The sequence below is a fragment of a genome, unplaced genomic scaffold, assembly GCF_019419815.1.
Source record: "Pyrus x bretschneideri cultivar Hongxiangsu unplaced genomic scaffold, Pyrus_bretschneideri_v1 Contig27, whole genome shotgun sequence".
NCBI lineage: Eukaryota > Viridiplantae > Streptophyta > Magnoliopsida > Rosales > Rosaceae > Pyrus > Pyrus x bretschneideri.
The window spans coordinates 5,067,501-5,200,640 of NW_025999579.1; the positions used below are offsets into that span (position 1 = coordinate 5,067,501).

At 38.6% G+C, this 133,140-nt stretch overlaps 13 protein-coding genes, 1 long non-coding RNA gene and 2 pseudogenes across 30 annotated transcripts; 11 read left to right on the forward strand and 5 right to left on the reverse strand.

The window, feature by feature from the left end:
* Positions 1-1,135: 1,135 nt before the first annotated feature.
* LOC125478878 (cytochrome P450 736A117-like) lies at positions 1,136-3,065 on the forward strand. Its single transcript, XM_048587605.1, has 2 exons — positions 1,136-2,182; positions 2,439-3,065. Exons 1-2 carry the CDS (start codon positions 1,235-1,237, stop codon positions 3,048-3,050), a joined length of 1,560 nt encoding a protein of 519 aa, XP_048443562.1. The 5' UTR covers positions 1,136-1,234; the 3' UTR covers positions 3,051-3,065.
* A 6,709-nt stretch (positions 3,066-9,774) lies between these two features.
* LOC125478964 (cytochrome P450 71AP13) lies at positions 9,775-16,180 on the forward strand. Its single transcript, XM_048587889.1, has 3 exons — positions 9,775-10,464; positions 14,964-15,239; positions 15,372-16,180. Exons 1-3 carry the CDS (start codon positions 9,838-9,840, stop codon positions 15,981-15,983), a joined length of 1,515 nt encoding a protein of 504 aa, XP_048443846.1. The 5' UTR covers positions 9,775-9,837; the 3' UTR covers positions 15,984-16,180.
* LOC125478965 (rhodanese-like domain-containing protein 11, chloroplastic) lies at positions 15,401-20,201 on the reverse strand. Of its 8 annotated transcripts, XR_007259721.1 has the most exons (9): positions 19,641-20,200; positions 17,594-19,466; positions 17,345-17,401; positions 17,141-17,233; positions 16,947-17,019; positions 16,664-16,854; positions 16,132-16,193; positions 15,778-15,979; positions 15,401-15,543 (listed from the first exon to the last, which is right to left on the reverse strand). XR_007259721.1 is itself a non-coding variant. In XM_048587890.1 (7 exons), exons 2-6 carry the CDS (start codon positions 17,723-17,725, stop codon positions 16,765-16,767), a joined length of 420 nt encoding a protein of 139 aa, XP_048443847.1. In that variant the 5' UTR covers positions 17,726-19,466; positions 19,641-20,197; the 3' UTR covers positions 15,846-15,979; position 16,764. The 8 variants fall into 8 exon arrangements, 1 of the variants encoding a protein (XP_048443847.1); XR_007259726.1 differs by lacking the exon at positions 16,132-16,193 and having other exon boundaries at positions 16,764-16,854; positions 17,491-19,466; positions 19,641-20,201; XR_007259724.1 differs by lacking the exon at positions 16,132-16,193 and having other exon boundaries at positions 16,764-16,854; positions 16,947-17,057; positions 17,141-17,208.
* A 4,767-nt stretch (positions 20,202-24,968) lies between these two features.
* LOC125478901 lies at positions 24,969-26,938 on the forward strand (annotated as a pseudogene).
* A 22,426-nt stretch (positions 26,939-49,364) lies between these two features.
* Positions 49,365-54,844, forward strand: LOC125478899 (cytochrome P450 736A117-like). 2 transcript variants are annotated; one of them, XM_048587692.1, is made up of 3 exons: positions 49,365-49,931; positions 53,394-53,897; positions 54,157-54,844. In XM_048587692.1, exons 1-3 carry the CDS (start codon positions 49,752-49,754, stop codon positions 54,763-54,765), a joined length of 1,293 nt encoding a protein of 430 aa, XP_048443649.1. In that variant the 5' UTR covers positions 49,365-49,751; the 3' UTR covers positions 54,766-54,844. The 2 variants fall into 2 exon arrangements, with proteins under 2 accessions (XP_048443649.1, XP_048443650.1); XM_048587693.1 differs by lacking the exon at positions 49,365-49,931 and having other exon boundaries at positions 52,929-53,897.
* Positions 54,845-59,463: 4,619 nt separating this feature from the next.
* Positions 59,464-64,152, reverse strand: LOC103965140. 6 transcript variants are annotated; one of them, XR_007259670.1, is made up of 8 exons: positions 64,024-64,152; positions 63,268-63,340; positions 62,572-62,725; positions 62,320-62,484; positions 61,315-61,379; positions 60,845-60,995; positions 60,576-60,657; positions 59,464-59,590 (listed from the first exon to the last, which is right to left on the reverse strand). It is a non-coding gene; the product is annotated as an uncharacterized LOC103965140 (long non-coding RNA). The 6 variants fall into 6 exon arrangements; XR_007259669.1 differs by lacking the exon at positions 59,464-59,590 and adding an exon at positions 59,619-59,974; XR_007259668.1 differs by lacking the exon at positions 59,464-59,590 and having other exon boundaries at positions 59,611-60,657.
* A 269-nt stretch (positions 64,153-64,421) lies between these two features.
* Positions 64,422-65,942, reverse strand: LOC125478900 (rhodanese-like domain-containing protein 11, chloroplastic). 3 transcript variants are annotated; one of them, XM_048587695.1, is made up of 5 exons: positions 65,762-65,941; positions 65,558-65,653; positions 64,986-65,060; positions 64,749-64,839; positions 64,422-64,563 (listed from the first exon to the last, which is right to left on the reverse strand). In XM_048587695.1, exons 1-5 carry the CDS (start codon positions 65,921-65,923, stop codon positions 64,556-64,558), a joined length of 432 nt encoding a protein of 143 aa, XP_048443652.1. In that variant the 5' UTR covers positions 65,924-65,941; the 3' UTR covers positions 64,422-64,555. The 3 variants fall into 3 exon arrangements, 1 of the variants encoding a protein (XP_048443652.1); XR_007259665.1 differs by having other exon boundaries at positions 64,749-65,060; positions 65,558-65,650; positions 65,762-65,942; XR_007259664.1 differs by having other exon boundaries at positions 64,749-65,060.
* A 2,422-nt stretch (positions 65,943-68,364) lies between these two features.
* Positions 68,365-69,405, reverse strand: LOC125478998. Its single transcript, XM_048587946.1, has one exon. The coding sequence runs from the start codon at positions 69,403-69,405 to the stop codon at positions 68,365-68,367; it is 1,041 nt and encodes a 346-aa protein (XP_048443903.1).
* Positions 69,406-77,639: 8,234 nt separating this feature from the next.
* LOC125479057 (E3 ubiquitin-protein ligase RGLG2-like) lies at positions 77,640-82,436 on the forward strand. Its single transcript, XM_048588083.1, has 12 exons — positions 77,640-77,843; positions 79,631-79,907; positions 80,135-80,219; positions 80,295-80,435; positions 80,525-80,641; positions 80,731-80,828; positions 80,966-81,045; positions 81,123-81,228; positions 81,341-81,468; positions 81,574-81,751; positions 81,862-81,918; positions 82,008-82,436. Exons 2-12 carry the CDS (start codon positions 79,650-79,652, stop codon positions 82,086-82,088), a joined length of 1,329 nt encoding a protein of 442 aa, XP_048444040.1. The 5' UTR covers positions 77,640-77,843; positions 79,631-79,649; the 3' UTR covers positions 82,089-82,436.
* A 979-nt stretch (positions 82,437-83,415) lies between these two features.
* On the forward strand, positions 83,416-85,334 carry LOC125478889 (aldehyde oxidase GLOX-like). Its single transcript, XM_048587627.1, has one exon. It carries the CDS (start codon positions 83,416-83,418, stop codon positions 85,108-85,110), a length of 1,695 nt encoding a protein of 564 aa, XP_048443584.1. The 3' UTR covers positions 85,111-85,334.
* Positions 85,335-87,245: 1,911 nt separating this feature from the next.
* On the forward strand, positions 87,246-90,639 carry LOC125478881 (putative pentatricopeptide repeat-containing protein At5g37570). Its single transcript, XM_048587616.1, has 2 exons — positions 87,246-90,439; positions 90,494-90,639. Exons 1-2 carry the CDS (start codon positions 88,768-88,770, stop codon positions 90,523-90,525), a joined length of 1,704 nt encoding a protein of 567 aa, XP_048443573.1. The 5' UTR covers positions 87,246-88,767; the 3' UTR covers positions 90,526-90,639.
* Positions 90,640-90,931: 292 nt separating this feature from the next.
* On the forward strand, positions 90,932-93,365 carry LOC103935777 (28 kDa ribonucleoprotein, chloroplastic-like). Its single transcript, XM_048587619.1, has 4 exons — positions 90,932-91,477; positions 91,586-91,687; positions 92,591-92,872; positions 93,063-93,365. The coding sequence occupies exons 1-4, from the start codon at positions 91,034-91,036 to the stop codon at positions 93,126-93,128; spliced, it is 894 nt and encodes a 297-aa protein (XP_048443576.1). The 5' UTR covers positions 90,932-91,033; the 3' UTR covers positions 93,129-93,365.
* An 11-nt stretch (positions 93,366-93,376) lies between these two features.
* On the reverse strand, positions 93,377-95,411 carry LOC125478882 (protein-L-isoaspartate O-methyltransferase 1-like). Of its 2 annotated transcripts, none has more exons than XM_048587618.1 (4): positions 95,148-95,411; positions 94,389-94,659; positions 94,058-94,222; positions 93,377-93,750 (listed from the first exon to the last, which is right to left on the reverse strand). In XM_048587618.1, the coding sequence occupies exons 1-4, from the start codon at positions 95,394-95,396 to the stop codon at positions 93,500-93,502; spliced, it is 936 nt and encodes a 311-aa protein (XP_048443575.1). In that variant the 5' UTR covers positions 95,397-95,411; the 3' UTR covers positions 93,377-93,499. The 2 variants fall into 2 exon arrangements, with proteins under 2 accessions (XP_048443575.1, XP_048443574.1); XM_048587617.1 differs by having other exon boundaries at positions 94,389-94,716.
* Positions 95,412-97,671: 2,260 nt separating this feature from the next.
* Positions 97,672-101,106, forward strand: LOC125478953 (protein SIEVE ELEMENT OCCLUSION B-like). Its single transcript, XM_048587877.1, has 7 exons — positions 97,672-97,955; positions 98,077-98,181; positions 98,382-98,839; positions 98,923-99,032; positions 99,128-99,270; positions 99,369-99,848; positions 100,253-101,106. Exons 1-7 carry the CDS (start codon positions 97,725-97,727, stop codon positions 100,871-100,873), a joined length of 2,148 nt encoding a protein of 715 aa, XP_048443834.1. The 5' UTR covers positions 97,672-97,724; the 3' UTR covers positions 100,874-101,106.
* Positions 101,107-104,079: 2,973 nt separating this feature from the next.
* LOC103942234 (leucine-rich repeat receptor-like serine/threonine/tyrosine-protein kinase SOBIR1) lies at positions 104,080-106,617 on the forward strand. The gene has a single exon (XM_009352429.3). It carries the CDS (start codon positions 104,381-104,383, stop codon positions 106,277-106,279), a length of 1,899 nt encoding a protein of 632 aa, XP_009350704.2. The 5' UTR covers positions 104,080-104,380; the 3' UTR covers positions 106,280-106,617.
* A 15,404-nt stretch (positions 106,618-122,021) lies between these two features.
* Positions 122,022-126,726, forward strand: LOC103942233 (annotated as a pseudogene).
* Positions 126,727-133,140: the final 6,414 nt, after the last annotated feature.

The window sequence follows — 133,140 nt, forward strand, 5'->3', positions numbered from 1 at the left end:
CATTCGCTTGGCGGAAAATCCAGTCTTTCATGCAAGAACTAAACATGTGGAAGTGCACTACCACTTTATCAGAGAAAAGGTTCTACAAGAAGAGATTGAGATGAGACAGGTCAAGACGATTGATCAAGTTGCGGACTTGTTCACAAAAAGTTTAAGTACAGGCAAGCTCGAAAATTTTCGCTGTCTGCTCAGCACAGTGCAAAGAATGAGAGCTAACATTGAGGGGGAGTGTTGAGAATCAATGTTAGGTAGAATCAATGTTAGGTATGGTTGAGTGGAAAAAATTAGGTGCAATTAATGGGTTTTGTGTGGTAGCAAATAATCTTAGTTTAATTAAGTGTGTGGTGTAGCTTTCATTTGGTTTGCTATAAATACCCAAGTCCCCAAGCATTGTAATCATCCAAGGAAAAACAAAGCCTAGAGCTAAATAAGAAAAGCTTTGCTAATTAGTTTGTTTTGTGAGTTTTCTTTAAGAGTGTGCTCTATTTTTCTTCTTCTTGGGATCATTAGAGTTATCTTGGATACTCTTCTTATTCAACAGTCTATAACTATCTGCCTATCTCTTTCCAACTGAGTTCGATAGCAATTTGAAAACCAACAAATATGAACGTAAAGCTTTTGTAGTGCGGTATTCTAAATCGGCTGCAACTATTCAACCAAAGTTGCATATTACATGACTCTTATTTCCTCTTCCAGACGACATATTTTAGACGAAAAACTATATAGTTTTAGTTCATTATATCAATCCAGTAGTCATCAACAATTTGAAAACTTATGTCTTACGGATGTCCTATACATCGCCATGTATTCTTTTTGTTATGATTATTTCAAAGAAAATAAAAGATGACATAGAAACCAATAACTAAGTAAGTACTGATTTGTACTAAGATGCTTTTATAAAAAATGGGTATAAAAAAAAGCTGAGCTTAAAAAAAATGTTTTGTAAACACTTAAAAGCAGCTTATTTTCATAGTTTTGGGTGAAAAAAAGCTGAAAACGTTAAACAGCAAAAATGAGCTTATTCTCATAACACAACAAAAGCAGTTTTTTTTATTAAGGCATAACAATACCAAACCAGCTTTAAGTCAAAGGAAAAGAAAATAGTAGCAAGGCCAGGAAAATGAAATTTGCGTTGGAATATACAAATGGAGCAATCTATGGCACACCTCCTAAGGAAAGAACGCCACCTACCTCACAAAGTAGGTTTATATATATACACACAGGCGCAGCAAATATGTACACGCTAACACATTTTCTTTTCCTGGGTAGGACAATGATGCCGGTGAATGAAACCACCTCGTTCTTGCAACTCCTGGCCTTCACACTTGTGGCTATTTTCATCATCCTCATATACAGATGGTACTCCTCCACCACAACCACCAACAAAACCTCATCACCACCTTCTCCGCCGAAGCTCCCTATCATCGGAAACTTTCACCAAATAGGCTTGTACCCTCATCGCTCACTGCAAACATTATCTCAACGCCATGGCCCTCTCATGCTTCTTCACTTCGGACGTGTCCCAGTCCTTGTTGTCTCTTCGGCTCAGGCAGCTCGGGAGATCATGAAAACCCATGACCTCATATTTTCTGATCGACCCAAGTCCACCAACTTTGAGAAGCTTCTCTACAACTACAAAGACGTTGCATCTGCTCCTTATGGTGAGTATTGGAGGCAGGTCAAAAGCGTATGTGTCATAAATCTTTTGAGCAACAAAAGGGTTCGCTCTTTTCGCTTTGTTAGAGAAGAGGAAACCAAAACCTTGATCAGCAACATAATGAAGTCATCACCATCAGTTTTGAATTTAAGCGAAATGTTTGCAAGGCTTACTAATGATGTTGTATGTAGAGTCGCTCTGGGGAGGAAGTACAGTGGTGAAGGTGGGATGAAGTTTGAGGGGCTTTTGAGGGAGTTCACTGAGTTATTGGGAACTACTAACATTGGGGACTATATCCCATGGCTTTCTTGGTTGAGCCGTGTCAACGGTTTGGAAGCCAAGTTCGACAAGGTGGCTAAGAAGTTTGATGACTTTTTAGATAAAGTGGTCCAAGAGCATTTGGATCAAAGTTCAAAGAGTGGAGATGATGGCCAACAGGATTTTGTCGATGTTTTGCTTGCAATTCAGAAAGAAAACTTGGCAGGTTTTCCTATTGAGACAGTTAGTATTAAGGCTCTCATCTTGGTAATCATCTCTCTCTCTCTCTGTGTTTCTGTTAGAAAGCTATTAAATAGACTGATGAGTACATATATTAGATAAATAAACTGCTGAAAAGCCAAAGCTTCAGTGTTAAATCTCAGTGTTACAAGATAAATAGTAAGTCAAATCGGAGAAGTTGTCATGCTCCCGCTGCTATTTTTCCATTAAAACTAACACAATTCTTCCTCTATGTAAGAATATGTATTTCAAATACCTTAATCAATAATATTAACTGTTGCAGGATATGTTTGCTGCTGGCACTGATACCACATATACAGTCCTGGAGTGGGCAATGACTGAGCTTTTAAGGCATCCTAGGGTCATGAAAAAGTTGCAGAATGGGGTAAGAGAAATAGTCCGAAAGGGAGAACACATAACAGAAGATGATTTGATTGAAATGCACTACTTGAAGGCGGTGATGAAGGAGACTCTTCGCTTACATCCACCAGTTCCATTACTAGTGCCCAGGATTGCAGCCCAAGATGTGGAAATAGGTGGTTACAAAATTAAAGCCAAGACACACGTTATGATCAATGCATGGCAAATTGGAAGAGATCCCAAACTATATGAAAAACCAGATGAGTTTGAGCCAGCAAGGTTCTTGAATAGTGAGATAGATTATAAAGGGAATGACTTTCAGTTAATTCCATTTGGTGCTGGTAGGAGGGTCTGTCCGGGAATTCAATTTGCCATGGCTGTCAATGAGATAGCCTTGGCAAATATAGTGCACAAGTTCGACTGGGCGTTACCTGGTGGAGCAAGTGGGGAGGATTTGGACATGACTGAATCTACTGGTTTAACCGCACATAAAAAAGATCCTCTCAGAGCTGTAGCAATTCCATATTTATTTTGAACGATTGAGGCTATAGCGTATATCCTGTATTGAAAAAGTTGATCGAATCATTTGTCTAAGGCTGCTGCCATAGATGTACCATTTGGAAAAAGATAGCTGCATTATCACTGTGAAAATCAAAATTTCGGTGAACATATTAAGTTTGACATGTCGGGCTTATGTGGCATGCATCATTTGTCTCACAAATCCTAGACTTGGCATGTGACTCATTAAAACCGGATAAGTCATCAAGAGAGACGCATGTCAAAGCTTGGCGGAACGGAATTATTTGAATTTAATTTAAATTAAATCAAATATTAATTGGTGGAGTCAAATCACAAATCAAACCACAAATCAAGGCTTGGTTCTTTCGTCAATTAATCAAGCCCGTAATCAGGGCCAAATCCATCCGTTGCCATGATTTGGAGAGAAGGCTCCAAAACAAAGAAGGGGCTAGAAATCTCACACCCAGATGCTGAAGCTCTGAAGCTTCAAAACCCCCAAATTCCCAAACACTTAGAAGCTTCAGAAAGTTCTCTGCATTCTTTGCCACGCTTGTGAAGAACCACCAAACATCCCTCCATGTGCTAGTTCCTCCATTGCCAAGAGCCAAAACCTCACGGCATCCATTCATTCAAGATCAAGTCATTGCGACTCTTGAATCAATAACACATACACCTTACAGCTTCGGAGATCGAATTAGAGGATTCAAGTTTTGTAAACAGAGATTGTGATCCTAAACTTAGAAATTCATAAATCCAATTTATTACTCTGTACATGTATTCTTGTGTTATTTCTCGGAGAAAATTTGTGTTTACGGTCACACAAATTCATTTAAAGTAAGGAAGATAATTTAGACACGGTTAGGATTTCATTTCATTTACCGTAAAAGTCAAAGAAACATAGGTCCAAAAACAAAAAGTAAAGAAGAAATCAATGCTTATGCTCAGTTAATTGTGCTTAAAACTTGTAGATAATGAAAGTTGAGGATTTACCATAAAAGCAATGAGTGATATGGAAAATATGTATCCTAATTTCTTATAAGCACATGTAATATCTATTAACTTTCCAATGTCGGACAAGGAAAGTTTATGAAATTCACTTAACCTGAGAATATTTTGTGTTATGTGTTTGTTCTTGAATTAGAACCGAAGGTACCTACTACCTAAACTGCTCTGAAAGGTACGAGTTCACATTGGTGTAACCATATACACCTTTGAATAGTTTTTTATTCATCAAACTATAGTATTAGCACTACTTCGATCTACGAAGAGTAATGCTATAATTACAACATTTTTATCCCGAAAATGTAAAATTGTTGGAGTAGCTAGGTAATCTCTTGAAGAAAACAAAAATCAAAAGTTAAAGGGTAAATTACACTGTACCCCCTCAGGTTTGGGGTTTATTACAATTGCATACAACATCTGAAAAACATTTCACTTTCATACCTCACCTACTATTTTATTTCAATATAGTACCTCTGTTACATTTTTCATCCACTGATCCGTTAAGAGCTGACGTGGCTGCCAAATTTGTGCCACGTGGCAAAATGTTTTATTTATTCATTTAAAATATTATAATATTTTACCCTATTTTTTTTTTAAAAAAAAAAAAAAACCCATCTTCATCCCTAGCCTTTCCCTTTCCCTGCAACCATAACACCCATGCAACCCCCAAACAACCCTTCTTCCCTTCTCTTTCCACGGCCGACGCCCCTGCAAACCCCCCACACCATCGTGAACTAGTCGGCAACCCATCTTCCCCTACCTTCTTCCCCTCCCTTTCCTCTCTCCAAGCTCTGCGACTCCTGTAAGATCTCCCTCTCCTGATTCATTCTTTGCCTGCCCTACAACGCCATGATCCATGAACGCATCTGGATGTGTGACACCATGAATTCATGCAATACCAGCCTACATCTTCTTCTCCCCAGCTTCTTCTCCAGTAACTCCACAACGTCTGCAAGCTTCCCAACGCGGATTTTAGAAACCCCTGCACCATAATAAAACCTAGATCTCAAAACCAATAAAATGACCGAATAATTGCGGACGAGGAAGGGGAAAACCATTAACCAATTCGAGCTTTGCACCTGATCTTGGGTCTTTAAGCGGCTTCTCCGAACAAACAATTTGAGCTCAGCGACGGTAGGAAAGCCGGATGGTGACCAGACAAGGCTTTTTTTATCTCTCTCACTCAATCCCTGCTCCATCTGATTAGATGACGAAGCTGACACCACTTCCTCATGCTTTTCGATTCTCAAAATCCACGGCTCGCCTCAAATTTTGGCCTCGCCGTCGTGCACTACGTTTCGTCGATCCCCCGTGCCTATATGTTGGAGTGGAACGAGCCAGTGTTGTGCTCAAAGGTCGACGATGGCCACAAACCACTATGGACAAAGACTCCAAGCCTTCAATTCCTGTCCGCAGTTGGGGAAAGTGACAGAGAGGGAGAAGTTGAGGTTTTGGTGGTGAAGGGAGGGGATGAAGGTCGGGGAGGTGAAGAGGGAGGAGAGGGAGAAGGTGGGGGGTTATGGGGGAGGTGGGGGTGGGGGTGGGGGTGGGGGTGGGGTGGGGGTTGCGGGGGAGGTGGGTCGGGGGAAGTTGGGTTTTTTTTAATTTATTTTTTATTTTTAATAAATAAGGTAAATTATTATAATATTTTAAACAAATAAAAAAATATTTGCCACGTGGCATACATTTGGCCGCCACGTCAACTCTTAACGGATCAATGAATAGAAAATGTAATGGAGGTACTATATTGAAATAAAATAGTAAGTGAAGTATGAAAGTTTTCTGTTTTGAAAATGTTGTATGCGATTGTAATAGATTCTAAATCTTCTTACCCAAAGTTAAATTAGTGTTTGTTTCTTTATCTGACAAGAATCTGCAGGCCTGCTCTTGACCATGGTGACCCAGGAAGATTTTGTTAGTGTTCCGAAATATCCTTGAATTGACGTGCTGGGAAAAAAAAACAAAATTGACTCATGACTTGTATGTGGATCCAAATTTGTCCTAACTAATCAAAGAAAGTAGCAAAAAGTTGTCTATAATTTTTTAGTTTTTTGTGGGTTAAGACTATGTGTGCGCACGTAGATGATAATGTTCTTTCAAACTATATTTCTCCTGCAACTAGTGTTAAAAAAAGGAGGTACGCGAATATCCAACATAACTTTTGAACTGTATTCGGCAGATTTTTGCCGAATAGGTAGGAAAACTCAAAACAAAAGCATCAGTATTCGGAAACGATCAACCGAACACAAGGTAACAGTTCAACAGACCGAACATCAATGACCTATTCGGCACAAAATTTTGTCCGACAACGTAAGGACTTTCAAAACCAGCAGTCTTCTGAGAAACAGAAATTAGACTTTGACGTAAACATAATAAGGATCGTAGTGTAATAGCTTCACCTATTGTGGACGAAGTTACAGTCTGTTTTAAGATACGAATTCTCAACGGTGTAACCACATACACCTTCAAATAGTTTCTCTAATCAAACTACATGATTAGTAGTCGTTCCATTTTTAGTTTGGAAGGCTGGGCGTGTGAAGATGTCGATGATATCTACTTTGGAGTCCCAAAGATGGAGATTCGTAAGATCATGAAATCTGAAACCTACTTAGAGTTGTATGTTTACAAATCCAAGCAAAACTGAAAGTCCTACGTTTCATAAAATTCATCGATGTCTGATTTTTCTACAATCTTGTGAGACAAATAATGGAGTTACAAGGTCAATGCCAGCAAGTTGGAAAAGTTTTGATGTTCCTATTGTCTTAGAAATGACGTGGTTAAGAAAAATCAATGAAAGCTACAACCTACGCATTTACCGGGCTGTGATAACGTACGCACTCTTCGACTTTACGTTGATTCCTTATGTGATTATCCTATCCGCTCAGTACTTAGAATTCAGATCTTTATTTGAACAACACTTATCAGAGATTCAGATAGAAGATTAAGATGCTAAGATATCTTCTACAAATGCTAGAACTGCATGAAACCTCTAACTTTTTGCAACCTTTTTCCTTCACGCCTGTGACCATTTTCCTATTCCTCCTATACAAATGATCCTCTGCCCGGGAATTCAGTTTGCAATACCTGTTAATGAGATTGGTCCGGCAAATATCGTGCACAAGTTCAATTGGGCATTGCCCGGTGGAGCAAGTGGGTGTTAAAGAAATCAACCCCATCTCATTAAAGGACCTACACAAATCTAGAATAAAGAATTCTAGAACATTCACTAAGGTTGGTTAGCTAGATTATCCAAGTTAAAGTAGTACTTTGTAGAAATGACTAGAATGTTGTTTTTAAGTTGGTGGAAGAGTCTAGAAGAATGGTGAGGTTTCCACCAACATGCAAGGTTAGTGTAGATAATTCTAGCTTAGGAAGTTAGTGGAATTATCTAGATATCTCTAGCATGGTGTGTCCATGCTTCTCCATGGTTCCATCCATGCCTATAAAAAGAGAAGGCATCCACACCATTTGTATCAACAAATCAACAAGCAACCAATCAATCAAGAAGATCTAAGTAAGAGAGTGGGAAGCCTTGTAAGTAGTCTTGTAAGAGTGTGAGTGCTCTAGAGTTTGTCTCTAAAAAGTAAGTGAGTGTCATTGCTTCTAAGAGTGTCCTTTGAGAGTGTTGTAATATTTGTTTGTGTAATACAAGTAATTTGTTTACTTGTATTGTCTCTCTAACACTTGTGTTAGAGTTGTGTACTCTAAGTTTTTTTTTTTCCCCAACAGTGGGGAGGGTTTAGACATGACTGAATCCAGTGTATCCCCTCGAAGCTGTTGCTATTCCATATTCCTAACTGTCTATGTACATGTAATGGCCTTCGTATTTCATGTCTAAGGCTCTAAGCCTACTACCGTCGCCTATTATGTTAGCGTTGTCTGCCGCTATTGCCAAAATAACATAGCACAACATGCAGTGCTAAATATTATGCATGTGAATGTAAGTTTCTTGACTGTGTTTTGCTTTGGGAATTTTAACTCAGGGTATTTCCTAGAAGGGTTTGTTATCCATGGCCGTTCGTTTTGCCTAAAAGCCAAGTTCAATCATATGTTCATGAGAACATCACAACAGGAAAAGGACAGCTTTGTTATCTCATGGACTAGAGTAGAGTGGGGAAGATAATCTAGGTAGGGACCGTAGGGTTAGGTTTTGAGTGCTTTCATCAGAAGATTGCGGGGTACCAGCAGTAACAATAATGGTATACCTTTCCTAAATTTTAGAGAGAGTAAAACTCAAAACCAAAGCCAGCAAAACCGCCTAGCTCTTGGTCGATTGGTATTTCTCTTCCCAACGTTGGAAGAAGTCCCCAGTTGGAATCTCTCATATCCTGTAGATTGAAAAACGAAACAGTAAAAGAAACACTAAAGAGGGGGAAACACCTGCACAATCTTCCTTTTGCTGAATAAAAGTGTTGCATTTGTAAATGAAAATGGTGTAACAGAAAGAGTTTAAGAAACCACTTACAGTTTATGTGTAAGAGGGAAAGCTCCCTTGTTGACACAAATTGACTGCACCAAGGGTGGGACGAACATCACACTGTATTCATTATTCCGAACCTTGATTGTCATCTCGTGTGCACCAAGTGTCTCTACCAGAAAGGACAATTAATGGACTAAGAACTTTGAACGAGCATTGTAAAACAAGTCTTCGAACATATAGACAGAACGTGCACTAGTGCACACCAAATGTATTTATTCTGATGTGACTATATCGATGAACGTTGAATCATTCAATTCTCACACTATCACGGAAGCCAGTATTTCCTGAGAGCAGTTACCCTGTGGAATATTTTGTTTCCCCGTTACTATTCCATATGTGTGTGGACTAGATTAATAATAGTTCAGCAAACTTCTCTGTAAGATCCCATATCGTCCATAGGAGTAGATCCTGTAAGCCTTTTATGTATGTTCCCATGTCTACCTAGCACGAGGCATTTTGAGAGCTCATTGGCTTTGGATTCCATAGGAACTCCAAAGTTAAGCGAGTAGCGCGCGAGAGCAATCCCATGATGGATAACCCACTGGGAAGTTCTCGTATGAGTTCCTAGAAACAAAATTGTGAAGACATGGTTAGGGTCCAAAGCGGACAATATCGTGTTACGGTGGAGTCGAGCCTTGGATGTGGTGGGGCTCCAGGCCAGGATGTGACAATTTGGTATCAGAGCCAATCCCTGACCAGATGTGTGCCGATGAGAACATCGGGTTCCTAAAGGGTGTGGATTGTAAGATTCCACATCGCCCATGAGAGTGGATCCTGTAAGCCTTATATGTATATTCTCATCTCTACCTATTCTCATCTCTAGCATGAGACCTTTTGGGAGCTCACTAGCTTCGGGTTCCATGGGAACTCCAAAGTTAAGCGAGTAGCGCGAGAGCAATCCCATGATGGGTGACCCATTGAGAAGTTTTCGTGTGAGTTCCCAGAAACAAAACCGTGAAGGCGTAGTCGGAACCCAAAAAAAGGATAATATCATGCTATGGTGGAGTCGAGCCTGAAATGTGGTGAGGCCGGGATGTGACATTCCCTATCTGCCACTTACTTTCAGGACCACATTGTATCATCATCCGTAACTATCACTGCCAAACAGAAAAGAAGATAAGGATTTTTATGGCATATTTGTTAGAAAACAAGGTGGAAAATCTGAATGGTACAAAATAATTGAGGTGGCTTCCTTGCCGACTGATGACTACTAGGTGCCAGTGCCACCAAAAGCAAGTCTCAGTCTATTTAAATTGATTGCAACAGGGGAGCCATACCAGAAGCCAAAGAAAAACTCCGAGGCACTGAATTTTGGTTACCAATGGCTCTTCTTCAATTGCTAAAGGAACCCTCTTTGGTTCTTGCATTCAGTTTCCTCGTATTGTTGCTCAAGTTTTTCTTTAAGGATAAGTCAGGGAAAAGAAAACTCAAACTTCCACCAAGCCCTCCGAAGCTGCCTGTCATTGGTAACCTTCACCAGCTCAGAAACAAACCTCACATATCTCTTCGCGGCTTGGCAGAGAAGTACGGTCCACTGATTTACTTACAACTTGGTGAGATCCCAACTGTGGTGGTTTCATCGGCTAGAGTAGCCAAGGAAGTACTGAAAACCCATGACCTTGCGCTATCAAGCCGTCCACAAATCTTTTCTGCCAAACACCTCTTCTATAATTGCACAGATGTTGTCTTCTCCCCTTACAGCGCCTATTGGAGGCATATCCGTAAGATTTGCATACTTGAGCTACTAAGTGTCAAACGTGTGCAATCTTATAGCCATGTTAGAGAAGAAGAAGTTGCTCGTCTGGTTTGTCGGGTTGCAGAGTCTTATCCCGGCACCACCAATCTGACCAAGATACTTGGACTGTATGCAAATGATGTTCTCTGTCGAGTAGCATTTGGAAGGGGTTTTTCAGAAGGTGGAGACTATGATCGGCATGGGTTCCAAAAGATGCTTGAGGAATACCAGAAACGTTTGAACCAGAAAGATTCATAGGTAGCACTATAGACTTCAAGGGGCAGGATTATGAGCTTTTACCTTTTGGGGCTGGTAGAAGAGGTTGTCCAGCTATTACGTTCGGAACAGCAACCATTGAGCTTGCTCTAGCTCAACTTTTGCATAGCTTTGATTGGGAGCTTCCTCCGGGTACTACCGATAAAGATTTGGACCTGGCAGAAGTTTTTGGTATCACAATGCACAGGATAGACAATCTGATTGTTGTCGCCAGACCACGGTTTCTCTGAGTCAAGAAATCATCAATAAGCAACCTGATAATCTATGTATCATCGAACTGCATCTGATTTCATATAAAAGACGAGAAGATTCACGCATTGTCCTTAGCCAATATCTCAGATGCAGACTCCAAAAGTAAATGGAATAAATTATACTTCCCTTTTTTCTCTGTGAGATATGATTTTCCTTCCCGTTTTCCCCTCCTTTACCCTGATTGGTGTCTAAATGCAATGTCATGGTCGGTTTCAAAGAACAACTATAATTTCATAGCCCCACAAGGGGAAAATCAAAATCTACATAGTAAATGGTTCCATAATTTATGCAGTTGGGAGGACAGCTTTAAAGGCAATGCAAGGAAGAACAAGATGATTCCCTGCTTGCCGCGGCATGCGTAAGAATTTATTCAAGTTCTGTGCAATATATATTGATTCATAAAAGAAAATAACGAATAGCAGAATTCACAGGATGTATACATTGCCAGGCCATAAAACCTTTACGAGAGTTAAAACAACTAGTACTAGACTAGAACTTGTTTTGCAAGGCATAACTGCCCGACAAAATTTGCTGGCTCAGTCACTGCTCTACTTCTCATACAGAACACACACAGGGTAGATCATGAATAGATCGACTTCATTGAAAAGCGTGGAATACAATCTTCTTTCTGAGGCACTGTGGCTTCCAAAATTGTTATCCTCGGCAAATCTGTTATCTACGGTGAACCAGTACTGCAAAATGTTGTATCTTGATATACAATCAAGTACTTCAAGTACATGTGTTTAACCTGAAGATAACGTCCTAATTGCTGAGCACCAAGAAATAAGGCATCAGCAAGGAGAATGACTCCGACCTGTGCCTAAAAATCATTCAAATTGAGATTAGGACCTTGAAAATTAGGTGACTAAAAAGCAGGCCATTTTAGTAAACACGTTAAAGGGAATAAGTACCAGTCGGGCAGAGAACACTAATACGTGCTGCAGCTCTTTGCTGATCTGTCCAACTGTGGACTGGGGATTGGGAAATAAATCTGTATAAGAACTGTCTTCAAATTGTATTTTAATATGCATCACTACAACGTAGTTACCAATTATAACGAAAAGCGAGCAAGACCAATAACTACAAAGTTTTAGCTCATCATATGTAGTGATCTTCAACAATTTGAAAACTTACATATATATATATATATATATATATGTAAGCTTTTTAGCAATTAGCATTTTATTTTTGTTTTCATTTGGATGATGGATGATCCTAAAATAGTACAATGGGATGACCTAATTAGCATTTTATTTTTGTTTTCATTTGCTTTCTTTCATTCATTATCATATACGAGTTTTATAGTACATTATTAACAAGAGTCCTATATGAGGTAAATTACAAAGAGAACATTCTTGGATAATGACAAATTACATTGCACTAATGACAAATTACATTGCACTAAGGACCTGTTAACAACCACCCTCCAATGTTGGGGGAAAAAACTTAGAGTACACAACTCTAACACAAGTGTTGGAGAGACAATACAAGTAAACAAATTACTTGTATTACACAAACAAAATATTACAACACAAACTATCAAGGACACTCTTGGAAAGCTATGACACTCACTCACTTTCTAGAGACAAACTCTAGAGCACTCACACTCTTACAAGACTACTTACAAGGCTTCCCACTCTCTTACAACTCCTTAATTGATTGGTTGCTTGTTGATTTGTTGATACAAATGGTGTGGATGTCTTCTCCTTTTATAGGCATGGATGGAACCTTGGAGAAGCATGGACACACCATGCTAGAGATATCTAGATAATTCCACTAACTTCCTAAGTTAGAATTATCTACACTAATCTTGCATGTTGGTGGCAACCTCACCATTCTTCTAGACTCTTCCACCAACTTAAGAAGCAACATTCTAATCATTTCTACAAATTACTACTTTAACTTGGATAATCTGGCTAACCAACCTTAGTGAATGTTCTAGAATTCTTTATTCTAGAATTGTGTAGGTCCTTTAATGAGATGGGGTTGATTTCTTTAACATCCAACCCCACCCCGCCTAACCACCCGCCGCAAACTTTGCATCGTCGGATGTACAAGCTTGGAACGCAGCTGCACACTCCGCGCAAGCCTTTTGTCTATAACTATCTGCCTATCCCTTTCCAACTGAGTTCGATAGCAATTTGAAAACCTACAAATACGAATGTAAGCTTTTGTAGTGCAGTATTCTAAATTGGCTGCAACAATTCAACCAAAGTTGCATATTACGTGACTTTTATTTCCTGTTACTGACGGCATATTTTAGACGAAGAACTGTAAAGTTTTAGCTCATTATATTGATCCAGTGATCATCAACAATTTGAAAATTTATGTCTTGCAAATGTCCTCTACATCGCCTTTTATTCTTTTTGTTATGATTATTTCAAAGAAAATAAAAGATGACATAGAAACCAATAACTAAGTAAGTCAAAGGAAAAGAAAATAGAAGCAAGGCAAGGAAAATGAAATTTGCGTTGGAATAGACAAATATGAACGTAAGCTTTTCTAGTGCGGTATTCTAGATTGGCTGCAACAATTCAGCCAAATTTGCTATTCCGTGACTCTTATTTCCTCTTACAGATGACATATTTTAGACGAAACTATAAAGTTTTAGCTCATTATATCGATCCAGTGGCCATCAACAATTTGAAAACATATGTCTTACAGATGTCCTATACATCGCCTTGTATTCCTTTTGTTATGATTATTTCCTCTTCGATGAACGTTGAATCATTCAAATCTCACACTATCATAGAAGCCAGTATTTCCTGAGAGAAGCTGTCCTGTGGAATACCTCGTTTCCATAGGATAATGATGTGTGTGGTAATTAGTATGCGCGTGCACTGAGATTATGATAGGCACTAACTGCAACGTCACCGCTAAAGGCATGCTTATGAATCCACATGTGACATACCAAATAAATATCAAAGATCTTTTAAATTCTTTCTGTGGAGCTCAAATATAGTTCTGCATGTTTCTCTGTCAATTATTTTCAGGACCACAGCGTGTTAGCATCCTTTACTATAACTGCCAAACAGAAAAGAAGATAAGGAATTTTTTGCCATATTCGTTAGAAAACAAGGTGGAAAATGTGATGAGTGGTAGGTCCCAGTGCCACCAAAAGCAAGTCTCAGACCTGGTTGGTACTGAGGTGATTCTGAAAAAAGCTGCTATCAAAAAAAGCTGGGAGTTGTTTTTGTATTTGGTAAACACTCAGCTTCAGCTTTTTTTCACAGTTTTGGATGAAAAAAAGCCAAAAACAAGAAGCTGCAAAACCTAGCTTTGAAAAATCGGTTTTTTTTCACATCTGTTTTACATAAAAGTTTACCAAACACTCTAATACTGCTTTTTTTTTTCAAAAGCACTTTTACAAAAAAGTTTACCAAACACTCTGCTGCTTTATTTCACAGCTGCTTATTCTCACAGCACAGCAGAAGCAGCTTTTTTTTCAAAGCACAGCAATACCAAACCAGCCCTCAGTATATTTAAATTGATTACGGCAAGAGGGGAGCCATACCAGAAACTAAGAAAAACTCCGAGGCACTGAATTTTGGTTTCCAATGGCTCTTCTTCATTTGGTAAAGGAACCGTCTTTGCTACTTGGATTCAGTTTCCTCATATTGTTGCTCAAGTTTATCTTTAAGGATAAGTCAGGGAAAAGAAAACTCAAACTTCCACCAAGCCCTCCGAAGCTGCCTGTCATCGGTAACCTTCACCTGCTCAGAAACAAACCTCACATATCTCTTCGCAGCTTGGCAGAGAAGTATGGTCCACTAATTTACTTACAACTTGGTGAGATCCCAACTGTGGTGGTTTCATCGGCTAGAGTAGCCAAGGAAGTACTGAAAACCCATGACCTTGCACTATCAAGCCGTCCACAAATCTTTTCTGCCAAACACCTCTTCTATAATTGCACAGATATTGCCTTCTCCCCTTACAGCGCTTATTGGAGGCATATCCGTAAGATTTGCGTACTTGAGCTACTAAGTGCCAAACGTGTGCAATCTTATAGCCATGTTAGAGAAGAAGAAGTTGCTCGTCTGGTTTGTCGGGTTGCAGAGTCTTATCCCGGCACCACCAATCTGACCAAGATACTTGGATTGTATGCAAATGATGTTCTCTGTCGAGTAGCATTTGGACGGGGTTTTTCAGAAGGTGGAGACTATGATCGGCATGGGTTCCAAAAGATGCTCGAGGAATACCAGGAATTGCTTGGAGGATTTTCTATTGGAGATTTCTTCCCTTCCATGGAGTTTATACACAGCTTAACAGGAATGAAATCGAGACTTAAAGAGACCTTCCGGCGCTTTGATGAACTTTTCGACCAGATGGTGACTGATCATCTCAATCCCAATAGAGAAAAAGAGAAGCACAAGGATCTCGTGGATGTTTTACTTGACGTACAGAAGAGCGATTCTGCTGAAATACCTCTCACCATGGATAATGTCAAGGCTATTATCTTGGTCAGTGTAGACTCATGGATGCTTAAATGTATATGATCAATAGCCGAGATATCCCTTATTACTTTAAATATGAATTTCTCTTAGCTGTTTGCAAAGAAACTAACAATACGAGGTGAACTGCTGCTGCTGCAGGACATGTTTGCTGCAGGAACTGACACAACTTTCATCACCCTCGATTGGGGAATGACAGAGCTTTTGATGAACCCCAAAGTACTGGGAAGAGCGCAAGCAGAAGTACGAGGAGTTGTCGGAGAAAGAAGAGTCGTGTTAGAGAGTGATCTGCCTCAGCTGGACTACCTGAAAGCTGTCATCAAAGAGATATTTAGATTGCATCCACCTGCTCCAGTACTAGTCCCTAGAGAATCCATGGAAGATGTAAGCATTGATGGGTATGATATTCCAGCCAAAACAAGAATTTTTGTCAATGCCTGGGCAATAGGGAGGGACCCGGAATCTTGGGAAAATCCAGAAACGTTTGAACCAGAAAGATTCATGGGTAGCACTATAGACTTCAAGGGGCAGCATTATGAGCTTTTACCTTTCGGGGCTGGTAGAAGAGTTTGTCCAGGTATTACGTTCGGAACAGCAACCACGGAGCTTGCTCTAGCTCAACTTCTGCATAGCTTTGATTGGGAGCTTCCTCCAGGTACTACATCTAAAGATTTGGACCCGGCAGAAGTTTTTGGTATCACAATGCACAGGATAGCCGATCTGATTCTTGTCGCCAGACCACGGTTTCCCTGAGACAAGAAATCATCAATAAGCCACATGATAATCTATGTATCATCGAACTGCATCTGATTTCATATAAAAGACGAGAAGATTCACGCATTGTCCTTGGCCAATATCTCAGATGGAGACTCCTAAAGTAAATGGAATAAATTGTACTTACCTTTTTTCTCTATGATATATGATTTTCCTTCCCGTTTTCCCCTCCTTTACCCTGATTGGTGTCTAAATGCAATGTCAAGGTCGGTTTCAAAGAACAACTATAATTTCATAGCTCCACAAGGGCAAAATCAAAATCTACATAGTAAATGGTTCCATAATTTATGCAGTTGGGAGCACAGCTTTAAAGGCAATGCAAGGAAGAACAAGATGATTCCCTGCTTGCCGCGGCATGCTTAAGAATTTATTCAAGTTCTGTGCAACATATATTGATTCATAAAAGAAAATAATGAATAGCAGAATTCACAGAACGTATACATTGCTAGGCCATAAAACCTTTACGAGAGTTAAAACAACTAGTACTAGACTAGAACTTGTTTGGCAAGGCATCACTGCCCGACAAAATTTGCTGGCTCAGTCACTGCTCTACTTCTGATACAGAACACACACAGGGTAAATCATGAATAGATCCACTTCATTGAAAAGCGTGGAACACTAATGAGAACGGAGTGATATATGGTTGATATGGAGGATACAATCTTCATTCTGAGGCAAATCTGTTATCTATGGTGAACCAGTACTGCAAAATGTTGTATCTTGATATACAATCAAGTACTTCAAGTACATGTGTTTAACCTCAGAGTGATCGTATATCCTGAAGATAACGTCCTAATTGCTGAGCACCAGGAAATAAGGCATCGGCAAGGAGAATGACTCCGACCTGTGCCTAAAAAATCATTCAAATTGAGATTAGGTGCTTGAAAGTTAGGTGACTAAAAAGCAGGCCATTTTAGCAAACACATTAAAGGGAATAAGTACCAGCCGGGCAGAGAACACTAATCGGCAACTCCAATTTTCTTTGGCAGCTGCAGCTCTTTGCTGATCTGTCCAACTGTGGATTGGGGATTGGGAAATAAATCTGTATAAGAACTGTCTTCAAATTGCATTTTAATGTGCATCACTACAACGTAGTTACCAATTATAACGAAAAGCGAGCGAGACCAGATAGTTACCCAAGGAATTCTAAAAGCCCACCAATTCCAGCAAACTTAAATGGCAGAGGGCCTTCTCTGGCAAGATCCTGCTCCCACATAAGATGAGACTCACTACATCAACAGACTTTTTCAGTTTGGTTCACAACAAAAGCACCGAAAAAGAAAATATACGTAGAAATAAAAATACAAAAAAGAATATCTAAACACTGAAACCACGACTACCTCTTCTTCAGCAGCCTCTACGCCTCCTTGAACCCAGAAAAGGTTTTTCTGACATACCTGTTATAAGACAATATTTTCAAATTTAGCCTCCAAAAACAAATTATACAACCTCCAAAAACAAAATAGTTGAACTAAAACAATTTTACCTTCTTTTCTCAAATTCCCATTAAGTAGCTCACTTAAACACAATTACACAAAAAGTCGTTTTGTTTTTCGGTCTTCGAATTTCGTAGGAATCGAGCACCATACCAGAGCTTCCCATCTCTTTTTGGCAGCAGCCACATCCCTCATTTGCTTCAACTCGTAATCTTCACTGTCACCCTGCATCCGAGTGGCAGTACTCCTCCGATGATCAACATCAACAACAAGAACAATCCACATTAGAAAACACGAAAAACATTAAAATAAAACAAACCTAATAATTACAACATGAAAAAAAGTGAAGAATTACATACAAAGTGGTAAGTTAACATCAAGAAAAAGAACCCACATTATAAAATTACAATAAACCCAACAACTAGAACATGAAAAAGGTGGAGAATTTACATACAAAATGGTAACTTCAGCAAGAGGGTGTTGGTAGAGTTGATGAGATTATGACTGCATAGGATTATGACAAGTGTCTATGTATTATTGGTAGTGGTCTTAGATAGTTAGTAGAGAGGTGTTTTACTAATGTATAAATACTAATAGTTGTAATTATTCTACACAGGTTGAATGAAAGAGAATATTCAGTTTTAGCAAACTTTCCCTCTTTAATTTCTCTCTCTTGTTTACTTAGCTCTCAATTACATTGTTGTCATGGTATCTTCGCCGAGAGTGGCTCATGCCTCCGATTGACGATCCTTTATGTTTTCGCTACTCATCTCCATTTGTGATCTGTGTTCGGTGACATCTCCGGTCATCAGTTTTTCGTCTTCTCCGGTTGTGTATTGGATTTTTGTTTTTTCATACTGGATTGTCAGTGATTTATTGATAGTTTTTTCGTTGGTTGAATTGCTGAGTTCTTGATCGCCTTCGTGCATTAGGTTTTGTTGATTCTTTCGTTTCTTTCTGCTCAGCGTGTTTGATTTGTGCATTATTTATGATTCTCTGAAATCTGTAACCCTAAGATTTAGGGGTTTCTTGTTTCGTATGCACAAGATTGTTGATTTCTGCAATTATTGGCTTGTCGTTGTTGTTGGTGGTTTCAATTGTGTTTGTGCGTTGATCTTAAGTATTAAAATTGTTTCAAGATTGTTTCAGTTTTACATACAAATCCCAAAATTGCTAAGCACCGGTCAACTTCATACATTCAAGGATCCACTAAGGGGTTCATGCTGAGGCACCCCTGCCAAAGCACAAGAGTTTCCCTCCAACCAGGAGGCCAATCAAAGCACAACACATGTCAACCTCAGAATAAAGCTCATAAAGTCCCACATCGACCACGGATAAAAGTTGGATGCTCTCCTCTACTATAAACGAAGACCATTCTCCTACAATGAATCCCTAATGTCATTATTGTACTTAAACTAGTTATTAGAACTCACTAACGATCATTATGCTTGCACCTATATATTTTTGTAAACCCTTCACTATTAATGAGAACTCCTCTACGCCATGGACATAGCCAAACTTAGGATGAACCACGTGCATCTTGTGTTTGCTTCCCTATTTCTATCTCTTTACATATTTATCCTCACTAGTGACCGGAGCAATCGAGCGAAGGTTACAAACTTGACACTTTACATTGTTCCAAAGTCTTCACTAATTTTGTGCAACAACAAAACTCATTGTTCCGATCTGTGGTGGTGTGTTTGTCAAATTCTAAAGTCAGCTACACGTTATCTCATGGGTTTGACTAAATTGGGGATGATAACTTCGATTAAAGTGCTAGTTAGTTAATGTATTTTTTTTTCTTAAAACTTTAGAGACCAGCTGATATGATGGTTGAACCACAAATCTGTTCTTATTTCTAGCATAATAGTTGAATTACAGTTTCAGCTGCAAATCGGATACATGAATGTGTTTACTTACTCGAGGATTTAAAGATGGAAAGATTAAAAGTTTAATAAGGTATGGTTAATGATACGCCCGACCCTGATATCCTCCAAACACTAGGGTAAGCATGTGCGGTCGACACCTGAAGGTAACGAAGCCATAATAAGATACATGAGAACAATGAATATAAATAAAATATTATAAATTAAAAAAAAATGAATATGCAATTGAGAAACATGTTCAGAGCATACAACTAAACCAAGAGACTAGAAAGGAAATACTATAAAATTTGAAAGAATAAAGGAATGGGTCCTACACCAACAGGATTTGAAGATGCTGATGCGGGAGTGCCTTGTCGCGGGGATTGTACGCCTCGAATCTAAGTCCTGAGGGGGTGCAAAATAAAACATGATTGGACCAAATTGATATATAAGTAATACTGAAACAGTTATTCAACAATGTACTAACCCCCAAAGTTTATTAAAACTCCATAGTATAGTATGTAATAGGTTTTCCGAAAACCCTAGCATGCCATAAAACCTTTCAATAAAATATATATTGTATATAGTGTGCTAGATAGTGGCATCAGTATCACCCGAAGGCAGGTCATTCACTTGTAGGTAGATCATACGCTCGTAGGCAGAACATACGCCTGTAGGTAGGACATTCCGCCCGGCACTACATCTCCCGTGCCGAAGCCAATATAAGTATCTTTCGGTCGAAACCACCAACCTACGCCCGGCTAAAGCCATATATAAGTATCATCACCCGTAGGCAAAACAATGACCACTAGATAAGCACAAAAATCATTGAACATAATCTTTCCAAAGTATATGTATATATCTCTACAGAGCTTAATAGCTCAAACATCATATCTTAAAACATATTCATAGTATATAGTCATCCATCATATATACTATAAAGAACGTAAAATTTGATAAAGTATGGTATTCCAAAATATTCTCAGTGAAGCATGATATCTCATAAAGTGTAAATCTATTTTACTCATAAACATTTCATAAAACATAATCACTAAATCATGTTTTTCATGTATACACTTCTAATAGTAAAATATGCAATTTAGAAGGAGTCCACTTACAGGTATTCTGCCGTCGAAGAGATGTGCAAACAAGAAAGGATGGAAACGCCCTAAACAATTGCACCTAAACACATAAAGATACCAATTAATAAAACTCTACCATAATGATTGAATTTCAAAAAAACATACATCATAAACGGATGCAGGATGTCGAAATTAGCCTAGAAGGGGTCCCGACCGAAATCCGAACAAGTCAACCCAAAAGTCAACGTTGACGGGTTAATGGTCAACTGTTAAAGTCAACGGGTTAGCGGGTTGGGTCGAATCCAGGTTATTGGGTCGAGCCAGTTATCGAGTCGAGCCAGTTATTGGGTTTTGGACTTAGGATAAGGTTATTGGGCCAAAGAGTTATAGTTAATGGGTAGTAGATTTGGCTTTGGGTTTGGGCCAATTACATGGCCCAAGGGTTAGGTTATTGGGTTGAACTTGGGTTGGGTACTAATTTGGGCTTAGGTCACAAAGGCCCAAGGTTTGGGCCGGGTAGTGGGTTTAGGGCTTGGGCTTAGTTTTTTTATTGGATTAGATTATATAGCCCAAAGGTTTGGGCCGGCTTAGTTAGGGCTGGGCTACCTTGGGTCGGGTTTGGCCCGTTACACTCGCGGGTCATTGGACCTTAGCAAAGAAGAAGGTTGAATTTTGGCCAAAGTTTCCCAAACTCCGACCGAGCTCAAAACGTAACCAAATCATGCAATCCAAAATACCCAATTGAAGCCCAGAAAATAAGGAATCGAAATATACCTATATCGTGGCTAGCCGTGGCCAGAAGATGACTCGGAAATGCCTGCAAACCTTCGATCTTTACTGGAATCTGGGTAATAGTTTTCCCGAGTATAGTTGTATTCCACAACACTCAAACCACTTAAAAACATCCTAATCATGCTCTAATAAAAACTCTAGGAAGTTTGGGAGGGTTTTCAAAACTCACCATCGTCGGAGAAGGCGAGGATTCGCTGGAAGAGAAAGAAGGATAAGCCTCAACCATCAGATGTCATGGTGGGGAGGTCTAAATGGTAGTGGGAGTTGCTAGAGGAACTCGCCGAAGTAGGTGGCTTGAGGAAAGGGGTTGCAGAGATGGAGGGTAAAAGCTGAGGGAGAAAGGTCCAAGAGTGAGAGGAAGAGTCACGAGGAGGGGGGAGGAGAAAGGAAAGAGACCAGGGGACAAAAACTCAAGGGTAGACCCCACGTGGCTCACCAACCAATTCCATAAAAGACAAAACAATAAGAAAAATATCTCATTTGAGTGTGAAATTACCAAAAAGCCCTTCTGTTTCGTAAATTCTGGGACATGTTGTTACAGTTAAAGATTTCAAATGAAAAGGCCTTTAACTTTCTATACTAAATCCAAGTAGTCACAGTATAGAAATTTTAGTGGCTACAACGAATTCCATAAGCTGAAACAAAAAGATCACCATCAGTGCGGATTGCCATCAATCCAGATTCCCATGGACCATCTATCATTGTAGATTCATCGATGTAAATCGTCATTGTTACAGACTTCCCAAAAAGAAAAATTACGAATGTTAATATCTCTTAGAAAAACACTCAACTTATTAATGTTGTCATAGAGATTTCACCGATCAGACCCACATAAAGCCACGGGTAATTGGCAACAACAATAGCTCATGTACTTAAAATCAAACGCACAGGAGAAAAATTAGTAGTTGTACAAACTCAATAGTTCAATTCTATCAAATTGAATTCAACATGTAGCCATCATTCGTTTGGTAGCAACTACAAAAATTACAAAATAGTGCACACCTCGTCCTCTCTTGCAAAACCAAAAATACTCAAACTAACAACCAGTCTTAGTTTGATATTGAGTATATGTTTTGTGAGAGCAAAGACCACTGTTTATATGGAAACAAACCTTGTGATTTTCCTATTGAAATCAATGTAGGAAACTAACATACAATTCCAATCCAACTATGAGTTCTAAGTATTAGCATTTACTTAAAGTTTCAGTCCTAGACTGATTAGAACAACTTTAAAGTCTTCAACAAGACATTTTCATACCAATTTGAAACATTATAGCCGATTTCTAGCACCAACAATCATACTCATATTCTAACAATAGCAGCAAGAACAATGGTCATATCAATGCTTGGACAATTGGAAGAGACCCCTCATTGTGGGATGAGCTAGAGGAGTTTAAACTAGGAAGGTTTCTGAATTCTTCGGTGGATTTCAAAAGGCATGACTTTGAATTAATCCTTTTGGAGCTGGAAGAAGGGGTTGTCCTGGATCCTTGTTTGCCATGGCCCCAATGAGTTTGTGTTAGCAAATCTTGTGCACAAATTTGACTAAACATTTCCCGGCGGAGCAAGAGCAGCCGAGTAAGCATGACCAAATGTACCGATCTTGTCATCCATCGAAAAGTTCCCCTTGCAGTTATGGTTACCCTAGAATGTTTATTTATATTTATTTTTCGCAATAAACTTCTACAAAATTAGGTTGTCGTTTAGGACATAGTGTTAGATTGGATTTTTATTTTTCTTGCAACTTCAACGAAATTTCGAATTTAAAAGTTTAACTCTTTGCTTTCCGTAAGCACTTCAGTTTTCTCTGGCTTTCTCCACAAGAAAATTTACCTAGTGGATTAAGTAAATTTGACAGCCTACGTGACAATTTGACATATTTTAACATTTCATTCTCCATTCGATATGTTATATTAAACTATTATTTTATTACATTATTTATTTTGTTAATTTTTGTTGTGTTTGGGATCTCTTTTTCTATCACCAAGCAAATGTCTATACAAATCCAAACACAAAAAAATCTCGTCAGTTTGAACATTGAGCTCTCTTTCTCTCTAAGATGGAAAGAAGATTTATCTTTTTTATTCCTATGATCAGAGATGAATTGTCTCCACTCACAAGGTTTCTCATCCATTTCTGTACACACATATTCCATAAACATTCATCAATTTTTTTTACCAATTAATTAAATCTTTTTTTATTTCATTTTTTTTTTCCTTCCAAATTTCATATCTCTGTTTGCCTCTCCATAGCTTCAGAAGCAATCCCAGGAGCCCTTCGTTCTCTGTCGCAACTCTATTGTTGATTAACAAAAAAGAAAGAGGGATATGAACAGATTGCACATTCAACAATCAACATTTATTATAATAAATTATTAAACTAATAAAAAATCAATAGAATTGTTTAATAATTAATTAAAAAACATTTGAAGTTGTTGTCAAATTTAACAACTCTTTTGCTATTAATTTATGCCATGCCACGTAGGATTTGGCATTTCAGTTGGAAATTATTAGTGGCTATTTTTTTTTTACTGTTATAGCTTATGTGGATATTTTGACATTTCATTTGGAGATGCTCTAACACATCTAAATCTAAACCTTAATAGAACTCAATTTGTCAACTAAAAACCAATGAAATTACAATTATAACTTTTAATACATAACTAAAAAAATGTTAGAAAAGAAAAAAAATGGGCATTATAGTAATTTCGTAATAAACAACTTTTTGTTTTTTTTTTTTTTTAAACTTCACATCCATGTCTCTCCATCACTACCCTCTAAACTCCCTCTCTCTCCCTCTCTCTTTCTGATGTCTGCTGGAACTCGTACCATAAATATATATATATTTGAGAAAAAAAAAGGTATATTTCTCACACATAAGGGGTATGATCTTTGCTAGTCCTTATAAGGAAAGAAGAGGATAAACGAAAGAAACAAACTCATAGAGTCCAGCAACTCTTATGTGGCTCATATTGGCTCTAATTATCTATTCAAAATTCAAATAAAGCTCCAAAAAATTTAGGAAGTTTTAAGGGAATACTTATGGTACTGTTCACTTTTACCTTTTCTTGGTACTATTCACAACACATTTATTTGTCATGTTTCATTAAAACTAAATTTTTTTTTGAACTTTTCATTAGTTTTCCTAAAAATTATGGGTCTCCTCCTCTTGTAATGGACCATCATAATGTTCCCTCCACTTATTTTCCGTTTTTACCGAAAGCACTAGCAAGCAAGAAAATGGATGCGCTAACACACAACAATTTGTATTCACATGAAATAATATCTACACTAAGAGAGTGGGGGAGTGGGTTAAATCTCACACTGGGCTAGCCATGATAATGTGGTCGCCCATAATAATGTGGTTCAAGTTCATCTTTGGCGATAATCAAACTTAAAACATACGTGTCATTAAACCGTAGTACTAAGTGGCAGGTGTCATTATTTATGCAGTGGTTACATCCTCCTTCTGGCAATCTTTTGACCAAGGGTTTGCAGTCGCTTTGGAGTTGGACAATAACTATGCTTCCAGGCCAAAACAGAAAAACAACCGCACAAGCAAAAACTCATGGCCACCCATGAACCAAGGAGCTTTTTAGTTTTACCATTTTGGAAACTTGCAAATATACAAGTTTTTGAGCAATTAGCTGGATTGATTAGTTTTTTACATATACCATGTCGTTATTATATCGTGGTTGTGTGGCCGTTATATGTTTTCAGCACTCTTCGATGCATGTGTAAGCTTGAGAAATCATGGATGATCTATACCCTTATATAAACACACAAGCGCAGCAAACACACCCACAGTGCTGGCCATAAATTTCTTATCCTAAATAATAAGACTATGATGCTGGAGAATGAAACCTCCTTTTTGCAACCTTTGGCCATCACACTGCTGGCCATTTCCGTTATCCTCCTATACAGACGATACTCCTCCGCTATAACCACCAACAAAACCCCAGCACTACCTTCTCCACCGAAGCTCCCTATCATTGGAAACTTTCACCAACTAGGCTTGATCCCTCATCGCTCGCTTCAAGCCTTATCTCAACGTCATGGTCGTCTCATGCTCCTCCACTTTGGAAGTGTCCTAGTTCTTGCTGTCTCTTCAGCTGAGGCTGCCCACGAGATCATGAAAACCCATGACCTCACATTTTCTGACCGACCCAAGTCCACCAACTTTGAGAAGCTTCTCTACAACTACAAAGACGTTTCATCTGCTCCTTATGGTGAGTATTGGAGGCAGGTCAAAAGCGTAAGTGTCATAAATCTTTTGAGCAACAAAAGGGTTCGCTCTTTTCGCTTTGTTAGAGAAGAGGAAACCAAAACCTTGATCAGTAACATAATGAAGTCATCACCATCAATTTTGAATTTAAGCGAAATGTTTGCCAGGCTTACTATTGATTTTGCATGTAGAGTCGCCCTGGGGAGGAAGTACAGTGGTGAAGGTGGGATGAAGTTTGAGGGACTTTTGAGGGAGTTCAGTGAGTTATTGGGAACTACTAACATTGGGGACTATATCCCATGGCTTTCTTGGTTGAGCCGTGTCAACGGTTTGGAAGCCAAGTTCGACAAGGTGGCTAAGAAGTTTGATGACTTTTTAGATAAAGTGGTCCAAGAGCATATGGATCAAAGTTCATAGAGTGGAGATGATGGCCAACAGGATTTTGTCGATGTTTTGCTTGCAATTCAGAAAGAAAACTTGGCAGGTTTTCCTATTGAGACAGTTAGTATTAAGGCTCTCATCTTGGTAATCATCTCTCTCTCACTCTGTGTTTCTGTTAGAAAGCTGTTAAGTAGACTGATGAGTACATATATTAGATAAATAAACTGCTGAAAAGCCAAAGCTTCAGTGTTAAATCTCAGTGTTACAAGATAAATAGTAAGTCAAATCGGAGAAGTTGTCATGCTCCCGCTGCTATTTTTCCATTAAAACTAACACAATTCTTCCTCTATGTAAGAATATGTATTTCAAATACCTTAATCAATAATATTAACTGTTGCAGGATATGTGCTGCTGGCACTGATACCACATATACAGTCCTGGAGTGGGCAATGACTGAGCTTTTAAGGCATCCTAGGGTCATGAAAAAGTTGCAGAATGAGGTAAGAGAAATAGTCCGAAAGGGAGAACACATAACAGAAGATGATTTGATTGAAATGCACTACTTGAAGGCGGTGATGAAGGAGACTCTTCGCTTACATCCACCAGTTCCATTACTAGTGCCCAGGATTGCAGCCCAAGATGTGGAAATGGGTGGTTACAAAATTAAAGCCAAGACACACGTTATGATCAATGCATGGCAAATTGGAAGAGATCCCAAACTATATGAAAAACCAGATGAGTTTGAGCCAGCAAGGTTCTTGAATAGTGAGATAGATTATAAAGGGAATGACTTTCAGTTAATTCCATTTGGTGCTGGTAGGAGGGTCTGTCCGGGAATTCAGTTTGCCATGGCTGTCAATAAGATAGCCTTGGCAAATATAGTGCACAAGTTCGACTGGGCGTTGCCTGGTGGAGCAAGTGGGGAGGATTTAGACATGACTGAATCTACTGGTTTAACCGCACATAAAAAAGATCCTCTCAGAGCTGTTGCTATTCCATATTTATTTTGAAAGATTGAGGCTATAGCCTATATCCTGTATTTAACAGTTGATCGAATCATTTGTCTAAGGCTGCTGCCATAGATGTACCATTTGGAAAAAGATAGCTGCATTATCACTGTGAAAATCGAAATTTCGGTGAACATATTAAGTTTGACATATCGGGCTTATGTGGCATGCATCATGTGTCTAACAAATCTTAAATATGGCATATGACTCATTAAAACCGGATAAGTCATCAAGAGAGACACGTGTCAAAGCTTGGCAAAATGGAATTATTTGATTTTAATTTTAATTAAATCAAATATTAATTGATGGATTCAAATCACAAACCAAGCCACAAATCATGTCTTTGTTCTTTAGTCAATTAATCAAGCTCGTAACCAGGGCCAAATCTATCCGTTGGAGGCTCCAAAACAAAGAAAGCTCTGAATCTCCCAAACCCCCAAATTCCCAAACACTTAGAAGCTTTAGAAAACCATCTATTCTTCGCCACACTTGTGAAGAACCACCAAACATCCCTCCATGTGCCAGTTCCTCCATTGTCAAGAGTCAAAACCTCACGACATCCATTCATTCAAGATCAAGTCATTACGACTCTTGGATCAACAACACACACTTTTTACATCTTCAGAGATCGAATTAGAGGATTCAAGTTTTGTAAATAGAGATTGTGACCCTAAACTTACAAATTCATAAATCTAATTTAATACTTTGTATACATATTCTTGTGTTATTGCTCGCAGAAAATTCACATTTACGATCACACAGATTCATTTAAAGTAAGGAAGATAATTTAGACATGGTTAGGATTTGATTTCATGCATAGGTGAAGCTACAGAGGAACAGGGAGAGGGGGCCACCCCTCCCCTCGCAGGAAATAAAGCCTAGGAGCGACGGGAATCAAGCTTAGAAGCGAGATTCCGCTCCTCTGCCTACTGCTGCTACTCTGTTGTGGCACTATTGCGGCGTTACGATGGTTAGCAAATCCCTTTTTTTCTTCAGAAACCCGAGCCAAAACGATGTCATTTGGACCTAGGATGAAAAACATAATTTAAGTGAAACGGTTCATTTGGTTAAAACAAAGAACAAAGTAGCAGGGGACCCATATACACACCCATCGACGCATTTTGTGATGAGGTGGTGATCTGCCATGAGATGAGATGGCAGGTTTTGGCATTCCAAAATCCAAATATGGTATATTTTTCTTGCTAAATTTTTGGTGATCTATTTGTTAGAGTTTCAATAACTAGCTCAGTTTTTAAATCCGATTAACAGGTTAATTAGATGCCATATATGGCCTATACTTTATCAAATTTTATCACCACCAATCAAAATATTTGCTAGGAGTCTTTTATGAGTAATTCTATTAACACCCCACAATCTTATGAAGACACTCCCCACACCTTAATTTTTTCACTTAAATTTCGCCCTTTACCACTATTTACTTCAAGCTAGTAGATAGTGAAAACCTTGGCCACCTAACTATTCCTTGCTAGCGGCTACACCTCATGCAAAGAGGCAAAAAGGCCCAACCAGTCGTAATTTCTCTCTCTGTCTCTCTCTATTGCATTTGCATCTGATACTTTAGAAGAAACGTCTCGCTTTTTTCTTTTTTTTTTTTATTTTTTTTTATTTTTTATTATTATTAATTTTTTATGTTTCTTTGATAGTGAGAGACAAAGAGGGGCCACAACGGGGTGGCCTATGCGGGATGATGACTTCAACGACGAAGGTGATAAAGGTATAAAGGAGCATCCGGGTTGGTGAGTTGAAGTGTTGGATTGTAACCAACGAAATGGGAGTTTCCAGATAATGTTTATGGAGGTAATCAGATATATTTGGTTGTCGAATTAGGGCTACCAGGTGTGGTTTTTGTTTTTTGGGGTCGGGATGTGGGGTGGCTTAGAAGAACGAGGGACAAAGTTGGAATTTTTGAGAAAGTTTTTTAATGTGGTATGTTTTCATAAAATTGTGGTGTATAAAACAACCCCTAACTAAAAGAGTTTGTATTTGTATAGATAATATACATTTTTGTTGAAATACATACGATATTATCTACATTAAAAAGTGTGGAAATGTAAATGTGCGTGAAAAAAAAAAATGTTTCCTCTTGTAATATGATTTGACATGTTGTACTATTAGATTGTTGATCATATATGAACTATTAATTATCTATGTAATCTTTATTTGAGCAAGGATTTGTCTAAAATAATAACACAACATGCCATACACCATTATCTAGAAAACATTCGTAATGGATATCGCCACTAACCAGAAGTGGTCTCATGGAGCTCATTCCTTTCATTTGTAAAACAACCATCTCAAAGAAGTTGTGAATTTAAGATTGTGGGAGTTGCAACTTCTTATTTGAAGAGGTTGTGACTACAAAAATAACAGGAAAATAATGGCTTCTTAATAAAAGTCACTCATTAAGTTGGGATATATTAAGTAATCCCCTCACTCATGAATGTTGGAGAATCCGTACACTCTCATCATTCATCAAAGGAATGATGAAATGGTATATCAATGATAGCGTGAGCATTAAGTTGGGATATATTAAGTAATCCCCTCGCTCATGAATGTTGGAGAATCCGTACACTCTCATCATTCATCAAAGGAATGATGAAATGGTATATCAATGATGGCGTGATGGCATCCCCTCACTCATGAATGTTGGAGAATCCGTACACTCTCATCATTCATCAAAGGAATGATGAAATGGTATATCAATGATAGCGTGATGGTATGGTTGTTTATATTAAGATGGCACGGTTGTTTATATTAAGATGGCACGGTTGTTAATATTAAGATGGTATGGTTGTTTATATTAAGAGATGTGTCTTTGTTTGTATTGATAATCAGCCTATTATGTGATGTTTTCATGACATAAAACCTCGCCGTCAATAATTGTAATTTATTTGTATTGATAAATTAAGAACGACATTTATATTGTCTACAATTTAAAATGATTTGATTGTCTACATTTTCTTGGGACCATTTACCCTTCAAAAGTTTGCCCCTCCTCCTGACAAATCGTGACTTTGCCACCGATTTCATGTACCATAAAAGTCAAAGAAACATAGGTCCAAAAACAAAAAGTAAAGAAGAAGAAATCAATGCTTATGCTCAGTTAACTGTGCTTAAAACTTGTAGATAATGGAAGTTGATGATTCACTATAAAAGCAATTGGTGATATGAAGAATACGTATTTCAACTTCTTATAAGCACTTGTAATATCTATCAACTTTCCGATGTCGGACAAAGAAAGTTTCTAAAATTCACTTAACCCGGGAATATTTTGTGTAATGTGTTTGTTCTTGAATTAGAACCAAAGGTACCTACTACTTGAACTGCTCTGAAAGGTACGAGTTCGCATCGGTGTAACCATATACAACTTCGAATGGTTTTTTTGTCTCTTTATATACAACTTCGAATGGTTTTTTGTTTCTTTATTTGACAAGAATCTGCAGGCCTGATCCTGACTATGGTGAACCAGGAAAATTTTGTTGATGTTCCGAAATATCTTTGAATTGACGTGCTGGAAAAAAAATTAAAAAAAATAAAACAAAATTGACTCATGACTTGTATGTGGATCCAAATCTGCCCTAACTAATCAAAGAAAGTAGTAAAAAGTTGTCTGTATTTTTTTGTTTTTTGTGGGTTAAGGCTATGTGTGCGCACGTAGATGATAATGTTATCTTTCAAACTTTATTTGTCTTGCAACTAGTGTAAAAAAGAAGATATGCGAATAGTTCGTTACTATCCAACCTAACTTTTGAACTATATTCGGCATATGTTTGCCGAAGAGGTAGGAAAACTCAAAACAAAAGCACCAGTATTCGGAAATGATCAACCGAACATGAGGTAATAGTTCAATGGCAGTCTACCGAACATCAATGACCTATTCGGCACAAAATTTTGTCCGACAACATAAGGACTTTCAAAACCATCAACCTTGAATTTGATCTTGTAAATCCAACGACTTCCAACAACCTTGAATTTGATCTTGTAAATCCAACGACTTCCAACAGCCCTTTTTCCGTAGTTAAACTAAACTCCAGGTGTTATTTTCTTCCAGTGCATGAAGTTCATCTGCCATGGCTTGATTTTATTGTGGGAGGAGTGATGCTTTTTGGAAACTCTTAGGTTCACAATGTTTATCAATTTCACTGAGAAATTCAGCATGAGATGTGGAGAACTCACAAAAACTGATGCTTTCAGTGATAGGGTGTCGTGAGGTATAAGTAACATAATCTTGCAACCTAGTTGGAGGCTTCCTTGTTCAAGGAGCATTTCTTTTAACCACTTGAGACTCTGTGAGAGGTTGAGAATGATCAGAATGAGACTCATCAGTCCTTTCACTATCCAAAATGATAGAGACTGAGTTTTCTTCCAACACATGAGGATTAAAGTTCTAAGGGAGTGGAAATAATTCAAACAATTCCTCCCCCTGACTTGTAGTAGTTCCTTTGAAAGTGAAATAAAGGAAGTCTTCTTTAAACTTCACATCTCTTGACATAATGCACTTATTAGTGACCGGATTAAAACACTTATATCTCTTTTGGGTGGAGGAATAACCCATAAACACACTTGGTAGCCCTGGCATCTAATTTGTCACGATTCAAGGCTTGAATGTGAATGAAGCAAACACATCCAAATACCTTGAGGTGTGTCAAATCAATTTTTCTACCTTTAAGTACTTCATAGGGAGATTTGAACTCTAGCACTTGACTTGGGAGTCGATTGATGAGGTAAGTGGCAGTGAGGATTGCAAGTGACCAAAATTTCTTTGGAACATGCATGTGAAGCATGAGGGCACGAGTCTTCTCCAATAGATCCTTATTCTTTCTCTCGGCTACTCCGTTTTGTTGGGGAGTTCCTACACAACTGGTTTGATGTATAATGCCCAGAGAACTTATGTATTGAAGCATGTTGTTGGATAGAAATTCAGTGCCATTGTTTGATCTTAAGACTTTAGTGTTTGATTGAAATTATGTTTTAACATACAGATGAAAGTCTTTGAAAATGTTTACGACTTCACTCTTTGATTTCATAAGGTATAAAAAACTCATTCTAGACAAGTCATCAACAAATAGAAAAAAATAATTAAAACCTTCCATTGATTCAGTTGCTGGTTCCCATACATCAATGTGTACCATTTCAATAGGTTTACTTGTCCTAGACATCGAATTACCAAAAGGTAGTCTAGTAAACTTAGAAAATTGACAAGTATCACAAGTAAGATGAGATTTACAAAAATGTGGAAAAAGTTTAAACAAAACAACTTCTAAGGGGTGAGCTAATCTCTTATGCCGAAGTTGGTTTTCATCTATGGACTTTGATTGAGCTTGAAGAGCCTGAGTAAAACAGGCATTCTTGCACAGGTAGTAAAGTCCATTTATGAAGACCCATTCACCAATCATCTTCATGGTGAGAACATCTTGAAAAATCACATTATATGGTCAAAAAATACCACGGCAATTTAGGGTGTTTGTGATTTTTCCAATTGACAGAAGATGGAATGGAAAGGTTGGCACATATAAGGTCGTGGAAGGTGTTTTGTGTGAGAGTAAGTTTACTTCCCCTTTGCCCAAAACTAAGACATTTTTTCCATTTGCAAGTGAAACATGTGAAGGACTCGAAAACGTTTAAAATGATGCAAGTTTGTGACTTTGTTTGTCATATAATCTGTGGCGCTTTAATCTATTACCCAACAATCATTTTCAGTACTAGTCAATGAAGGAAGATTTGTGAAAAACAAGTTCATTTGAGCAACATCAACAACATGCAATTAACAATTAAAAGGCGGAATCATGTTTATATGCACTCAAAAACAAAATTTAACCCATGAACTTCAAAGCCTAGTAGATAGGTGAACCAAGACTCAACTCAAAACAAAGTGAGTTGAGAAATCAATACCTTTGTAGATTCCTCTTTGCATAAGCAAAGGCTAATCACCCAAAGAGAGGGCCTTCATTCCTTGCATCTTAGATCCATGGATTTGGATGGATGAAAAGGTTTCTCTAAGTTCCCAAAATTGAGAACCTCTAATGATTCATCACCAAGGCATAATGAAGAAGAAATGAGTGACCTTGGAGGAGTTTGATTGCTAGATGATCCCTCCAAGGTGGCCTAAATTTTAGAGAGAAAGGAGAGCTTGTGTTCTCATCCTTTCCCCAAAAATTACCATGTGTAAATTTTAGGCTATAAAGTCCTTTATATAGTCCCTTCAAATAAGTGACCTAATGGACCAAAAGCCCTATTCTTCTAACATGGCAAGCCTATAGGGTTTATTGGGCTTTCAAGCCCTTTGTTTATTCAAGTTGTCATACAACTTGAGTTAATGGGCTTGACATTCAAATCCCATTGGGCCTTGCGGCCCAAAACTAACCCGAGGTCTTTAACGAACTTATTCGTTTGATTAATTAACATATTAATTAATCCTAGCCTTAGATAAATAATTAAACCATTTAATTATTCTTACTCATCTCCGTTGTTTCTTCAAACTCTACCTTACTCGGTGAACGATCCATTAGGTTCCTTTTAGCAAGGCAGTGGGCGATTAAAACTCTTTCTAATCGATTGTGAATTGAAACTTACTTTCAATTCTCCCGTTAGTGATAATACACTTTTAGGGCTTCCACAAACCATGGTTGACGCCTAGCAGCATGTCATGGTTACCCAAGCTAATCAGAAGAGGTGGAGAACCTATTCAGTTTTAGGATTACAAATGCAATACGGTCTTTCTCTAATACAATACTCTTGACCACATTGTTTGGTTTGATAGTTTATTCATGTCTACTATCCAATGTGAGTCTTGTGCTTATATGATTACCTTGAATGTGATTTGGAACACATTCCTAAATCTCATTCATACTTTGGCCAAAGATTCTTAATCATATCATAGAGTATTCTCCCTCAAACAGTTTGAAGGTTAGAGATCCCTTGTTGCGCATTCACTTGCCTCCATGGCTAAGTGGCTTAACCCCAACGATGCCATGGACACCCTCCTGATGGAGTGACTTTGACATAATCAAAGATTAAGGACCTAACCACAAGACAACTGTGATGCCTCAGGTCAAAAGACTAATTTGCATTATCCCAACCATGAGTTCTCATGTGACATGAATATGAGAACTCTTCGTTGATCGTGTTCAGTGAACTCATTCTCTATTGAGCACCTACGTACTTGTCTTGATGTCACACACACCAATGACTCGAGACTAGTCACTCTCCCTGAGAGAAGACATAGCACGTACTGATCTTAACGGACTGTCAATGCCCAATTGACAATCCTATGATCAGGAACGTTTAGGATGTGTCAACGAAAGAATGGTCTCATGAAACTAACTTCTTTAGATCGCATTCTTCCAATCACATATTCCTTGGACTTATCGTTTAAGCATATAACATTTATATGAGACGGCTCAAACAATAATCTTTGCCCTTTACATTTAAACTACATTAGTTTAACTTTCTGAAATGTCCGTAAAGTATCATCATATGATTGGTTTTAGGGCACATTTCCAACAGTCAATAGAGCAGTAGTGAAGGCTTTAAGTATACCTGGTGCTTCCTCCCGTGGTACCTTCTTATTTCTAGCAATAAAGCTGACAAATTGTCCCAACATAGTTGTATGACTAGCCTCATCCTTGCCTTGAGCTTGTGAATCTCCTCCATGTCCCTTACTTTGAAGATAGACTGCAAATTCATTGATGAGTGACAATGGATTGGCAGTGAACTCCATAGATCCTTGTGAGATAGTAGGAGAGTGAGCATTAGCAAGTTAAGCCTTGGGTTGAGAGTGAAATTGTTGTGAGGACCTTGGTATCATCTTCCCATCTTTGCTAAACTTAGGCTTGAGTTCAGGATGAAGTTCCCAACACTTTTCTTCCACATGACCAACATCATTGCAGTATTTGCATTTTAGGTGTGTATTTCTTCCCTTGTACCCTTTTGCCTCTAAGTTCTTGTAGTTTGAGGCATATGCACCAGTCTCAGTCAATCTCGAATTGTGCTCAACATTTGTCACTTTCTTCCTTGCTTCTTCTCATTGAATAGTTGCACAGACATTGTTGAAGGTGGGTAGTTCTTGACTCATCAATATGTGACTCCTTAGGTCCTCGTATTCGGAGTTCAAACTCCCTAACAGCTGATAGATTATGTCTTCCTCAACTTTTTTTAGGAGAGTGGAAGGGTCTGTGGTATGAGGGAGATATACATCCAACTCATTCCACATAGCCTTGAGACTCTAATAGTGTTGAACAAACGCATTTCCTTCTTGTTGGGCACCAGCAATGTCCTTCTTTTAGTTGAAAGACACATGCATAATTGTTTTGATTTCCATACATATCTTGCAAGGCTTTCCAAAGATCAAGTGACGAATTGTAATAGCTGAAAAGCTCAGCAACATGTTTCTCCATGGTGTTGAGGAGTAAGGACATGACAAGATGATCCTTGCAAAGCCATGCACTGTATGTTGAAGAGGAGCTGTCTAGTGCCTCCATGATTCCATCGACAAACCCTAATTTCCCTCTGCCTTCGAGAGCTAGTGAAACAACTTGAGACCAAGGAAGATAATTGAACTCGTTCAAGAGAACTGAACATAGACGTTGATTGGTGTTAACCTCAACGTCTGAGAAATTTGGGGAGAGCAGATTTACAACAAGTATGGGCTTAAGATTACCCTAGAGATACACCCAGGGTAACTTAACCTAGAAGCTAGTCCTAAACCCATCGGGACACACTTCATTCCTTCAACAATTTGTAACTGAAATTGAAAAATAAGGATAATGTGTAACAGAAAAATTTTAAGAAAGCAGGTATAGTTTATCCTTGGCACTGAGGCACTGTGACTTCCAACATTGTTATCCTTGGTAAATCTGTTATCTCTGGTGAACCAGTACCGCAAAATGTTGTATCTTGATATACAATCAAGTACTTCAAGCACAAGTGTTTAACCTCAGAGTGATCTTATATCCTGAAGATAACGTCCTAAATGCTGAGCACCAAGAAACAAGGCATCGGCAAGGAGAATGACTCCGACCTGTGCCTAAAAAACCATTCAAATTGAGATTAGACGCTTGAAAGTTAGGTAGCCGGCCATTTTAGCAAACACGTTAATGGGAATAAGTACCAGTCCGGCAGAGAACACTAATCGGTAACTCCAATTTTCTTTGGCAGCTGCAGCTTTTTGCTGATCTGTCCAACTGTGGATTGGGGATTGGGAAATAAATACACATTCTGATAAATCTGTATAAGAACTGTCTTCAAATTGTATTTTAATATGCATCAGAAACAAAAGTCCAGTTTGCATCACGAGTCACGACAACGTAGTTACCAATTATAACGAAAAGTGAGCAAGACCAGATAGTTACCCAAGGAATTCTGAAAGCCCACCAATTCCAGCAAACTTAAATGGCAGAGGGCCTTCTCTGACAAGATCCTGCTCCCACATAAGATGAGACTAACTACATTAACAGACTTTTTCAGTTTGGTTCACAACAAAAGCACCGAAAAAGAAAATATACATAGAAATGAATATTACAAAAAAGAATATCTAAACACTAAAACCATGAGTACCTCTTCTTCAGCAGCCTCTGCACCTCCTTGAACCAAGAAAAGGTTTTTATAGCCTGTGTTGTACAGCTGCTTGCAAGCAGCCAGAGATCTGCCATGAAAGGTGACGGTAGTGAAATTTGTGATTGATTCATTTCAATTCAAGTAATTCACATTGTCTTCTTTTCCATGTATTTAGACCAGAGTGTAAGGTAGAGTTAAAAGTTACAAACTACTCTTCTCTGTTCGAGCTGGAGCCAAAATATTCAACCTGGACTAAAACATGGGTCTGATGTCTAGAATTTCGCCAAACAAATCAACAGCTGAATTAAGATTCTCCCTTTTGATCCTTTGACAGTCTCCTCCTAGTTTATAGTATCACTTTTTTTAGGAGAAGATAGCAAATGATTACATAATCTTCATAAATTTGGGAGAACATCTTCATTATAGTTTTCTAAAAGTCTTCGAGTCTTCGAGTCTACGGTTAGTAAATTATGAAAGTGAGGAGACCATGTATGAAATTATAATCTCAATCATGTCGATAATAAGAAAACCAAAACAGAATATGTCATAGAAGAACTTCCAAATGTCTCATTATAAACCAGTTATAACCGAAACTACAATCTTTGTGACAAAAAAAAGTACCTCAATCCCGTCTGACATGCAATGATAAGATCTGTATCTTCTGGAAACTTCTCACTAACTTTGGCCACGAACTGGCTGTTGAAAAAACAAACAATGAATATGAGGTTTATCACATGAACAAAGCAAATCACAAGAATACTGTGACATCCCACATCGTCCAGGGAAGTGATCCTTATATGTATATTCCCATCCCTACCTAGCACGAGGCCTTTTGGAAGCTCACTGGCTTCGGGTTCCATCGGAACTCCGAAGTTAAGCGAGTAGCGCGCGAGAGCATTCCCAGGATGGGTGACCCATCGGGAAGTTCTCGTGTGAGTTTCCAGAAACAAAACCGTGAGGGCGTGGTCGGGGTCCAAAGCAGACAATATCGTGCTACGGTGGTGGAGTTGGCCCGGGAAGTGGTCCCCCCCCCCCGGGCCGGGATGTGACAATTTGGTATCAGAGCCTAACCCTGGTCGTGGTGTGCCGACGAGGACGTCGGGCCCCTAAGGGGGGTGGATTGTGACATCCCACATCGCCCAGGGGAGTGATTCTTATATGTATATTCTCATCCCTACCTAGCACGAGGCCTTTTGGGAGCTCATTGGCTTTGGATTCCATCGGAACTCCGAAGTTAAGCGAGTAGCACGTGAGAGCATTCCCAAGATGGGTGACCCATCGGGAAGTTCTCGTGTGAGTTCCCAGAAACAAAATCGTGAGGGCGTGGTTGGGGCCCAAAGCGGACAATATCATGCTACGGTGGTGGAGCGGACCCGAAAAGTGGTCCCCCGGGGCCGGGATGTGACAAATACTATGGGTTTTCTGACATACCTGTTATAAGACAATATTTTCAAATTTAGCATACGCAGAACAAATTATACAACCTCCAGAAACAAAATAGTTGAACTAAAAGAATGTTACTTTCTTTTCTCAAATTCCCATTAAGTAGCTCACTTAAGCACATTTAAATAAAAAATGGTTTTGTTTCGGTCTTCGAATTTCATAGGAATCGAGCAACATACCAGAGCTTCCCATCTCTTTTTGGCAGCAGCCATGTCCCTCATTTGCTTCAACTCGTAACCTTCACTGTCAACCTGCATCCGAGTGGCACTCCTCCGCTGATCAACATTAAGAACAAGAACAGTCCACATTAGAAAACATTAAAAACATTAAAATAAAAACAAACTCAATAATTACAACATGAAAAAAGTGGAGAATTTACATACAAAATGGTAAGTTAACATCAAGAACAAGAACAACACACATTAGGAAATACTCAAAAACATGAAAATTACAATATACCCAACAATTAGAACATGAAAAAGGTGGACAATTCACATACAAAATGGTAACTTTCTGTAAGAGGGTGAGTTTTAGGGAAGAGGGAGATGAAATGCTTGAAAATTTTGTTCTTTGCCTTGGTGGTTTGGTGGCTTTTCGTTTCTGAGAACTGGAGCACGAAATGTTGTGGGTGTTGAGACAAGTGATGAGGTGATATTATACCATATATTTTACCCTAATCTTAGTGTTAATTTATTGGTTATTTTGGTAGAATTTTAATATTTTGTTATATACTCTCAATGTAGGACATTCAACTTATTGTAGAGCAAAAAGTAATCAAACAGATGAATTTTAGAGTGATTCCAATTGGAGGATGTTCATGTGCCTTTCAAGATGATTGTATCAAAGTTTCAGATTTTTCTACCAAGGCGTTTGACCTTGGCGAAGAAAAGAAGGCCCAGCGTTTCCCAAATTGAAGTTTCTGAACGTTTTGGGCATTTTGGAGATCAAGATGGCATATTTTAAGAAAGATTCCTTTTAAGGATTTGTAGGGGATGTCTTCAGCTTTCAAAAGAGACCTTTTGAGACCAAATTGAAGTTGTTTTGGTCGGTTAAAAGTCTGATTTTCTGAAAAATCCGAATTTTAGCTTAAATAGGAAACCTATTATTTTCTGTTTTATTATTTTATTATGTTTCCTAGTTTTATTCTAAGACATTTTCTAGGAAGGGTTTTATTTTGTAGTAGTATAAATAAGACTTTTTAGCCATTAGGTTGAGGAGAACGCGCACTATTCAAAGAATTGCTTTTGACAATTCAAGTTTATTTTCAAGGTGTTTTATATCCTTTTTCTATTTCAATAAATTCCTTTTGTTTTATGGTTGTTCATAACTAATTTACGTTTGCTAGGATGATGCCTTGAGTCTTAGCATGAATATGTAGTTTTTATTTAATTGCTTATGATATTATGCATGTAAGATCCCACATCACCCAGGGGAGTGATCCTTATATGTATATTCTCATCCCTACCTAACAAGAGGCCTTTTGGGAGCTCACTGGCTTCAAGTTCCATGGGAACTCCGAAGTTAAGCGAGTAGCGCGCCAGAGCACTCCCATGATGGGTGACCCACTGGGAAGTTCTCGTGTGAGTTCCCAGAAATAAAAAACGTGAGGGTGTGGTCGAGACTTAAAGCGGACAATATTGTTCTACGACGAAGTTGGGCCCGGGATGTGGTGAGGGCCCGGGCCGAGATATGACAATTAGTGGTGTGCTAACAAGGACGTCGGGCCCCTAAGAGGGGTGGATTGTAACATCCCACATCGCCCAGGGGAGTGATCCATATATGTATACTTTCATCCCTACCTAGTATGAGGCCTTTTGGGAGCTCACTGGCTTCGGGTTCTATCGAAACTCCGAAGTTAAGCGAGTAGCACGCAAGAGCAATCCCATGATGGGTGACCCACTGGGAAGTTCTCGTGTGAGTTCCTAAAAACAAAACCGTGAGGGCCTAGTCGGGGCCCAAAGCGGACAATATCGTGCTACGGTGGTGTAACAAGCCCGGGATATGGTGGACCTTGGGTCGGGATGTGTGCCGACGAGGACGTCGAGCCCCTAAGGGGGTGGATTGTAAGATCCCACATCGCCCAGATGAGGGATCCTTATATGTATATTCTTATCCCTAACTACCACAAGGCCTTTTGGAAGCTCATTGGCTTCGGGTTCCATGGGAACTCCGAAGTTAAGCGAGTAGCGCGCGAGAGCACTCCCATGATGGGTGACCCACTGGGAAGTTCTCGTGTGAGTTCCCAGAAACAAAACCGTGAGGGCGTGATTGGGGCCCAAAGCGGACAATATCGTGCTACGGTGGTGGAGTGGGCTCGGGATGTTATGGACCCCGGGCTTGGATGTGACAATTTGGTATCAAAGCCTAACCCTGGCTGTGGTGTGCCGACGAGGATATCCGGCCCCTAAGGAGGGTGGATTGTAAGATCCCACATCGCCCAAGGGAGTGATCCTTATATGTACATTCCCATCCTTACCTAGCACAAGGCCTTTTGGGAACTCACTGGCTTCGGGTTCCATGGGAACTCCGAAGTTAAGCGAGTAGTGCACGAGAGCACTCCCATGATGGGTGAACCACTGGGAAGTTCTCGTGTGAATTCCCAGAAACAAAACCATGAGGGCGTGGTCGGGGCCCAAAGCGGACAATATCGTGCTACGATGGTGGAGCAGGCCCAGGATGTGGTGGACCTCTGGTCGGAATGTAACAATTTGGTATTAGAGCCTAACCATGGCCGTGGTGTGCCGACGAGGACGTCGGGCCCCTAAAGGGGGTGGATTGTAAGATCCCACATCACCCAGGGGAGTGATCCTTATATGTATATTCCCATCCCTACCTAGCACGAGGCCTTTTAGGAGTTCATTGGCTTCGGGTTCTATGGGAACTCTGAAGTTAAGCGAGTAGCGCGCAAGAGCACTCCCATGGTAGGTGACCCACTGGGAAGTTCTCGTGTGAGTTCCCATAAACAAACCGTGAGGGCGTGGTCGGGGCCCAAAGTAGACAATATCGTGCTACGGTGGTGGAGCGGGCCGGGATGTGGTGGACCCCGGGCCGAGATGTATCAATGCATGCATGTTTTTAATTATTAATCATTGTGCTTTAAACTATCTATATATCTTAATGCTTAGCTACCATTATGATGTTTAGATAAGGAATCGGATGCAATTAGATCGGAATACCACTAGGGAATTAAGTATTGCTTCTTGTGATTGATAGTTGTAATTTCACCTAGGATGAATACCACGTCCTAGGGGTTGCATGGTTTTTCAAAAGGTTTTCACAAAGCATAATGACTCTTGCATGTTTATATTTGATCTGAATACCACAGATGGATTGCATATTTGATATACGTTCTAGCTTGAATACCACGAGTAGAATATGCATTAGGAAAACCTAACATTCAAAGTTGCATGGGTAATTCGTAAGTAATTGGTAAATCTACATAGGATTGTTAAGAGGACGGCAGAACCGTAGGCTTTTACAATTTGGTTTTCAAAACGTTTTCCTTTGTTTTCTTTACTTTGCTAATTTCTTTATTCATTTTAATTAAATTCGTTTTTATTATTTTTAAATTCAAAACCAACATCTTCCAATCCTTGTTTTCAAATAATTAATTAAGATTTGATATTTACACAAATTATTCTTTCAATCCCTGCAAAAAACGACCTTACTTGAGCCGTTTGTACTACAACTACCTTGTTCTCTTGCAAGTATTTTTTAAGTGTTTTTATCCCTACTTTTGCAAGTGGTAAAATCCCTATCAAGAAGGAAATCCGAGAGCTTCCATTTCCAAAGAGCTTTACGAAACTGACACTATTATACTTGAGATTTGAGATTTAGAATTTGAATAAAAATAAGAATTTATAAACCAATTCTTTTGTTTGTATTCATAAATATATAAATTTAGATTTTTTGCATGAAAAAAAAATTTGAAATTTGGTAAGTCCAATTTTCAAGTTTAAATTTCATGTAAATATGTGTCATTTCCCAACTTCTATGATTGAAAGTTTAAAAATAACAAATTCCATATTCAATTATATTGTTATTTTAGGTTAGCGAAACAAGAAAATTCACAAGTTCTAAAAAATAAAATCTCATCATTTCACTTATGTCATTTTAAAATCCACAATAATCTTAAATTTTTTCGTCCAAACAAAATGTGAGTGTGAGTGAGAAACCGACGAAGAAATTTCAGAAAGTTCTCGGATTGGGGCTGTTTTCAGCCCCGTGTCGTTTGCTACCAGTGAGAGTCTAGTACCGATGTGAAACGCTGCGTTTGAAGGATAGAATAATAAAATATTTGGACACATGGGATATTTTTCTGTTTACAAGTATTTATTCAAATCACTATTTTGACGGTCAGATAGTTAGCAGTATATAAAATAAGTATGTTTAAATAGTTATTGGCATTAGAGGGGAAGGGGAATCAGTGGAATTGAATCCACACCATTATGAATTGAAATAGTTGTTTTCAACCATTGTGGTAAAGCATCATCTGCTATCTTATATAATTCAATTTAGTTCATTTTTTTTATTATCAGTGAAAATTATTATGAGTTTCCATGCAATGAGGCCATCCTCATTTAGTGCATACAAATTTGTTTTGAATGCAACTATATGATTTACATTGACAATTTAACGAGGATAATGACAAATTTTTTATGATAGGATAAAAATGATTACGATAGACAAAGTCAATGGCCACTTCTATCAATTTTTATTGTCGCGAGCTAAAGTAAGTGGTTATGTCAATCTGAAAGACCATTTCAGTTAAAAATGATTTTTTTTTTTTTTTTTAATTGAACATTGGATTCCTTCAACAAAGAGGGTTACAAAATGGAAGGGTAATAGCACTGGCCTCACTCAAAACCTCACCATAAATTAAAACTCGAAAGGGAAAATCCAGTAAAGGAAAGAGCACCATCACCCCCATACAATCAAAGCACAAACGATGAGATAGACTAAGCAGCAGAAAGAAAAAAAAAAAAGTAAGAGAATTTCATTGTTAATAAAATTATAAGCATCCTCTTCGAGTTCATTTGCACACCTTTTAACATCTCTGCAATTAATATCATAGTTTGAAACGGCATCGCATAAGGTGTATCGTGGGAGATTTTGCCATGCAATGACGCTCTATATAGCCGTTTCGCGTAAACTAGACTTGCATACGTAAAATGGTAATGACTAAATTGCACCAAAACACATATATACTAGACTTTACTCACTGTAATCATCATCATCAAGAATATCATCACCATGCAAACTACCATCACCGTCCGTCACTACAACATCTTTCATTTTCCTCTTCTTAAATTTGTTGCAAAATATCATTAGCAGCATAGTTATTTTCATTGAATGGATGGATGTGGAGATCGTCGTCGACTAAAGGAACATCAAACAAATTTAGTGTGGCATATTGCGCATCAAAATCAAATATTATTTGAGAGTATTGTGATATTTTTGCGTTATATTGCAAAATCTCTTTCACAATGCGATATAACGTACTATATTACGCGCTATCGTGCGTCTTTTCAAACCATGGTTAATACTGCCACTATTTATTAATAATCATGTAAAATTTAGATAATAGGAATTAAAAACTAGTTAAAATCAAGCCTCCCTCATACCATCCCCTTAGGAAAAAAGAAAATTAATTAAAATGGATGATGGATGATCATCTTGGATCAGTCCACTACAGCCAGTTTTTGATATTTTTCTTCTGAGATGGCTGCTTCCATGACATGCTCTGGGCCAATTTCCCCATCATTCTCCAAGAACAACTTGAGCAAATATTCAGAGAAGCCACTCAACATAGTTATCCCCCATTGTGTCCAAGGCATCCCGATCTCCAATCAAGGCAAGGATATAACATAAACCAAATCACTATGTGTGAAACCGCATCACCGTACCCATTTGCCTCAAACTTCCTCGTTATTTTATTGTAATCATCTTCCCATAAGAATAAGCGTCATGGCTAAATTGTTGCTTGCTGAACACAAACACCTTCTTGACCATCTGCTCTGGCTGCAAATTCTCGTTCACTGCCAGTTCCAAAATCGAGTCAAACACTTTCTCAATATAAAGTCCGTTTCTCCCGTGACCTCAAAGTCCATCATCGTCACAAACTCGGACTTGGACTTTAGATCATGGCCTTGTATCGTTTGTAGAGTTGAGTGCCAACTGACCACCCTTCCGTTCATGGCTCTTGGGTCAATTCAGACACCAAAAGTCCCAAAGCCAGCGAGACCTCAGTCGCCTTTCCCCTTATGAATTTTATGCCGTTGTCACATACAGCCAAACAGTTTTTCATCTTGCCTTGTTTTTTCATGTCCTCCACCATTGTTTTCCATTGAAGCTTAGCCACTTCCCCAACATTGGGTTGATCCGCAAAGGCCATGATCTGGGTGGAAGCCAAGCACCGGGTTCAATCTTGGACTTGTCTGCTTTCACCTCCTCCAAATACCTCTCAACCTCGCAGAGCTTTCCTTGCTTTATGGGGCGTCCACAACTGACGGCCTTCTGCAGGGGATCCAAAACCTCCTTCCTGAGCCGGTTTTCAATTTTTGTAGCGTATTGAGCGTCATCAATACCTTGATATTCTGGATATGATTCTCGGGGAAAAAACTGTTGAGAGTTGTCCCACATTGGTGAGGGACAAGGTTTGCTATGTGCTTATATGATCTTGGGCTACTCCCCATATTGCTAATTGGTTTTATGGTGAAACCTCAATTTCATCATGGTATCAGAACAAGGTTATCCACGTGTGAAGCCCAATGGCCACACGCGCTCCACGTCACCCAGTTGTTGTCCACATGTAGGCTTGAAAATCCACCACACGTGCAAGGGCGTGTTGAGAGGTGTCCCACATTGGTGAGGGACAAGGTTTGCTATGTGCTTATATGATCTTGGGTTACTCCCCATGTTGGGGTGAAAAACTTAGAGTACACAACTCTAACACAAGTGTTGGAGAGACAATACAAGTAAACAAATTACTTGTATTACACAAACAAATATTACAACACAAACTATCAAAGACACTCTTGAGAAGCTATGACACTCACTCACTTTCTAGAGACAAACTCTAGAGCACTCACACTCTTACAAGACTATTCTTTCTTCTCACTCTCACTTGCTTGCTTGCTTACAAGCTTGCTTGGTTGATTTGTTGATTTGTTGATTTGTTGATACAAATGGTGTGGATGCCTTCTCCTTTTATAGGCATGAATGGAACCTTGGAGAATAATGGACACACCATGCTAGAGATATCTAGATAATTCCACTAACTTCCTAAGCTAGAATTATCTACACTAATCTTGCATGTTGGTGGAAACCTCACCATTCTTCTAGACTCTTCCACCAACTTAAGAAACAACATTCTAGTCATTTCTACAAAGTACTACTTTAACTTGGATAATCTAGCTAACCAACCTTAGTGAATGTTCTAGAATTCTTTATTCTAGATTTGTGTAGGTCCTTTAATGAGATGGGGTTGATATCTTTAACACTCCCCCTCAACACCATCTCATTCTTCTCTTCATGCCGAGTTGACGACGAAACTTTTCAAACTTGCCGGTACTCAAACCTTTAGTGAACAAGTCCGCAACTTGTTCATCTGTATTGATTTGTCTCATCTCAATCTCTTCTTGCAAGACCTTTTCTCTAAAGAAATGATAATGTAACTCCACATGTTTAGTTCTTGCATGAAAGACCGGATTTTCCGCCAAGCGAATTGCCGATTGGTTATCACAGTACAATGGTACTGGATAATCTACTAGTTGATGTAGATCACTCATCAACTGTACCAGCCATGCATTCTCTTGAGCTGCCATTGCTGCTGCTCTATACTCTGCTTCTGTGGTTGACAAAGACACCGTTGGTTGTCTCTTGCTGCACCACGAAACTACTCCAGAACCAATTTTGAAGACATACCCAGTGGTCGATCTCCTGGTGTCGTGATCTCCTGCAAAATCTGCATCACAATAGCCAACCAACTTACCATCTTCTCCTTTCTTGTACAAGAGACTATAGTCAATTGTACTCTTTACATATCTTAATATTCGTCGAACCGCTTCTAGATGAGGCTTCTTTAGATTTTGCATGTATCGACTCATAACACCAACTGCATAAGAAATGTCAGGTCGAGTCAAAGTCAGATAGATCAGACTACCTACCAATTGTCGATACATTGTTGCATCTTCCAAGTCTCTGCCTTCATGTGCACACATCTTGGCATTAGGTTCCACCGGTGTTGAGATTGGCTTGCATTCAAGCATCCCAAACTTCTGCAACAAGTCTTTTGCATACTTTTGTTGACACAGAAATATGCCTTCTTGTGTGCGATCAACCTCTAATCCAAGAAAGTGCTTGAGTTGTCCAAGCTCTTTCATCTTGAACCGAACTGACAAATTTTCTTTTGTTCGACAAATTTCAACCTCATCATCGCCAGTGATGATTAGGTCATCCACGTACACCAGCACGATAGCTAACTTTCCTCCATTAGCTTTAACAAATAAGTTGGAATCTGCATGCGCCACTGAGTAGCCACTTTGCGTTAGAAATTCTGCAATTTTACCGTACCACGCCCTTGGTGCTTGTTTTAGACCGTAGAGTGCTTTCCTCAACTTGCACATGTACTCGGGATGAACTTTACTTTCAAAGCCCATTGGTTGCATCATGTAGATCTCCTGATCTAACTCTCCATGCAAGAAAGCATTCTTCACATCCATCTGGTATAGATTCCAATTTTTGTTAGCTGCAAGTGCAAGTAGGACTCGTACGGTTGTAACTTTGCTACTGGACTAAACGTTTCATCGTAGTCTAGTCCATATTGCTGAGAGAAGCCTCGAGCCACCAACCGAGCCTTGTGCCTTTCAACTGAACCATCAGGACGACGCTTTATCTTGTACACCCATTTGCAGGATATGGGTTTCACATCCCTTGGCTTTGGCACCAAATCCCAAGTCTGATTCTGCTTAAGCGTAGTGATTTCTTCTTCCATAGCTCTTATCCATTCAGAACTCTGTGATGCTTCTTCAAACACCTCAAGTTCTTTTGGTGCTCCATCAGTTATGGCAGCATTAGTATATTTAGGATTTGGCTTTCGTACTCTTGTTGACCTTCTTAGTTGTGATTGTGGAGTTGATACTTATACTCTACTAGGTCTAACTTCTTGTGGTTGTTGGTACACACCTGTTTGCCAAGGACTCTTAGGTACTTCTTGCTCGACATCGTCTCCAGCAAGCAAATCTTCAGGCTCATCCGGACTTGATTGGATTTGGGCAGCTTGGTCTCCCAGTTTCCCTTGCAACGTATCTTCAAACTCTTTTGGGTCAGGTGACGCCTCATTTTCTGAGCACCAACAAGATGATGCTTCTGCGCCCCATTCTTCCTCCACAGCTAGAGACGCAACGACATCCCAATCATCTTCAATTTTCTTCTCTGAGTTGGCGACGTTACTTTCTGCAGGCCTTTTGAACCAGCAATCCTTCGCCATGTGGCCATTCTTTCCACAATTGTAACACTTGCCCTCAAATCTTTTATTATTTTGGGACTAACCACGGTTGCCGTGATACTTCGGAGCTCCCCCTGGCCGAGAACTCCTTCCTCCTTGATGACCTTTTTCCTTGTCACCATTTCTTTTAGATCCACCACCAGCACGTTGCTTAAAGCTGCCTTTACTTTTGGTGTAGAGCGCTTCCTCCTCACCTTTTAACGAGACCCCTCGCATTTGCTTTGCCAAAGCTTCTTGATCGGCAAGCAAATTCTCGAACTCAACAAGTGATGGTTGGGTCGGCCATCCTTGTACAGCGGCAATGAAGCCTCGATATTCGGGTCTCAATCCATGGATAATTATTCTTTTTATCCTGGATTCTACAATGGCAGCACTAGGATCTAATTCAGAAATTTCACGGCAAATAGACTTTACCTTGTGGAAATACTGCGCAATCGTCATGTCCCTTTAGGCCACTGATAACAACTCATTCTCGAGAAGCTGCAGTCTTGTATCGTTCCTCTTTGAAAAGAGTGTGGCGAAGGTGTCCCATGCTTCTTTTGGTGTCTTGGCCTTCCGTATGTGCTCTAACATGTCATCTTCAATTGTGGTTTTTAAGGCAAACAAGGCCTTTCCTGCCTTGATCTTCCACTTCCTCAAAGCACCGCTGGTGTCTTCTTGTGGCTGCGTAACTTCATTATCGCCGACAACATCCCAAAGATCTTGGCCTTGTAGGTAAGACTCCATACATGTCACCCACATGTTGTAATTTTTGTTGTTCAACTTCTTGATTGCTCCAACAACTTGAAGATCTCCCATCGTGTCGGCAGAGCTTCGATAAGCCGAACAAGATTAACGAATAATCTTGCAAAGTACTAAACTTCTTACGATTCTCAAAAGCTTCAATAGAGACGGTCCCTGATCGTACCGCTCTGATACCAATTGTTGGGGTGAAAAACTTAAAGTACACAACTCTAACACAAGTGTTGGAGAGACAATACAAGTAAACAAATTACTTGTATTACACAAACAAATATTACAACACAAACTATCAAAGACACTCTTGAGAAGCTATGACACTCACTCACTTTCTAGAGACAAACTCTAAAGCACTCACACTCTTACAAGACTATTCTTTCTTCTCACTCTCACTTGCTTGCTTGCTTACAAGCTTGCTTGGTTGATTTGTTGATTTGTTGATTTGTTGATACAAATGGTGTGGATGCCTTCTCCTTTTATAGGCATGGATGGAACCTTGGAGAATAATGGACACACCATGCTAGAGATATCTAGATAATTCCACTAACTTCCTAAGCTAGAATTATCTACACTAATCTTGCATGTTGGTGGAAACCTCACCATTCTTCTAGACTCTTCCACCAACTTAAGAAACAACATTCTAGTCATTTCTACAAAGTACTACTTTAACTTGGATAATCTAGCTAACCAACCTTAGTGAATGTTCTAGAATTCTTTATTCTAGATTTGTGTAGGTCCTTTAATGAGATGGGGTTGATTTCTTTAACACCCCATATTGCCAATTAGTTTTATGATGGAGCCTCAATTTCGTCAAAAACTTCCTTGCAATGCTTTCACATATCAAAGTGGCATTGATGGTTTTGGCGTCCATGGAGTTGTAAGAAAAGCAACAGCGAGCAGCGTCAGTCATCTCATTGGCCAACGAGTACCGTTCATCATCATCAATATCCGATCGCTTAAAACTTCGCTTCAATATTTACATATCGGACTTCAAATGTTCCACGTAAACATCTGCAACCCTGTCGTGTAACAACTTATAATTCGGGTCACGCTCATACCTGTCGATAGCCATCTTGGTCAATTCTTCTAGGGTGGCATCATCATCTTCTTCTTCCTCCCCCCTCCTCTTTTCTCCTTGTAGAAGAAAGTACAAAATCTCGACAGGTCAATAAAACACCCGAACGACACGGCAATAGAAGGATAATTAAGATGACATAGAAACGGATAATTAAGTAAGTCAAAGAAAATATAAGATGACATAGAAACGGATAATTAAGTAAGTCAAAGGAAAAGAATATAGAAACAAGGTAATGAAAATGAAATTTGCGTTGGAATATACAAATGGAGCAATCTATGGCACATCTGCTAGAAAAAGAAAGCCACCTACCCCACAAATTAAGTAGGATTATATAAACACACAAGCACAGAGAATACATACACGAAAACACATTTTCTTTTACCAGGTAGGACAATGATGCTGGTGAATGAAACCACCTCCTTTTTGCAACCTTTGGCCTTCACACTTCTGGCCATTTTCATCATTCTCATATACAGATGATACTCCTCCACCACAACCACCAACAAAACCTCATCACCCCCTTCTCCGCCAAAGCTCCCTATCATTGGAAACTTTCACCAAATAGACTTGTACCCTCATCGCTCACTGCAAACATTATCTCAACGCCATGGCCCTCTCATGCTTCTTCACTTCGGACATGTCCCTGTCCTTATTGTCTCTTCAGCTCAGGAAGCTCGGGAGATCATGGAAACCCATGACCTCACATTTTCTGATCGACCCAAGTCCACCAACTTTGAAAAGCTTCTCTACAACTATAAAGACGTTGCATCTGCTCCTTATGGTGAGTATTGGAGGCAGGTCAAAAGCATATGGGCTACTCCTCATATTACTAATTGGTTTTATGGTGAAACCTCAATTTCATCATGGTATCAGAACAATGATATCAGAACAAGGTTGTCCACGTGTGAAGCCCAATGGCCACACGCGCTCCACGTCATCCAGTTGTTGTCCACATGTAGGCTTGAAAATCCACCACACGTGCAAGGGCGTGTTGAGAGGTGTCCCACATTGGTGAGGGACAAGGTTTGCTATGTGCTTATATGATCTTGGGTTACTTCCCATATTGCCAATTGGTTTTATGATGGAACCTCAATTTCATCAAAAACTTCCTTGTAATGCTTTCACATATCAAAGTGGCATTGATATTGGTTTTATGGTGGGAACCTCAATGTCATCAAAAACTTCCTTGCAATGCTTTCACATATCAAAGTGGCATTGATGGTTTTGGCGTCCATGGAGTTGTAAGAAAAGCAACAGCGAGCAGCGTCAGTCATCTCATTGGCCAACGAGTACCGTTCATCATCATCAATATCCGATCGCTTAAAACTTCGCTTCAATATTTACATATCGGACTTCAAATGTTCCACGTAAACATCTGCAACCCTGTCGTGTAACAACTTGTAATTTGGGTCACGCTCATACCTCTCGATAGCCATCTTGGTCAATTCTTCTAGGGTGGCATCATCATCTTCTTCTTCCTCCCCCCTCCTCTTTTCTCCTTGTAGAAGAAAGTACAAAATCTCGACAGGTCAATAAAACACCCGAACGACACGGCAATAGAAGGGATGTTGCACATTAGGGTCTTCGGGTGACTGTGGTGGAGCCTATAGAGAAATAGATAGTGGCAGACAGAGAAGAGTAGGAGAAGCAGTTCTGTATTATGAATAAATCCCTTGATCATTTGTTCATCATATTGATACAAGATATGTACAAGCCTATAGTTAACTTTGTACAACATAAAAGGTAACTAATAACTCTTGATTATTTACATAAAACAATATGGAGAGAATGGTGGGATCACGTTTTGACAGCAGATGCGGTGGAGAGATTTGTGGTGGATTCAATACTCTTGTCAGAGCCAATACGCTGCCTTGTCAAATGCTTCCGTATAGAACATTTCATCTTGTAGATTACAGATGAGTTTGAGAGTAGTTAGGGGATTGCGCGACCAGGCCAGCGGCAGCAGTTGCTTCAGATAAATACAGGTGGCCTCCACATAAGCAGTGCTGGCTTTCTCCGGCTTGATCACATTGAAAAAGAGATCAACGCAGGGGTTACCGGTACTAAGCAAGCCAGTAATCAAGCCAATTAATGGGATTGGATTTGCGAAATCTTGTCGTGGTTTTTGAATTGTCGAAATTGAAATTGGCTGCGGAGAAAGTGTGTGTGGGTATCTGGAGGTGAAGGATCAACAAGAGTTGTATAACTAGTTGCGACAAATCTTTTTGCGAGTCGTGAAATTTTATTGCCATGCTTTTGGTATGCTCTCACTACCGAGAGTAGTTTAGCCATTTTCAAAGCTTTGGTGATAAAAATATGAATAGGATTCTACTCATATAGCAGCAAAAGTTCATTACTTGATCCTCACGTTACCAGTATATAGCTGTCCTGTAAGGTGCATTAAGAAACCTCCATATATATTGTAGGAGTATTTTTAATTTCTAGGAATTTGTATTGACGGAGAGAATCATCTGAGATGATCTGCAAACTTAAATCAATAAACAGCTTTTCTAATTAAGCATCATACTATATTCGTCATTCGTAACCTCCGATGAATTTTTTATTAATTTTCTGCTCGAAATCATTTGTGTTCAATAAAAAAATTCGGTTCGATGGTTTTTATGAGAAATTTCATTGTTTATGTACTTTTTTTACGAATGTTTTTCATGGCATGTTAGAGTTTTCAAAAAACTTATTATGTAGTACTACATATGTGTTTTGAAAATAGGGGGTTAGTAGTTAAAAAAGAAACAGTTTTCTTATTAATAGTAATAGTATTATAAACTTTGGTCCAGTCACCCTTCATTTTGCGCCCCTTTAGGAGTTAGATACGAGGCATACAATCCCGACATCAGGACACTTCCGCACAAATATCTTCAGTCTTCTCTATGTAGGACCCATTCCTTGGTTCGTACCTTTTTATAATAATTCTTTTGCATTATTCTTAATTAGTTGTATGACATATTTCTTTCTAACTACATATTTTATTTGTATGCATGTTTAAAATGGCTTTGTCACCCTCAAGTGTCGGCCAGCACGTGTTTATCCTAATATTTGGAGATATCGGTATAGGGCGTGTCTATCCGTTGTCCAAATGAAAACAAAAATAAATGCTAATTGCTAAAAAGCTTATATATATATATATATATATATTTTTTTTTTTCAAATTGTTGACGATCACTACATATAATGAGTTAAAACTTTATAGTTCTTGGTCCAAAATAGACCAAGAAGATAAGAATCACATAATCTGCAACTTTGTTCGAATTGTTGTAGCCAATAAAAAATACTACACTACAAAAGCTTAGGTTTTCAAATTGCTATCGAACTAAGTTGCAAAGGGATAGGCAGATACTTATAGTCAACTATGCAAAAGGGGTAGGCACAGATCCGTCTTTACATATTTTCTGTGCTAAGCTTTTGTAGTGCAGTATTCTATTTGGCTGCTACAATTCAATAAAAGCTGCAGATTATGTGAATCTTACCAAGTTTTAACTCATCATACCTAGTGGCCAACAACAATTTGAAAACTTTTGTCTTAAAGATGTCCTATACACCACCTTGTACACTGTTCTTGTTTTTTTTTTTTTTTTTTTTTTTTTTTTTTTTGTTATGGTTATTTCAAAGAAAATATAAGATGACATAGAAACGGATAATTAAGTGAGTCAAAGGAAAAGAATATAGAAACAAGGTAATGAAAATGAAATTTGCGTTGGAATATACAAATGGAGCAATCTATGGCACATCTGCTAGAAAAAGTAAGCCACCTACCCCACAAATTAAGTAGGATTATATAAACACACGAGCACAGAGAATACATACACGAAAACACATTTTCTTTTACCAGGTAGGACAATGATGCTGGTGAATGAAACCACCTCCTTTTTGCAACCTTTGGCCTTCACACTTCTGGCGATTTTCATCATTCTCATATACAGATGGTACTCCTCCACCACAACCACCAACAAAACCTCATCACCCCCTTCTCCGCCAAAGCTCCCTATCATTGGAAACTTTCACCAAATAGACTTGTACCCTCATCGCTCACTGCAAACATTATCTCAACGCCATGGCCCCCTCATGCTTCTTCACTTCGGACATGTCCCTGTCCTTATTGTCTCTTCAGCTCAGGAAGCTCGGGAGATCATGAAAACCCATGACCTCACATTTTCTGATCGACCCAAGTCCACCAACTTTGAAAAGCTTCTCTACAACTATAAAGACGTTGCATCTGCTCCTTATGGTGAGTATTGGAGGCAGGTCAAAAGCATATGTGTCATAAATCTTTTGAGCAACAAAAGGGTTCGCTCTTTTCGTTTCGTCAGAGAAGAGGAAACCAAAACCATGATCAGCAACATAATGAAGTCATCACCATCAGTTTTGAATTTAAGCGAAATGTTTGCGAGGCTTACTAATGATGTTGTATGTAGAGTCGCTCTGGGGAGGAAGTACAGTGGTGAAGGTGGGATGAAGTTTGCGGGACTTTTGGGGGAGTTCAATGAGTTATTGGGAACTACTAACATTGGGGACTATATCCCATGGCTTTCTTGGTTGAGCCGTGTCAACGGTTTGGAAGCCAAGTTCGATAAGGTGGCTAAGATGTTTGATGACTTTTTAGATAAAGTGGTCCAAGAGCATATGGATCAAAGTTCAAAGAGTGGAGATGATGGCCAACAGGATTTTGTCGATGTTTTGCTTGCAATTCAGAAAGAAAACTTGGCAGGTTTTCCTCTTGAGACAGTTAGTATTAAGGCTCTCATCTTGGTAATCATCTCTCTCTATGTCTCTGTGTTTCTGTTGGAATGCTATTAAATAAACTGATTCGTGCATATGTTAGATATTAAACAGCTGAAAATCCAAAACTTCGGTGTTAAATCACATACAGTTACAGTTGAATAGTAAATCAAATCGGATAGGTTATCATTCTTCCCGCTGCTTACCTTCCTTTAAAACTAACACAATTCTTCCTCTATGTAATTATATGTATTTCAAATACTTTAATCAATAATATTAACTGTTGCAGGATATGTTTGCTGCTGGCACTGATACCACATATACAGTCCTGGAGTGGGCAATGACTGAGCTCTTAAGGCATCCTAGGGTAATGAAAATGCTGCAGAATGAGGTACGAGAAATAGTTCGAAAGGGAGAACACATAACTGAAGATGATCTGATTGGAATGCACTACTTGAAGGCGGTGATCAAGGAGACTCTTCGCCTACATCCACCAGTTCCATTACCGCTTAGGATTGCGGTACAAGACGTGGAAATAGGTGGTTACAAAATTAAAGCCAAGACACACGTTATGATCAATGCATGGCAAATTGGAAGAGATCCCAAACTATATGAAAAACCAGAGGAGTTTGAGCCAGAAAGGTTCTTGAATAGTGAGATAGATTATAAAGGGAATGACTTTCAGTTAATTCCATTTGGTGCTGGTAGGAGGGTCTGTCCGGGAATTCAGTTTGCCATGGCTGTCAATGAGATTGCGTTGGCAAATATCGTGTACAAGTTCGACTGGACGTTGCCTGGTGGAGCAAGTGGGGAGGATTTAGACATGACTGAATCTACTGGTATAACCCTACACAGAAAAAATGCTCTCAGAGCTGTTGCTATTCCATTTTCATGTTGAAAGAGGCTATATGGAATAGCAACGGCTAACACGTTCTATATATAAAATAAATAACAGCCGTTGCCATTCCATTTATATATATTTAGGTTTAATTTTTCTTCACCTGGCAAAAAAGGGTTTAATTTTCTTCTTTGAAACTATGATGATGGTGAATGAAACGTCCTCGTTTTCGCAAAACTTGTTTTTTTTTTTTTTTAAAGGAAATATCGACTCTATCAGGGAAATTTTATTGATATCGGAAAAATGGTACACTTAGATAGGGGAATTTAAACACATAACCCCTCATAATACAAGAAAAAACAGATAAATTAAAATACATGAAAAAAATGAAGGACATAAACCTTACTCCTCTAGAAACAAAAACAACGAAGATACAAAGAAAAGAGGGGGATATGAAACCTAACTCCTCTAAAACAGAATAAATAACACCACAAGGCTAAGAAAAGAAAGAAAGAAAAAAGTGAGACAAACTTGTATGCCGAAATGCATCGCATTAATTTGAGAAGAAAAACCCCTCCACAACGCAACCTTTCACCTTTACATTGCTGGCCATTTTCGTGATCCTTATTGGAGCATTTGTGTCTGTTGGAACTGTTTTTCTCTTACATGGAATTGTTTGGATGAAAGGGTCTTTACCCTTTTTTTTTCCCTGTTTCTTTCGGTCCAATACCTAATTTTTCTTAGGTTCGATTCTTGTCAAAGGAAAATTTAAACCACATTATTGCTAACTCATTATGAGGTTAGGCTCACCCCCTTCTCCTTAGTGTGGATAGTATCGTTTGTTAAAATAAAAAAATAAAAAAAATAAGAAGTGCCTCAATAAACCATACACTAGCAAAAAATAAAGAAAACATATAAAAAACGGTTAAATTTAATGATCATTTTATTCAATACAACATAATTTTAGACACCAAATGTGGTCTGAAAATGTTTAAAAGCAAGGTTTAAACACAACCTGTTCGGAAAAAAAGTAGCCTACTTGTAGTTGACGGCTTGGTTCTTTTTTGGGGCATTGTGAGGGCTTTGAAAGTAAAGTTTTTACTATTATAGCCCGAAAATTAAGCATTATGTGCAGCTCCTAATCCATTATCATCCTTTCTAAAAAAAAATGGGAAAGAAAGAGAAAGTCACCTATGCATACAATTCAACCAAAGCTTTATGCGCAGCTCCTAAGTTTTTGTATTGCGGTATTCTAAATGGGCTGCAACAATTCAACCAAAGTTGCTATTGTGTGACTCTTATTTCCTCTTACAGATGGCATATTTAGACGAAGAACGGTAAAGTTTTGGCTCATCATATCGATCCAGTGGTCATCAACAATTTGAAAACTTATCTCTTACAGATGTCCTATACATCGCCTTGTATTCTTTTTCTTATGTTTACTTCAAAGAAAATAAAAGATGACATAGAAACCAATAACTAAGTCAATCAAAGGAAAAGAAAATAGAAGTGAGGCAAGGAAAATGAAATTTGAGTTGGAATATTCAAATTGAGCAATCTGTGGCACATCTGCTAAGGAAAATGAAATTTGCGTTGGAATATACAAATATGGATGTAAGATTTTGTAGTACAGTATTCTAAATTGGCTGCAACAATTCAACCAAAGTTGCTATTACATGACTCTTATTTCCTCTTATGGACAACATATTTTAGATGAAGAACTATAAAGTTTTATCTCATTATATTGAGCCAGTGGTCATCAACAATTTGAACCCTTATGTCTTACTGATGTCCTATACATCGCCTAGTATTATTTTTGTTATGATTATTTCAAAGAGAATAAAAGATGTTTTCAAGATATTTTATTTGAGTCAGATTCCCTCCAGATTGTTGGAGGCTTTGAAGGATCCTTCCCCCAATCTGTCCTTAATTGGTTAGGTTGTCGAGGACATCAAGGCCCTTATCTCCTCAATCATGGAGCTTTATCCACCCACATTCGACGCCAATCCAATGGAGTTGCTCACCGGCTTGCTCGTGTCGGTATTACATCTGGTCATGCTAGTGAATGGTTGGTTTCCCCCTCCAATTGTAATCGTTGATTTACTTGTCGAGGATTCTGTACTGCCTTATTTGGCTTTTGTAACCCTTTGAATTTTATCAATCTACCAGTGTTTCTTTCCAAAAAAAAAAAATGTAAGTCAAATGAAAAGAAAACAGAAGCAAGGTAAGGAAAATGAAATTTGCGTTGGGATAACTATGGCACATCTGCTAAGGAAAGAACACCACCTACCCCCTAAGTAGGTTTATATAAACACACAAATCAGCCACCAGTTCCATTACTAGTGCTCAGGATTGCGGCCCAAGATGTGGAAATAGGTGGTTACAAAATTAAAGTCAAGGTACACGTTATGATCAATGCATGGCAAATTGGAAGAGATCCCAAACTGTATGAAAATCCAGGGGAGTTTGAGCCAGAAAGGTTCTTGAATAGTGAGATAGATTATAAAGAGAATGACTTTCAGTTAATTTCATTTGGTGCTGGTTGGAGGTATGTCCGGGAATTCAATTTGCCATGGCTGTCAATGAGATTGCGTTGGCAAATATCGTGCACAAGTTTGACTCGGCGTTGCCTGGTGGAGCAAGCGGGGAGGATTTAGACATGACTGAATCTACTGGTTTAACCACACAGAAAAGATCCTCTCAGAGCTGTTGCTACTCCATATTTATTTTGAAAGATTAAGGCTATAGCCCATATGCTGTATTGAAACAATTGATCAACTCATTTGTCTAATGCTGCTGCCTTAGATGTACCATTGGAAAAGAAACAGCTGCATTATCATTGTAGACAGCGAAATTTTGGTGAAAATAAATGTTCACCAACACATTAAATTTTGACATGCTAGGACTTATGTGGCATGCATGCATCATTTGTCTCACAAATCGTACACATAACATGTGACTCAATAAAACCAGACGAGTCATTAAGAGGGACACTGTCAATACTTGGCGGCAAGGGATTGTTTGATTTTAATTTAAATAAATCAAATATTAATTGATTGAGCCAAGTCACAAATTAAGCCACAAATCAAGTCTTGATTTGTCCATCAATTAATCAAGTCCACAATCAATGCCAAATACATTCGTAGGCAAGGCTTGGAGAGCCTATCAATAAGAGGCTCCAAGACAAAGAAGGGAGCCAAAAAAATCATTCTCACACTAAGACGTTGAAGCTCCCAAACCCTCAAATTCCCAAACACTTAGAAGATTTAGAAAGCTCTCTGCATTCTTTGCCACACTTGTAAAAAACCACCAAGCATCCATAAGAAATCCAATTTATTACTTTATATACGTGTTCTTGTGTTATTGATCACAGGAAATTCACGTTTACAATCACGTGAATTAATTTAAAGTAAGCAAGATAAGTTTCATAACATAAGCCAAGATAGGGAGACACGTAAGATCGTGACTGTTTGCATGCATGCACCGCTCCAATTTTTGTTGTCTTCTCCCCAAGAAGAGTAAAACTGGCGGACTAGCTGACTTATCTCTTGAAGAAAATAAAATGTTAAATTAGTGTTTGTTTCTTTATCTGACAAGAATCTGCAGGCCTGATCTTGACTATGGTGAAGCAGGAAGATTCCTGTTGATGTTCCCAAGTTTCTTTAAATTGACGTGCTGGAAAAACAGAAAAAAAAACAAAATTGACTCGAGACATGTATGTGGATTCAAATTTGCCATAGCTATTCAAAGAATATAGCAAAAAGTTGTCGGTGATTTTTCGTTTCTTGTGGGTTGAGGTTACGTGTGCGCACGTAGATGATAATGTTATCTTTCAAACTTTACTCGTCCTGCAACTATTGTAAACACTATTCTAAAAATCTCCGTTTAGGTGTTAGGTGGCTAACTACCGTCCCGATTAATACCTAGACGTATGAAAATTAAGAAAGGGTGCATATACCTGTTGAGGCGAGTGCCTAGGCCATCTAGGCACCCGCCTAGCCCGCCCAGATCCGCCTAGGTTGCGACTCATTTAGACATAAAATAGATAACTTCATTTTGCATTTTATTTTTTTAATAAATTGTAAGAGACGTGTTGAATATTTAATTTAACACACATTATATACTTGTTCCCCATGTTTTCATTATGTTCCAATATTTCATAATATAAATGTCATTTTATTTTGTAGTTTATGATAAAGTTATATATATTTTAAGTATAAACCGACATTTATTTACACGAAATATAATGAATCTACTTAAATCCACCTAGTCCGCCTAGACCCCGCTTGGCCGTCTAGGCGCTAGGCGCTAGCCAACCGCTCTACTAGCGCCTAGCGTCTTTTAGAATCTTGACTGTAAATAGGAGATATGCAAATAGTTCGATACTATCCAACCGAACTTTTGAACTATCGGCAGATGTTTGCCGAAGAGGTAGAAAACTCAAAACAAAAACATCACTATTCGGAAATGATTAACCGAATTGGATGGCAACAGTTCAAAGGTGTTCTACCGAACATCAGCGACCTATTCGGCACAAAAAATTTGTCCTGCAACGTAAGGACTTCCATTGGCAGAGGAAGATCGCAATTCTGTATGAGGTCTAAACCAGCAGTCTTCTGAGAAACAGAAATTAGACTTTGATGTAACATTAGAAGGATCACAGTGCAACTGCTCCGCCTATTATGAACGAAGTTACAATTTCTCAACGGTGTAACTATGTACACCTTCAAATAGTTTCTCTGATCAAACAACAGGATTAGTAGACGTTCGATTTTTAGTTTGGAAGGCTGGACGTGTGGAGATGTCGGTGATATTTACTTCGGAGGCCAAAATATGGAGATTTGTAAGATCATGAAAACTGAAACCTACTTACGAGTATCCAAATCTGAAATCCAAGCAAAAATAAAAGTCCTAAGTTTCATAAAATTCGTCGATGTCTAATTTTTCTACAATCTTGTGAAATGAATCCAAGATCTCTGTCACAAGTAATGGAGTTACAAGGCAATGCCAACAAGTTGGAAAACTTTTGATGTTCCTAATGGCTTAGAAATGACTAGTAAATATGCTCGCACATTTCTGCGGGACTTGAATGCATCATTCTTAACTACATGATAAGACACATTTAACTTGAAAAAAAATTCAACATAATCATGAACGAACAAAAGGAATAGATGAGTGAACGGTGTCGGTAAGATAAGCAGCTTGACTTTTATACACATTCAACTAAGTTGATTACAAAAGATGTGGTTGCAAAAAATGCTCTGTTGCCCTGAGAAACAGAAGCAACATGCATTTTACACATATATTGCCCTTGAAGTTAAGATGGTAAAATATATGTCCTACAGGCCACCTAAAAAAAACATAAAAAGTGTTTCGTTCTTGTTTCAGCAGCTAAGTTTTCAAGCACTAATGTTCAAAGTAAAAAAGATGCAGCATAAGACAGAAGAAGAAACAAAAGCAAGATGCAATCCACACATATTTCACACAAAAAAGAGATACCTGAAAACTTTGCGATTCCATTATAATTTCACACAAAAAAGATCAAATTTTGATTCAAACAAAACAATCTCATCTATTACATATCAGACCAACCAAAAAAAAGAATCTATTAACAACCTAACTATAAAAAGAAGCTTTATAACAGCACAATCAATATCATTTCAACCCAACCAAAAAGAAACCGATTGCATGTCATAAGTTTGTAAACACGGAGAAAATGTATCATATTTGATGACTAACCAAAAGCTTATAAATGTCAGGTAAGAACATACTTAAGTTCAAATGCAAGAATGCAAATGAAGACAATTCACTCCATTGTGTTCAGCAAGGAATAAAAAGTGACGAAAATAGTATGATTTAGTAATTCGTACCTTTAACTTGATCTGATGGCAGGGTATTGAATGTTGACTGAACAAAATTTTGCAAGTAATGAGGTTGAGTAAAAACTTTAACCTGAAAAGTTAAACCCACCATTATATGAAGGCAAATAAGGATAATCCAATCGAATAATCACAGCAATCTGAGAAGTGTATTTTAGTTTAGAGAACATGCATGTTCTTTCTAACAACGAAAACATGAGCAAATCTGATAGGGCAGAAACATATAATGGGCAGAAGCATGAGAGTAAAAAAATCCAAACCTCAAGAATATGATTGTATTACAGCAAATATGATTGGGTCGTAGTCGAGGATCAAATGGGGACTTGAGATTTTGGTACTGTGTAGAAGAAAAAGAACACCAATGGAACATTCCTAGAAACTAACCCTCAAACCCATTCAAATCATGAGTTCCTGAGATTTTGGTAAACAAATCAAAGGCACAAAAAGATTTAGACGAAGTAAGGCATTTAATTTAAAATCACAATAAACAGAACCTGAATTACATCATTACAAACACAAATAAAGAAAATGAAATATTCCTCATTTGGTTACAATTTTGTCAAGCTCTGCACCAACAATTAAAAACAGATAAAACAATCAAATAACACCTTAACCTTTATCAGTCATCTCAGGCATTGATTCTAGGAAGATTCTACACCACGCAGCACAGCAAAATGTAATTTGACAAAACAAAAAAATTTATCCAAATTCTACACAAAAATACACTCACCATTATTACCTGAAGCTTGGGTGCTTTCTCTAAAGCATTCTGCTTTTCAATTCCACTTCTTTTGCCTGCCCGAATATCAAAAAATCGAAATTACTTTCTTTCGAAAACTCAGTAATTCACATAATTATGTCTACATTATACCCATTTCTGTAAAAATTTGAAATTATTTACATTTAAATATTACAAAGTATTGTATAAACACTGGGACAAAAACCTGGCAGCAACGAATGCAAAATCATTCACAACATAGACCAGAAAACATTAACTCACACAACATATAAAATCCTAACACACTAGTTCATACAACATTATAATCCACCATTCCATTTGTCAACATAATTCACCTCTCTGACTATCTTCCCCCCTCTCTCACCAAACAAAAATACACATCTTCCTCTTTTGAAAGCTGCAATTATATAATTGAAAACAATATATAATAAAAATAGAAAAGAGTGAACTCAAGATTAATAAAGGCAAACCAAAATTTAAATGTTCATAGACGAATCAGCAATGACAATGCGGAGAATCAAATATCAAAGTTTTTTTTCATTTCCTCTTGTAGCAATAGACAATCACCAAGCATTACACTCTAACTTTCAGTCAAGCTTAAACGGATATCCCATCTTTCCTTGTAACTCATCTTTCTTTTCATGGATATTAGTTTTTGTTTCTACATTTAAACAAAATAGTAGCATGAAAAACTCATTTTGCCAAATTAACAACCATTAACAAATAGCTTCTAGAAAAGGTCAAAGTGAATAAGATCATTTCAACCTATAGCTCTAGAACAATTCATAAAATCTATCCAAATATCAAAATTCCTGCACCATTCTTTGTGATATTGGAACACAAAATTAAGTTGTTTGATTTCAGGCAACCCTACTTCACCTCTATACATGGAAATGGTCCTATTTATGCTGTATCACACGTTAGCAAAACCATATATTAATTGAAAAGATAATCATCAAACCTAGCTAGCTAGTTGAATTATTTGTTACCCACGACCTGTAAATCGGCACGCCATGCCAGAGGGAGAGAAGATGATCATGAGGGCAACTTCAGCATCGTAGAGGGTAGAGAGGTCACAAGCCTTCTTCAAAAGTCCATTTATGCGTTTGCAGAAGGTAACCTCTTAAGTCTCACAAAAAAATAAAACCATCCTATTTTTCACTACATAAACAACAAATCACAAATTTAACACTTGCAATGGTATACGAAACCAACCATAAACGAAAAAGAGAATGTTGAGAAAATAACCCAGATGAAGGCAGCTTTGGAGAGTTTAGAATCCAAGTATGGTATCAACAGCCCAGATATGTTCCATGTAATATCCTTTTATAGATCCCAAAACAAATACAATCAAGTTTCTTGTTATAGCCAAAAGAGAATAATAGTCTGCAACGTAGTGCATCTGAAACATTAAACGAATAATTCGGATAAAATGAAATCACAAAAGAACCCAGAAATTTAAGGGAAAAATCTTTATAACTTAGCATCCCAACTGCTTTGGATCCAAAAACGTTTAGCACAGAGAGTGCACTGCAACTTATCTCAGGTAAAACCCTAAACCTATAAAGGCAGCGCCTGTGATTTTTCTGTACTGAGTTATGATAAATAATAAAATCTAGCTATGAAGTTTCACATGTATGTGTCTCTATGTTACATTCTGCTTCTCGCTACTTCTTTTTTATTGGAATTATGTGTTGGTTGTTGACCGAATAGAAATTTCAATTGGTTAAGCTTTGAGGGCTGGAAATAATATTTTCTGAGCAAGAAAACAGAGGTAAATAAATAAAACTGTCGATCAAGTGCAAGTTGTCTCCTAAGGAATTCTTAATCCAATGTAATTGGCTTCAAAATTCTTGTTTCTGTTCAGATAAATTTTTGGTTATTGTTTCTCTTTTTCAAGCAAGCTTACATCAGTAAAGGAAGCCAGAGATTTTTCCCTTTTACCTTTTACCTTGGGTCAGAGATCCTCAAGCCGTGCGCTCTCCAAACGGTTCCAGAAAACAAAAATCACCTTTTCCTGAAAAAGCACCAATATTCAGACATGTGCACAACTAATGGTTGCACTACTTGAGTTCCCAACCTATAAGGATGCTAACTTCATCATATAGCTCTACAGTTAAACACATTTCTTTCCAAAATTAAATTAAGAAAAAATTCGACATTCACATGCCACAACAATTACACTGTTCCATGAAGTAATCTTACTATCACAGCCAAATTGACACAAAACATGCAACAGTCCTTTCGAAAACAAAATTCAACCCATTAATCATATACTCATTTAACACTCTATAAACAGAATACAGAGTTTCAATAATTTTCCGAAAACAACAAACCCAACAAACAAATATAAAAAATAAAAGTAACTAAGTTCCCAATAGTATAATCCATCAGAAAAATACAAACTTGCGCATGTTTAAGGACCATGAGAAAGAAGCAGGGTTGTTCCAGTAAAATGAATACAAAGACCACAAAAGTAGGAAAATGAAGATGCAAAAAATGCAGAAAACCACCAAATACACATGCAATTTGGATTGTCCAGAACCAAGAATAAGGCATACTTTTCCACATTTGTACAAATTTGGATTAAATCGAAGGCCACCAGAGTGGTAGTAGACATTCAGCATAACGGAGTTCCCAGTTAGGCCAAAGATGTAAACAGATATAAATCAATTCTAGGCGTTCAAAATTATCACATACTGGTGGTACATTGGGATAGCCACTGGGGAAGCAAACATCAAAGAAGAAGAGACCATCATGGTAAGGAGTACCCTCCGCCCCAACAATTACAGCTCTCACACAATCCATTCTTGTCTCATAAGCTCTGACAAATATTGTATTCGTGGATGTCAACGAAAAGGGGGTAAGCACATCTAAGTTTCTATAGTACAAGCACCAATCCAACAACTATATTCCATATATTCTCAACTCCAACTTTCAGTACAAAACCAAATTACTTACAGCGGTCAGCATCATGAAATAGTCAGTGCAAAATATTTGATAAAAATGAATAGGCTAAGTATGTGAAAACTTCACTACAATTAATTCAAAACAGTTATTTAAAAGGAAATTCAAAATAAAAAACGGAAGAACTTGCCTGGCAAATCTTTCTCCCGGATCTTCCACTCTTCCTGAATTCTCTTTGCCACAGACAGAATCGTCGGAGCTTGGCAACTGAATCCGTCGTTCGGAACTGTCGCAGAAGCGACCGAGGATCAGGACCACGTCATCTTCAACCGGCTGCGGGTGAAGCAAGGTTGAGATAAACAACAAAGAACCACAAAGATTTGATCTTTGTTAATTTAGTGAAAACCCCAATTCATATAAAACAACAGTTTCCACCAGAATATTCATTTCAACAGCAAGCACAGAAATTACATATAAAAGAAATTAAAAATTTGAAGAAACAGAGGTAAGAACAACACCAAATCCGGGCCCACCAGGTCCTACGCTGCCACTGCAGTGTAATCTGCTTCTCTGAGACCCATTTGTTCCATAAAATCCGAAGCTTCTGAGCTTCAAGAAACCCACAGCCCCCAGATGGTCCAATCCACAAAAAAATCATAAACCAAACAAAAATTTAAAGAAATCTCATACCTTCCATAAAAATCAAAGCGAAAACCAGAGAAGCTACATTCGTGAGGATAGGAAGAGATTGATACCTTAGCGGATTTTTGGGGTAGCCCAAGTTGACCGACATCAATTAATGGAATCCAGATCGAGCCTTTAACCCATGCCTATAAAACAGGGGAAAGAAGAGGGTAATTCAAGCATAATAACACAGAATACTTCAGAGAAGAAAAAACACATCGAGAAGGGTTTTGTTAGATAGCTGAATCGCATACTCAGCTTCCTTTGGTGTTAAAGCTTTAACCTTTCCTTCCCTAACCTCTACTAACCGGTTAAAACTCCAAATGTAACACATTTTAACATATCCTAATGACTCAATAAAGTTACAAATCCCAAGTTCAAATCCCTCTCCCGTAGTTTAGATTACTTCTGTGCAGACTATCGCTCAAATAGACAATAAAATCAACAAGTCCCAGTAAGTTCAAACTTAGCATATGCAGAACAAAGCATATGCAGAACAAATCATACAACCTCCAAAAACAGAACTAAAAGAATGTTACTTTCTTCTCTCAAATTCCCATTAAGTAGCTCACTTAAACACATTTACATAAAAAATCGTTTTGTTTTTTCGGTCTTCGAATTTCTTAGGAATCGAGCAACATACCAGAGCTTCCCATCTCTTTTTGGCAGCAGCCATATCCCTCATTTGCTTCAACTCGTAATCTTCACTGTCACCCTGCATACGAGTGGCACTCCTCTGCTGATCAACATCAAGAACAAGAACAACCCACATTAGAAAACACTAAAAAGCATTAAAATAGAACAAACCCAATAATTACAACATGAAAAAAGTGGAGAATTTACATACAAAATGGTAACTTCTGTAAGAGGGTGTGAGTTTTAGGGAAGAGGGAGGTGAAATGCTTGAAAAATGTGTTCTTTGACATGGTGGTTTGGTGGCTTTTCGTTTCTGAGAACTTGAGCACAAAATGCTGAGGGTGTTGAGAGAAGGAAATCCCAGAGCTTCCATTGCCAAAGAGCTTTACGAAACTGAGTGAGAAACCGATGAGGAAATTGGAGAAAGTTTTCGGAATTGGGTTTTCAGCTAAAAGTGTCGTTTGTTGCCAGGAAGAGTCCACTGCTGGTGTGAAACGCTGCGTTTGGAGGACAAAATGATGAAATAATTGGATACATGGGATTTTTTTTTTTTTTTTTTTTTTTTTTTGTGAAAAACATGGGATATTTTTTAAGTTTACAAGTATTAATCAAATCACCATTTCAACGGTCAGATAGTTAGTAATATATTAAATACATATATTTAAAAATAATTGTACATGTACGTACGTATTGTAACTAATTTCAATATTTGAGTACACATTGATGATATTGTATTCTTGAAAATTGTTATTGGCATTAAAAAAGAAGGGGAATAAGTGGAATTGAATCCCCACCATACTACATCGATATAATTGTTTTTTGCAACTGCAGTAAAGCATAATTTGTAACCTTATAAATTCAATATTTAGTTAATATTTTTTTATATCAATGGAAATTATTAAATGAGATTACATGCAATTAGGCCATCCTCATTTAGAACATACAAAAAAATTTTGAAATGCAACCATATGATTTACAATGACAATTTAATGAAAATATTGACAGATTTTTTACGAAATGACCAGAATAATGGAAATTATTAAAAGGAAAACTAATAAAAAAAAATGTTTGAAAACTTTGAGTTTTAACGATAAGAACAAAATAAAAGGTAAAGTGAATAGCATTAGGTTTGACTTTTTAGTATAAAAATGTAGTTTTTTGTTAAAGTGAACAATACTGCGGACTTTTCGTTAAAACTTTCATTATTAAATGAGTTTCCATGTAATTAGGCCATCCTCATTTAGAACATACAAATTTTTTTTTGAAATGCAACCATATGATTTACAGTGACAATTTAATGAAGATCTTGATAAAATTTTTATGAAATAACTAGAATGATTTACACTTCTATCAATTTTTATTGTCTAGAACTAAAATGAGAAGTTATGTCAATCTAAAAGATTATTTTAGTTAAAAAGCCTTCATTTTTTTTTTAATTGAAAATGGGATTCATTCAACAAAGAGGGTTTCAAAATGGAAGGATAATAGCAGTGACCTCACTAAAACCTCACCATAAATTAAAGAAAACTTTAACAAAAAAACTCCCAGTATTGTTTAATTTAACGAAAAACCACATTTTTACACTAAAAAGTCAATCCAAGTACTATTCACTTTACCATTTATTTTGTCATTATCATTAAAACTCAAAATTTTCACATCATTTTCATTAGTTTTCCTTAAATTAAACCTCTAAAGAGAAAATCCGGTCAAGGAAATTGCACCACCACCCCCCATACAATCAAAAGAACAAACAATGAGATGGATTAAGCAGCTCCAATATTGTTTAAGGTGGTTTCTGGAGCTTTATGAAATTTACCTCCTCAAATAATATAGGAGCTGCTTAAATTTGAAGATAACTGAATTTGAACACAAGAAATGTTTGTTGGGTACAAGTTACAACACGTTTCTATTTTCCAAATCAAAACCAATAATAAAGGAAGCAGCAGAATTTCAATGTTAATAAACTTATAAGCATCCTCTTAGAGTGCATTTGCACAATTTTTAGCATCTCTGCAGTTATTTCATAGTTTGAAATCGCATTGTGTGAGAGGTTCTGCTATGCAATATCGTATTATGTACCGGTTTCGAATAAGTTAATCGAAACTTGCATAACGTAAATAGAACTGAATATCATCATCTTATACTTTACTCATAAATACACTAGACTAACTCATTATAATCATCGTCGTCATCAAAAATATCATCAACATGCAAACTATGCTCACCGTCACTAACACGTCTTTCATTTTCCTCTTTTTCAATTTGTTGCAAAATATCAGTAGTAGTGTAGTCATTTTCAGTGTAAGGATGGATGTGGTGATTCTCGTCAGCTAAAGGAACATCAAACAAATTTGGTGTGGCATATTTCGCAAAATTGTGCAATCTTGTGTAAAAATTAAATGTTATGTGAGACTATTGTGATATTTTTACGTTATATTACAAAATCTCTTACATAATGTGATATAACGCGCCATATTACCCACTATCGCGCGCCTTTTTAAACTATGATTAATATTACCACTATTTATTGATAATCATGTAAAATTTAGATAATATGAATTAAAAACTAATTAAAATCAAGCCTCCCTCATACCATCCCCTCTAGAAGAAAAAAATAATTAAAATGGATGATGGATGATCGTCTTAGATCAGTCCACTACAGCCAGCTTTTGATATTTTTCTTCAGAGATGGCTGCTTCCATGACATGCTCTGGGCCAATTTCCCCTTCATTCTCCAATAACAACTTGAGCAAATTTTCAGAGAAGCCACTCAACATAGTCATCCCCCGTTGTGTCCAAGGCATCCCTATCTTCTCAGGTTCCGAATCGAAGCAATGATCTGACATAAACCAAATCACTGTGTGGCACCGCATCGCCGTACCCTTTTGCCTCAAACTTCCTCTTTATTTCATTGTAATCATCTTCCCATAAGGAATAAGCTTCATGGCTAAATTGTTGCTTGCTGAACACAAACACCTTCTTGACCATCTGCTCTGGCAGCAAATTGTCATTCACTGCCAGTTCCAAAATCGAGTTAAACGCTTTCTCAATATAAAGTTCGTCTTCTCCAGTGACCTCGAAGTCCATCATCGTCACAAACTCGGACTTGGACTTTAGATCATGGCCTTGTATTGTTTGTAGAGTTGAGTGCCAACTGACCACCTTTCCGTTCCATGGCTCTTGGGTTAATTCAGACACCAAAAGTCCCAAAGCCAGCGAGACCTCAGTTGCCTTTCCCCTTACGAATTTTATGTCATTGTCACATACAGCCAAACAGTTTTTCATCTTGCCTTGTTTTTTCATATCCTCCACCATTGTTTTCCATTGAAGCTCAGCCACTTCCCCAACATTGGGATGATCCGCAAAGGCCAAGATCTGAGGTGGAAGCAAAGCACCGGGTTCAATCTTGGACTTGTCCGCTTTCACCTCCTCCAAATATGTCTCAACCTCGCAGAGCTTTCCTTGCTTTTTGGAGCGTCCACAACTGCCGGCCTTCTGCAGGGGATCCAAAACCTCCTTCCTGAGCCGGTTTTCAAATTTTTCAGCGTATTGAACGTCATCAGTACCTTGATATTCCGGATATGATACTCCGGGAAAAAACTTCCTTGCAATGCTTTCACATATCAAAGTGGCATTGATGGTTTTGGCGTCCATGGAGTTGTAAGAAAGGCAACAGCCAGCAGCATCAGTCATCTCATAGGCCAACGAGTACCGTTCATCATCATCAATATCCGATTGCTTAAAACTTCGCTTCAATATTTCCATATCAGACTTCAAATGTTCCACGTAAACATCTGTAACCCTATCATGTAACAACTTGTAATTCGGGTCACGCCCATACCTCTCAATAGCCATCTTGGTCAATTCTGCTAGGGTGGCATCATCCTCTTCTTCCTCCCCCCTCCTCCTTTCTCCGCCTTGTAGAAGAAAGTACAAAATCTCGACAGGATCAATAAAACACCCGAACGACACGGCAATATAGAAGGGACGTTGCACATTAGGGTCTTCGGGTGATAGTGGTGGAGCCAATACGCTGCCGTGTCAAATGCTTCCACATAGAACATTTCATCTCGTAGATTACAGATGAGTTTGAGAATAGTTAGGGGATTGCGGGACCAGGCCAGCGGCAGCAGTTGCTTCAGATAAATACAGGTGGCCTCCACATCAGCTGGGCTGGCTTTCTCCGGCTTGATCACATTGAAAAAGAGATCAACACAGGGGTTACCGGTACTAAGCAAGCCGGTAATCAAGCCAATCAATGGGATTGGGTTTATTAATCGTGTCCTTGTTTTCGAGTTGTCAAAATTGAAATTGGCTTTGGAGAAAGTGTGTGTGGGTAATTTGAGCTCTGGAGGTGGAGGATCAACAAGAGTTGTAACAAATCTTTTTGCGAGTTGTGAAATTTTATTGCCATGCTTTTGGTGTGCTCTCACTACCGAGAGTAGTTTAGCCATTTTCAAAGCTTTGGTGATAACAATATGAATAGGGTTTTTACTCATATAGCAGCAAAAGTTCATTAATTGGTCCTCACGGTACCAGTATTTGATATGATATATAGCTGTCCTGTAAGGTGCAAGAAACCTCCATATATAATGTAGGAGTATTTCTTTGAACCTAATTTTTAGGAATTTGTATTGACGGAGAGAATCATCAGAGATGATCTGCAAATTTAAATCAATAAACAGCTTTTATAATTAAGCATCATACTGTATTCGGCATTCGTAACCTCCGATTAATTTTTTATTAATTTTCTGCTCGAAATCAATTGTGTTCAATGAACAAATTCACGGTTCGATGGTTTTTAGGAGAAATTTCATTTTTTATAGGAACTATTGTGTTCACTGTAAAGTCCTAGTGAATCACAATGAGTGTTAGTTGATATTACTTGGACGACAGCTAACTTGATTCTCAAGTTATTTGTGATACAAGTAGTATAGTTAATCCTTACTTTGTAAGGACTATGGAGTCTTAATTCCATGCAGCTAACTTAAAGAAATCCCGATAAGGATTGAATGCAAAGATATTGAATCATTATAGGACTCATTCATTATTACCGCGATAAGGATCCGCGACTGTTAATAGGCCGGTTGTACAACCTTGGCAATATATATATACACACACACACACACACACACACACACATATATATATATATATATATATGAAGTTATAGTCCCTGCTCCCATACGTGAAAAACCGTAAGATATTACTAAGACCTATTCACACAGTAGGAGCTATCGAGTAGTGGGAGTAAAGACTAACTTACCTATTCACACAATAGGAGCTATCGAGCAGTGGGAGTAGAAGACTAACTTGCATCTCAACCATGGCGTTGAATCAAGTAGGTGTTTATATGATTAGTTTCTGATATACACTGTGATACACTTGATATGGATAAATTGTATTGTAATCCTAGTACCTAGTTGATATAGTTCTGGCTTATGAGTTTTACTGAACTGCTAACATTCACCTATTTGAAAGTCTGGATTTTTTTTTTTTTTTTTTTTTTTTTTTGAGAAATTTGTGGCTAGGCAGCTTATTTCTTTTTCGAAGTGACCGTAGACAAGATTTTGTACTTAATTGTTAGCAGTGTGCAGTGACATGCTCCAGTTTGTTCCAGTTTCCCCTAAAACCCAAAGAGTAACTGGTTGGTTCATTTCAGCACAAAATGGCCAGTCGATCGGTTTTTAGTTCTGAACCCATTTGATTTTTCTTCTACCTTACTAGCCTTGAAACCTTATGACTAAATTTATACTCTACTACAACACCTTGTACATCCGATGCATCTCCCCAGAGCAAATAAGTTATTTTCTAAATTAGTAAGTTTGTTTTAACATGCATATATATGTTTATTTCTATTATTTTTGGGTTTCTTCTAAGTATCCTTCAGGATGGGGACGAAATTAATGTGACAAGAAATCAGAACTTGCAGCAGCAGCAAGCTGCGAAATATTGTTCACTAGGTTTTTGTTTGCTCTCACAACGGACAGAAATTTTGCCATTTCCGCTTGTTAATTTGATGTTAGCTATGATTTTTCGCTATTTTAATATCGAAGAAGATACGTTCAATTACTTGGGTGCCGAGGTTGTTACTTATGTAGTCTACAAGAAGAAAGATATCAGGCACTGGGGGATTGGGATTAGATTTCAATAGAAATTAAATACTTTTATATATATATATATATATATATATATATTATATGGCCCTTTATAACCAAATATATATCGGGGAACTAAAACTACTTAGAAACTAATTTTTCTTTATTATTTAGTTTTACATATGTTAAAATAAACGGTTAAATGAGTACCCGTTTATAACCACGGGTAATACTCATAAACCTCCCATTTAAATTTCACGGATAAACGGTTATACCCATGACCGTTTATTTATCTAAACGGTTATCCATATTCGTAACCGTCAAATTTAAATAGACGGATAACCACGATTATCCATAACTAATAGGTATTTGCCCATCCCTAAAACCAAACCAGAAACCACTATGTGTGGTACCGCATCGCCATACCCCTTCTCAAACTTCCTCTTTAGTTTCGCATAATCCTCTTCCCGTCAAGGATAAGCCTTGTGGAAAATGTCTTTCTTGCTGAACACAAACACCTTATTGATTATCTGTTTAGGTTACAAATTCTCCATTACCGCCACTTCCAGAATAAAATCAAATACCTTTTCTTACATCAAGGTGGAAACAGAGCACCGGCCACAATCTTGGACTTGTCCGCTTTCATCTCCTCCAAATATGTCTCAAACTTGCAGGGTTCTCCTTGACAAATTCCAATAAGGCTGACCTTCTCCAAGTGAATGAAAACAACCTCCTTCAAACGGTCTTCTATTTTTTCAACTTAATGCACCTCATCAACAGCTTGATATTCCAGATATGATTCTTTGGGGAAAAACTTCCTAGCAATGCTTTAACGGAGCAAAGTGGCATTGATGGCTTCGGCCTCCATGGAGTTGGTGGAAAGGCAATAGTCTGCAGCATTGCTTAACTAAGAGGACAAGCAGTACCGATCATCATCATCAATATCGGATTGCTTCAGTTTCCCCTTCAATATTTCCATGTCAGACTTTCAAGTGTTCCACTTAAACTTCAATAACCCTATCGTATAACAGCTTATACATAATTCGGGTCACGCTTGTACCTCTCAATAGCCATCTTGGTCATTTCCACTTGGGTTTCTCTTGACTACTGCAACTACCAGCATCAACCTCTTCTTCCTCCTCACTTGACACGCCATAATCCCGATATCCCCACCATACCAGAATGGGCACATGCTAGCCATCACCCGAGGGTGATGAAGCCATTTTAAACATGCATACAAATTAAAATATGTAATTGGAAAGTGATACACTAATGCAGAATCGTGTTCAGAGCATACAACTAAGCAAAAATAATGTTAAAGAATTATTATAGAAAGGTACGAACCAAGGAATGAAATGCACAAGAAAGAGGCTCGAAGATGCCTAAGCGAAAGTGCCCTAATGTCGGGATCGTGTGCCTCGACTCTAATTCTTAAGGGGGTGCAAAACAGGAAAGGTAAGTGGACCAAAGTTTATAATAAAAGTACTAATACTAAGAAAATCATTTTCTTTATGAACATACTAACCCCCCTATTTTGAAAACACATACATAGTACTACATAGTAAGTTTTTTGAAAACCCTAGCATGCTATGAAATCGTTCGTAAAACAAGTATGAGTAAAACCATGCTCAATAACAGTGCAATCATCGCCCGAAGGCAAATCCATAAATCTCATCAATATTGTACTCTCTAGGGGTGTCATAGTGGCCTGAAGGCAATACCTGTCCATCACTCGAAGGTGAAGCTGTACGACACTGGGTTACGCCGGTTAAGAAACATGTTAGGCCCCATCACTTGAAGGTGAAGCTGTACGACTCCAGGTTATGTTGGCGAAGAAAATATATACATCACACACCGACACTAGCTGTGGCTAGTGAAGCTGTTTGACACTGCTTTCGACAGTGAAACTGAGGGTATAACATATATCATATCTCACTTTTCCTTATCAACTCTGTCATATGGCTATAGACATCAATACCCATGTTGTGTGGATGTGTTGTACGATAACCCACTAGATAAGCATCGAAAACATACTTTAAAAATCTCATATCAAATCACTGGAGCTCAAAAGCTCAAACCTCGTCTCATAAATCCATAGTAAGTCATATTCGTAAATCCATGGAATCTCATATTCGTAAACCCGTAAAATAAATCATATTCAAAATCCGTAGAAATTCATATGCGAAATTCCAATATTTCATAACCTTTAGTAAAACGTAAATTGGATAAATCATAAATATTCCATAAAAGTAATTTAAAGAATTCATAAATTCTCCGTAAAATATATTATAAAACATGCTTAATCATGAAATATGAAATGCATGCTAGGCTAATATTTTATAAAACATGTAAGTTAAGAAGGGGTCCACTCACAGATATTTTGTTGCCCGGGAACCATTCGAGCTAGCAAGGATGACGTCGATTCCCGCCAACGTACCTAAGCACAATTAGGGACCATTTAGTAAAACTATATCTAAACGATAAAATTTGGGAAAACAAATGGCGAATTTGGATCTGGCACGTCGAACAACCTAAGGAGGGACCTGGGGTTTCCCCCACGTGATGTCACACGAACCACCACAAGGCAGCAGCCTGAAAGGCCACGCGCCGCCATACCTGGCAGTTTCCGGCAAACGGAACCCACAAATTCCGACCAACTTCAAAAATCACCAAATTTTACAAGAATGAAGATCTCAATGATAGGAACAACTTTCATACCTGGGCCAAAGTCCAATTCAACCGGGAAGTGGCCTAACAACGCCACGATCCACCAAAAACCCTATAAATGGTGCACTTCGATTCGATGGTAGCACGACCTCTAACGCCTCGATCTCGGCTTGGGTTTTGATCCTAGGGTTGAGAGATATTGTTTGATGGTGATGATCGACGACATAACTCATAAAAACGGTGGATCACCACCATGGAGCTTCGGAGAAGACGAAGTTCGTTCATCGTGAAATCACCACTAACAGCCGTCAAGTTTATATGGAAATTAAATAGGGATGGTCGGTGAGTCTAGTGGTGGTGGTGGGTGACTCCAACTCGTCCGAAAACAAACAGAAACAAAGTCAAAACTGGGTCAAATGGATCCAGCCATGGTTGGCTGTTTCTCCTATTTTCTCATTTCCCTTATTTCTCTCATTTCCTATTGGTTCACTCCCCACCTTCCTCTCTGATTGGTCCGCACCCATCCTTTTCTCTCATATTCTTTCCACCACAGCCACACACGTGGCACAACCTCATTACTCTAGCAAAATCTAGAGCCTTTTAGATGATGGTCAAATGACCAATTCGCCCCTATCTATGCTCACCTATAACTTCTTCGTTATAACTCCAAATTACATTCCGTTTGCAGCCACGCATCCGTCACACTGAGTACTATAAGAATAGGTCAAGAAAATGGATCTTACATGACACAACAATGCAGTCAACAAAAAAGTCAACATATTTACCTCGAAGGGCATTTTCTTAATTTCACATTTTAAAATTATAAAATTCGTACTATTTAGGGACGGATTGTTACATCCCTCCTCCTCTCTCAGCCTTTTGGGAAGCAAGTACAAAATATGGATAAGATCAATAAAATACCCAAACGACACGGCAATAGAAGAGATGTTTTGCAATAAGGTCTTGGGATGGTTATGGTGGAGCCAGTACGCCGCCATGTCAAATGCTTCTATATGGTCTTTTTTGTATCGTAGGTGACAGATAACAAATGAAAAATGTTCATCCACAAATGACTTTGTGAGGATTTTGGGAATCCGTTAATCGTGTCCGTTTATTATACATCGTGCGGTCAAAAATAATTTTTAAGTTCTTTTATTTAAAATTGAATACAAATAATGCTTGATGAAAATTGACAACATGATGTACGATAAATGGACACGATTCACGAACTCTCAAGATCCTCACAAAGAGGATCCTATTAGAGTCTTACCACTCTAATTAAACGGTGACAAGTACAACTCTTGTATTTGATATTCATATGTATCCCAAAAGTATTTTTTAATCACATTTTTCATATCATATTTGTACCATTTTTCTAATAAAGAAGGGACTCACATGATGCAGGAAGAAGCGAGGACAAAGGATAGATAACCTGGAATCGCTCAACAAGGGGCAACAGAGCTTGGTCAACGTTGTTAATCGTGTATTCACTCACACGACCAAACCAAATGCTTGATTTTAGAAGGATTGCACTAAGTAAATACATTTTTTTAGTAAAGCAAGTCTCCCCTCCAAAGGCTTCTAATACATCAATATTTAAAGGAACTAATGATAAAGGAACATAAATAGACTACAACTTCTTAATGGAATTGGATCTCATCCGGATCCATTTTGTGGGGATCTTAGGGGTTCCCACATCTTAGTCATTCAACGTGTATCGTGTTGTTATAAATTATTGAAATTTTTTTATTTAAAATTAAACACAAATAGTATATGATGAAAACTGACCGCACGATGTACGATGAACGACTAGGATGTGGGGATTCCTAGAATCCCCACAAAGTGGATCCGGAGAGGATCTTCTTTCCTTCCTAATAAACTCTCTAAAAATAACTTAACAAGTTCCTACCTTGGATCCCGCATCATCGCATATATCAGTGGACCTTATCTCTCTTAGAGAAGTGATACAAATATAGTATAAAAAATATGATAAATGCAGCAGTACTCTATATCTCGTCAGGTTTCATGCCAGGACGAAACCCCTAGAAGGAAAACAAACCTTTTATCATGTGCATAACATGTGCTTCCAAAGTTTACCCACTAGCATGTGGTTGATGAAGGAAGAAATAACTGGGAAAGAACGGTCCCATCTAATCAAATTATTGGAAATGCTATTTGCCTTAAATCCTAACTCAAGCTTTTTTGTTAAAAAAACAAAACAAACAAACAAATAAACAAATTCAAGCTTTATTCACCATAATCTTGATGCAGGCATATCATCAGAAGCTGTCATGAAAAATCTCTTTGTTTAATTTCTTTTTTCTTAGAAGTTAGCAACATGATTATAGAGAGCAGTTTTATAAGCGATGTGAACAAGGCATGTGTCTTTAGTCGCACTTTGAGTAAAAAAAATTTTAAGAAAAGTATTATTGACATTTTAAAATTTTTATTTTCATTTTAAACTTTTTATATTTAAAAAAAATGCAACTGTGAAAAGTGTAAAATGTAATTTTTTTAAATGCCAATAACAATTCTTTTTTTAATACCATTATTTTACATATATCGTAAAAAAAAAATTCATTCATCATATTCTCGACAGAAGAAAAGGAAATAACAAAAAAATTACCCTTATTCCCCTAAATCCAATTCGATGTGCCTCAAATTCCTACTGTTGTGGAGATGATTGGCAAATTAGATTGGAAAATTTTCAAATTGATAAGGTACTGTTATTAGAAATGTCTCATTGCATTTTCGTCTTAACTCGGTTTACATTGAGACATTACACGATTATCATTTTTAACCATCATTTCATTTTTAACCAAGTGTGTGTGTGTGTATATAAAATAAAAATAAAAATAAAACACATAAAAAAAATATAAGAAATTAGATGAATTTGAGATCTTAAGGATCAAATATTCACCAACAAGTCTTAACAACAATAATAGTTTTTTTTATCTTTAAGAAATCTTCAGTTGTACGAGATAAATTTCATTGAATCAACTTAACAACAATACGATTTCAAAAATATCAAATAAGTAAATTTTAGTGCCACATAACACAACGTAACATTCAATTCTTGATCAATTCAATATTATAAAAACAAAAATCAAATACGAGATCTTAAATAATGAATCACTTAAATTACAAATCTCCTGTACGAATTCAGGATATGCATCCATGTAATGTGCAGTAAAAAAGCAACCAAGTCAATTCGGTGGAGGGCAACACTACCAGCCAAAACACAAAAGAAAAAACACTGCAAGGGACCTTTTTTATCTAGAAGGAAACTACGTAGGAACCTTCACCAGTAAACTACGAACGCAAGTGTCGACCTGTCTGTCTCTCATAGACTCAGCATTACGCTCTTCAGTCGCCAAGTTGCAAACTTGCAACAACAACAAACGTTTGCCCAGTTACCACTTCAGCCCATAGACTTCTCCGCCCTCTGATTGACAACAACCTCGTCAACTCGGATATGCTCCAAACTCCAAAGCATCATCTTCCTCTCGAAAAATGTCGGTCTGAGAGGTACCAATTCTTCTTCTTTTTCCTGCCATTTTTGTAATTTTTTTTAAGTCTTTTATTTTATTTTATTTTAATGATTTGGGTTTTTGTGTCTTTCTCTGAAATGGAATGTGGGTTGTGAAAAAGTTTGGGTCTTTATTGATAATTATCATGAATTGGAACAAGAAATTGCATTATTTGTTTATAGGGGGCTAAAAGATGTATTTGATTTGATGCATTTTATTTTTGGCCTGAAATTGTGCTGATGTCTTCTGGTTTGTGTTCAATTTCACTAATTCAAATATGAAATCGTTTTAATTTTGACGGCATTATCGAATTCGGACCGATTCTTTGTCTGTGAATGAAGCTTGAAAATTGGAATGGATGGCCCTGGTTGTGTTAATTGTTTTGTTCAGTTTTCTTGAGATTATTTTATGGGTTATTATACAAAATGGTCTTTAAGATTTGCATGATCAATATAAATGGTTTCTGAGATTCAAAATCAATAAAAATGGTCCTGATATTGTTCACCATCCATGATTTTGGTTCTTCCGTTAAAAACGATTATGGGCAATTTTCAAAACTTTGTAACTCAATCATTTCTTAACCAAATTCGACCCATAATATATCAAAATGAAGATAGGAAAGTATAGAATAATATTATACCTATTTGGAAGCCCAGTGGTTGCTGGAGATGGCCGGAAAATAGCCTGAAAGATGACTGGTCTTCGGGAAAACTGGAAAACTCGCCGGAAACTCGGTAAACTTTAAACGTTCATAACTTCTTCAATACTCAACCAAATCGAGTGATTCGAAAACGAAAATAATACTTCTTGACGAGACAAAGAGAATGGTACCTTTTTCGAAAGCTAACTCGCCGTGGTTTGATCGGACAACGGCTCGAAAGTGGCTAATCATTTTCGAGTTAGCCACTTTTGAGTAGTTTTCCGGCCAAACCACCGCGAGTTAGCAGTAAAGAAAGATATTATTCTCTTCGTCTCGTCGAGAAGTATGATTTTCGTTTTTGAATCACTCGATTTTGTTGAGTATTGAAAAAGTTATGAATGTTTAAAGTTTACCCAATTTCCGGTGAGTTTTCCAGTTTTTCCGCGGACCAGTCACCTTTCAGGCTGTTTTCCGGCCATCTCCGGCAATCAGTGGGCTTTCAAATAGGTATAATCTTGTTCTACATTTTCTTATTTTCATTTTGATACATTATGGGTGGAATTTGGTTAAAAACTGATTGAGTTATGAAGCTTAGAAATTGTCCAAAGAGTTTTTAATGGAAGTACCAAAATCATGGATGGTAGACAATCTCAGGGACCATTTCTATTGATCATGCAAATCTCAGGAACATTTTGTATAATAACCCTTATTATAATTATAATCTTTTTGTTTCTTGGGTTCTATGATAGGCTTTCTAGCAAAATAGTCCTTGAAATTGGCATAACTACTCACTTTTCCTAACAATAAAAATCAATAGGAGTGGTCCTTGAATTTGTACACCGTAAATCATTTTGGTCATTCTGTGAAAAATTTGTCAATATGGAGGGGTTGGTTTGACAAACTCAGGAACCACGTTTATCGATTTTCATTGTCAGGCACAAAAGCGAGGAATTATGGGATCATTTTGAATAAAAAGCCTTATATGATATGTTCATATTTGAATCAAACGGGATAATTGATTTAGTTAATTTCCTGTAAAGTGATCCTTAGTGATTGTTAGATGAAAAGAACGAGCATTTCAAAGTGTGAACTCAAGCGGAGGTTGATTTGTAACAATTATTAATTCATGTTTGATGAATGTGCAGTGTTCTAGTAGAATAACTGATGGGTGGGAAGAGTTCAAAACGTTCAACTTCGAGACATCCTTCTTTTGGGACCGGATCACGTTCTTGGAGTCATCAGAGTTATCAAGAGGCACCATATGCACAGCCACCATTGATACCATCATATGCACCGCCAAGCCAGGACTACCGGCCACAGCAGTATTATGCACCTCCACCTCAAAGCCATGGCAGTGCTTGGCCAACAGGGTCGGGTACAAAGTTTGGGAGAATAAATGATGATTACAATAGCCTGGACCAGGTAAAATGCAAGATTTTATGGTAATTGAACTGATACAATTGCCGAACATTTCTTGAAAAGAAGTGCAGCCAATTTCTTTTGTCGCGGAGAACTTTCTTTTAGTCACAATGTACTCAATAGTTATACTGATGGCATCTGTCTTTGAAGCAAATATGATGTGAAATCTTTGTAACTGCTTATGTTACTTGAGTAATTATCATGACATTCTCACTTTTTTCTTTCGATAGGTCACGGATGCATTGGCGCGTGCTGGTCTTGAGTCATCCAATCTTATTGTTGGCATTGATTTCACAAAAAGCAACGAGTGGACAGGTTTGCCCTGGTCTCGGTGCTTAGAAGTCTTTTCTTAAGTTATAGTGAAACATTCTTGACTTACTTTTCTATCAGGTGCAAGGTCATTTCATCGGAAAAGCTTGCATCACATTGGAGAAGAGCAAAATCCCTATGAACAGGGAATAGCAATTATAGGGAAAACATTGTCTTCCTTTGATGAAGATAACTTGATTCCCTGTTTCGGATTTGGAGATGGTATTTCATCTAACAGTCGTCTGACTCTTCAAATGTAGCTTGTCGAGTTTTGGCAATAGAGATTTTACATGATTTTCGTATATTTGCAGCATCTACCCATGACCAAGAAGTTTTCAGTTTCTACCCGGATGAGGGATCTTATTGCAATGGTTTTGAAGACGTATTGAGACGATATAGAGAATTAGTCCCTCAGCTACGACTTGCCGGTTGCCATTTGTTTCACTTCCTTTTCCCTTTTTATTTTCCTGGTTGGTTATTTGCTTATGGAGATTCATACCCTTTTTTCTCGTGGCAGGTCCCACATCCTTTGCCCCTATTATTGAAATGGGCATCACTATTGTTGAGCAAAGTGGCGGTCAGTACCATGTGTTGGTGATAATAGCTGATGGGCAGGTATATCGCTTCTCGTCTCTATCTTATAGTTATACTTGTACCCGTGTGAAAAATTCTGATTGAGCAGAAGTGATTTGCATAGCAATATGATTGTGCACTTAATTATTTTGTATAATGTAGACTACAAATTGTCACAGGTGACCAGGAGTGTTGATACCGAGCGTGGCCAGTTAAGCCCGCAGGAAAGGAAAACTGTTGATGCAATTGTTAAAGCGAGGTAAATCTTAGAATGTTTGTTTCCTCAGTCTTGTTCTTTTCAGTGAAAGATTTCATGATTTTCCTGTTATATTGTAGCGACTATCCCTTATCAATTATACTAGTTGGTGTCGGAGATGGACCATGGGATATGATGAAAGAATTTGATGATAACATCCCTGCTCGGGCCTTCGATAACTTTCAGGCAAGTATTTTTAGGGATAGAGGGTATCATCTTGATGGAGTATGTATGCCTTGTTATCTATTATCTCTTCAAACTTTAATTGAAAAGTGCTGTTTTCTTTTGTCCTCTGCAGTTTGTGAATTTTACGGAAATTATGGCAAAGAATATAGACCGTTCGAGAAAAGAAGCAGAATTTGCTCTTGCAGCACTGATGGAAATACCTTCCCAGTATAAAGCAACACTAGAACTTAATATACTAGGGTAATAATCTAACTTAAGTCTAATGGGCTTTGAGGATTTGCTATTGCAGCTTTGGGTGACATAAGTTCATTTGCAAATCATTGTTTCGTTTCATTGCTTATACAGTGCCACAAGAGGGAAGGCTATAGATAGGATACCTCTGCCCCCACCTCATTATGGTTCGTCTTCTTTTAGCTCCCCCAAAACTTCACGATCAAGTAGTTTTCGTCCAAGTGCACCTTCTAGGCAACGTGATGAGTTTGTTAGCACAGCACATCCTGCCGGTTCAACTTCCGACAATCATGTAATTGCCCTCTTTCTACTTCTTTTTATGAGGAGGCTTAATATATTATGGCACAGACAGCAAAATCTCGTCAGGATGACAAGTTTAGACAATTTTTGTGATTCTTGCAGGTCTGTCCCATTTGCCTAACCGATCCGAAGAATATGGCATTTGGCTGTGGACATCAGGTAATGCTTTATACGTCTTTTACACCTTATGGAATTGGATGAAAGTTTGAACAACGAATAACTGAGTTGGATATTAATATTGTTTGCAGACATGCTGTGACTGTGGAGAAGATCTTGACTTATGTCCCATATGCAGAACCAGCATAATCACCCGAATAAAGCTCTATTAAATGTTGACATGAAATTTGGACCGCTGCAACTTCAACTCTGAGTTCATTTCCATTCCTTGCAATGTCTTCCATCAAGAGGAACTGAGTCCCTTGTACATATCTTCCCTTTTCCTGGATGAAGGATGTCGACATTTGGAGATATTGGTCGGACTTGGACGCCGACAGCTAGAATTGCTCCTATGGCGACTTCTGTGTTTGAATTTGTGTTTCATGTCGTTGTTTTCGCGTCTACTTATTTCCACTTTTGTCCAATTAAATTCAACTAATAACTGGTTGTATGCCTCATATATGTACACAAGACATATTTTGTAATCAGTCAGTAGTAAATCTCACCTTGTGGCTTGTCTACCAAGTACTCATCAGCTATAGCATGTCGTTTCGAGACCAACTATGTCCTAACACAAACATAAAAATGACATGTCGTGCACCTACTGACGCTGTAAATTAAAAAAAAAAAAAAAAAAAATTACCTACATTTTGCCCAAGTTTGGCGGAGTCTTGTGGTATCACCCAAAGGCTCACTCTTCATAAGCAATAAACATGGAGAATTCATAGGATAAGATGACTTATTTTATGGGAAGACAAATACTTTCATGAGAAACTTTTGAGTGTGGTTGTCACTCCAGATATCGTGCTTTTAATTCACGTTTTATGATACGGATAGATGAAAATGTTGGTTTTTTCCAACTTAAGCTATAACTTAGATCAATGAGTTCTCATAGCAACACGTGATGTTTAGAATGCACGTGTTATGATATGACGGAACGTTAGGATTGATACTTTTCCAACCTAGTTTTAACTTATATCAATAATGAATAAAATATGTGTTTATAACCCATGTGAAATTGTAACACCAAGTGTGATAGTCACACGAAAAAATTACTTTGGATCGTATGAAGATCAAATTTTTTTGCACTCAAAACCCTCTGTGGTCTCTTTGTGATCTATCTTAATTGTTGACACATGGTCATTTATTTAAACTCCACTTAGCAGTATTAACTCTTCAATTTATCTTCTCAATTAAAAAATTAAAAACTAAAGATAAATTAAGTCAAAATGACACATTTCACTCGAATAAATAAGTCATAAGGAGGTCACAAAGAATTTTGAGTGCATAAGATTTGAACTCGAACGAACGAATAAGTTGTACATTACATAACCAAACGCCCCATATTAAGCTCCAAAACTTTCACATAAAGAATCTGTCTCAAAAAATTCTGCTACTTTTTGGGGGAGTGAGCAGACTAAATTTTAGCCAACTAGCCTATATATTTAAAACTGCACTCTTTCACATCAATCAAACGCAAAGAAACACTCATACTCTCTCATGGCGCACCACAATCACTTCCCTTTTGTGATCAAATCCATGATCACTGCTTTGTTCTTCATACTGCATTGTATCGGGTTTAGCGGCACGGTTGCAGGAAGCCGGAAAGGGCAATGGCAACTGCTACTAAACAGCACCGGTGTGGTGGCCATGCATATGGCATTGACACACCACAACACTGTCATCATGTTTGATCAAACAGAAGCAGGCCCTTCGGGGTACAGGCTTCGAAGGCGCCACAACGGAAACAGATGCACAGATAACCGTGATGACGTAGCAGACTCGTCGTGCTATGCTCACTCCGTGGAGTACGACATTTCTAGCAACAAAGTTAGGCCTCTGAGGCTGTACACTGATACCTGGTGCTCCTCGGGGTCTTTCTTGAGCAACGGGACACTTCTGCAGACAGGCGGATATGGGAGTGGCTCGCGAATAATTCGATACTATAGACCTTGTGGTGATGGAAAATGTAATTGGAGGCAGTCAGAAAGATCATTATCTAAGGATCGTTGGTACGCTTCAAATCAATTGCTCCCGGAACATGATAGGGTTATTGTGGTTGGTGGAAGAAGGACATTTACTTACGAATTTGTTCCAAAAATGTCATCCAATGAAGGCGCTCATGAGCTTTCGTTCTTGCACCAAACTTATGACCGAAACGAAGGAGGGAACAACCTCTATCCCTTCCTTCACCTTTCATCAGATGGAAATTTGTTCATCTTTGCCAACCGAAACTCCATTCTTTTCGATTACAAAGGCAACAGGGTGATCAAAACCTTCCCACGCATTCCCGGTGATGGCTCAAGGAACTATCCAGGCTCTGGCTCATCAGTGATCCTCCCTCTAGACCATGCAAACAGGTTCGAAAAAGTGGAAGTCATGGTGTGTGGCGGCGCTGCCTCAGGAGCCTACAGAGCAACAAGACAAAACAGGTTCTTGAAAGGCCTGAGCTCTTGTGGAAGAATGGTGATCACTGGGAACAGACACAAGTGGAACATGGAGAACATGCCCAGCCCTCGCCTTCTCAACGACATGCTCATCCTCCCAACCGGAAATGTCCTAATCATCAACGGTGCCAAGCGTGGCTCGGGTGGATGGAACAATGCAAGAAATGCTTCACTCCGGCCTTACCTCTACAAACCAAATAACAAACTAGGCAAAAGGTTTTCGATCCTCAAGTCTACGAAAATTGCAAGAATGTATCACTCCTCAGCCGTTCTTTTGCCCGATGGGCGGGTTTTAGTTGGTGGCGGAAACCCTCATGACAGGTACACTTTCAGCAATGTGGCCTACCCAACTGAGCTTAGGCTCCAAGCATTTGTCCCACACTACATGAGAAGGAAATACCATACATATAGACCTACTAATGTGACCATACAATATGGTCAAAATAATTACAATGGTGTGAGGTATGGGGAAGATTTTAATGTGAAGTTTCTCTTGGAGAGGAAGCCAAGCGATGTGGTGGAGTTTACCGCATACGCGCCGCCTTTCACGACGCACTCCATATCCATGAACCAGAGACTGCTCAAGCTGAGGTGCAAGAGTCTGGTTAGGGCGCAGGGTGGTTTGGTACACGCAGTTGTGGAGGCTCCTCCATCTGCTAATGTTGCACCCTCTGGCTATTACATGCTTACTGTTGTGAATGGTGGGACTCCTAGCATGTCTGAGTGGGTTAGGTTCATGCACCATTGAGGTCCTCTGTTGATTTTAGTACTGCTACTATATATATATGATCCCCAAAAATGTTAGATGGGGATGAGAATAATTCATGTTTGCAAAAGAAAGAAGACATTTTATTGTATTTCTCATGATTATAACCAAAGGGTTTTCTATTTTTTTTTTTTCATTTATCTGTTTGTTTATTTTAATTCTGTTAAAAATTTACAAACCTCTTTAAAAGTGCTAAAAATAATTAAAAGCGCTATCAAAATTATTTTTTATTATATTTGATAAAAAAAAATAAAATTAAACGTGCTTCCAACAAGTGACAAAAAAAAAACTAATATATTTTTAAAAGCACTTAAACTCTCTCCAACCCTGGGCTAAAAGCCAAATTACCCCATTCATTCCTCCCCCCCCCCCCCCCAAAAAAAAAAAAAAAACCCAACTCAATCCAAGCCGAATCATTGGCTAAAAGCCAAATGCCAAAGCCAGGCCAAACTCCCCCCAAGAATTAGCCCAGAAAAGCGTGGACGCGCCCAAGCCCAGCCCATTCTCAACCCGGTCACTAGTGCCACTCACACCACGCGGGCGTTAGCCTTCAGTGCCCGACAAGGTGGGACCCACTGTCAAGGCTGCTGTTGGAAGCAATTATGAGCCCAACGACTCTTTTGTTCATCAGGCGGTTGACATTATTGGACCGTTGGTTGATCCAACAATCTAGATTCAATTTTTTTTTTAAATGTTATTTTAAAATAGATTGAATCCAATGGCTGAAATCGAATATAATCAAATCTAATGGTAAAAAAAAAAGATATAACGGTCCAAATTTAAATCCAACAGCTAAAATAATTTTCAAAAATTATTTAACTCAAAATTCACCAAAAAACTTTATAAATACCTATGTATTTGTTCAAACATCCATACAAAAGTTTGGTGAAAGTTAAAAGATTAGTGAAAGTTTAAGGCTTGCTTTGTGGAAAGATTTAGTGATTTTTCAATATTGATTGGAATTTAAATATTTTTAGATTAAAATGTTCATAAAATTAATTTACGATAGTGTACATAATTTTTTTTTTTTTTTTAAAAAAAGAAGAAGTTAATTTAAGAAAAAAATTAGCCTAAATTCATTCTTTAATAATCCCGGACTAAAATTTTAGGCCAGAAGAGTTGGAGTAGAAAAACTGTTTCTGAACTAAAAACTAAATTTTTCGGGCTAAAAAATTTGGTTTTTAGCCCAAGGGTTGAAGATGATCTTATGAGCAAAAGTTTTTTTTTTTTTTTTTTTTTTTTTTTTAAGTTTTTTTAAACCAGGCCTTTATTAGACCTGCGCACTTATGCTTATAGAAGATGATATTGACGTTGGTGCGTTCGCACGTGGCTGGTTTATGGGCCATGAAAGTCTATTTCGTATAAATTAAGGGTGGGGACGGTTTTGGTTGAGCAGCTCTACGAAATTACGTCTAGTTTCAATCATACATCCTGATTCGTTTTGACTTTCTAGATTGGGACGGCTCTTACATTTTAGGGGTCATGTGGGAAGATAATAAACTGACCATTATACAAATATTTTTGCTACAAAACTAATTTATGTGTCCATAGTTGTTTTAGTAAAAGATCTAAATGAAGAATTATTACTTGAGTTACAGTTTAAATCAACAAAAAGCATGAAACAAATAAATGAAAACAAAATTTAAAGCAAAGCCGGCATAATCTTACTAAAAACATAAAAATGATCTCTTATGCATATGAAAGCAATATTTCTCTTATTTACATACAGAATCTAGAAAAATTGATGAATTTTTTTTGCCACAAACTAAGTTGGTACATATGTAAATGATACCATCTTTTAGGGGGCTTTTAGAATTGGGAGTCTTGTGCAAGAGCACCTATTGCACATGCCCAAAACAGCCACTATTCCCAAATAACCATGGGAAATTTTTTGTTAGATAGTTATGTATGTTATGTTCTACTATCAATTTGAATATTAGTCTGATAAGTTCTTAATTAAACGTGTGGTTGAAATATTATAGTTCGATAACATTGCATACTCTAGACTATTTGGCAAGATATTTTTTTGTTGATTATCATATAACTGGAGCACGAGAAATTTGAACTTGAAACATCTTTCAACATAAGAGAAATATCACAAGAGATCGTAGCATGATAAAGCCTAGGAAGCCTTAAGTTGTCACGGAATTTTAACTACCATTACCAAATATTTCAGCTGCATTCATTGCAAACTACTTTCTTTCACTTTAAATTGTACAAAATTAAAGAAACTAAAACAAAAAAAAGACTGATTTAATTCCTCTCACAACTCCTTCTAGCTCATAACCATTTCCACTTTGAAATGGCTTCAGTCTCAGAACTTGCTTACCAAAGACTGAGAAACGAAGGTCTCTTTGATGAAGAAACAGATCAGCAAAACACAGCAATTAAATTCAAGAAGATAAGGGGTTGGTCCAAGATCAGGAAGCTAACCGGTCGAAGGCGGCCGAGGGTTCGGATTCAGGGATTGAGAAGGTTCCTGAGGAGAAAAGCTAGGATTTTCAGTAGGATTAAAGTTTCGTGGAGCAAAGCTTTGAAGAGACTGAAGCATGGGCAGGCTCACATGAATGACTTGTTTGGTGGGAACTATTTGTTCATGCAGGCAAACCCTCTTCCTTTCAAATGTGGTGAGAGACCTTATAATATGGGTCATCGGTGTCATGGTAATTTCCCCTCAAGGTATCCTCTTGAAAAATTTGCTTGAGCATAATTCTACTCAGCAGTATCAATCCGCCCCCTCTGATAAGACGATATTATAAATTTCTATAAACCATGAAAAAGCAAAGGATGAACGGATGCAATGTCCTAAGCAACTGAAGTAAACACATGTATTTTAGTATTGTCTGTGCTGATTTCATATGTTCATGGATGGTGTAAAGATGCTTAAATGTCTGCCGACATTTAAGTCATGAAAGTTCTACTGTTTTGCTTTTGATATAATTTTTTTTTTTTGCATCACTTTATTTCAATGTCCTTATGCTTGACATGACATGCTAAGTAAGTTATCAAACATTTTAAGAGGTTGCAACGAATAACTCTCTTTCCTTTCTTATACATTTTTCTACTCGTTTCTTTTGGTATGAATTGAAGATCTGAGTTTAAATATTGAAGTTAATCTTCATTAATTTAAATCTTAACACAGTGACGATGTAAGACAAAATATAGGTCCAAGGAGAAAAAATTGAAGAAAATAAAGCGATGTAAAATATGATATTGACTAGAAATGACGGAATTCACACTCTGAACATCAAGTATGTTGTGAGAAATTAGGGCTATGTGTATTGTTGCTATATTATGATATTATTTATGTCCAACAATCTTTATGTAAAAAAAAAAAAAAAAAAAAAAAAAAAGAAAAAAAAAGAGTAAAGTTATAGTTTAGATACACAAACAATGATAACATAATGACAAAAAAATCATATTCACTAAAAATAAATGGAGTTTAAATAAGAAATAAAATAAGTGAATTCATCCAAATGAGAAATTTCATGCTCGAAATTCTTAACATCCAAGTGGGTTCATGCAGCTCCGCACACGGCTAAAAAAACCGAAATGCCCTTACGCTCTCTTTTTACCGGGAAAGAATAGAGAGAAAAGAGCCGTTTAAACCAACGAACTTTGAAATTTCTAAGAAGTGAGATGAACGCAGCAACGGTCGCCAAAAACCATCCCAACAACAAAGCAGACGGAGCCGCCTCCTTGCTAAAATCCTGCACATCGCTCCGCCACCTCAAACAAATCCACGCCCACATCGTCCGTTCAAACCTCCACGGGAACGCCTCCTTAGCCTCCACTCTCATCTCTCTCTACGCCTCTCTCTCCTCCTCGCCTCGTTATACCCACCTCGTATTCACCTCTTTCCCCAACCCAAATCTATCCCTCTTCAACCACGCTGTCAGGGCTTTCTCTAAGATCTCCGTGCTCTGTTCCGAGTCGGTGAGTTTGTATTCGCAGATGGTCTCGGTTGGGATTAGACCCGATAACTATACGTACCCTTTCGTGCTTAATTCGTGCGCTGCGATGGGTGATCTCTGTGGTGGGATTGAGGTCCATGGACGCATTGTGAAAATGGGTTTTGGGTTTTGTGTTCCGGTTTCGAACGCTTTGATTGATATGTATGGGAAATGTGGGGAGGTGTTGAGGGCGCGGAAGGTGTTTGATGAAATGTGTGAGAGAGATGTTGTTTCTTATAATGCGGTTTTGGGGGCTCATGCGAGAGGTGGGGTGGATATGGAGAGTGCTTCGGTTTTGTTTGAGGGGATGTTAGGAAAAAATGTGATATCTTGGAACGCCATGGTTGTGGGTTATGTAAATAGTGGGGATCTGGTTTCGGCAAGGGCTGTGTTTGATAGGATGCCTGAGAGGAATGCTGTTTCTTGGACTACAATGTTGGTGGGGTATACTAAAAGCGGTCTTATGGATAAGGCTAAGTGTCTCTTTGAAGAAATGCCTGAGCAAGGTTTGATTTGTTGGACGGCTATGATATCAGGGTATTCACAAAATGGGAGGCCAAGTGAAGCGCTTTCACTTTTCCGGAGAATGGAAAAGGCACGAGTAAAGCCGGATGCTTTCACCATGACAGCGGTGATCTCTGCATTGGCACAGTTGGGTCGTGCAGATCTGGCAAACTGGATTGGAACATATGTGGATAGAGAAGGCATAGAACAGAATGACCAAGTGCTTACTGCACTAGTTGACATGCATGCCAAATGTGGGAATATGGAAGAGGCATGCGCCATATTTGAGAAGATCCCCAGAAAGGATGCTTTCGCCTACAGTGCAATAATCACAGGTCTTGCTTCAAATGGTCATGGGGTTAAAGCGCTGGAGATCTTCCAGAGAATGCTGGCAGAAGATATTGAACCTGATCGCATTACATTTGTTGGGGTATTCACAGCCTGTTGCCATGCAGGACTTGTTGGAGATGGAATGAGATACTGGGAAAGCATGGTTAAAGGTTACAACATTGAGCCTGATGCTGATCACTATACTTGCATAGTTGATATGCTGGGACGAGCTGGGAAACTAAATGAGGCCTGCGATTTGGTCAAGGGAATGCCCATGGGCCCACAGCCAGGAGCATTAGGAGCCCTTCTTGCAGCATGTAGAACATATGGAAATGTAGAGATTGCAGAAAGTGTTGCTGAGAAACTCTTCATTTTAGAACCTGGGAATACTGGAAATTATTTGCTACTTTCAAGCATTTATGCGTCGAAAGAACAATGGGATAAAGCTAGGAAAGTGCGGGAAGCAATGAACGGGAAAAATGCACTTAAGCTTCCTGGGTGCAGTTGGGTTGAAATTAGCAAAGGTGATGCAGCTCAAACGACGAACCAAGGGTGCAGTTGGGTTGAAATTAGCAAAGGTGATGCAGCTCAAACGACGAACCAAACTTAGATAGCAATTCTATGGTCGAATTCTGGCATGCTGTTCTCATTGAATTGCATTATAATGCACACTTTATGTTGCTGGTGCCGCCATTGACAGACGTGAATTACGTTGTCAATACAATGGTGTTTCTTCTTAGGGTGTTGAAAACCAGGAAGTCCAAAACCGCTTACGAGTAAAATTACTCCTACAGAAACACTCTCAAACGAACCCGAAATCACTTACAAAGTTACACCATAACATTATGGGGCCCTATTCATGTTGTTTCTATTTCTTTTGAATAGATTGAGTTTTAAATTCAACCCACAATTTCGTCACAAATTGGGCCTTGGGTTTTACAACTTTTGCTTGGACATCCCAAAGCCCATAAAACAAAACCTCCTCTCTCCTCTTTCTTCCCAATAACCCTTCTTTCCTTCGAACTCTCCTTCGAACTCCTCTGGCACCTCTCCCTCCACCCTTATCCTCTCACACCTCCTCCTAAAACCCTTTCACTCCCTCTCCTCTCCCACAGAAAATGGCTATGGCTTCTTCTGCAACTTCCAATCTATTCAAGACCTTATCGATGGCGGATTCATGCCTAGTCTCCCTCCCTTACCTTTCCGCCGCCAAAACCTCCAACCCATTTCTCTCAGTTCCCTCCAAACCCATCAAGCTCCGCCTCTCCTGCACCCCTTCCTCGCGCTTCTCGCTGCCGCTGCCCCTCGGGAGAAAAACCCACTTCTCCTCCGTCGCCGCCTTTGTGGCCCAGACCTCGGACTGGGGTCAGGAAGACAGCACGCTCACCATTGACGGCGCGGAGGGAAGTGAGGAAGAAGGGGTCTTTGAGGAGAGAGAGGAGGTGTCGAATGTCGATCCTCCGGAGGAGGCCAAGGTGTTTGTTGGGAATTTGCCTTTTGATGTTGATAGTCAGAAATTGGCTGAGCTCTTTGAAAGGGCTGGAATTGTCGAGGTTGCTGAGGTGAGGCTTTGAATTTCTTTGGATTTGTTTTGGAAAAGCTCGTGTCTTTCGGTTTTGATGGTGTTCGGAAATTTGAGGTTTTTTTGTTTGTGTTTTTGTTGTTCGTAGGTTATTTACAACAGGGACACTGATCAGAGTCGTGGGTTTGGATTTGTGACCATGAGCACTGTTGAGGAAGCTGATAAGGCTGTGGAACTATTCAGTCGTTATGTAAGTCACTTATAGATTTTGGGTTCACGAAGTTGGTTTGTTAGTAATGTTGATTTCTATGTTGTTATGGCATGAATGTGAAATGAAATAAGACTTGATATATTTCGAGAAAGATATAATCTTTTGATATGATAAAGTAAACTCCAATGAAATGATGGATGAACATGGCCTATGTTTGTGGAGGGTAATTGATAAAGAATCGCTTTGGGGTGCAGGTTTAAGTAAAAAATTCAGTGTATTCGTGAGAAATTGGTCATACTTATGTCTAACCTGCAAGGTGATTCGTACATTGTTGATTCGAATTTAGGTGTTCTTAGACCAACTCCAATGGGGAGTTGCCAAATGCTAAAATTTGGCACACAAAAGACAAATTTTGGGTTGCCAAACTGTTTTTCTCCCCCAACCCTGCAGTGCTAAAATTTTGCATCTTAGCTATTTTAAACATCGTCGAACAAGTCGTTTAGTCTCAATTTTTTTTTTCCTGCAAAATGCATAAACCGAAGCCATATGAAGTTGCCAATGTCTATGGCATTACATGTCGCCAAACCAGTTCTGTCGTTCTCTTGGCAATTTCTCCCTCGGGTTGGTGTTAAAGCACCTCATACTCATAGAATAGTATTGTTCACTTGTTTTATGGTGAATCTTTTTAAAACCTTCCAATTGTTCACTTGAGAAGTGCTCAGTAGGTTTCCCGGATGTATAATACACTAAGCATGTTGCTCATAGGTTCCAATCAATGTCTAGCTTGCTTGTTCAACTTCTGCCGCTTATGAATAGAGTATTATTCAAGTATATTGCACTCAATGTTTCCATACTATTATATCAGTTTTTAATGAAAGGATTATATATAATGTTTTAAGGGTTCTTTGCTTCTAATTTTTTGCGGTTTTATGCTTCGAACAGGATTTAAATGGAAGGCTCTTGACTGTCAACAGGGCTGCTCCAAGAGGAACACGCCAAGAACGCCCACCCCGTTCATTTGAATCTGCTTTTAGAATCTATGTCGGTAACCTGCCATGGAATGTGGATACTCCTCAACTGGAGCAGATTTTCAGTGAACATGGTAGCCTTGTGGAGGCTCGAGTCGTCTTTGACAGAGAAACTGGACGATCCCGTGGTTTTGGCTTTGTTACCATGGCCAGTGAAAGCGAAATGAATGATGCCATAGGCGCGCTCGATGGACAGGTATTAAGCGTTTACATTTTCCACCTTCATGTACAGTTTTTTTAGGTAATTCGTATGCATCATGCATATAAAGATAAACCAAATTCGGAAGTTGTCATGACAGGAGTTAAGTTAATTACGGTTGGTATCGTTTGTTCGATTTTGCTTAACTACGTAAATACCGTCTTACTTGAGTTGGCTTGCGCTGCAGAGTATCGATGGCAGGGCGATCAGAGTAAATGTTGCCGAAGAAAGACAAAGGCGCAGTCCTTATTGACGAAGCCGTGATGAAACCTAAGTTCCGTTTGGGTTCCTTTTTCTTCAGATGAGTTATATGTTAGCCGTTTTCATCGAGGAATTTTTTTTTTTTTGTGGTTTCTACTTGTAGGATTATTGTTCGAGTCCGAAACGACACGTAGTGTCCAAGTTTTGACTCCATTAATTTTGGGGAACTGCTGTTGTGGTTACTATCTTGTTATGAAACGTGGAGCAATTGAAACGCATTATATTTTCATTTGTATTGTATGACACTGAAATCATTTCATTTCACGAACTAAAGATCTTAAGCAAAACCGTCACGACGGGTAAATATAGTACAAACAGGCAAAAGTTTATCTATCTGTACACAGAGATCGTGGCTATGGCACCTCAAGAGCCTCGCAGCTGAGCATCTCGGCTTGTGAGAGGAACATACCGAACAGAAGTTTCAGTCCGGACGCTGATTGAACCATCCAAGCCCTTGTCCACAACCTTCAGATCCTGGAATATGTTTCCCACCGGAATCACCATTCTGCCTCCCGGCCTCAATTGGTCAATAAGTGGTTGCGGGATTTCTGGTGCAGCTGCACCAACATGAATGGCATCATAAGGAGCAAATTCCGGCCAACCTTGCCGTCCATCTGCAACAACAATTGTCGAATCAATAAAACGAGTAATCATCACTCTGCATGAGTAAAATCGTTCTTAAGATAATGGAAAAAAGACGTATTGCGAGTGGTAATACTCGATACATCATGTGAATAGCAGCCAAACTTTGGCAACAAATTGGATGGAACGCTTGTGTTTTGTTTCCGGTGCATAAACACACTAGTAAACCACAGCTGAGCAATTTTTCTCGTTACAAATTGACAAGATGGAGTTAAGTTTTGTTTTTCCTTTTACTTGGTTTCAATTCCAATGGTGTGACCCTGGGTTTCAGAAACATACCACCGAGATGTACAGAAAGGGAACCTTCTTTCAATAATTTTCCGGCGGCACTTTTTTCAATATTCGTAATTGAAGAAGAAACCAACTCAGGAATGTGCTCTACACCAACTGCACGGCCTTGCGGCCCAACCATCAACCCAAAACACGCCGTCAAGTATCCCGTCCCTGCAAAACAAAATACATTAAAGGAAGTGTCAGGATCCCTATGACTGCCTTCAACATGAAGCATATCAATTGCAAACTATTCCGGTTTCCATAGTATTCAAACGTCAAAACGTGAATTTAATTTACGAGAATGTGTTATCTGCAAACACGTAATAGACAATCTTGCCTGAGCCAACATCCAAAGCACGCATTCCGGCCTGCAGATTCTCTTGCAACAACTGAAGGCACATTGCATGCATATGAGGTGCAGAAATGGTGGCATTATAACCTATTGACAAGGGGGAATCAACATACGGCGGGTTCCCACTAGGCACAAACAAAGCCCTGTCAATAGTCTCCATCACTTCAGCAACCTTTTTGGATTTAATCACTCCATAACTTTTCAGATGATCCACCATCCCCTTGTTCCTATCAATGCTACTCCCGGAGCAGTGTCGCTGCAAATTAAACAAAACAAGTGCGAAAAGAAAAACCCGATTTCGGTGTTGTTTCCACTGTCAAAAGATTCAAAACTAACAAAATGATTCAAATGAAACACAAACAAGAAGAACCCACATCGGAAATAGGTTGAAAATCCAAATCCTACCATCATTAATAAGATTACAAACACAAACAAGCAACAAAGCGATTCAAATCGAAGACTAAAATGATCACAAATCCATATTATTTGGGAACAAAACTACAAGAGTTGGATGATACCACAATTAACAAATCATAAAAACCAACTTAATACCAAATAACAAATGAAATTTTGCTCTAATGGGTTGACAACAAAGTATAAGAAACTAATCAATACAAACAAAAAGATTGATTTTTTATACGGTCATAAGCTGAAACGACAAAAACCCAGAAACTCAAATGCTCCGTTTAGAGAGAGAGAGGGAGGGAGGGAGAGAGAGAGAGAGAGAGAGAGAGAGAGAGATACCTCCATTCCGCGGAAGGGGGAGTTACGGTTCCCCGTGAGGAAATTAGGGTTTCGGAGGAGGGGGCAGGAGGAGAGAGCGGCGGTTGGAAGGAGTGCGAACGTGTGAAGACGACTATGGCGATGAGAGGGAGTGGTGAAGGTTAAGCGGTGTTGCACAGTGTGCGCTGGATAGAGGGAACCATAAGCTAAGCGGCCTATACTTCTTGTTGCTCTTGCTGCTGCGGTGGATAAAAAAAGACCGCGTTTCATTTGCCACAAACTCTCTCTCTCTCTCTCTCTCTAGCTCTTTCTTCTCTCTTCTTTCACCGCCAAGAATCTACTTTACACGTGTCTTCTGGCCCTCTGTCTTCCAATCACCGACTTACGCCCCACACATATTGGGTCAAGTTTGCTGGGCCATTTTGTTTGTTTGATTTTGGGCTGGATTTGTTAAAGCCCTAGATGTAGAGATGGTTTGTAGGGCCCAAAATTTGATATACTAGTCCAAGGAAAGCTTGATCCGAACTCGGATTCGAGTTCGGATCCAATGAAGCGCTAACCCGTTCGGAATCTCTTCAACCGGCATCGAGGCTTAACAAACAAACAAAGCAACTTGAGGTCAGGGTTAAATCTTGATCGAACGAAAATGCAAATCTAAAAACCATTATGGACGGGCAATACAACAATGAAAATGCCCTCGGCCCAACTTTAGTCGGGTCAAAATATTGAGATTGGGCCAGTTTGGTCCAGCCCAATTTACATCATCCTCTATTGCAAGCCTAGCTAGTTTGGTTCTTGGGCCAACCCATATGCTAACCCAAGCCCATGTCTTTATATGGTGGTCCATGGTTGGAGGTGCCCAATTTTATTTCATGCCTTGGGGATCAAACAAGCATGTATACTGTAGAGCACACGTGATCTGTGTGGTAAAGTTTTCCAATTACCAAATGCCAAACAAAAGCATGGTGGAATCTCTCTTTTTCTCTTGTTCATTTTGCTCCCTTGCACTGCATCCTACAATAGGAAAAGTGAATGAAGAAAAAAAACTCAAGCATTTAGTCTATCTTTTGTTCTTACTACCTTCTTACGTGTCGGTTTAAACCGTGATAAGAAGAATTTTAGAAGAGAAGAACAACTTATATGATACAGGTGCACTTTAATTATGTTGTATTGTACACAGTAGTATTGGTGAAATATCGATATTGATATAGGTTGTTTTCAATGTAAATGATGAAAACTTGTCCAAAAACATAAATTTAAAATGAAACTTTAGGGAATGTCATATGGCGACATGTCAGGAATATCGACGAAATCGATATATTTTAGCCAAAATTTAAGAGTTTCTTCGACATAGAGTGAAGTTTAGAGTTCACTCCCCCCCCCCCCCCCCCCCCCCTCTTCTCTCCTCTCTTCATATCTTTCTCTCATTTTTCCGACCGTATTGAGAAATTTCAATCATTGTCCGTATCGTATCATTGTAGCATTGTTACGAATCGCCACAGTGACTGACAGTGCGCCCGTACCATCAAATTCCTCCTCCTAGTATAGTCATGTATATAGTATCTCAGTCACCTCAACTTTGCCTGTGTCCCTTGCTTTTCTCTTTCATTCAGAAATGTCTCTTCACATAATTCCTTTCTTCAAGATCGTACATTACTGGTTTGGGATGGAAGCTTACAGTTCACTGCTTAATTTGATATAAAAAAGTCCACATGCTTCACACCAGTATAAAAAAATAATAAAGTATGCAGAAAAGACTACCAATGGGAGCAGATTTTCCTGCAATCTATTTAGAGTGTAATTTCCCAAAAGAAAGAAAAGAAAAAGGGAGAAAAAGAAAAGAATGCTAATGTTTAATTGGATGCTTGACAAAAGTTTGATTTCCCAAGTTTTAAATAGGGTTTATGGTTCTTTCTTAGGAATCAATCGACTAAGACATTTGGAAATTAAGTTAATTAAAATTCTCTAATCGTTACTGTTAGCCCTAAAATGACTGAGGTATGCACATTGACATGGCATATATTCACAAGAAACATTTCGAGTTTTGGAGTCGGAGAGATGCTTCGGACCGTGACATTCATATATATCAACAATTAACGATCGTACATGTGTATTTGGTGCAAATTTAGATTTTTCCTCCCTTGGAGAGGTTGACACGATTAAACATATTCTCTCAATTTTAAAATGTCGCCTCTATGTGCTTATCTTGCGTTTTGGAGCACATCAGATTCATACATATCAACGACTAACTATTGTTCATTCATATTTACGCGAGTTTGGATCTTTCCTTTTTTGGAGTGTTCGACATTATTCACCTATTAGCTCTATTTCTAAATATACCTTTCGACAGAAAACCTCAGATTCAAGATAATGCAGCATATTTGCCATGTAACAAAAAACTTGTATCCTTATCAAGTATATGCCTGGCTTTTACTTTAATTAGACTCTAATTGCAAGCAAGGTACTTGTTCATAAGGCTTTAACTTTTATTCCATCATCTTCTTGTTATATAAAGGCTCAGTTTCTTGAAACCGTAAAGCCACTCGATCCCAAAGTTTTACACTCTCCCTTAAGCATTTTAATTCAAAGTTCCGAAAAATGGCAAGCCGCCAACAACAGCTGACAGCTCCGAAGCAGATTCAGCTTTCGAATCCGAGGGATAAAAGAACATCATCCTCATCACTAACTGATGAGAGTTCATTGGTGAGGCAAATCCGGGACACTCATACTCCAGGAAGATCCGATAACAGCGTCAATGTCAACCAAATTCTCCAAGTTGTCGAGGAAATATTTCATCGCGCTTCTCATGGCCATGCCGGTGTTTTACTTGTAGTCCCTTTCCCCGTTCTCTTTATTTTGTGCTAGTTTTTGCCTAGTTGCATGAGAACACTTCATATATTGCAGTAGCTCTGCTTGTTTCGGTCACGAAATTGCTTTACTTGTGGTGCAGGGTACTCAAGAACACTTAGAGACTGTGGAGGACAGGACCACATTGTCGAGTGTAGATGTCGTGTTCCATGGATTGTCTTATCTCATACAAAAGATCTACTGCGAGGTTTTCTTTAAGCATAGAATTTTTTTTGCTAAGGCTAAGAACTTTTATGCAACGCATATCATACTTATTTCGAGTACAGTTAAATTTTGATTTCGATATATTAAATTCTCTGCTCAGCATTGGAAAAAAATTACTTTGTTCTGTTACATTCTTTTATGCAATATACAAATCATAAGCGTGGTGCTTCCATGTACTGGCAGATAACTTGCCAATGCTCAGGCGGCCCTGATGCCCACGCGAGTGCAATCGAGTTACTCAGGACCCTTTCGAGCTACCCATGGGAAGCGAAAGTGGTGCTGACCCTAGCTGCATTTTCTGTGAACTATGGAGAGTTCTGGCTGGTGGCTCAGCTTTGCACTACCGATCCATTAGCCAAGTCCGTGGCAATCTTGAAGCAACTCTCGGACATTGTAGAGCATGCTGCCTCAGTAAAACCTCAACTTGAGGCAATCGACACCCTCATCAAGGCGATTCTCAATGTCACCAAGCGCATTGTGGAGTACGGCGAGATGGTCAAGATGCAGTCTCACTACGTTTCAGAAGACACACCACCGCTGTCAATTGCCTTGGCGCATATTCCCGCTGCTACGTATTGGGTCATTCGAGGCATACTGGCTAGTGCCTCCCACATTGCCATCCTTACTGGCAGTAGGCACGAGTAAGCCATTCGAAAACATATTTCATCGCATCCATTTCGAGCTATGCCTAAGCTAATAGCAGCTCCTTTCCACTCATTTTTAGGTACGTTGCATCAACCTCAGAGGTATGGGAACTTTCGAGCTTGGCTCATAAGCTGAACAACATACATGATCACCTCTCGAACGAACTTGAAAATTGTCGCCGACACATTGGTAAGTTCTTGAATTTTCACCTCTAGAACTATTGACATCTATCTCTTGCAACTTAATGTAACAAAGTACTGAACATAATTTACTGTGGGATCCAGTGACGAAGAGGTATGACGAAGAATATGAGAATCTGAGACGCCTCTTCCGAAGCCTCCAACTCGACAACATGAAGAATTTACGCGCACTAATTTCACACAAAGATGATATTCAACCTCTCCAAATCGGCACATCGAAGTCAAGGGTAAATGTCTACTTATATCTTGTATTCCCACTCTTACATTCTGACCAACCAAACCAACCCTCAAATTTATTCATGTATCCTTCCATTGGCAAAAACAGTTTAACCTTGAAGTGTTGAGGAGAAAGCATGTGTTGCTGCTAATTACAGATCTTAGTCTGAGCAACGAAGAGATTTTAGTCCTCGATCACATCTACAAAGATCAGCAGAACAGGCCGGAAGTTGAATACGAGTTTGTTTGGCTTCCCATCGTGGACCCAAATATTTGGGATGAAGCGAAGCGCTTTAGATTCGAGGACTTGAAGTCAAGGATGCAGTGGTATGCAGTGTATGACCCTCTAATCATCGAACCTCCGGTGGTCAAGTTCGTCAGAAATGATTGGCAATTTGACAAGAAGATGATCGTAGTGGCATTGGATCCACAAGGAAGGGTGTCCTCTCTGAATGCCACCCACATGCTGTGGATTTGGGGCAATGTAGCATACCCTTTCACCGATGAGAGAGAGCAAGTCCTGTGGAATGCAGAGAGCTGGAGGCTTGAGCTCGTCGCCAATGGCATTGATCAAAGCATCCTAGACGGGGTAAGTAGAACTCATGTTACTAATCTATCATTCAAGTTGATCATCTGTCAACATAACATGTTAGACTATCAAACAAGATAACATATTAACGTACTTACAAACAATTATAATGTTTAATGTGCATAAACCACAACCGTATAAATAGAAAAGAAAAAGTGCATATACAAGCATGATAGGACAACACATCAACAAACAAAGAAACGTGATGCGTGACATGTTAAAATATTCTGTCTCGAATAGCACCTGAATAAGAATCCATATAAATCTGTTATTCAAATTGATTATTTGATAGTATAACATGTCAGACTGTCTGATAAGATGACATCGTCACGTTCTCAAAACTATCTACTCATTAAGAATTTTGAAGGGATTTAAAACTAACATGGAATTGCTTGCTTTGTCAGATAGAAAAAGGGAGATACATATGCTTGTATGGAAGCGATGACTTAGATTGGATTCGAAAGTTCACAAACAGAGCGAAAAATGTTGCAACACTCGCCGGCATCTCCTTGGACTTAGTTTACGTAGGAAGAAGCACATCCACCAAGGAGAAGATAAGGAAAGTGAACAAGGTCATCGAAACAGAGAACCTCAGTCGATACTGGCCTGATTACGTGTCAACCTGGTTCTTCTGGTCCCGAATGGACAGCATGCGGTGCTCAAAGGTGAAACAGCGCAAGACTCTAGAGAACGATGACACACTGAGGGAGGTGATGACATTGCTTAGCTATGACGGAAGTGACCAAGGTTGGGTTATGGTGTGGAGAGGCTCGAATGAGACGGCTAGGGCCAACGGACACCTCACTCTACTCACTTTGGATGACTTTGATGCATGGAAAACCGCAGCTGCAGACTCAGGCTTCGTCCCAACACTCAAAAATGAACTGCTACGCCGTCACACGCCTCACCACTGCACTCGTTTGGTCATCCCAGGGTTCGGTACTGACATACCGGACAAAATAGCTTGCGCTGAGTGCGGCCGCGAGATGGAGAAGTTCTTCATGTTCCGCTGCTGTCTCGATTGAGACATGGTTACTTAAGCATGATAATGTTGTTGTTAATCATGTTTTATTACATTACTTATGGTGCTCTCTCACCAGACAGCTATATGTTTTGGCATGCATTAAAAATAAATGTTTGTGTGAACTTGTGAAAAATTGCTAGGACTCTATAAGCACCAAGTTTTGGGCTGCTGAGTCTTTGGCTAATTGGGTTGCTATAAACCCTAATTGAATGTGGAATAATAGTGCTTGAAATATTTTCAGTACTTAAATTACTCTATTTCTTATCTATATTATTTGCCTCTTCAAGTCTAACGGTCTATTGTAGGCCTATTTTGTAGCCAACTTCTAAGGTTAGCAAACAATTTGACCATAAATATATAATCACATACAATCGGATTGTCAATGATAAGGCCACGTTTGTTTGGTCGGAATCTCAAACGGAAATGTGAATCTATTTCTCGTTCCAACAAAACCAGACGTTTGGTTGAGTTTTAATGATTGGGAAAGAAATTGAACTATGAATTAATTGTATAAGAGAAAGCCGCATAATTTAGATTTCCCTTAGTATATAGGAGGGCAGAGCGCTAAGAAAGAGAAAACGTCATCACTATACGAAATGAAGTAGCGGCTCGTACTTTAAAGTGAGAGAGTATTCCAGCTAAAATAGCAATAGGATATAGGAGAGACTAGGGAATGATTGGCCTTAGCGATTCATCACTCCTTGTTTCATAGCTAACCAAGAGTGAGCTTATTCAAGCACCTCTCTCTTTCTTAGTTTCACGCTGCCCTAAAGATGAAAGTAAGTCTTTTAGCAAGCGTATATAAACAGGTGTTTAGTGTATAAACAATTCTGCAGTGGCCGCACCAAAGACACATACGGTGGAGGTTGGTTGAATAATGTTGCGTGGCATTCAGAACTTGTCTTGAAGTGAATGAATTAGAAAGAAGGATTTCGTTATTCATGACTAATACACCTGGTTGGAGATAGCACAACGCTTTGCTGGGAATATAGTAACTCGAGATGATTTCGGTATGTTGCTAGACCAGTTGCAGAATTCGGGCAGTGAATGAGATATCAAAGCTTTGGAGCTCAAAATTTTCTAAGCGTCAAGATAGGGGAGGGGGTTAAACCAGAGGTCAAATTATTTAAATAAAAGGGGAAATAGAAGTTAGGGTATCTCTTTTTCCAATTTGGTCTAGATTAGTTTACAAGATTAAATGACAATTCTCCCCTGGACCCTCGATTTGATTGTTTTCCAAGAGTGCTGGCTGAGTATGTAAGCCATGTATCAAATCAGATTCCGCCACACGATTAAATAGAGATGCCAACAGATAGATATACCCTAAAAAAAAGAAGAAAAACTCTCATGCATGTTCATACACTCACCTGCACTGCACGTAATGTGTGAGATATAAACAAATGATATGAACCTGAAATATGTAAGTTTTTCTCCATTAAAAAAAAAAAAAAGACAAATTAGCCGACTTGGCACAAAAGCTGGACCACATTAATTGGTCGAGGATGAAGATGAACGTTGTTTGTTAAGGTTGATTTGTTTAATCACTTATGTTATTTGGGTATATGTTGTTTATGTATTCATTTGTTAATTAATTCTGGTTTACTTTGGAAGGGCATATTAAATTATGACATAGTGGCAATTTTAAATAATTATATGGCTTTTGTTGATATTCCAAAGGGATGTTATAGGAAATAGACAGAAACATAAGTTACAATAACGTTCAGCAACAATATAGCTATATAAATCTTTGTTCTCTCAAATTTTATAACCTGAGATAGGAAAACTCTTTAATTTGATCCCTGATAACGAAAATCGATAGCATTAATTTCTGTGTCCGTCCACCGTAAATCATTTTAATCATTCAGTGAAAAATCTATTAATATCCTCGTTAAATTGTCACATGACGTCGTGAACGACCACATGATCATCTTTTTAAGGGTATTTTTGTCAAACCAACTCTTCCACTTAACAAGTATACTAACATATTTTTCATGATTAAAATGATGTACAGGACAAACTCATGACCACTTCTATCGATTTTCATTGTCAATGACCAAATTGAAGAATTATGTTAATCTCTTGAACTATTTTAACTAATATACCAATTTATTTTTACGTGCAAAAGCAATCAAATGCATATTCAAATATAATTAATGCCACACATCAAACTGTAATTTATTAATACAAATGAATAAATCGTTATATGCCAATGTGCTTTTCAATATAAAAAAAAACCCAACACTTACTTCTACAATAAATAAAATGACATTTATAGACTTTTACATGTTGATCTTCATTTGTAAATCATTGTCTAATACATATTCAAACACAACTTTGAAAATTACAGGTTTACCATTCTGTCACGAGAAATGACTCGTTATGTGGCAAATATTTTCCAATCAGAAACCAGTGTTTACTGCAGTGGCTGAAGCCTGCATATAATATAAGAGGATAAAACAAATAAATAAATAATTTCCTGGTAATTCAACAAGATTAAGATTAAGCAGACACGAGGGTTGACGCCTTGACGAGGACTTAGGGGGAGTGGAGCCCCGCAGTGAGCTGGCGGGAACCATTAATTCTGTAATTTCTTTCATATTAATATCAAATAATTAATTTAAAATTCTTGATCTAACGGCCAGAAACATCGCAAAGACTTGCCTTTCCCTTTTGTGTTGACTTGACCGATGGAGATTTGAATGGGGTGACTTGGAAACTTTGAAGTCAAGGAAATTATTTAACCCTGCGAAGGGAGCATGGAAATGTGGAATGAGGATCATTTTCGGATCTAATTTATGAGAATCTTAAGAATCCTTTAATTACATTCATTTATCGTATACCGTGTGATTAAAAATCATTGTAAATTTTGTTATTTAAAATTAAATATAAACAGTACTTGACGAAAACTGACCACACGATGTAAGATAAACATATACAATTAGAGGATCTCCGAAATTCTCACAAAGAGGATCCTCATTCCATGACATCATGAAACACAATCCATTTGGCACTTGGCAATCTACCGTTAGCGTGTATAGTGGCGTTTAACAATCTTAATCTCGTTAATCTAGTTTAACGTTAATCTTTTTAAATGTGTGAACAGAACTCACACAGGTTCAAAACTAGCACATTTCTCTGAATTATCAAAACATAATTTCGACCTACTCTTACATTTATACTCAAATGAAGATCTTTTCATAATATTTGACCTTCATAGCCATAATTTATTGAAAAAAAACATTATAAATTGGGATGATTCATGGAAGAATAACCAAAGAATTCGCAGCTTCTTCTAAGTATGTGTGCACATGAACCCACAAATTAGAGATAAATGACCAAAGTGAAAACGCGTAGACGGAATTTAATGTGAATGAGGCTCCGCGGCCTCCACATTCCATCCATTATTCCACATCCTCCTTCTATATAATACAAATACAAACAACCGAGCCAACCAACACACAAGTACGAACTAGTACTACTTCAAAGTTCAAACTCATTCCGGTCACAAATGGCAGCCTTATCCGGCAGCACCGCCCAGCTCTACCTCCTCACCTTCCTCTCCCTCCTCTTCCTCATCCACGCAAGACTCAATCTCGACCCTTCCAATCTCCAAGCCCTCTCCACCATCCAAAAAACCTTGGGCTTCCAATTCCATATCAGTCAACCAGCCCCATGCAACACTCCCGGTGTCTTCTGTGAGCGCAGGCTCTCAGACAACAACACCTACGTCCTCCGAATCACCCGGCTCGTCTTCAAATCCCACCACCTCGACGGCTTTCTGAGCCCGGCAATAGGGCGGCTCTCCGAGCTCAAAGAGATCTCTCTTGCTCACAACAACCTCGGTGACCAAATCCCATCTCAAATCGTAGACTGCCGGAAGCTTGAGATTCTCAACCTCGGAGACAACCGGTTTTCCGGGGAAGTTCCTGCCGGGTTGTCTAACCTCATTCGCCTTCGCACCCTCGACCTTTCTTCTAACAAGCTTTCAGGGAATTTGAGCTTCCTAAAGCATTTTCCCAACCTGGAAAGCCTTTCCATTGCTGACAATTTCTTCTCTGGGAAAATCCCAGCTTCCATTCGTTCCTTTCGTAATCTTCGGTTATCCAACTTCGCTGGAAACGAATTCCTCGATGGCTCGTTACCAACGATGGAAAGCGTCGAGATTTCAGGAACCGATGTGCCAAAACGTTACATTTTGGCTGAGAATACAAGCACAAAAGGCCACAACAACACCACAGCTGCTGCTAATGCTCAAGCTCCAACTAATGCTCTAGCTCCAGGTCCATCTGCAACACCAAAGCACAAGAAGAAGAATAACACGAAGAAGGTAGGAGGGTGGCTGCTCGGATTTTTTGCCGGAGCACTGGCCGGATTTGTATCCGGGTTGATATTCTCTCTGCTGTTTAAACTGCTCTTGGCCGTGGTAAGAGGTGGCGGCAAAGATGGCGGTCCTGCGATTTTCAGTTCTCTGATCAAAAGTAAAGAGGACTTGGCTTTCCTGGAAAAAGAAGATGGCTTGGCTAATTTGGAACTCATAGGAAGCGGTGGATGTGGACAGGTTTATAAAGCCGAATTGCCAGGAAGCAACGGCAAAATGATTGCTATAAAGAAGATAATTCAACCCCCTAAAGATGCCGATGAACTGACGGCTGATGAGGAAAGTAAGCTTATGAACAAGAAGATGCGTCAAATCCGATCGGAGATCAACACTGTAGGGAAAATTAGGCACCGGAATCTTATTCCCCTGCTAGCCCACGTGTCTCGACTGGATTGTCATTACCTGGTCTATGAGTTCATGAAGAATGGGAGCTTGCAAGACATATTGAATCAAGTTGCGGACGGAACAAGACAGTTGGACTGGCTTACAAGGCATAAAATTGCACTGGGAATTGCTGCAGGGCTTGAATACCTTCACTTGAACAACACCCCTCACATAATTCACAGAGATCTCAAGCCAGCAAACGTCCTGCTCGATGATGATATGGAAGCTCGGATTGCGGACTTTGGGCTTGCAAAAGCAATGCCGGACGCGCATACTCATATTTCAACTTCGAATGTGATGGGAACTGTTGGATATATCGCACCAGAATACCATCAGACATTCAAGTTCACAGACAGGTGTGATATATACAGTTTCGGGGTGGTGTTGGGGGTTCTGGTGATGGGAAGGCTTCCATCCGACGAGTTTTTCCAGAACACGAACGAGATGAGTCTGGTTAAGTGGATGAGGAATGTCATGACTTCAGAGAAACCTAAGCAGGCAATCGACGAGAAATTGATAGGAAACGGATATGAGGAGCAAATGCTCCTGGTTCTCAAGATTGCTTGCTTTTGCACTTTGGATAACCCGAAAGAGAGGCCTAACAGTAAGGACGTTAGGTGTATGCTGGCTCAGATCAAGCACTAAGTATCCAAGTATATGTTTGTAATCAATGGGAGTCCAACTAGATAAATTGTATCTCATATGTATTCTTAATGAAAATGATGTTATAAAATATCAGGACGGAGAAGTGGCCAGGGCAGGGAAGACTCCCAGTAGTCACATACCTAATTATAGCCTGTTCGATAATCAGGGAACCGAGAAGTGACCAACAACAACATCTAAGCCTTGTGCCAAGTCTTCGGTTAGCTATAAGCACTCCATGTCTTATCTTAAAGTCTCTTTTCAAGTTTTTCTACGTCTTCCTCTATCTGCAGCTCCTCTATCTGCAGCGTCTATCTCATTATCGTAATCGTATTCGGATGTCTATCTCATCTAACACAAACATTAGTAAACATGCCTCCTCAGATTCATGCTTCAAAACAAAGTGGAACTTCCACTGAGAAAATAAAAAGTCCATCTAAGCGTACTCCATGGAAATGAAGGTCCCATGTAAATGCATTCAATTTACTGTCCCCCATAGAAAAAGGAAAGTGCTTTTTATGAAGCAACAAATCAACTTCCCCGCGTAAGTGCTTTTCATTGCCTTGCTCCGTCATAAGAACAGTATTCTAAGCACTACGAATATCACTATCTACAGGTTTGCCTTAACACAAACAAAACAATACAAAATTCTTGGTGCACCATGTGAATCATATGGTGCCAGAGGAAATTCAAAGCAAAACATAAAACTCCAATTTCCAAAGGCAAAGTAGATAAAAGTTGACGGGAGGGTTGACTCAAGACCTCGGCTTCGTTTCCGTGGCAAGTACTTTTAACACTGATGTGGTCGTCTCCTTTGAGCAAAGCAAACATGTTTTTGTCTTATTAATTCTATCTTATCTCTAGCATTATCCTTTCCAATAATTCGAGCATATTTGTTGACCAATGCAAACATACACAAACGGAAGCCGAATTACAATTAAGCACAAAAATAAAATATGGACCCCCAAAGCAAAAAGGTCCAACTCAAAGTTTGAGACCAATACATACAAACAGAAAATCAAAAAACCCTAGGAACTCAGTGTTAGACCTAGTCACAATCTGCTCCATCAGCAAGCACGCGTGGAATACAACCTGGACAGCAAGCACTGCAACATTCCCTGACAGCACATTCCCTGACAGCAGATTACCACATGATACAGCCCATGTGCTCTGATGTGTTGCAGCATGGACAGCAAGCACGCCACATTAGTTTATTGTGTGTGTGTGTGTGTAAGATGTATATAAATCAACCTAGCTTATCAGAATAGATATATGATTAATAAGACATATCATTTCTACATGGTACACAGAGCTCTCTAAGTCCAACGACATCGATCCAATTTTTTTTTCCGCCCACTACCTTTCATTATGTCATCTGACACTAGCAGCAACAACACCACCACCACTACCATCAATCCAACCATCCCGTTTTCCTCCGCCATGACCACCATCGTCAACATCAAACTCGATCGAACTAACTACCCATTGTGGTTAGCCCAGATTCTTCCTATCTTGAGGAGTCGTGATCTAATGGGGTACGTAGATGGCTCCTGTGTTTGTCCTCCTATGAATCTTCCTGGAAATACTGCAGTCAATCCGTCGTACACTACCTGGACGCAACATGATCAAATGATCCTCAGTTGGATCAATGGCTCGCTCACAGCTTCTGTGTTGTCAACTGTGGCAAGCAAGCGCACGTCTCGAGCAACTTGGGAAGCTTTGGAGCAGCGCTATGCATCATCCTCTCAGAATCGAATTCTGTTTCTGCGCAACGAACTGTTGCAAACCAAAAAAGGTGACCTTTCAATTGCTGATTTTCTTGACAAGATGAATTCTATTTCTGACAACCTAGCCCTAGCTGGCAAACCAGTTGAAGAGGATGAGCTTGTTCAGATTATTCTCAATAATCTTGGACCTGCTTTTGAAATGACCGTGAATGCCGCACAAGCACGTGATTCTCCTATCACGTATCCCACTCTGGAGTCTCTCCTTCTCACCACTGAGAGAAGGATGGCGGAGCAAACTGTTCAGGTGACAGACACTGCTCCCGTTAATGTGTATGTGGCTGCAAGAGGACGTGGTGGACGTCTTCGAGGTACTGGACGAGGCGCTGGACCGTCCAACCGTGGTTCCTTTGTAAATCAGAGAGGGTTTGTTTCTCGCAACAACATTGCCCACAGACAACAATCCGCTGCAAGGTCTGTTTCCTGTGGTGGTCGTATAACTTTTCAAATCTGTGGAAGAGAAGGGCATCCCGCCCTTGATTGCTATCATCGCATGAATGCAGCCTACGAAGGTCGTATTCCAACCAACCGTCTAACAGCTATGGCTTCATCTCCAACCACACTGAATCGTCAGCAAAATGGCTCCTGGTTACTTGATACTGGGGCAAACGCCCATATTACTCCTGAGCTACAGAACCTTGTCAATCCCAAGGAGTATAATGGTAATGAAAACATTGGTGGAGTAGGTAATGATACTGGTCTTTCTATTGCACATTCTGGTTCAAATCAAATCATGACTGACTCTTGCTCATTTAAACTTAACAACATATTACATTGTCCTTCGGCCTCCACCAGTATAATTTCTGCCCATCGTTTTACACTTGACAATAGCTGTTATATACTAATCTTTCCACATTTCTTTCTTGTTAAGGACCTCAAGACCCGGAGGACGCTTTTCCGAGGGAAGTGTGAGAATGGGTTATACCCATTTCCTAATGGCGGTGGATCATCCAATCATCCTGTTCTAGCGTGTTTAGGAGTCCGAGTGTCTGCACAGAAATGGCATGATCGTTTGGGCCATTCTGCGTCTAAAATAATCAAATTTTTAATTTCCAATAATCAAGTGCCAATTAGTGGCACCTCTGCTGTACGTTTCTGTCATTCGTGTCCATTAAGAGTACCAAATTGCCGTTTCAAGTTTCAGAATCTGTTTCGCAATTCCCTTTAGATCTTTTACATTCGGATGTTTGGTGTTCACCCGTTTTTTTCAAATGAAGGATATCGTTATTACTTATTGTTTGTCGACGATTTTTCCAAATATTCTTGGATTTTTCCTATGAAAAATAAGTCTGAGGTGTTCCAAATATTTCTTAAATTCAAAACCAAGGTTGAAAACATGTTTCAGCGTTCTATCAAGCTTCTCCAATGTGATGAAGGAGGAGAGTATAAGAGTAATGCTTTTCAAGATTTTTTAGATAAACATGGCATCTCACAAAGGTTTTCTTGTCCCAAACACCCAGAACAAAATGGTCTTGCAGAAAGGAAACATCGTCATATTGTCGAAACTGCCATAGTCATGTTGTCTCATGCTGGTGTTCCCTCAAACTTTTGACCTGATGCGTGTCAAACAGCCACCTATATCATCAATAGGTTGCCTACTCGTGTTCTGTCGAATAAGTCACCTTATGAAAAATTGTTTACAAGAAAACCAAAATATGATTTTTTTTAAAGTCTTTGGGTGTAGGTGTTTCCCGTGGCTGAGACCCTACACACAACACAAACTTGAGGCTAAGTCCAAATCCTGTGTTTTCTTAGGTTATTCGCTAGATCATCAGGGGTACAAATGTTTGGATGTATCTACACGACGAGTTTACTTGTCTCGCCATGTCCTCTTTGATGAGGACTCTTTTCCATTCAAGGATATCACACTTCGAAAGGAAAGCGTCCATGCCACAGGTAGTTCTCCTCCATCTGATCTCTTATTTGTTTTCCCTTCCTTATCTCCATCACACTCCCCAGTCATCGCCTCTCCTAGCACTGCCCAACTTCTTTCCCATGACCCTCCCCCAACAAATATAACTTCTGTTGTGGATTCCATAGCAAACCCTAGTGTGCCTGCAATCCCTAATACTCCTCCTGTTCTCAACCCGGATATTGTACCTTTAGAAATGCCCAATGAGCAAGAAATTATCAGTGAACCTGAACAGCAACCGGATCTTGGTTGTGCACCTAATCCCGTACATCACATGCAAACACGCTCCAAAGCTGGCATCCAGAAACCTAATCCCAAATATGCTTTGCATGTCGTCACCACTGATACACCTGTTGAACCTACGTCCTTTAGTCAAGCCGTGAAACAACAGGAATGGCGAAATGCTATGGTCACAGAATTTAATGCCTTACAGCGTTCTGGGACGTGGAATCTTGTTCCCTACAAACCTCATATGAATTTGCTCCCAAACAAGTGGGTTTATAAGATTAAACGACATGCAAACGGCTCCATCGACCGATATAAGGCACGGCTAGTTGCCAATGGGTTTCATCAGCAACACGGCGTGGATTATGGCGAAACGTTCAGTCCAGTGGTCAAGCACAGTACCATTCGATTAGTACTTAGTCTTGCAGTCTCAAATCGATGGCCAGTTCGTCAACTTGACGTTCAGAATGCCTTTTTACACGGGTATCTAGCGGAGGAGGTGTATATGAGGCAGCCTGTTGGGTTTGTTGATTCCCAATACCCACATCATGTATGCAAGTTACAACGGAGCTTGTACGGTTTGAAACAAGCACCGAGAGCTTGGTTTCAACGTTTCTCGGATTTCCTGCTTCATTTGGGTTTTCAGGAATCTAAGTGTGATTATTCGTTGTTTGTCTTCAAGCAACAAGGTGTTTATTTACTTCTGTTGATTTATGTCGATGATATATTACTTACAGGCAATCATCCACGGCAAATGCATCGTTTAATCCAGCAGCTACGCACATTATTTTCAATGAAAGACTTGGGGCCTCTCCACTATTTTCTGGGTGTGGAAGTCTCCTATTCGCATAATCTGATGCATTTTAGTCAAGCAAAGTATGCATTGGATCTTTTGAAGCGGACCAATTTTCTTGATGCCAAGCCTATTTCAACGCCCGTCTGTGCAGGTCAAAAACTCAGTCTACATGAGGGTGATCCACATCCTGATCCTTACACTTACAGAAGTGTCGTGGGGGCCTTACAGTACCTTACGATCACACGTCCTGATCTTTCATATGCCGTTAATCAAGTGTGTCAGTTCATGCATGCTCCTACTACAACCCACTGGACGGCTGTGAAATGCATTTTACGGTACGTTAAATCTACATACGCACAAGGTTTGTTGTACAAACCTGGCAGCATGCAGCTCAGTGCGTTTTCAGATGCAGACTACGCAGGAGATCCTGATACGCGCCATTCTACGGGAGGTTATGGTATATATTTGGGTTCGAACCTCATCTCCTGGAGTTCCAAGAAACAAAAGACGGTCTCCCGATCAAGCACCGAGGCTGAGTATAGGCAACTGGCCTATACAGCAGCAGAGATTTCTTGGCTACGCTCTTTGTTTCGTGATTTACAGTTGCCTTTTCTTCGTCCACAACTATGGTGTGATAACATTTCATCGATAGCTTTGGCATCTAATCCTGTTTTCCATTCCCGCACGAAACACCTCGAGGTTGACTATCATTTCGTCCGTGAAAAAGTGGTGCGTGGTGAGCTTATTGTCAACTTTATTTGTTCACAAGATCAAGTGGCTGATTTATTCACCAAAGGTTTGTCGTCATCAAGGTTCAAGACTCTGGTTTCCAAGCTTCCAGTTGTGTCCCGTCCTCTCAGCTTGCGGGGGGATGTTAGACCTAGTCACAATCTGCTCCATCAGCAAGCACGCGTGGAATACAACCTGGACAGCAAGCACGCCACATTAGTTTATTGTGTGTGTGTGTGTGTAAGATGTATATAAATCAACCTAGCTTATCAGAATAGATATATGATTAATAAGACATATCATTTCTACACTCAGTCCAACACCATCGACCACGGACCACGGACCAACACCTCTTGCAGCCACAGGAGATCCAACCAAACAAAGCCTCCAGAAAAGAAGAAGAATCCACCCTCCTCCACTAAACCACAAAACTCGAATCTGCATCCACCGAGGAAAGGAAATGGAAATACATCCCACAAGTAATAGTGTCAACGACGGCACACAGATGGAAGGTGGAGATGTGATTACCTGAATTGGAGCTCTACACACCTTCCTAGAAAGCCGCGAAACGCGATGAAAAAGAACGATTACAAATCTAGGAAATTGTGGGATCGAGAGAGGCCGAAACCATTGGGGAGAGGTAAAAATGGGTTGAAGAGAATCATGGATGTGGAAAAACAGCTGATGGAAGAGAAAAATGAAGGTCAGAATTGGGAAATTTCGGATGGAGGACTAATGTCAGTTAGATCAGAGGCAAGAGGAAGAAGAAAATTAGGCCGGAAACAGATGGGCAAAAGAGGAAAGGAAGGGAGAAGAAAAGAGAGAAGGAAGAAAGGAAGAAGAAAGAGAAGGGGCTGTCACCGATCCTGGCCACTGCTAGGGTCCTCATGAACCTCAAAAACCCAAAAGCAACTGCTGGAGAACCCGCTCCAAGTGAGTTTCTTCAATTTCACTCAAGCCCTCCGATTCAGGTTCAGCAATCGTAGCAGTACGCTGCACAGCCTCTGCCACAACACAAAATCCTTCTCAAAATCTCAGAATAAGCACACATAACTTCTGCCCACATTCAATCTCAACTAAGAAACCAAAAGTTAGTGCGAACCTGTGATTAAATTCCGGAGAAGTTCACAGCTCAATTCTAAGGCATTTCCATTGACTGCATAACAATCAGAATTTGATATCAGTAAATCCCAAAATTAGGGTTTATGCTGCAGAAATCTAATCTTCCTTGCCCTAAATTATTTCCACAAAGTTTAACAGCAATCAATTAACAAAAATGTGGAAGAACAGTTAGTACTACCTCGCGGTCCAAACTATTACCGACTTCGTCTATTTGACACTCTGGAAACGGAAACAGAAATGGACAAGTCATGTGAGAAAGAAGACGTTAGAAAGTGATGGAGAAAGGAACAGAAATTGGCGGGGAATTCAAACCGAGAGCTCTTCTGGACTAGACGATCTTGAAAAGCACATAAATTAAACCCTAAAAAATGCCAATCAAAGTGTTAGGAAACGGAATTATACGTTTCTGGGTGTGAATTGGGATGAGAAATTAGGGTTTACAGGCTTGAAAGTAGTGTATTAACGTTCCTCCATGGAAGAGAAACAGCGCTCTTTTATGCAAGCCATGTATCGATTCAAATTTCGCCACACAACTAAATAGAGATACCAACGGATAAATATACCCTAAAAAATATGAAAAACTCTCATGCATGTTCATACACTCACCTGCACCGCAAGTAATGTGTGAGATAGAAACAAAGGATTTGAACCTGTAATATATAAGTTTTTCTCCATAAAAAATAATATAAAAAAAATCAGCCGACTAGGCACAAAAGTTGAACCACATTAATTAGTCGAGGATGTACGTTGTTAAGGTTTATTTGTTTAGTCACTTTTGTTATTTTGGTAATGTTGTTTATAGGGTTGGGCATAAAAACCGTGGAATCGCAGATCGAATTGAACCACGACAAAATAAACCGTAAAAATGTTGACAAAAAAAGTCAACTTAGGTTCAAGAACTGGCCAAGTCGTTCATATTGGTTCCTGTTCGGGTTTTCATCTTAGAAAAACCATCCATAACCAAACTGGATTGTGAATGTACGTAATTAATTAAATTTATTCTAAGGCATTTCCATTGACTGCATAAAAACCAAACCGGATTGTAATGTTGTTTATAGGGGTGGGCATAAAAACCAAGAAATTGCAAACTGAATTGAACCACAACAAAATAAACCGTAAAAATTTTGTTGACAAAAAAAGTCAACTTTGGTTCAAGAACGAAGTCGAATCGTTCATATTGGTTCCTGTTCGGGTTTTCATCTTGGCAGAACCATCCAGAACCAAACAGGACTGTGAATGTACATAATTAATTAAATTTATTAGTTGTATACAGATGTCACAGATGAGTGGTCCAAACCAAACTGGCTTCACCTAGTGTGACTGCACTTAATCATTTCTCAATTAGGTTTTGTATTACGTATCAAATGAATCTCTCTACACTGAGTCTGACACACCCCGACCGAGATCAGGGCGTGCTGGCCGCCACGCGGAGGTGACGTAACCATGTGCACATGCGGAAGCTAATAAAATAGTGATATAAAAAGTACGAATAATTAAAAACTAGCATACAAAGTAATAAAACAAGTGCTAGCGTAAGTGAGACGCTAAGTTCAGAGCAATAAGTCTACAGTAGTCCAAAAGAAAATGATGCGACAACAGTACACCCGAAGGTGACCCTACGCTGGTGAGTGTCTGTCAGAAATGCCGGGAAAGCCCTCTGGGAAACCACCGAACCTGCTAGACTACTAGAACCTAGAGGGGCGCAAAACAAAAGCGTGAGTGGGCAAAAACAAAGCTTTTCTAAAACCATTTAGTAAAATACATTCTAACCCCTCGCCGTAAAACCTGTATACTTCCCAGAAAATAGATATACATATATATATGTATATATATATATATATATATATATATATATCAATCATGCTTAAGAATATGCCATGCCAAAACCTCATAATGAAATGCAAGTGCTCAGGTGTAAATCATAACAATAACATATAATCTGACAGCCGGAGTCACCTAACATGACCTGTACGGCTGCATATAGAGCTCAAATCTCAAACTCAATAACTGAACCTGCCCACGAGTCAGAACCACCTAAAGTGGTCTGTACGACAGGCCTGGGTGTAACATATATATACGCTCAAGTGCTACGATCACGTGAAGGTTGTGCGAATAATCGCGGGTCACCTACGAGTCGGAACCACCTAAAGTGGTCTGTACGACAGGACTGTGCACCTAACTTGGATCCAAGCTGAGCGTGTGGTGCGAGAGGTGAACATCACGTGAAGGACTGTGCCCTACTCTAGGCAGGAGCACTAACACCGGGGGTGCAGGTTATGAGCTCTCTAAGTATCTCAAACCACTACTGAACGTAAATATGAATAACACTTACCTGGCACTTATCTGTGCGTTCACAGCACCTAAATATGCATATGTTTATATATATGCAACTACTAACATAACCAACGATGCATGAATAACAATAATGTAATGCATGGCATATAACTAATAAGCATTTAAATCAATTTCTGGGAAGTATACAGGTTTTACGGCGAGGGGTTAGAATGTATTTTACTAAATGGTTTTAGAAAAACTTTGTTTTTGCCCACTCACGCTTTTGTTTTGCGCCCCTCCAGGTTCTAGTAGTCTAGCAGGTTCGGTGGTTTCCCAGAGGGCTTTCCCAGCATTTCTGACAGACACTCACCAGCGTAGGGTCACCTTCGTGTGTACTGTTGTCGCATCATTTTCTTTTGGACTGTTGTAGACTTATTGCTCTGAACTTAACGTCTCACTTACGCTAGCACTTGTTTTATTACTTTGTATGCTAGTTTTTAATTATTCGTACTTTTTATATCACTATTTTATTAGCTTCCGCACGTGCACATGGTTACGTCACCTCCGCGTGGCGGCCAGCATGCCCTGATCTCGGTCGGGGTGTGTCAGTTTGGTATCAGAGCCTAACCCTGGTCGCGTGTGTGCCGACGAGGACGTCGGACCCTTAAGGGGGGTGGATTGTAACATCCCACATCGCCCAGGGGAGTGATCCTTATGTGTATAGTCTCATCCCTACCTAGCACGAGGCCTTTTGGGAGCTCACTGGCTTCGAGTTCCATAGGAACTCCGAAGTTAAGCGAGAAAGGGGCTAGAGCAATCCCATGATGGGTGACCCACTGGGAAGTTGCTCGTGAGCTCCCAAAAACAAAACCGTGAGGGAATGGTAAGCCCAAAGCGGACAATATCATGCTACGGTGGTGGAGCGGGCCCGGAAAGTGATCCGCCCCGAGCGGGGATGTGACCGAGTCTCTGATCATTTATCTTGGTATAAATGTCTCTTATAATTTCAAATCATGTTCAGTTGTGAACCATAAATTTTTTTTGTCTGAGGCTTCCAAAATTTTTGTTTCACACTTCAATGTTTTGAACTCTTATGGCGTTTCTAAAGATGGTGGGGAATTCTGCTTCCAAAGGTAGCTCCCCTTCTATATGCCAGCGGAAGAAGTCCAATTATAATGGTTCATCAGCTATGTCAATCTTTGATTTTATTGTGGCGTTTCTCTATGATATTTAAAATATGGCATTTCTTTTAATCTTTGAACTTCTTACTTTGAAATAGTATCCTTGGAAATTTACAGTAAAGTTGGATTTTCTAACAAATTGAAAACGAATTTGGCTTATATGGGGACGACAAAGCTTATTTCATCACCTTGTGGTTGAAATATCTATTTGGTATTGGAAGTAGAATATACGAAAAACATACATATATTTTGGTTAGAATTGTAAACTGGCATGAACTGAATTGGAATCACCATGAACCGAATCATATGATTTTAGTAATAAATTTAAGAAAAATAGCACTGATAAGATTTTTACCACCTGCAAAAGTAGAGATAAAAACACGAGAACAAGGTAGTTGTAGTATAAACGGCTTAAGTAAAGTCTTTCTCCACAAGAATTGAATGAATAATTTGTTTTTAAATTAATCCTTAGCTAATTATTTGAAACGAAGTTTCGAAAAAGATGATTTTAGATTTTAAAATAATAAAAACGAATTGAAATAAAAATAATTAAATAAATCAACAAAGTAAAGAAAAAAAAGTTTTGAAAAAGCAATTTAAATACTAAGGTTCCACCATCACCATTAACAATCCTATGTAATTTTTACCAATTACTTATGAATTTCCACATACATGCTTTGAAGATTAGGTTTTTCTAATACATATTTTCCTCGTGATGTTCAAGTGAAAACGTATATTTAATATGCAACACGTCTACAATGTTCAGATAAAAAATAAACATGCAAAGATTTATTGAGATTTGTGAAAACATTTTTGAAAAACTATGCAACCCTTAAGAGCGTGATGTTTGCCTTAAGTAAACTTACAATTACTAATCACAAGAAGCCTCCTCAATTTTAGGGTCATATTTCAATAGAAATTGCATCAAATTACTTGTCTAAGTACCCTAATGGTCGCGAATCACCATGACAATTAGATAGTTTAAACACGGTGATTAATATTTCAAAACATGCATGCATAATATCATAAGTAAATTGAAAAGAAACTACATATTCTTGTTAAGGCTCTTGGCTTCACTCTAGCAAAAGAAAATTACAGGAGCATTGACGAACCGAACCGAACCGTTAATATTATTGGTTATGGTTTCGGTTTGAGAGTGGAATCGGCCCGAACCGGACCATGCCCACCCCTAATTGTTTATGAATTCATTTTTTCTTTTCTTTTCTTCTTTTTAATGGGGGCAACTAGTGGTAAATCATGGTTATCCACTCATTCAGGGACCGAAGTGGCTATAAGGAATTCTAGGGTTCGTTCAGTATGGGATATCGAATCGAAACTGACATACCAAATCCCAAACCGAAAATTTTTGGGACGGGAATAAGATGACCGATCCCAAACCGAAATTTCAGGATTCCAGAATTTCGGTATTTCCAAAATATTTTCTGTATTTTAGGATTTCCCGAAACAAAACCTGCATCAAAATCCAAATCAACTAGATTGAAATCTAAAACATTTGAACTTGCATGAAAAACCCAAAATGAAATCAAAGAAGTAAACGGCTCGTCTCGTCGTGACCTTCTCTTGAATTCTCAAAACTTCTGTCGCTCCACCCCCGCAGGGGCAGAAAACCCATCGCTGTCTTGGCTGTGCTACCGGAGGCTCTGGGGAAGTAGGAATAGGAGAGCACTCATCTTGGGGTGGGCTTACTACTTAGATGCTTTCAGCAGTTATCCTCCGTTACCTTTTGGGAGGCCTACGCCCCATAGAAACTGTCTACCTGAGATTGTCCCTTGGCCCATAGGTCCTGACACTCCGACTTTTCTTCATCAAGATGTCTACCAATAATTCCATTCTCATTTATATAGGCCCATCTGGTCCTACATTTGCTAAATTAGCCGGAGCTCATGGAAAAAGAAAAGAAAATAAAACATAGCAATTGCAGCAAAGCCTAACCAACCATTGGTTATGCTCTGGCTGGGCCTGAGCGGAATCAACAACTTACATTAGCTTAGATGCAGCTGTATCGGCATTTCCACTGGGTCAATTGGATCTGATTCAATCCGCCTTTGACGCTGATCCACTAGATGCTGCGGAAACTCCCTTTGCTACTTTTTTCTGGGTCGACTAAAATTGGTGAATTACCTCGATAAGATATTCCTTTCATTCTTCCTCTGTGTTGTTTACGGAATCTGGTTCTTTTGGGGTTATAGTTGATGGTTGTTTAGCAATTCCATCCATCTCTACTACAGAACCGGACACGAGAGTTTCTTCTCATCCAGCTCCTCGCGAATTAAACAATTAAAAAAAATTAAACAAAAAAAATACACGGTTAATAATCTATGGAATCGTGGGATTCTTTGAAATTTGATCTAATCGATTATAAATTAGAAATTTTTTGTGTTTTAATATATAATTTAACACGTATCATTCTGGATCTACATGGATTCGTGGTACAGGAAAAGCTTGTTGATGCAGTTTAGTCGAGATTGGCATTGCCTGGGTCTTCTTTGAGCTAAGAGTCTATACTATATTATGATTGTAGTGAATCAGTGAAGATTAATGGGAGATAGAGAGACAGAATGAAGAGATAGTCCGTCCTCCTCCTGACCCAAGCCCCCAATTCGAAACCCTAAGCCCCAATTTGAAACCCCAACCTTATTTGAAACCCCACATACACAGAAAATCAATGGAGAGAATCAGATGTGGGGATGAAGCCGTGAGGTGTGGTGGTGGCTGGAGCGGAGAGAGTTCGTCGGAGTGAGACTGTGAGAAGGTATTGGTTGCTGAGCTTCAAATTCGAGAAGGAGAGACAGAGATAATCTGAGACTGAATGAAGGGCCAAAGATGAGAAATGAGAGAGAGTGAGTAGGGATGTGTCGGGTTTGGATTGAGTTGAAGAAAGGTTTAGGTGGTTTCTGCCTTCCTGGTTGCAAATAAAGAAAATTCGAGACAGAGAGAGAGTGAATTATGTAGATAGCACCTATGTGCTTTGATAAAACTTTAAACAACACACACACGATCTGATTCTTATCCCCACACTTATGTTATTATAATAATATAATAGGACATTATACATATTCCAACATATATATAATAGATAGGGTTTAAAGTTCGGTTCGGGATGAGAATACCGAACGATTTTAAAGTGTGAGACCGAATCTCCTACTGAACAATTTGAGATCGGTTTGGTTTCGGTATCAAAATTTTCGGGATTTTCAGTTTGGGTTTTTTCAGTTCGGTTTCCTATGGTTTGGGATTTTTGGTATTTTTCCCCATCCGTAAGAAATTCATCCAATCAAACAGACTCACCAGTTTTGAGTCTCGAACTCGGACTTTTCCACATTTTCTTTGTTTATTGGCGAGCCGCAGCCTGCCATTTGTTAATTTATTCTGGTCTACTTTGGAAAAAGGCATATTAAATTATGACGATGGCAATTTTAAATAATTATATGGTTTTTGTTCAACATTCCAAAGGGAAGTTTTAGCAAAGAGACAGACATATGAGTTGCAACAACGTTCAGCGACAATACAGCTACGTAAATATTTGTTCTTTCAAACCTTATAACTTGCAACAGGGAGGTCCAAATAACATTAGGTTCTTCATACGTAAGGAATCATTTATTTGGATTTTTTAGTCAAAATGATTTTTGCAATTGGCATAACTCTTTAGTTTAGTACCTGACAATGAAAATAGGTACAAATGGTGAATATATTTGTCCATCATAATCATTTGATCATTCCGTGAATAATTTGTTAACATCCCCTCATTAAATTGTCATGTGGCGTTGTGAACGACCACATGACCACTTTTTGAAGGGTATTTTTGTCAAACCAACTCCTCTACTTAACGAGGATAATGACATATTTATCACAGAATGATCAAAATGATTAATGACAGACAAACTCATTGACCACTTCTATCGATTTTCATTGTCAGTGACCAAATTGAAAAGTTATGTCAATCTCATGATACATTTTGGCTAAAACTCCTATTTATTTTTACATGCAAATGACAATCAAACAAATACTCAAATGTAATTAACGACACATATCAAATTGTAACTTGTCAATAAAGATGAATAAATTATACGCCGATTTATAACCCAACACTTATTTCTACAATAAACAAAATGACATTTATCGACTTTTACATGTTCATTTTCATTTACAAATCGTTGTTTGACACATATTCAAACACAAGTCTTAAAATTATAAATTCTATCATTCTATCATGAGAAATAACACATTACGTGACAATTATTTTCCAACCAGAAACCAGTATATACTACTACATTTTTCTGTGGCTCGAGCCTGTAGATAATATAAGAAGATAAACAATTAAGCAAACAATTTCCTGGTAATTCAACAAGATTAAGATTAAGCAGAGAAAAGTGTTGGCGAGGACTTGGGGGAGTGGCCAGAGTGTAATTTCCTTCATGTCAGTATCAAATAATTGATTTAAAATCTTTGATCTAACGGCCAGAAACATACCAAAGACTTGCCTTTCCTTTTGTGTTGACTTGGAGACTTGAGGGGGGTGACTTGGAAACTTCCAAGTCAAGAAATCATGAAATATTGAGCTGCTTGACCATGCAATCCATTTGGCAGTGCGGAACTTGTTTACCCATTTGAGATTTATGCTTTATCGTGTTAACAATGTTGGCCTCGTTAATATAGTTTGACGTTAATTTATTTAAATGTGTGAATATAAACTGCAAAACTTTAGAAGCTGCATGTTTTTTTGAAGTATTGGAGCATATTTTCACATTTCTACTCAAAGAAAGCTATTTTCGTAATATATGACCTTCGAAACCATAATTTATTGAAAAACTATATAAATTGGGATGATTGATGGAAGAAACATCAAACAATTCTCAGATTCTTCTTGTCATGTGTGCACATTAGCCCACAAATTAGAGATAAATGAACAAAGTGAAAGTACCAAATTTGAACAAAACAAATGGATCAAAAGGATATTACACTTCAAATTAATCGGACTTACGGGTGGAGAAATTCGAACTTAAATACATAAGAGAAGCGCATGCGCTCTAATCAATGTAACAGCACCCACGTCTACAACTACATTTAACTCTAGAGTATTGCTAGCTAGATCAACTTTTTAGACTAAATTTGTAAATCATCCGATGTGTCACTAATAGAAAATAAATACGTTGATCAACACTCAAATAATAATCCAATCATCAATAGCCATGTTGTATGGTTTACAAACATTGGTTTAAATTGATAATCTCCCTAGTATTAGTTGAAAAGAAAAACCACTTTATGAACTTAGATTATAAAGGGTTTGAAGGTCCTCTCTGAATCTGTATGTTTGAAGCCCAAGGACCAAGATATTCGAATCACTTATTTTAACTTTTGCAATCCTCATTAGCTTATCTCATTGACTCACCTCACACAAACCAAGAATCTGAATCTCTCTCTCTTTAACGATTCACATCTCCTGGTCGTTGGCCTTCAGACACAACAATCCGGAGGGGATCATGCTGATTATTCGGAAAAGTGAGAACCATTTGAAAATGGGATGATGTGGTGATTAAACTCATATAACAAAGTCACAGTAAACTTGTCTTATTGGAGACTTGACTTTACTGTGAACGAAGGCTCCGCTGCCTCCGCATTCCATCCAGTATTCCAAATCCTCCTTTACAATACAAAAGCAAACAACCGAGCCAGCCAACACACAAGTATGAACTAGTACTAATTTAAGGCAGCTTTATCCGGCAGCACCGCCCAGCTCAGCCTCCTCACCTTCCTCTTCCTCCTCCTCCTCATCCACGCGAGACTAAATCTCGACCCTTCCGATCTCCAAGCCCTCTCCACCATCCAAAAAACCATGGGCCTCCAATTCCATATCAGTCAACCAGCTCCATGCAATACTCCCGGTGTCTTCTGTGAGCGCAGGCTCTCAGACAACACCACCTACGTCCTCCGAATCACCCGGCTTATCTTCAAATCCCACCGGCTTGATGGCTTTCTAAGCCCAGCATTAGGGCGGCTCGCCGAGCTCAAAGAGATCTCTCTTGTTCACAACAACCTCATTGACAAAATCCCATCTCAAATTGTTGACTGCCGGAAGCTTGAGATTCTCAACCTCGGAGACAACCGGTTTTCCGGGGAAGTTCCTGCCGGGTTGTCTAACCTCATTCGCCTTCGAACCCTCGACCTTCCTTCTAACAAGCTTTCTGGGAATTTGAGCTTCCTCAAGCATTTTCCCAACCTTGAAAGCCTTTCCATTGCTGACAATTTCTTCTCTGGGAAAATCCCAGCTACCATTCGTTCCTTTCGCAATCTTCGGTTATTCAACTTCGCTGGAAACGAATTCCTCGATGGCTCATTACCAACGATGAAAATCATCGAGATTTCAGCGACCTATGTGCCAAAACGTTACATTTTGGCTGAGAATACAAGCACAAAAGGCCACAACAGCACCACAGCTGCTGCTAATGCTCAAGCTCCAACTAAAGCTCTAGCTCCATCTGCAACACCGAAGCAGAAGAAGAATAACAAGAAGGTAGGAGGGTGGCTGCTCGAATTTTTGGCCGGAGCACTGGCCGGAAGTTTATCCGGGTTTATCTTTTCTCTGCTTTTTAAGGGCGGCAAAGACGGCGGTCCTGCGATTTTCAGTTCTCTGATCAAAAGGAAAGAAGACAGCGTGGCTAATTTGGAATTCATAGGATGGCGTGGAGGTGGAGACGTTTATAAAGCCGAGTTGCCAGGAAGCAACGGCAAAATTATTGCTATAAAAAAGATAGTTCAACCCCATAAAGATACCGATAAACTGATCGCTGAAGAGGAAAGTGAGTTTATGAACAATAAGATGCGTGAAATCCGATCGGACATCAACACTGTGGGGAAAATTAGGCACCGAAATCTTGTTCCTCTGCTAGCCCACGTGTCTCGACCGGATTGTCATTACCTGGTCTATGAGTTCATGAAGAATGGGAGCTTGAAAGACATGTTGAATCAAGTTGCGAACGGAACAAGACAGTTGGATTGGCTTACAAGGCATAACATTGCTTTTGGAGTTGCTGCAGGGCTTGAATACCTTCACATGAACAACACCCCTCAAATAATTCACGGCGCTCTCGGTGCAGCAAACATCCTGCTTGATGGTGATATGGAAGCTCGGATTGCAGATTTCGGGCAAGCAAAAGCAATGCCGGATGGTCAGACTCATATTTTAATTTTTAATATTTCGGGTGCTGTTAGCATTGTTGCACCAGAATACCATCAGACATTCAAGTTCACAGACAAGTGTGACATATACTGTTTCGGGGTGGTGTTGGGGATTCTGGTGATGGGAAAGCTTCTATCCGATGAGTTTTCCAGGACACGAACGAGATGACTCTGGTTAAGTGGATGAGGAATGTCATGACTTCAGAGAACCCTAAGCAGGCAATCGACGTGAAATTGATGGGAAACGGATACGAGGAGCAAATGCTCCTGGTTCTCAAGATTGCTTCCTTTTGCACTTTGGATAACCCGAAAGAGAGGCCTAACAGTAAGGACGTTCGGTGTATGCAGGCTCAAATCAAGCACTAAGTATCCAGGTATATGTTTGTAATCAGTGGGAATCCTGCAATATAAACTGTACCTGAGCGTCTGTCTCATAGTCGCATTTGGATGTCCATAAACCACAATGGATAAAGAAAAAGACGAACGTGAACAATTAATCAATAGCAAATCATTACGAAATCTATATATCGAATTTAGTTTACTCATATACACCAGAAAGAAAAAGAGAATAAAAAACACAAGATGTCAAGACCTACTCAATGTACACCAAATATGCTGCATATCCTAAACTCCCAACAACCAAGATTTCCAGCAGAAATTCAAGGATTCTAGCTTAAAAATGACAAAGTGAGTCCATAGCAGCAACACAAACATCTAATACGAGGTTTAGTTCCTAAGCAACAATCTTATTACTAGTCCGTTGTGATGCTTAGCCAATTTCTCCACTTCCTCAGTATAGATAATATAGTTTTGTTAGAAAAAATTTTGATTTCCAAGAGGATATAAAGTGCATAAAAAATGAAAAAAATAGGGGGCAGGGGTCAAATTGGAATAAGGCACCAAGTTCGGGGGATATTGCAAAACATTTCTCACCATTCAATTCACCAAACGACGTCGTCAGCTCTTTCTTGTTCTAGCGATTCGCATCCTGCAGTCGCCGTTCTCCTCTTCGAAACGAAACCCCTTTCGGCATAGCCAAAAACGCCATAGCAAATCAATCTTTTCAAATCCTCCGAACCGTGCGTCTCTCTGCGACGGAGAAACCTCTGATTCATCAATTTCTCCGCCTCTTTCCGCCCCCAGATGGCGAGTTTTGTCCACAAACTTGCTAAAAACTCACCGGCTTTAAGAACAGCGGCGTCCCTCAAATCCCATCTCTTCCCCAAACCCACAGCCTCCCTTATTTCTCACCATAGCCATCTAGGCCCACCCAACCCCGAATTCTCAGAAGACCCGGTTGCCCAATTAGGTCCCACAAGCTTCCACAATGCCGAATCTCCCAACCCCTTCCCCATCTTCCCCAATTTCCCATTTGGGTTTTGCTTAAATCCGATTTCCCCAGCTGGGTTCGATCGGTTAGGTGTTTTCGAGGCGGTCGATGTGGAGTCCGATGATGTGAGGACGATTTGGGCTGACAGTGTGAAGAAGAAGAGGAAGAAGAAGATGAACAAGCATAAGTTAAAGAAGCTCAGGAAGAGTCTTCGCCGCAAGTCCAGAGCTTGATGTGGTAGTGAGAGGTTTAGAGTTAGATTTTTATGAAATCTCAGAAGTTTTGAACACTAATTTTGTCATTCGGATTTTACTCATAGAAGTATTATGCATTGCCTGAGAAATTGAATGGAATTATCAGCTTGTTTTAATTAAATTATAGCATGTGAGTATTGTTGAGTTTAGAATAAGATTCATTACTCTTGGATTAACAATCTCATTTTACTAATCAAATTCGCTTTCTTTATTTTGGTTTCCGTAGATGTTTATAACGTGCAGTTCATTGTATTTAGAACGTGTAGTTAATTGTGTTTAATTTGGTTGACGAATGGCCTTATCGTGCATTAACGATAAGAATGCAGGCTTCCTTCACAACTGATTGTGTATATAGTTTATATGTGCAACAGTGTTAACCCTAGGCACGGATGTGTTCGCACCATTTTCATGTTTCATGTTACCTGCTGTGTCAATAAGTGCTAATTTTCATAACTCTCTTACTTGCTGTGTAGCCATCATAAGCTTTACTTGAAAGAGAATCTTTCTGATATAACGCTTTCCCTTTCTCTTACCATCCAAATGTTTGACCAAGTTTCTTTATTTTGTCTCTGTTTTTCATTTCTCTGAACTTTGATATAATTTGGTGATTGTTTGAGATGCAAGTTATACTTTCAAATCAGTTTTGTGGATAGGAGAGCATTAGAAAGTACCTAGGTTGGCACATTAAGATAGATACCTAGAGTGCAAGAACATCGTTTGATTTGAATTTCTATCATTTTGGATTACATGCTTGAGGTTAATGTTACTTCCCTTAATAGGTTATTAGACTATCTTGCACTTATAAGCTATATTTAGTGGCCCAAGGCTATCTTTCATGTTAATTTCAAGTTCGGTTTCCCTATTGTATCCTTGTTTGATTCAGCGGTCCTTTTGGTGGTTTTTGGTTTTGCTGAAAAGGTTTTTGCTGCTCTTATATTAGGCGAGCATTAATGCATTTTTTTATGCTCCTATATTAGGTTGATAGCCTTATGTCTACAAACAGTTCAATAGAACATCGCATTTAATAGAAGTGACATTGAATCCCCTATGGTATTTGAGAGAAAGGAATGGTTTTGTACGTTGTCCCTCTTTAGATGATATAACCTCAAATAAGTATGGGGCAAAAAGCAAGATGTTTTGTGCTCTGTGCTGCTCTGATACAGGCTGGCTAAATGCTTGACTTTATGGCACGGTTATGCTTTGGAATTGTTCCATAGTTCAATACAGCAAAATATTATAGACGCATTTGATTTGTTTTTAGGTCTCTATGTATTGGTAGTGTATCTTTCTTGAGTTTAAAGTTGTATTCTAGGCCATCACATCCCGTCTGCCAGCACAACAGATAACATCATAACACCCTGTTATTCTCTTTGGCAGTTAGATTGGTTGGATGGTGCTCCCAGAAGACAGACCATCAACTAGATGGGTAAATGTCCTTGCCATTTTCTTAAAATGGTTACTGTTTAGTATAGTAGCTAGTGATAGGTGTTGTGCAATGAGATAACTAAAGAAACGAAGATTTCAAAATTCGAAGTTGTGATCCCTCGATCAAGTAGTTGAATAGGAATCGCTTTGATTCTAAGTGAAGCTGAATGTGTACTGCCTATGTAACCGGTGAGTGAAATGTAATTTGCTTGTTATATTGAGTTGTTCTCTCTAGCTTTGATGCTTGGTAGCAGATAGATGTCTACTTGGTTCATTGTTCATGTTTTAGAACTTCCCTAACTTTTATGATGTTCTTGTTTGTGGTGTGTTTCTGATCATGTTCCTTCTTGGCAATTCATCCTTCCCCCATGGTTATATCTATTTATTGTTGGTTTTAGTAGTAGCCATCCTTATTTCCTTAGGTCCTAGGTAATTCACGGTTTGAGTATTCAATTACTCATGTTATCTTGCTTCTCAAACTCAGTTTAGTTGCGTTTGAAATTGAAGCGAATTTCGTTGATATTTATGTTCGTAGTTCTTTAAAAGTACATGATTTGGAGAACATATGTGTATTGCGATTACAACTATAAGAATACGTAGTTTCTTAGTTTAGGCCTTACTTGGTATAGAGGATTGGAATGTAGAAGTTGATATTTTCAAGGTATGTTGATGAAGAAATGAAAAAATTATGGTCAATTGGAGGTTAAAAGATGAATTACTCAAAACGAAATCCATTCCAATCCTCCCGAATATCTTAGGATTAGAAGTGAAAAGTTTTCTTCATGCCTAATACCCTTCTAATCCCCTCAAGTCGAAATTTATTCTCATCTACCTTCAATATCTTTGAATTTTGAGGGTTATCTGTTCCGATTTGATTCCAGACACCAATCAAGATCTTAGGATACTATTCACTTTTATAAAATTCAAGACTGGGTTCATTAGATTTTGGTTCTGAAAAGGGGTATTTGGAATCTTTGATACATGGAGAAATATAGATAATGATAATGATAGTCTACACATAGGCCTGCAAGAAGCCCTTATCCAATTGCCAGCCCAATATGTAATGGGGTAGTTTGGTGGATTAACTAGTTTACCTTTTGCTTGCATAATTTTTGCTTTTGTCGATGTTCAAAAGACCTAACATATCCAATTTGGGAAGGGGCAAAGAAAGAAACAATGGATAAAAGTAGATGCAGAAGAAGAAACACCCAAAAAATGAAGAGAAATGCTAAGGAGACTCTTTTAAAGTGGAACTCTTTGTCACTTCATGTTTTTAGCATAATGTTTTATAATGTTGATATGAGAATTGACATTAAAGTGTGAGATGGAAGAGAATCCATGGAGAGTCACACTTTTAGTGGGACTCCTTAACATTTCTCAAAAAAGAGAACAAAAGTAGAGAATTTGCATTGCTAGTAATGATTTGGGCATGTGAAGGTTTTGACATTTGATCTATATCATGCCCTATTTGATTAAAGTGAGAGGTAATTATGCCTCAGTTAAGTAGCTAACAAGACAGTTTTTTGACATGATTAGGTCTAGCAATTAAACACTTAAACATGATAGTCTTGGGACCTTGCCACATGACTTTATATGATTATGTGGTATGTTTCTCAAATCCAATACTCCCTACCTCCCTCCCTCTTTCCCTCTCTAGAATTATGGTACTCGGAACTTATGGCTATCATCAATTTGTGATTCATAACATCTAACTATCGATTCACTCATGGCAGGAAGAGGAGCACGAAACTCGCTGTCCTTTCTGTACCTGGAGGCATTCACGGGACCTCATCATACATCAACCTTAAGACCGTTACTTGTTTTGTATTAATGAGTTGCCAGGATTCAATTCGATGTTATCTACATTGTAGGGTGGGAAGGTCCATCAAAGGCTTACATCAAGGCTTAAAATGTGAGCACCAAATAGCCCCCACTTAGAACATGGTAGGGTTTTGCTCTTTCCTCATGTGTCTACACAATGGCTTAAAGGCCTCATAATCAGATCAAGCAGCCCTAATAATTGGTGTGGTTTGGCTAATAAACCTCAATTAATGAATTAGTTTGGCGATTAGTGGCCATGTTGGTCCCTCTTTACACCATCCTCAACATCTTGTACGATTTTCTGTTGAGAAAATATTCTGCTTTCTTTTTCGCTTCTCCTTCATCACACTTTTGCATAGGGTGGTGTTAACCACACACCTCTTTTTACCATCTACACATTTCTTTCAATTTTTCGTCATCGGAGCGAATGAATTGAAAAATATCAAATGACAGAAATTAACAGACAGTGTGTGGAAAGTAAAGGGATGTGTGGATAGCACTATCCTAAACTTATACGAACAAATATAAATGTGCATGTACCTTCCTTTTCTTCGCCAATGGCCTAAAGTGCATAATTTTGTTTGTCTTGACTAGATAAATAAAAAGAAAATCTAATCAAAATTACAAGTCTTCATGCAAAATAAAATGTCGGTGGCACACAATTTTAGTTTTTAATTTGCAAAAAAGGAATACCAAGAACAATTACGTAAGCGATTATCAGCTGTTAATGGCAATAAACCGTGAGAAAAACAAAGCTTAATCGACAAACTAGTTCACACTTGATGAGGGGGAGGGAAAAGGAAAAACCACAAATTAGGCAGGCAATTAAGGAAAATTGAACTCCAACAAATTTGATAAGAAAATCTTCTATGATGTGAAGTTTGAAGCTTCCAGCATGTGCGCATGAAAGAAACCATTGATTGAGAAAATGATGCCAAATGGCATCTCAACTGATCGCCAAGTATCAAGTGGGTGTGTAGGTTGCCTTGTAGTTTTCACTCACATGGCTTTGCTCATGCTTTCTATGCCTTCTATTCTCTCTCTTTCTCTCCTCCTCTCCTTCTCTCTTTCTGTTATAACATTTTATATGAAACATATTCGGTATAATCAATGGCGGAATTAGGATTTCAAACTAAAAAAAGGGCCCAAAAGTCTTAACCTGAAACACTCTTCTAATCTTATAGAAATTACTTTGACGTGTGGTGAGTAACCAACCACTCTCGTTTGAGTCTACTGTGGTACCATCCTCTTCATTGTCTTCCTTAAACCTAAACTTCAAGCTTCTCTGACTTTCTTCCTCTCTCCCTCCTCCTCAAAGTTCACAAGCAACAAATTGCTTAAACTCTATATGAGCCACTAACCTCAAATTAAACCCAATGAAAATTAAACTAAAAAAGTCGGATTTAGGCCCTAAGCCTACAGAAAAACCTTGAAAATCATAAGCAATATACTACATTTTCATGAGTGAAAAAAAATGTCAGGATGGGCTTGGAACCATGGTGGTCCCTTCATGGCTCCGCTTATGAGTACAATCGTAATAATTCGGTTCCAATAATACATGAGAAATGCTAAAGAGATTTTCTCAAAAGTGAAACTCTTTATGAACTCTCTGCTTACTCATGTTTTTGGCACAATATTTAATAATGTTGGCATGAAAATTGACGTTAAACTTTTGATAAAGTTTTCTTAACATTTCTCTTCTTATAATATATTGTTGTGTGGAGAAATATGCACATAATTTTGTATTATTGAATGTAATATTACATGAAACCGTTACATGTAAGTATGTAAAATACTTATGCACGCTACCATTTAGTATTACTGTCTAATGATATTCATCTTCACTTGTAAATAAGAAGTCTTAGGTTCGATTTCTGTCAAAGATGAATTTGAACTGCACTATTACAAGCTCATTCTGAGACTGAACGTTTTCTTTTAACGTAGATAATATCGTTTGTTAAAAAAAAAAAAAATTACTTATGCACGCTCTCCCTAGTCCCCACCCACTATTACAAGCTCATTCTGAGACTGAACGTTTTCTTTTAACGTAGATAATATCGTTTGTTAAAAAAAAAAAAAAAATTACTTATGCACGCTCTCCCTAGTCCCCACCCAGCAGCTAACAAAGACCTTTCACGTCGTTTGCTTTTGTCCACAACCCCTGTTTCCTTCAGAAAGTCGATTTCGCCCCACCCTTCAAAAAATTGAACGGCGACCACTTGCTCTGCCATCCACAATCAACGGCCACAATTCGTGGAGATGACAATAATGTCGTCGGTTGGGAATAAAATCGTTGTGTGGAAGCCCGAGTCATCAAATTAAAAGTGTGTCCGAAATACGAATGTATGTGCAACATATCATTATATAAATAGAGAAACACATAAAAGTAAAAATAAATTTCTATTTGTATAATTATATAATTACATATAACGTATGTGTTCGTACTTCGGTTCATATTCAGGGCAGATGAAAAAATTTCTAGACCAACACCATAGGTCTTTCGAACACGTGGCTTCTGAGGAGGCTCCAAGTGTGCCATGTCAGCACGATGGGCCACTTTGTTGAACAATTCCGCGAAGTTTGCGGCTAAGAAATTTTAATAGAGAAAAATTGAGGGGAGGGTAGCATTTTGGGCCTACTTGGGCTTTTGGGGGTTTGAATTTTTGGGCAAATGCATGTGCCTCTGTCACGAGGATTTTAGGTCTAATTAATTGCCTACTTGAATTAAATTCAGAAATAACAGATTTCATATGGCTCTCAAGAATTTCTGGCGTTGCTTGTTCTTGAAGCACGCGAAATGCATCACAATTGTGTCACAATTTTATGCGCCTTATCCACTTACCAAATTGAAAAATAAATTGAAAAACGTGATGTGAAAAAACCGGTTTGCATTATATTTTCTGATCATGTTCGTTGGATAATATATCGTGTCTTTGAAGAAACATAGTCGTTTTTTAGATTATTAGAGTTCATTTTAGGCTCGCAAGAGTGTATGCTCAAGAATCTATTCTCTTGATATGGGTCAGGTTGGTTGGCGAGATCAATTCAATAATCTTTCTTTGCTTATATTTGAGCGGTTTATAATATCTTATTGTTAAAAAAAATGATGACATTACTAAATTACGTATCTTTTATGAAAATAATATTCAGATGAGACTCACTAATGCGAATGAGGACTCATTTGTAAGTGGTTTTAAAATGGCTGAAAGTGTTTTTGGAGAAAATATTTTTGAAACCAATCTTTAATAAAAATGCAAGTAAATCCTGAAAAAACATTTGAAGTGTTTTCTACAAGAAGCACATAACTGATGCTCAGGAAGTACTTTAAGTGCTTTTGGAGCAGAAACATTTTTCTGAAAGCGTTTTTCAATCATTTTAAAAGCACTCCAAGTGAGCCATATCTTTCATTATTACCCTGTAGGAGTAGAAAATAAACAAAAATCAAAAAACTTATTAACTATATATAGATATATGAATTGTTACCAAATCTTTAAATTTGTCACGCCTAGCTAGAGTACTAATTAGTCATTGGTGTACTTCAAATAATCTTTTTTTTTTGTTCATCATGTCTGCTAGCTCGAAACTCATAGCATTTCATTTTTTTTTTTTATGCTAAAATTATTATATTCATAAAAATAAAAATTAAAGTAGTTTGTTCATAACCATTGCAAATAAGTCAATTTTAGGGACTAACTAAGCAAAGTAAAAATGATATATTCTCCATTTTTCACATATTTCTCCACCACATTTGGTGTCTATGTCTTTTGTCACTGTCAATGGCAACGTGAAAATGCGACAATGCATTATTCGAAAGAAAATGAAATGCATCAAGGTCTTACTTAAATTTTGTATCGTCTTAAAGAGTAAAACCTACTCTACCAGCTTAATTTGATGTTATGGAAAATAAACACAGCATGCAGAGGAGAAATTAATAAGGACGTCAACCAACATTAAACAAAAGCGGGTGTTTTCAACGCATATGGTTGTGGTGGAGTTCATAGTCTTATGAGAAAAGCACTATGCTTTTACCGAAATTATCTCAAAGATTTGCAAACTTAGATCCAAAGACAATATGTAATGATCTATCTTATATGGAGGAGTTCTATGGTCAGTCCTTCAATCGTGTGTGGGCGGCGATTTTAGGTCGTTAGGGTATCTGAAATTGATTGAGACATGGAACTCATATCGGATCAACGATAAAAATGTATTAATGTATGAGTCCAATAACCAATGTGGTGAGCAACCGACCATCGTTGTTTGGGTTTGCTATGATATCGTCCTCATCATCCTCTTCATTAAAAATAAACCCCCAAGTCTATCTTTCTTCATTTCTTACTTTCGCCCCCTCAAAGCTCACAAGCAATGAATGCTTGAACTCTATGTGATCTACCAACGTCAAATCAAACCCGATGAAAGAAATTAAACAAAAAACGTCGGATTGGGGCCCTGTGTCTACGAAAAAACCTTGAAAATCATAAGCATAACACTGAACTTTTTTTCATGAAAAAAAAAAAATGTTATGATGGGCCTGAGAAACCACTGTTGTCCCTTCATAGCTCCGTCTATGCCAACAATAGTATAAAAACTATTAATGTTTATGAGAATCACTTTAAACCGTTGATGAGTGTGAAAATCCTATTACTTTTGCACGCAAGTGGACGACTGACGCAAACAAAACTCAGACGAAAAGAAAAGGGTGACAACCATCATGCCCACTTCACAATTGAGCATCAGCACATGCAATATGCAAGTGTTATTCGTAGGCAACAGGTGAGTAGAAAACAAAAGAGTAAGATGACTTTAGTTTCTGTTAG

Bases quoted from the DNA above. Each gene is read 5' to 3' on its own strand.
- LOC125478878 (XM_048587605.1), top strand. From the start codon at position 1,235: ATGTACACGCTAACACATTTTCTTTTCCTGGGTAGGACAATGATGCCG. The intron at 2,183-2,438 runs GTAATCATCTCT...TAACTGTTGCAG, and splicing joins GTATTAAGGCTCTCATCTTG to GATATGTTTGCTGCTGGCAC.
- LOC125478964 (XM_048587889.1), top strand. From the start codon at position 9,838: ATGGCTCTTCTTCAATTGCTAAAGGAACCCTCTTTGGTTCTTGCATTC. The intron at 10,465-14,963 runs ATGCTTGAGGAA...GGGTTCCAAAAG, and splicing joins ATCGGCATGGGTTCCAAAAG to ATGCTCGAGGAATACCAGGA. The intron at 15,240-15,371 runs GTCAGTGTAGAC...CTGCTGCTGCAG, and splicing joins ATGTCAAGGCTATTATCTTG to GACATGTTTGCTGCAGGAAC.
- LOC125478965 (XM_048587890.1), bottom strand. From the start codon at position 17,725: ATGTGGATTGTTCTTGTTGTTGATGTTGATCATCGGAGGAGTACTGCC. The intron at 17,402-17,593 runs GTATGGTGCTCG...GTCTTATAACAG, and splicing joins AAAAGAGATGGGAAGCTCTG to GTATGTCAGAAAAACCTTTT. The intron at 17,020-17,140 runs GTAACTATCTGG...CCCAATCCACAG, and splicing joins GGGCTTTTAGAATTCCTTGG to TTGGACAGATCAGCAAAGAG.
- LOC125478899 (XM_048587693.1), top strand. From the start codon at position 52,989: ATGATGCTGGTGAATGAAACCACCTCCTTTTTGCAACCTTTGGCCTTC. The intron at 53,898-54,156 runs GTAATCATCTCT...TAACTGTTGCAG, and splicing joins GTATTAAGGCTCTCATCTTG to GATATGTTTGCTGCTGGCAC.
- LOC125478900 (XM_048587695.1), bottom strand. From the start codon at position 65,923: ATGGAAGCTCTGGGATTTCCTTCTCTCAACACCCTCAGCATTTTGTGC. The intron at 65,654-65,761 runs GTATGTAAATTC...GATGTTGATCAG, and splicing joins CTTACAGAAGTTACCATTTT to CAGAGGAGTGCCACTCGTAT. The intron at 64,840-64,985 runs GTATCAATCTCT...GGTTTCTTGAAG, and splicing joins TACCCCAAAAATCCGCTAAG to CTCAGAAGCTTCGGATTTTA.
- LOC125478998 (XM_048587946.1), bottom strand. From the start codon at position 69,405: ATGGCTATTGAGAGGTATGGGCGTGACCCGAATTACAAGTTGTTACAT.
- LOC125479057 (XM_048588083.1), top strand. From the start codon at position 79,650: ATGGGTGGGAAGAGTTCAAAACGTTCAACTTCGAGACATCCTTCTTTT. The intron at 80,642-80,730 runs GTTGCCATTTGT...TTCTCGTGGCAG, and splicing joins CCCTCAGCTACGACTTGCCG to GTCCCACATCCTTTGCCCCT. The intron at 81,469-81,573 runs GTAATAATCTAA...TTGCTTATACAG, and splicing joins CTAGAACTTAATATACTAGG to TGCCACAAGAGGGAAGGCTA.
- LOC125478889 (XM_048587627.1), top strand. From the start codon at position 83,416: ATGGCGCACCACAATCACTTCCCTTTTGTGATCAAATCCATGATCACT.
- LOC125478881 (XM_048587616.1), top strand. From the start codon at position 88,768: ATGAACGCAGCAACGGTCGCCAAAAACCATCCCAACAACAAAGCAGAC. The intron at 90,440-90,493 runs GTGATGCAGCTC...AAATTAGCAAAG, and splicing joins TTGGGTTGAAATTAGCAAAG to GTGATGCAGCTCAAACGACG.
- LOC103935777 (XM_048587619.1), top strand. From the start codon at position 91,034: ATGGCTATGGCTTCTTCTGCAACTTCCAATCTATTCAAGACCTTATCG. The intron at 91,688-92,590 runs GTAAGTCACTTA...TGCTTCGAACAG, and splicing joins TGGAACTATTCAGTCGTTAT to GATTTAAATGGAAGGCTCTT. The intron at 92,873-93,062 runs GTATTAAGCGTT...CTTGCGCTGCAG, and splicing joins TAGGCGCGCTCGATGGACAG to AGTATCGATGGCAGGGCGAT.
- LOC125478882 (XM_048587617.1), bottom strand. From the start codon at position 95,396: ATGAAACGCGGTCTTTTTTTATCCACCGCAGCAGCAAGAGCAACAAGA. The intron at 94,223-94,388 runs GCAAGATTGTCT...TTTGTTTTGCAG, and splicing joins TGCTTTGGATGTTGGCTCAG to GGACGGGATACTTGACGGCG. The intron at 93,751-94,057 runs GTATGTTTCTGA...TTGTTGTTGCAG, and splicing joins CCTTTCTGTACATCTCGGTG to ATGGACGGCAAGGTTGGCCG.
- LOC125478953 (XM_048587877.1), top strand. From the start codon at position 97,725: ATGGCAAGCCGCCAACAACAGCTGACAGCTCCGAAGCAGATTCAGCTT. The intron at 99,271-99,368 runs GTAAATGTCTAC...TGGCAAAAACAG, and splicing joins TCGGCACATCGAAGTCAAGG to TTTAACCTTGAAGTGTTGAG. The intron at 99,849-100,252 runs GTAAGTAGAACT...TTGCTTTGTCAG, and splicing joins ATCAAAGCATCCTAGACGGG to ATAGAAAAAGGGAGATACAT.
- LOC103942234 (XM_009352429.3), top strand. From the start codon at position 104,381: ATGGCAGCCTTATCCGGCAGCACCGCCCAGCTCTACCTCCTCACCTTC.